The sequence below is a fragment of the Carcharodon carcharias genome, chromosome 12 (assembly GCF_017639515.1).
Source record: "Carcharodon carcharias isolate sCarCar2 chromosome 12, sCarCar2.pri, whole genome shotgun sequence".
Classification (NCBI taxonomy): Eukaryota; Metazoa; Chordata; class Chondrichthyes; order Lamniformes; family Lamnidae; genus Carcharodon; species Carcharodon carcharias.
In genome coordinates, this window is record NC_054478.1 from 21,432,066 (window position 1) to 21,576,244 (window position 144,179).

The following is a 144,179-nucleotide window of genomic DNA, read 5'->3' on the forward strand; positions in this document are numbered from 1 at the left end:
ACACATATGAAAGGCACGAGGGGGTCTATATTCAAAACGGAGTGGTTTTATGTGAAGGAAAATTTCTGGTGCCGGGGGGGGGGGGAAGAAACCAAATTATCCACTGGTACCATGACTTATGGGGACATAAAGGGACAGAGAGCACCCTGGATCAGATAAAAGAGGTATGCTGGTGGCCTGGAATGAAAGGTGACGTGGAACACTGTCAAGAATTGTTTGATCTGTGCACAACACAACCCCGATAGAAATGTTAGGAAAGGGGCCCTCCGACATACTAGACCAGTAGAAGGGCCTTGGACTAATTTACAGATAGACTATGTAGGACCCCTTCCCCCCCCCCCCCCGGCTCCAGGAGGATACAAGTATATTCTAGTAATAGTGGATACCTTCACTAATTGGGCGGAAGCTTTTCCGACCAGAACAAACACAGCCAAAATTACTGTGAAAATTCTATTAGAAAAGGTGTTTACCTGTTGGGGTTTACCCCCAAGTAAAGAATCAGATCAGGGAACACATTTTACAGCCCAAGTAATGCAAGATGTTATGACCCTTTTCGGGTCAGACAGAGATTCCACATACCCTATAGACCACAATCTAGTGGAATTGTGGAAAGAATGAATCGGATATTGAAAAACATGATAGCCAAAATGGTGCAGCAGCACAAGACAACCTGGCAGGTTGTTCTTCCCTATGTGCTGATGATAATCAGCAATACCGTGGCTTCATCAATAGGCTACACTCCTTATAGACTCATGACAGGAAGGGACATGAGGGGAATGGAGGGGTTGGTAGGTTTGGATTTGTCTGAACCTGAGGTAGACCACATTATATCAGAAAAATGGGTACAACAGTTAGTAGAAACAGTAAAAGAAGCAAATTATATGGCTGCTTACCAACAGGGAAAGAAGAAACAGCAAAGCAAGGCTTATTTCAACGCAAAAGCTAACCCGATAGAGTTGAGCCCCGGACAAAGAGTAATGATTAGAATACATCGACCTACCTCGTTCTTGAGTCCAAAGTTTGCTGACCCCTATGAGATAGTAGATAAAGCTAGCCCATCTGTATACAAGATATTAACGTAACCAGATAAGAGTGGCTGGTATCACATTAATCAGCTAAAGTTAATGAGAGGAAAGACAAGATAATCACCATTGGCATGTGCTGCTCGATCCTAATGATGTTCCAAACCCCGAAGGTCAGGGAGATCAAGAACAGGACCAGCTACAGATCAAACAGGAGGTGATTGAAAACAAATTTGATACTGTCCGTTCACATGCAGAGGCGATTCCAGGGAAAAAAATGAAAGAAAAATAAAACAAAGAGGGGGAATAAGTGGGTTAGAAGAAACAGATGGTTAGAATCTGAAACAAATTGGGAACAGGATATGGACGGTCTGACTCAGTATATGGAGAGACTGGACTTAAAATAGTACTTAAAAGAAACTGTAAATAAGAGCAGAAATTACACTTGTTCATTACAGGTCCAGCCTAAAATAAAGGGGATAATGTTTTTTGTTGCTATCGGATTGACCATCATCAGAACTGCGGTTGAACCTGCCTCGGTGCCGTCACAACAAAGGAACGTGCCTGAAGCAGTGTCTACAGAGGAGGGATATCCCGAGACCAGGAACAACTTTGCTCTGCAGAATAAGACAGTCCGAGCCAACAAAGGGAAAAGAGAGGACTTAAATTTGTATTATACCAGAATAGATGGGTTAACGTGCGCGGGAAAAACTTTGGGTATACCGGAGGGAGCGGGAGTACAGTTTTCATGCAACAAAGTTCTAGACGTGACATTGTCGGTAATCCCAGAGGGAAAAATTATTAGTCAAATTGTGGGTCCATTTATTGAGCAACCATCGAGGAGCAACGGTTGAGGTAAAATTATGCTCCACTGGGACCACACCTATGTGAATGAATATTGACTGGGGTAGCAACTCATACCAGAGATGTCCATCCTGCCTGTTAACAGCCAGTCCTTTTTACAATACACCCTTGTGGGACAAACGTATTACATAGCCACAGCGGCTATGAACTATAACAAAGGATGGAAACAGTGCCCTCTGGAAGGACACAATGTGGCCATTAACAATGTGACCTTAGAACTGGTTATCGGTGGACAAGTTCTGCCTAAGCCAATAATGAGGATGGTAATAAATGCAAACCTCACAGTCCAACGTACCTATATAGACCAAGGTCTGCGGAAATATGTTCCTACCAAACTATCACCTATTCCACACCTGACTGCGGATTGGACGCAAATAGCAGAGGAAGCCAATGAGAATTCATCAATGGACTAAACATAATAAAATAATTAGAACTCATGCTGATAACGCAGAGGAACTGCTACGGGACCCCGGGTTCTGGGATAAGTTTTGGAATTGGGGATCTAATGTTCAAATACATCCATGGGTCATGATACAATAGTTGTGATCATATGTGCTTTAATACTTGTCATATTCAACATACATCAGCTTATATATCAGAAGGTGGAAAATTGAAATTTTACACTGATTGTTAGTCCTATAGTGAAACAGAGGAAATGATTATCAATACAAGGACATTGTGTGAAATATATTTTATATACGCTTCTCTTTTATATTTTTATATAACCATATGATATCGCAGATGTAACATACCCATTGGGGGACAATGACAACCTCAGGAGTGGTACACAGAAAGGGAGAATAATGATCCTAAGATAAGTATCTTTGGATTAAAAGGGGGGAGATGTTGGCCAGGGCCTGCAGAGAAACTCCTGAGCAACTTTTGGACTGAAGTAACCAGTCACTGGCTGGAACCAGTTTGAATTAGCAAAGACAAAGGAAGTGTGATGAGACACAAGTCCTTATTTAGAAAAGGGTAACAAGGTTAATGCTACCTAAGTCTTGGAACAGAGCCAATGAGAATATGCCACAAACTAGGCAAGCAGGCCTAAACCAACGGGAGAGAGACAGCACAGCTTGAAGAGATAAGATTCAGTATAAGACTGGAGGATTTCGGGCATGGTAGCAGCAAGAACTCTGGAGACCAACCATCGCAGAAGTGAAAGAACCTACATCAGCAACGTAGAGACGCAAGAGAGAGAGAGAGAATGGAACGCCTGGCCAACATCAGCTCTCCTTTTCGGGTATTAGCTTTTATATTCTGTGACCACTCAAGGAGTGTCAGAGAAACCTAGTGGGTGTGCGTTTAGATCCAGGTTTTGGGTATAAAACTTTAAACCTGCTGTAAACTGCGTGTCTATATTTAACCAGATGTATAATCTATATGTTGATGATCTAATGATGTGAATAAAGCGAATTTAGAGTTGAGAGAATTGACTCCTCTCCTCTTTGTACTAAGCCAACTAAATTACCGGTGACCTCCGGCAACAAAGCAGAGAATGGCTGTCACCTGTTTTTGTTTAGTTGAAACGAGGCGCAATGTATGTACATGGTCTTCCTGTCTGCAAAGATGAGGACCTTGTGTATTAAGTTCTCTTGACATTTGGTATTTTTTTGGAATGGTTTTTTTGTGTCTGCTATTGTGAAGACAGATACAAAGGTTTTGTTTAATGTCTCTGACAATTCCTTATTCGCTGTTATAATTTCTCCTGCCTCTGTCTCTAAGTGCCCCAGGTTTACTTTTGCTAAACTCTTCCTTTTGTATACACTGATGTGTTTTTACATCTCGTGCTAATTTGCTCACATATTCTCTTTTTACTGATCAATTTCTTGATCCCCTTTCTGAACTCTACAACAGGTAAAACAGCCTGAGTGTAGCTCTCATTGTATTGCAATCTGTGTGACACAAGACGCATACGTTATGCTGTCCTGGCCAAGTTGGATAGACGGAGTTAAGAAACAGAGCAGCTATGATCCCACTGAATGGTTGTACAGGCTTAACCAGGCTGAATGGCCTCCTGTTCCTTTAAGACCTAGAGAAAGTATCTGTCTTTGACAGGTGAGTGAGAACAGCTATTTCTGCCCAGAGCAGGCAGAATGGAGTGACCAGCAGCTTTGAAGCTGATGCTCGTACAAATTTGTCAGGTGTTCCAGCCAATTTGGGATGTTATAAGTGGTGGGGATGGGAAATGTGGTAAGTCAGTCAATTCAGTTCAAACTCATAGGCTCACCACAACCATAAAAGTTCTAATTGGTCACGCACAGACTGGCAATCAGAAAGTCATGTCGGCCACATTATGTGGAGTGGGGTGAGGAGGGTGATTATTACCATTTTTTTCCTACGTGACTACTGCAGTTTCAACACAAGCCCCAGGGGAAAGGAGTGGTGCCAAATGTACGATGGGTCAAATGGCCTCCTGTGGTGTGAGACTCTAGGAAGGTTAGGAGGGCAGGAATGAGCAGAGAAATCCTTGTGGGAATTTATCGTGCCCCTCCCCACCCTTGATGTATTTGCCAATTTGCCCAAGGGTGATTCCTTGTCTCTGGAGAAGGACAGTCTGGTGGTATTAATGGGGCAGATCTCGTCAGCTGGTGTTAAAGAGCAGGGCTGGGCAGGCAGACGGTCAGTCATTTGTTCACTTCCTGTCGATGAACTGCAAGTTAATGGGGCTTCCGGGGAAAAGCAGTGTCCTAGTTTTCGGCTTAACCACATTTCCAGAAGGGTCTGGCCTGATTTCGAAGAGTTTGATTAGCTGAAGAGGAGAAAAGAAAAGAGATCAGGAGCAGTGTTACAAGCTCAGCAGAGACCAATAACTTCTAAAAATAAATTCAAACTGCCAATAATTAACTGAAAGTACTACTCCACAAGATTTCACATTTTAAACTCAGACAATTACTGTACAAGAGTTAAACAAAGCAAGCACTCCTAACTACACTATTTGTAAATACATATATTTTAGACTCAAAAATCTCAACAAAACATTAACACTGATATTGACACCCCATTCTTCTTTTACTTCCACCCAAGAGTTCTTCTATATATTCCATGATCTTGAGAGTTCATTCACTTCTCCTGGGACCAAACCAAGGTATGCCACAGCTCTTAGGAATTCACTTTGATTCTTAGTGTTCAGCGACGCTGCAAGGTAAGAGATTTCTTGGGGTCCTTCCACTAGCATTCAGCCCGGGAATCGTCCAGCTCTCCTTCTACCTCACAACTGTGGATTCCTCAGCTCAGGCATGAACCTCAGTGCATTCTTGCTTAGTGGCTCCACATTAGAAAACATCCTTGGCTTCTGATAGCTCTCTGCTTCTGGTCCACAGCTCCCAGTAGACTCTCTCTCTCTGCCTATGAGTCTAGCCAAAGATGCCAATATCCTATGAAAATATTAAATACAATGCAAACTGCCCTGATAATTTAACCCTTTAAACCCATGTATCATTGTTGTGAATCTGCGCCGTATGTTCTGTCCTGCTCACTCGCCATGACTTACTTGCAAGGTCACACTGTACATTTCCAGCTCTGCCACCCTCTTCCCCAGGCAGGTGCGGGTGCCAAACCCAAAAGGAATGGAGGCAAAGGGGTGGTGCTGCTTCTCTCCCTCACTGCGGAGCCAGCGGTGCGGCTTGAAGCTACTGGGCTGAGTGAACTCGTTGTCATCCTGAGACACAGCATAGTGGCACAGGTGGAAGAGGCTCTGGAGTGGATGGATTGAGAATTAGTGCATCTTACACAAAGTAGAGAGAAAGATAGAGATTAAAGACTTAGACTTCACATCCCAATACACTCATTGCAATATTTTCAAACTTTTCTTCAATAAAGTGTTGCATTTATATAGCCTCAGGGTGTCCCAAAGTGCTTTCCAACCAATGAAGTAGTATTGAAATGTAGTCACTGCTGTAATGTAGGAAGCATGGCAGCTAATTTATGCATAGCAAGAAAGTTGTAGTCTGGAGCTGTGGATAGTAATGGTAGAGACTCCAATATTTTTTCCACCACATGGATCACCAGGAATATCTCCCACTCTTTTAACACCTGCCATCAGGCGTATTGAAAGAATTTTCAGGTTCATAATCAACTTGTTTGACAGTGTTATGAAAACACCTTCCTTTGCCATGAAGTCCTGAGATGGGACCTGAACTGACTAAGAGGCAGGGACCCTATCCACTGCACCACGAGACTTCCTCCTATATTAAGGTACAAGTGTGTTTTTTTTCAGCTGTGCCATATCTCAGTGGATGCAGCCAAGCACTTTGTGCATTATAGCAAGGTGCACGTATCTTCCAATGTCCCATATTTACAGATTAAATGGAAAATCAGAACATGAAATGGTGATTAAGGTAACTTGCACTTTTAATTAGGATTATCACATGACTTAAAAGACAATAGTCTAATTACTTTTTATACAGTTTTAAAAGTGAGGTTAATTCTAAAGGATTGCTCTGTAACTTGAGTGTTAGAAAAGCAGATATCATTACTGTTCACAGTCTTATTGCCATAATTTTTATCATGCTTTCTACTTTGGAAGCTTAATCACTTTGTCTGCAGTGGAAGGATTGCTTTCTACTGATGTAATGAGTAGGACCAGTGAGTAAAAAAGGGAGATAATTCATCCATGGTGTTTGCCTCTGCAACAGGTGATGAAAGGACATTGGTCAGTGTTCAGTTTGTTCATCAAGAGGGGGATTGTAAACCGTCACTGGGCACACAGTTCCAATAGCAAGAAGTGAGACACACCAATCAGTGCACAGATATCTACCTGAGCGAGAGGGTCGATGAGATCATCAGTGTTACAGATATCACCCTGAATAAGAGGTATTGAGAGATTACAGTATACAGGTATCTCCCTGAACGAGAGGGATTGAGTGACTCTATCCAGTGATTGCATAAGCACCCATGCCACTCAGTGCCTGAGTGACCCAGCACTCTCAGGGATGGAGTTGAAAATAATTTAGATGGAGTGGGGCATTCTACTGAGGCACCTTCTCAAAGCTTTTAAGACCAATACTAACGTTCTTAGGGAGAATATATTCTCCAACCACCACTTCCTTCTCCTCTGTGACTCGAGCATTGCTGGATACGACAGGATACATCCTACATCACAAGAAATGCAAGGATTAATTCTCATTTGAGTCAACACACATTTCATTTCGATGTGAAACAAAAAGGGGTGAATGATGAGAAAAGACTGGGGAAACTTGTGTACAGAGAGGAGGTATCTGAGAATTAATCTTATAGAGATATATAAAAGACTATTAAGGAAAAAGTTAACCCAGAATATTATTTCAAACAAAACTTGGGAGTGGAATTAAAGGGCACAGGTTCAAAAAGGTAAAGGGAAATTTTGGGAAAATAATCAGGAAATTCTTCTCACAAACGGGGTAATTTTGACTTTTTGAGCAATATTTATCCAGATTCCCTCTTCTACTGGTTTTCATCTCCATTTACTTCAACAGGGTGACCTATAACAGGCATCCAAACTGATTTGCCTGGTTTACACTTACTGAAAGAAGTCAATATTACTCCATAAGGTGTGATTGGTATGTGGAAGAAATCTCTAGATAGAGTTGTGGGGGCTCAGACCCTGGAATCTATTTAAGAAACAACATGATGCTGCAGTAGGGAGGGGAATTTGGAATGTCTCTGGAGGGATGGATGAATTAAGGTGGGCTGAATGGCCTTCTTCAACTTGGGATAGGCAAGAAGAGTTGGCTATAAGGGATACTAAACTGAGCACCCAGAGTGAGAAATGACACTGATCCCTGCCAGTTCACAACTTGTTACCTCCCTCCTACCCAGCCGTGCATTCACCAAACCGCTCCCCCCACTCTTCTATTTTTTTTGCCCTCTTGTGCTTATCTAGCTTCCCCTTAATGCAAATTCATCCCAGCTACTCCCTGTTGTAGCACGTTCCACGTTCTAGCCACTCTCTCGGTAAAGGTTGATGGTTAGTGGGTCATGCGGCATTACCACAGCCCATTTTGCACCTTGCCACTAAAAAGGGTCAGCCAAAACTGACGGCATAAAACACCAGGACTGGTTCAAGAATGCATGCAAAGCCACACAATGGATCTTCACCAAATGCCTTCCCCAACTCCAGCAGCCCACTATACCACCATATGCCCTAATAGCCCTTGTTAAGTCCCTAATTAAAGGACCTGGGTGAATGAGAATTGATCTGGATGGAAAGGTTGACAATTGTGAGTTTCACAGGGCTGGGCAACACCTTTATAAATGATCTTGAGGAGGATACCAGTAGCTTCATCTCCCAAGTCTATGGATACCAAAATGGAAAGATTGGTTAACATACAGTGGCGGATGGGTCAGGGGTTGGGAACAGTGGAGTCACAAGGATCTAAATCACTTTGAGCAATGGGCAGATAATTGGCAGTCGCAACGTAACATTGATAAATGGAGGAGTGAGAAAAATAGGTAAAATAAGGCAGGATCTGGCCAAGGTAGACTGGGAACAGCTACTTGTGGGAAAATCTACAGAGGAGCAGTGGGGGCATTCAAAAAGGAAATGGGGAGGGTACAGGCTCAACATGTTCTCTCTAGGGTGATAAGAAGGAATAACAAGCCCAGAAAACCATGGATGACCAGAGATATGCAGGCGACCATGAGAAAGAAAAGAGAGGCTTTTAGCAGGTACAAGGGAATCAAATCATTGGAGGCATTAGTGGAGTACAGAATGTGCAAGGTGGAGCTTAAGAAAGCAATTAGGAGAACAAAGAGGGGACATGAAAAAGCTCTGGCTGGTAAAAGTAGGGAAAATCCCAAGATATTCTATAAGCATATCAATGGGAAGAGGATAACCAGGGAAAGAGTAGGGCCCATTAGGGACCAAGGGGGCAATGTATGGGCGGAGCCAGAGGACATCGGTAGAGTGTTGAACGAATACTTCACATCCGTCTTCACCCAAGAAAATAAGGATGAAGGTATGGAACTTGGGGAGAGAGACTGAGGTTCTTGAGCAAATTGATATTAGAGGTGCTTGACGGGCTTAAAAGTGGATACATCTCTAGGTCTGGATGATTTGTGTCCCAGACTGCTGAGGGAGGCAAGGGAGGAGATCACAGGGGCTCTGACCCAAATTTTTAATTCCTCTCTGGCCAAGGGGGAGGTGCCAGAGGACAGGAGAACAGCTAATGTGGTTCCGCTATTTAAGAAGGGTTGTAGAGATAAGCCAGGGATCTACAGGCCAGTGAGTCTCACATCAGTAGTAGGGAAACTACTGGAGAAAATTCTGAAGGAGAGAATCGATCTCCACTTGGAGAGGCAAGATTTGATCAGGGATAGTCAGCATGGCTTTGTCAGAGAGAGATCATACCTAACAAATTTGATTGAAATTTTTGAGGAGGTGACCAGGTGTGTAGATGAGGGTAGTGCAGCTGATGTAGTTTATATGGATTTCAGCAAAGCCTTTGACAAGGTCCCACATGGGAGTCTTATAAAGAAGGCAAGGGCACATGGGATACAGGTAATTTGATAAGGTGGATTCAAAATTGGCTTAATTGTAGAAGACAGAGGGTGATGACAGAAGGATGCTTTAGTGACTGGAAGCCAATGTCCAGTGGCGTACCACAGGGATCTGTGCTGGGTACCCTATTATTTGTCATTTATATAAACAACATAGATGACTATGTGGGGGGTAGGATTAGTAAGTTTGCGGATGACACAAAGATTGGCTGGGTGGTTAGCAGTGAGGTTGAGTGTCTTGGGCTACAGGAAGATATAGACGGGATGGTCAAATGGGCAGATAAGTGGCAGATGGAATTTGACCCTGAAAAGTGTGAGGTGATACACTTTGGAAGGAGTAATTGGACAAGGAAGTATTCAATGAACGGCATGACACAAGGGAGTTCTGAAGAACAAAGGAACCTTGGCGTGTGTGTCCATAGATCTCTGAAGGCGGAGGGGCATGTTAGTGGGGTGGTGAAAAAGGCATATGGGACACTTGCCTTTATCAATCGAGGCATAGATTACAAAAGTAGGGAGGTCATGTTGGAGTTGTATAGAATCTTGGTGAGGCCACAGCTGGAGTACTGTGTGCAGTTCTGGTCGCCACATTATAGTAAGATTGTGATTGCACTGGAGGGGGTGCAGAGGAGATTCACCAGGATGTTGCCTGGGATGAAACATTTAAGTTATGAACAGAGGTTGGATAGACTTGAGTTGCTTTCATTGGGGCAGAGAAGACTGAGGGGCGACCTGATCGAGGTGTACAAGATTATGAGGGGCATGAACAGGGTGGAAAGGGAGCAGCTATTCCCCTTAGTTAAGGGTCAGTCACAAAGGGACATAATTTCAAGATGAGGGGCAGGAGGTTTAGGGGAGATGTGAGGAAAAATTTTTTTACCTGGAGGGTGGTGACGGTCTGGAATGTGCTGCCTGGGAGGGTGGTGGAGGCAGGTTGCCTCCCATCCTTTAAAATGTGCCTGGATGAGCACTTGGCACATCATAACATTCAAGGCTATGGACCAAGTGCTGGTAAATGGGATTAGATAGGTAGGTCAGGTGTTTCTCACATGTCGGTGCAGACTTGAAGGGTTGAAGGGCCTCTTCTGCACTGTGTGATTCCGTGATTTGAAAAGGTTGATAGAGAGAGAAGCTATTTCCTCTGGTGGGGACAGTCCAGAACAAAGGCTATCAGAACCAAGCCATTCAGGGGTAACTTCAGGAAGCACTTCACACAAAGAATATTGGAAATCTGGAACTCTCTGCCCCAGAAGGGTTTTAAGAGTCAATTGGAAATGTCAGAACTAAGACTGATAAATTTTTGTTAGGTAAGTGTATTAAGTGATATGGATGCAAGGCAGGTAAATGGAGTTGAGATACAAATCAGGCATGATCTAACTGAATGGTGAAACATGCTTGAGGAATTGGATGGCCTCCTCCCATTCCTATATTCCTTCTTGTGCTATCTCCCAATCCAGATCAGCAACCAACTAAGTGGAAAGTCATGGACAAGATCTTTAGGGCCTGAATTCCTGAGAGTCTCACTCCAGCTGTGCAAGTGCTGCAGAGCCTATGGAGTAGGCATGGACTGCATTCCAAATCCCAGGGACAAGATCATTAAATGCTCTGAGTGGACCAGTCACTCCCATAATGGCATTTCAGAGTCACCCGCCCCACTGCACTGGCATCAATATTGGAGTAGCACCAAACTATTCTGATACTGGAAAAGATTCGGGCGGGGCACAAGCAAGAGGTGGACCTCTCAATCTTAATTTGCCCCAAAGAGCCATCGATTGTCTATGTCTTCAAGACTTACAAGATCTTTTGCTGGAGCTCCATCAAGATTTACTTGAGCTTTCAACTGAGGCTGCCCAAGACCTGCGAAGTGCATTCTGAATGGGATTCCTGGAATAACTGAAGAATGCCCCAGAAAACCCCTTGATGTGGGTGGGGGTGCAGGGGAGGATGGGATAGAAAGCCACATATCCAAATTTGCCAATGACACAAAGATAGGCAGTGTAAATGAAAGCATATATTGCAAACAGATATTGATAAATTCAGTGAATAGGCAAAGCTGTGGTGAATGGATTTCAGGCTGCAGAAAGGCTGTAGTGGAGTTCCCCAGGGGTTAGTGTTGGGACCCTTGTTTTTCCTGATATATATTAATGACCTAGACCTTTGCGTAAAGGCACAATTTAAAAATTTGCAGATGATCCGAAACTTGGAAGCATTGTGAACCATGAGGAGGATAGTGTAGAGCTTCGAAAGGACATAGACAAGTTGGTGGAATGGACAGAAAGGTGGCAGGTGAAGTTCAATGTGGAAAAATATGAAGTGAATCATTTTGGTAGGAAGAACATGGAGAGACAAAATATAATAAAGGATTCAACTCTAAAGGGGGTTCAAGGGCAGAGCAACCTGGGTGTATATGTGCATAAGTTATTGAAGGTGGCAGGACAGGTTGAGAGAGTGGTTAAAAAAGCATACAGTATCCTAGGCTTTATTAATAAGGACGTACAATACAAGAGCAAGGATGTTATGTTAAATTTGTATAAGTCACTAGTTCGGCCTCAGCTGGAGTATTGCATCCAGTCCTGGGTGCCACACTTTAGAAAAGATGAGAAGGCATTAGAGAGGGAGCTGAAAAGACTCACGAGAATGATTCCAGGGATGAGGAACTTCAGTTATGAAGATACATCGGAGAAGTTGGGACTGGTTTCCATGGAGAAAAGGTGGCTGAGAGGAGATTTGGCACAGGTATCAAAAATCATGAAGGGTCTAGACAGAATAGATAGAGAGAAACTGCTCCCATTGGTGAAAGGATCAAGAACCAGAGGGCACGGATTTAAAGTAACTGCTAAAGGGAGCAAAAGCGACATGAGAAAATACTTCATCACACAGTGAGCGGTTAGAATCTGGAATGCACTGCCTGAGAATGTGGTGGAGGCAGGTTCAATCGAGGCATTCAAAAGGGATTTAGACTGTTATCTGAAAAGGAAGAACAGGTTTAGACACAATGGGCCAAAAGACCTCCTTCTGTGCAGTAACAACTCTGTGATTCAGTGTAGGCAAATCTGAGGTCATCCACTTTTTACATGATAAGCATACAAGAGTACTTTATAAATGGTGAAAATTTAGAAACACTGGAGGACCGAAGAGACAGTGTGTGGGAGGGGGGCTGTCGGTACATAGGTCAATAAAGGTTATGCACAAATACAGAAAATAATCAAAAAGTTTAACGGAATGCTGGCCTCTATAGCTAGAGGAATAGAATACATACTACAGCAATACAAAGCCCTGGTTAACCCATATCTGGAGTTACTGTGAGCAGCTCTAGGCACTGCAATTTAGGAAGGATATATTGGCTTTGGAGGGACTGCCGTGTAGATTTACCAGAATGACACCTGGATTAAATTACAAGAAGAGATTACACAAACTAGAATAAAAACAGAAAATGCTGGAAAAACTCAGCAGGTCTGGCAGCACCTTTGGAGAGAAAAACAGAGTTAATGTTTCGAGTCCATATGATTTCTTCCAGAGGGACTCGAAACGTTAACTCTGTTTCTCTCTCCAAAGATGCTGCCAGACCTGCTGAGTTTATCCAGCATTTTCTGTTTTTATTTCAGATTTCCAGCATCAACAGTATTTTGTTTTTATTTTCAATCCCTCTACCACCGACGCACAGTAGCAGCATCATGTACCATATACGAGATGCACTGCAGGAACTCACCAAGGCTCCTGAGGCAGCACCTTCGAAACCCACGACCACTGCCAACTAGAAGGACAAAGGCAGTGAATAGATGGGAACACCACCACCTGCAAGTTCCCCTCCAAGTCACTCACCATTCTGACTTGGAAATATATCGCTGTTCCTTCACTGTCACTGGGTCAAAATCCTGAAACTCCCTTCCCAACAGCACTGTGGGTGTACCTACACCACATGGACTGCAGTGATTCAAGAAGGCAGCTCATCACCACCTTCTCAAGGGCAATTAGGGATGGGCAATAAAATGCTGGCCCAGCCAGCAAAGCCCACATCCCATGAATGAAAAAAAAATTGGAAAGTTAAGAGGTAATTGGATCAAAGTTTGCAAGGTATTAATAGGAACGGATCCAGTAGAATGGAAGAAAACATTTTCAATGATTGGGGGAGTCTAGGACTACAGGACAGAGTCAAAAAATTTGAGCCAGACCTTTCAGAAGTGAAATTAGGAAACAGTTATTCACACAAAAGGGTATAAAAATTTGCAGCTCTTCTACAAATAGCACTCCATTAACCCTTTTGATTATTTTCTGTATTTGTGCATAACCTTTATTTACCTATGTACTGACACCCCCTCCCCCCTCCCACTGTCTCTTTGGTCCTCCACTGTTTCTAGCTCTTCACCATTTATAAGGTACTCTTATATGCTTATCAGGTTAAAAGTGGATGACCTCAGATTTGCCTACATTGAATCACAGAGTTGTTACTGCACAGAAGGAGGTCTTTTGGCCCATCGTGTCTATCATCTTCCTTTACAGATAACAGTCTAATTCCCTTTTGATTCGAGATCAATTGTTGATTTTAAATCTGATTCACAAAAATCCATCAATCTCAAAGGTATTTAGGGATATGGGGCAAAGGTAGGTGTACAGAATTAGGTTACAGATCAGCCATGATCTCAATGAATGGCTGAAAAGGCTTGAGGGAGTAAATGAAATCCTCCCGTTCCTCAGCTTATTTTCCTACATTTGTTAAAAGTAAGGAATCCTGATAAAATTGGGTTTGACTCTGCTCTCCACACCCTCCAATGCTTCAATGGGGAAACTTATTTTCCCTGCACCCTCAGCCCAAGGATTTTGGAGTCAATAACTCCAGAGAAGCGGAAAAAGACAGCAAGAGGGGAAAAACTGGAATCAAAGGGTGTAAACCCATACCCTACCGAAGAGTCTCTTTGACCACTGCTTTTAACAGGGGCATGCTGGCAAAATCTTCCACTCCTGGAATTTGGTCTCCAGGGCAAACACTGGTCACTTCTTCATAGAGGTCCTGCTGAATGGATGGCTCCCTGGCCAGATTGTACAGGATCCAGGAGGTTGTGTTGGAGGTCTGAAAGATAGGAGCAGTTTTTCTTTACTGTATGCCAACAGAGCATGGGAGACTTCCTGTGCTATACACAATGGCCTCAAGGTGTATCATGTACTTATCATCATCAGCCCCTCGAAGCAAGGAGGACATTTGCCACAGAGTAGAGCCCATGATAAGAGCTTGCGCGTAGGCTCTTTCAATATGGGGAGACTGTTGTGCTGCAGCTACCACACAGTTCTGGCTGACCAGGAGACTCTACCACTCTTACTGGCTGCCAAAGCTGTATTGAAAGGATTTACAGATTGACAATCAACATTTACTGGCCTTATCATGAACACACCTTCCGTGGCCATCAAGACCCGGAGTGGAACTTGAGCCCAGAGCTTCTGGTTTACAGGCACACCACAAGACCTCCCAAGTCTTGTACTATACAGAGGAATGTTCTATGATATACCACTACAGGGAGTTGTGTGCTATAAATCAGCAGAGAAGTGGGGATCACTGTGCTGTATCAGTGAAGCAAAATGCAAAGTAATATATTTACCAGTAAAAGAGAATCAGGTACTATCTACCAGGAGAACATAAATCTATAATAGGAATAGGTTAGACCAACAGACCCCAGGAGCCTGCTCCACTATTCAATGCAATCATGGCTGATCTTCAACATCAACTCCACTTTCCCATCCTATTCCTTAATGTCCAAAAATCTATCGATCTCAGTCTTAAATATGCTCAATGATTGAGCATTCAGTCTTTTAGGGCAGAGAATTCCAAAGATTTACAACTCTGAGTGCAGAGATTTCTCCTCATCTAAGTCCTAAATGGCTGACCGCTTATCCTGGTACTCTGATCCCCTCATTCTAGACCCCCCAGCCCAGGGGAAACAGTTTCTCAGTATCTACCCTGTTAAGCCCTCAGAAATTTTATCCTTTCAATTAGATCACTTCACATTCTTCTAAACCCCAGAGAATGTGGGCCCACTCAACTCAAACTCTCTTCACGTCATCCCAGGAATCAATCCTGTGAACCTTTGTTGCACTCCCTCTAAATGAAGTACATCCCTCCTTAGGTAATGAGACCAAAACTTCACATAGTACTCCAGGTATGGTCTCACCAACTCCTATTTCATTCCAACAAGACTTCTTTACTCTTAAAATCCAACCCCTTTGCAGCAAAGGCTAACATACCACTTATCTTCCTAATTGCTTGCTGTACCTGAATGTGATTCTGTGATTTGTGTACAAAGATACCTAAATGCCTCTGAATGTTAACATTTGCTCGTCTCTCTCCTTTTAAAAAAACATTCTGCTGTTCTATACATTACTTGAGTTATCCCATGATAATGCACTTGATTCCGTAAAGACAACACTTCATCCATTAAGCATGTCCCTGAGCAGGATTGAGTTTATTGTGATTAGCCAAATGCACTAATTATTAAATATCTTGTTCTTACGGTGTCCACCGCAGCTAGCAGCAGCTCACATAGACTGCCATATATATCCACAGGAGTCATCTTGGTACTGGTCAACAGGAATGTGAGGTACTGTCCTTCCACTGAACAGCCTTTCTCAATGCTCTCGTGTATCTCTCTGATTTTCTTGTTCACCAGCTTCTCAGCTAAAAGTTAAGGAAACAGAGCTGGCAATTAAAGTAATTGGCAGAAGGATCAGAGGGGAGTTGAAGAGGAATTTTTCACCCAGAGGTTGGTGGGTGTCTGGAATTTACTGCCTGAAAGGGTGGTAGAGGCAGAAACCCTCCTTGCATTTAAAAAAAAAACCCTTGGATATGCACTTGAGGTTCTGTAACCTATAGAGCTGGATGGTGAAATTAGACTAAGTAGCTCCTTTTTGGACAGCGCAAATGTAATGGGCCGAATGGCCTCCACCTGTACTATAAATCATTCTATGGGCTGGACTTTACGTTTTCTGGCAGGGTAAGGGAGCCAGAATGGAAAGTGAGTGGTCCATTCACTCCCATCCCCACAATCAAGCATCAGATGACTAATTAGGAGCCCCATTATGGAAAGGCAGCCAATTAACAATGCAAAGGGGGGCTCTGCACCCAATCGGGAGTCTAGGCTGGGATGTCATATGGCAGAGGGGTTCTGCTGTGAACAGGAAGTCGGTCATGACTGCTAATTTAAATGCCCCTGCTCTCTCAATCTCTCTTCTTTTCCTTGTAGCAGGCTCAAAGTTATGGAAAAGTTTACAAATGAAGTCCAAAAGCATATTGATGCTGCCACCTTCACCAACAGAATCTGCTGCTGGTGGCAGGCCTTTTCTCCCACCCTTGTTCTGCCTCTTCCTATCTGCTGCAGAGCATTCCAAAACCTGTGCCTGTCTGAAGCCCAAGAAATGCGACGGGCAATGAAAAATTGCGTTAAAGTGACTCTTTAAAAGCTCAAAAGCTAAGTTTTATTTCAAAATATGGGCAGGCTTTTGATCTCCACACCCACTCGCTTTCCAAGTGGCCCGATGAGATTGTATTGGTGACCCAACATCATCATAATTTAGGTTCGGGGGACGGCCCCACCCTGTAACATCCAGCCCAACTTCCACTAGTGACTGGACCACCTGTGGGGAAGGGGGAGTGGTCATCTTAGTATTGCCATGAAGCCTTCTGGGCATATTGTTCATTTTAAAGTAAAAAAGAAGGATCTTACTAAGTATTCCACTGCAAATAATTTCATCTTACTGATGTAAAAGAGAGAGTCCCACGCTGCTACAAATTGTTTCCACTGAGACAGAAATGGCATCACTGCCGTTGGGAAGAAGGAGAGAATTGCAGAGAGGCGGAACATCTCAAAGACAGCCTCGATGAACTTCTGCGTTTCCTCGGGAATCTCATTCTTCAGGCATCCCATCCTCGTTTCAAATAATACATTGCAGATCGCTAAGAAAAGGAAAGCACAAAATAAAACACGTTGACAGATGGCTGGCAAAACCAATGGGACTCAAATTAAAGAAAGGACTTGTTATGAAATCCTTGTATAAATTTAAACTTGAATAATGTTTGATGTACAAATGTTAGAAACAAACCATTGTCTACCACCACTAACACCTCCTTTTGGTCTTCTTCCATGTCAAAGCACTTTTTAAGCACATTTACATGACACACCCCTCTCCTTCTTTCTTCTATCTGGAGTATTTATTAAATAATTCACTCCACTCAGCTTCTTTTCAATCCTGTAAGGTCCACTGAACCTTGCCTTTAATGAGTCACCCAGTACTGATACCAGAACTAATACTTTCTCCCCAGCAACAAAACCACCAGCTGTAGCTTTCCTGTCTGCTTTCATTTTCATCACTTGCTGTGATATCTTTAAATGTTCCCTAGCCAACTCACATGCTTTGTCCAATCTCTCTCTGAAATTTGATACGTAATCCAGGAGAGTAGTTTCTCAGTTTTGACCCACCAATTTCTCGTGAATCAATTTCCTTACCTCATGACCATAAACTAGTTCAAAAGGATTATAACCAGTTGATGCATTAGGAGTGTCCCCAATAGCAAATAACAAGAATGGAATTCCCCATCACAACCCTGTGGATAATCCTGACTATATGCTCTCATCATAGTGTTTAGAGTTTGTTGCCATCTTTTCAAAGCTCCTGGTGACTCAGGATGATAAGCTGTTGACTTCAATTGTTTTATCCCCAAACTGTTCATTACTTCCTTAAACAGCTGTGACATGAAGTTTGAATCCTGATCTGACTGTATTTCCTTAGGTAAACCATATCTTGTAAAAAAATTAACTCTTCCACATTTTCTTTGTTGTAATATTTCTCAAAGGTATTGCTTCAGGAAGCCTGGTAGACATATCCATTATTGTCAGTAAGTACTGATTTCCACTTTTAGTTTTAGGGAGGGGTTCTGCACAATCAATCATGACCCTAGTAAAAGGTTCTTCAAATGCTGGAATTGGAATTAAAGGTGCCAGCTTAATCACTGCTTGTGGTTTCCCTATCACCTGACATGTGTGACATGCTCTACAGAGCTTGACTACATCCCTATGCAATCCAGGCCAATAAAAATATTTTTGTATCTTTGCCTCTGTCTTTCTAGTTCCTAAGTGTCCCTCTATTGGAATTTCATGAGCTATCCTCAGAATATCATTTCTATATCCAAATGGTAGTACAATCTGATGCACCTCCCTCCAGCTTTCATTTGATAAAGCATGATAAGGCCTCCCTTTTCTCATTAAAATATTACCTTTAAGGTAATAACATTCTGGAATACGTTTTGCCTCTGTTTCAGAGTAAGCTGTCTGATATAAATGTTTTATTTCCGAAACCTTTTTCTGTAACTCCACTAACCTCCTTGAGTTAAACATTTCAGCTGAATTGTCCTCTAGTTTTTCTTCCTGAACAACCTTATCAAACACTGTTATGACACAGCAGTTGGTAAAGGCTGAGTTATTTAAAATCCCAGAGGGAAACATTAACAACTGTCATAACCTATATTTTCAATTGGTATGTTTGAGTTGCAGCTCTGAATTCAGAAATGACACCCACCAAGCCTCAAGAGGTTTTTTATAAATTAAATTAAACATTTATTTATTTAACAAGAAATTAAACACATATACGTGTCTACAAATTACTACCATAATAATTATTAAACAACTCACCAAATTAATCACTCCCAGGTAAATCTTCCCCAGGGCAACAATAACCCATAGGCTTAAATAGACACCAGACAAAGCACATTTTATCTTATGAATTCAAAATGAGGTTGGTTCCTTTGCACCGTTGTAGGCTTACAAGCGGTTTAAATCTTATCTGCCTCTGATTTACACACACAAAACTCTTTACTGTATATACCTAGCCTTTGAATGCAAATTCTCATTGTATCACCAGGCCCTTTAAACCACACCTCTTTAGCAATAAAACCCCTTTCACAGTACCAATTTTATTAGTAATATAAACATATTGCTTGGTGTGTCCTAGCTGGGTGCAAGATTTCACGCTTTGAATGGTGTATTCAACAAAATGCAAATATACCCTTCTACCTTACTGTTTAACATTTCAAAACTACTATACATCAAAGCACCCAGACTAGCTAGCTTTGATCCAATTAAGACACACACACACCCACAGGCCCTACTACAAGTCCAGTTTAAAATAATTTCCAATAACATTATATATATTAATATATTCATGACAACAGTGTCAGCTAATTGGATTTCCACACTCTCTCTCTGCCTTTGAATTTCTTGTTCTTCTTGTTTCAACCTGTGAGCCTGTGATCTCATTATCACACAATCTGGAAACAATCCAGGATGCTCTCTCTGCAACACTTCTGTTGAAAACACTTCTACAGGTTGCTCAACTACCATAAGCATCACCCACATTTGTGATACAGCTATATCATTACCCAGAATAAAGTGAACCCTGCAATGGGCAACTTTTGTCACTACTCCAACAAACACCTCAGCTGTTATCCACTCACTCTTTGAATTCACCTTTCACAATGAAATAGGTTTAGCATCTCCATGAGCCCCACTTATTATCACCTGTTCCCGAAATACTCCCTCTGAACAAAAAATGTCACTATCCCACATTGAGGATTGACTAACCCCTGAGTCTCTTAAAATTTTAACATCTTTACTTACTCCACTCTGTACACATGAAAAGATTTTCCCTTCACTTAGAAAATCTCAAAGCATTTCTGCAACCTGCTCCTCTGAATTCTCTTGGGTAAATAGTGAACACATTCCCACTTCTTTACTTATCACTGATTCTCCCTGTTTTACCTGCACACAAACCACCGGTTTTTCCAGTGCCTGAGCTTCAGAACCCACAGTACTTTTACTTCCAGTACTTTTCTGCACCTCTATAATTCCAACAGATTTTCCCTGCAATTTCCAGCACACAGATTTCGTATGTACAACTTTATTACAATGAAAACACTTAAATTTTCAAATGTCACTTCTACTCTCAGCATCTTCCATTTTATTCTAAGGAAAAAAAAACACTGCAAATTTCCACCTACTCCTTTCTCATCCCTGATTAAGCACCTTCCTTTCACCTTCCCGCTTTTTATCCTTTTCTGGTTTAAAAGGGTGACAAAAAAAAGGTTTAGCTCTATGAACTAACTCATAATCATCAGCTCTGCTGCTTGTCTTACCGTTCCTCCAGATGAGTTCTCACTACCGGAGGGATCGAATCATTAAACTCTTTCAAAACAATTACCTCTCTAAGAGTTGCATATGCTGTCTCTATCTTTAATGCCCCTATCCACCGGTCAAAATTACTTTGTTTTACTCTTTCAAACTCAATATAAGTTCGCCCTGGCTGTTTTCTCATATTCCACAATTTCTGCCTGTATGCCTCAGGAACCAACTCATATGCATTCAAAATAACCTCTTTTTTTAACCACATCATAGTTCATCAACATTTATTCTGATAGTGAAGCTTATACCTCATGCGCTCTACCCACCGACCTGAATTGTAACAACAATGTCCAGTTTTCCTGTGGTCATTTCATTTGTTTAGCTATCTTCTCAAATGAAATAAAGAATGCTTCCACATCTCTTTCCTCAAACTTTGGAAGAGCTCATACAAATTTAAACATCTCACCACTGGGTTTAGGTTAAAGGTTTTTTTCTCCTCATAATTTTCCTGAGAATCTGAGGTCTCTTTTTTAACTTCCAACCTTTTAACCCAGAATGCCCTTTCTCCTTCCTTCTCTTTTTCCCTTGTCTCTCTTTCTTTATCCTTCTCTCTTGTCTGGAATTCCAGTTCCAGCTTCCTCTCTTTCTCCTGCCTTTCCACTTGCTCCCGTTGAAATGCCATTTCTTTTTCTCCTGCCTCTAGTTCCAGTTTTTTCATTTCCAATTCTTTTTCCTTTTCATTTCCCTCCAATTCAAGTTTTCTCAATTCCTTTGCCTCTTCACTTCTAACTGAAGTCTCACTACCTCTAGCTGTGACTCATTAGAGTCAGGCATCACTACTAACTTTAAATGCTATACCTTCAATTATATCTGCTTTCTTTGCTCCTGCAGGTAACCCCAATTGTAATTTATCCACCAATTCCATTAACTTAACTTTAGTTACCTTTTGTAAACCAGCCAAGGTTATAACTTCAACTCCCAGACAAGTCTGAGCAACTGCCAAAGCCATATTGCAGTCTCACCACTTTAAAAAACCTCACACCAACTTCTGGATTCAAAGTGCTCCTGATACTTGTAACTTTAAGATTCACCAACTCCAACCAAATCAAGGAATCTCAAATATATCCCACAAAGAGCCCCCAACTATGTTATGGCACAGCTGAGGGTAAATGGTGAGTTGTTCAAATCTCAAAGCAAAACTTGAAACAACTGCCACAACTTGTTTAGCAATTTGTATAAATTTCAAGATGTGTGCCTTGAATTCAGTAGTAATAAGACCACCAAGTCTTATAGGTTTTTACAAAACTAGGTTAAACATTTATTAATAAGAGAAATAATTTTAAACACATACATAGATATACAAATTACTACCATGATAACTTCTAATTCCCCTACTTCATCTGGCTCGCAGTTACACTTTTGTTAAGGCAACAGTAAGACACATAGATCTTAACAGACCCAGGCAAGGTGACACACAATACTCTGAACAGTTGAATTCAAAGTGAGTTTCTTAACCTCACTTCTTTGAAAACAGCAGCTTGAGGCATAGATGCTGAAGGCTTTTCAAACTTGTTAGATCTTAAACATGCCTCCTTTACACACAGCCTTCACGCTTTTATACATATTTTCCCCTTTGAATGCAAATTCCGATTGTTTCACTATGTCTTTGGACTTTACCTCCTGCTCACAAAAATTTATTATAGCACTACATTTACCAGTAATCTTTGAGAAAAATAAACACACAGTTTGTAAACCACCTGGCTAGGTGACACATTTCGTTCCTCCTTTGAAAATAATCTAGTCTGGTTTATTTAAAAATGCAAATGTCCTTCTACACTTTACATTCTAAACTTCCCCCATGTTTTCCATGGCCTGAATTTTTCCCGCGTAGGGCGGGCTCGGTGGGAGTGGGCGGGGTGGTTGCAGAGCTGACCGCCACCTGCAGTCGGTTCCACACCACCATTTTATGCGGAAGAAGTTCCAAGATATTAACCCGGCGACAGTGAAGGAATGGTGATATATTTCCAAATCAGGATGGAGTGTGGCTTGGAGGTGAACTTCCAGGTGGTGGTGTTCCCATCTGTCTGCTGTTTTGTCCTCCTAGATGGTAGTGGTCGTGGGTTTGGAAGCTGCTGCCTAAGGAGCCTTGGTGAGGTCCTGCAGTGCATCTTGTAGATGGTAAACACAGCTGCCACTGTGCATCAATGGTGGAGGGAGTGAATGTTTGTGGATGGGGTGTCAATCACGTGGGCTGCTTTGCCTGGATGGTGTCAAGCTTCTTGAGTGTTGTGAGAGCTGCATTCATTCAGTGAATTAAGGAGTATTCCACCACACTCCTGACCTGTGCCTTGTAGATGGTGCACAGGCTTTTGGGAGTCAGGAGGTGAGATACTCGCCGCAGGATTCCAAGCCTGTGACCTACTCTTGTAGCCACAATATCAATATGGCTAGTCCAGTTCAGTTTCTGGTCAATGGTAACCCCCAGGATGTTGATAATGTGGGATTCGGCGATGGCAATGCCATTGAATGTCAAGGGGTGATAATTGGATCCTCTCTTGTTGGAGCTGGTTATTCCCTGGCACTTGTGTGGCATGAATGCTACTTGCCACTTGTCAGCCCAATCCTAGATATTGTCCAGGTCTTGCTGCATTTGGACATGGACTGCTTCAATATCTGAGGAAGTTCGAATTGTGCTGAAGATTATGCAATCATCAGCAAACGTCCCCCCTTTTGACCTTATGATGGAAGGGAGGTCATTGATGAAGCAGCTGAAGATGGTTGGGCCAAGGACTCTATCCTGAGGAGCTCCTGCAGTGATGCCCTAGAACTGAGATGATTGATCTCCAACACCCACAACCATCTTCCTTTGTGCTAGGTATGACTCCAACCAGCAGAGCATTTTCCACCTGATTCCCATTGACTCCAGTTTTGCTAGAGCTCCTTGGTGTCATACTCAGATGCAACCTTGATGTGAAGGGCAGTCACTTTCCTTTCACCTCTGGTGTTCAACTCATTTGTCCATGTTTGAACCAAGACTGTAAAGAGGTCAGGAGCTGAGTGACCCTGGCAGAACCCAAACTGAGCATCAGTGAGCAGGTTATTGCTAAGCAAGTGCGGCTTGATAGCACTGTTGATGACCCCTTCCATTACTTTACTGATGATCGAGGGTAGACAGATGGTACAGTAATTGGCTGGGTTGGATTTGTCCTACTTTTTGTGTACAGGGCATACCTGGACAATTTTCCACATTGCCGGGTAAATACCATTGTTGTACCTGTACTGGAACAGCTTGGCTAGGGGCACAGCAAGTTCTGGAGCACAGTACTATGGCTGGAATATTGTCAGGGCCCAGAGCCTTCGCAGTATCAAATGCCTTCAGCCCTTTCTTGACATCACGTGGAGTGAATCGAATTGGCTGAAGACTGGCGTCTGTAATGCTGAGGAATTCTGGAGGGGGTTGAGATGGATTATCCGTTTGGCACTTCTGGCTGAAGATTATTGCAAATACTTCAGCCTTATCTTTTGCACTGACGTGCTGGGCTCCCCTATCATTGAGGATGGGATTCTTGTGGAGCCTCCTCCTCTAGTGAGTTGTTTAATTATCTACCACCATTCACAACTGGATGTGGCAGGACTGCAGAACTCAGATCTGATCCATTGGTTGTGGAATCACTTAGCTTTGTCTATCGCTTGCTACTTATACTGTTTGGCATGCAAATAGTCTGCGTTGTAGCTTCACCAGGTTGACACCTCATTTTTAAGTATGCCTGGTACTGCTCCTGGCAAGCCCTCATGCAATCTTCATTGAACCAGGGTTGATCCACTGGCGTGATGATGATGGTAAAGTGGGGGATATGCCAGGCCATAAGGTTACAGATTGTGATTGAGTAAGGTCTGTTGCTGCTGATGGCCCACAGTGCCTCATGGGTGCCCAGTCCAGAGTTGCTAGATCTGTTTGAAATCTATCCCATTTCGCACAGAGGCAGTGCCACCCACCATGATGGAGGATATCCTCAACGTGAAGACGGGACTTCATCTCCACAAGCACTGTATGCTGGTCATGCCTACTGACACTGTCATGGACAGATGCAGATGTGGCAGGCAGAATGGTGAGGATGAAGTCAAGTATGTTTCTCCCTCATGTTGTTTCCCTCACCACCTGCCACAGGCCCAGTGTAGCAGCTATGTCCTTTAGGACTTAGCCAACTCGGTCAGTAGTGGTGCTACTGAGCCACTGTTGGTGATGGACATTGATGTTCCTGGCCAGGAGTACATTTTGCACTCTTGCCTCCATGTGGTGTTCAGCATGGAGGAGCACTGATTCATTAGCTGAATGGGGGCAGTAGGTGGTAATCAGCAGGAGGTTTCCTTGCCTATGTTTGACCTGATGCCTTGAGACTTCGTGGGGTCCAGATTCGACGTTGGGGACTCCCAGGGCAACTCCCTCCCAACTGTATACCACTGTGCTGCCACATCTGCTGGGTCTGTCCTGCCGCTTGGACAGGACATAGTCAGGGATGGATGATAGTGGTGTCAGGGACATTATCTGTAAGATATGATTCCATGAGTATCACTATGTCAAGCTGTTGCTTGACTAGCCCATGAGATGGTCTCAGTGCTAGGTCCCCTGTTTTTTGTGTTATATATACTGATTTGGGCTTAAATGTAGGGAGCATGATTAAGAAGTTTGCAGACGACACAAAAATTGGCCATGATAGCGATGGGGATTGTTGCGGGAAGATATCAATGGACTGTCCAGGTGGGCAGAAAAGTGGCAAATGGAATTCAAACCAGAGAAGCGTGAGGCGATGCATTTTGGGAGGTCAAACAAGGCAAAGGATTACACATTACATGGGAGGATGCTGAAAGGTGTGGAGGAAGTGAGGGACCTTGGAGTCAATGTCCACAGATCCCTGTAGGTAGCAGGGCAGTTTGATAAGGTGGTTAAGAAAGCATATGGAACCCTTCCCTTTATTAGTCAAGGCATAGAATGTACAAGCAGGGAGGTTTTGCTGGAACTATATAAAACATTAGTTTGAACACAAACTTGAGTAGTGTGTGCAGTTATGGTCACCTCATTAGAGAAAGGATGTAATTGCACTCAAGAGGGTACAGAGGAGATTTATGAAGATGTTGCCAGGACTGGAAAATTGTAGCTACAAGGAGAGACTGGATAGCCTGGGGTTGTTCTCCTTGGAACAGAGGAGGCTGAGGGGAGATTTGATTAAGATGCGCAAGGTTGTGAGTGGCCTGGATACAGTGGATGGGAAGGGCCTATTCCTCTTAGCAGAGAGGTCAGTGACTAGGGGGCATAGATTTAAAGTGATTAATAGAAGAATTAGAGGGAAGAGGAGGAAATAGTTTTCATCAAAAGGGTGCTAGGTGTCTGGAACTCCTGCCTGAAAGGTTAGTAGAGACAGAAACCCTCAAATCATTCAAAATATGTTGGGATATGCACCTGAAGCCCTGTAACATGCAGGGCTACAGACCAAATGCTGGGAAATGGGATTAGGCTGGGTGGTTCATTTTTTGACTGGTACAGATGTGACGGGCAGAGTGGCCTCCTTCTATGGCATTAATTTCTCCAAATTTCCTAAATATCTGAAAATGAGGAATGTGCAGGGATGTGGGGAAAGTGAATTGCTAGAGCATGGACATGATGGGTCAAATGGCCTTCTTCTGTGCTGTAACAATTCTATAATTCTACGATCCGAAGCGACTACTTAGAATTCCTATACTCCTATGGATCATTAGCTTTCCTAATTCTTCCTGCCATAAAATTTAGACACAAAATCTCCCATTTTTATTTTTTTAAAATTCATTCTTAGGAATTAGGTGGCATTGATTGGGCATCTAATCCCCTTCTCTCAATGTTGTGAGGCAGCTGTAGTGTCTCCGCTAGCATTTTGATACAACTGAGTGGTTTTCTTGGCCAGTTAAGAGTTAACCTCACTGATGTGAGCCTGGAGCCCAGATAGAGCAAAGATGCCAGGTTTCACCCCCCAAAGGGCATGAATGAACCAACCGAAATGTTACAACAATCTGACAATTTTATGGTCACTTGCTTTGTCGGCTTTTTATTTTCAGATGTTTCTCATACTGAGGGGATTTAAATTCTTGGACTCTGACTTATGAATGTGGGCCGGGGATACCGATCAACCAAAAATGAACCATGGTAGAACAACTTACTGGAATTACAAACACAGGAATTTCCCTAAATATTAACATTGCTTGCTAGAGAATAGTTTGGAAAATTCTTGGCTGCACAGTTCACAGATGGAACCCTGAATCACTGTGGCAATGGAACCAGGCATTACAAATCGAAAAATAATGGAATGTTACAGCAAAGCACAGCAGCAAAGCCATTCAGCCCGTTGTGTCCTTGCTGGTGTAGTATAAGGGTCAGGCACATACAGGGTTAATGCGGGATTGAATGCAGTACTGCACACAAAGTGATGTAAGAGAGCACATGACCCACATTAAGTTTAGTGTTGGCAAAGCCATGAGCACCAGCAAGCATGGAGACCACTCCTAACTTGTACCTTTTACTGTATATTTGTAAATAGTTCCAACAGTCAATAAAGACTTACAGTTAACTTGTGGATGACTATGAAGATTTCTACCAAACTGTAATCAACACATTACAACAACTGGCACCCTGCAAGAGCAACTCAGTGAGTCCCACTCCCTTGCCTTTTCCCTATAGCACTGCAATTTCTTTCTCCTCAGGTAATTACCAACTCCCTTTTGGAAGCCATGATTGAATCTGCATCCACCACACTCTCAAGCAAAGCAGCAGCACTATCAAGCAGCACTTGTTTAGCAAGAACCTGCTCATTGATGCCCAGTTTGGGTTCCAGCAGGGCCACTCAGCTCCTGACCTCATTATGGCCGAGGTTCAATGTTGGACAAAAGAGCTGAGCTCCCGAGATGAGGTGAAATTGACTGCCATTGACATCAAGGCCATATTTAACCGAGTGTGGCATCAAGGAACCCTGGCAAAACTGGAGTCAATGGGAATCGGGGGAAAACTCTCCACAGGTTGGAGTCATACCTAATACAAAATAAGATGGTTGTGGTTTTGGAGGTCAGTCATCTCAGCTCCAGGACATCACTGCAGGAGTTCCTCAAGGTAGTGTCCTAGGCCCAACCCATCTTCAGCTGCTTCATCAATTATCTTCCTTCCAATATAAGGTCAGGAGTGGGGATGTTGATGATTGCACAATGTTCAGCACCATTCATGACTCCTCAGGCACTGGACCAGTCCATATCCAAATGCAGCAAGACCTAGACAATATCAAGACTTGGCTGACAAGTGGCAAGTAACCATCACACCATACAGTGCCAGGAAATGACCAACTCCAACAAGAGAGAATCTAACCATCACCCCTTGACGCTCAATGTCACTACCATCACTGAATCCCCCACTATCAACATCTGGGGGTTACCATTGACTAGAAACTGAACTGGACTAACCATATAAATACTGTAGCTACAAGAGCAGGTCAGAGGCTAGGAATCCTGCGACTAGTAACTCACCTCCCGATTCCCAAAAGCCTGTTCACCAGGTACAAGGCGCAAGTCAGAGTGTGATGGAATACTCCCCACTTCCCTGGATGAGTGCAGCTCCCACAACACTCAAGAAACTTGACACCCTCCAGGACAAATCAGCTGTTTTGATTGGCACCACATCCACGACCCACGAACAGTAGCAGGAGTGTGAACCACCTGCAAGTTGTCCTGCAGGAATTCACCAAGATTCTTTAGACAGCACCTTCCAAACCCACAACCGCTGCCATCTAGAAGGACAAGGGTAGTAGATAGATGGGAACACCACCGCCTGATAGTTCCCCTCCAAGTCGCTCACCATCCTGACTTGGAAATATTTTGCCATTCCTTCACTGTCACTGGGTCAAAATCCTGAAACTCCCTTCCTAACAGCAATGTGGGTGTACCTACACTACAGGGACTGCAACAGTTCAAGAAAGCAGCTTACTACCACCTTCTCAAGGGTAACTAGGGATGGACAATAAATGCTGGCCCAGTCAGCGAAGTCCACATCCTGTAAATGAGTAAAAAAGAACTCTGGTCAGACCCTAATAATTTTGAAAACCTCTATCTCAACCTTCTCTTCTCCAAGGAGAACAGCCCCGGGTTCTCCAATCTATAACCATAATTGAAGTCCCTCATCTTCAGAACCATTCTTAAGTCCTTTCCCCACCTTCTCCAATGTCTTCAAATCTTTCTGAAAGCGCAGTGCTCTGAACGGAACACAATGCTCCACTTGAGGCCGAAACAGTGTTTTATGAAGGTTCGTCACAACTTCTTTGCCTTTGTACTCTATGCCTCTATTTATAAAATCTAGGATCCCGAAGGCCCTTTTAACCACCTGCCCTGCTACCTTCAAGGATTTATGTACATATACCCAGTTCCCTCTCGTTCTGCACCTCCTTCAAAATTGTACCCTTTATTTTATATAGTCTCTCCTCATTCTTCCTACAACAAGGAAACTTCATCCTCCTAATACCAAGCTTATGGTTCCTGTATTCAGATCTCCCCTATCTTTCCTGACACAGAAATAAGGGGAAAATACAGCACAGTTAGGAGAAAGAATGCAATTGTACAGAACAGGGAGAGCAAAGGGATGGAAATATCCCTGAGATCACTGGTTAAGCTGCAGCTTCTGAAATATAGACCCAGTACAAACAAAACAGTAAAAACTGGGAAATATGAATACTGGTCCAAACTGGTCTTGTATACCTTAAAATGGAACATTAGTAAAAACTGGGGGTAAGAGTACTGGTCTGAACTGTTCTTTCCTTCTGGGGAGGAACAGCTAATTATTATCAGAGTGCATTGCCCTCACAGACAAATTTCCACCAAGTCAAGGTCCAGTCAACTGTTATAAAAGGGAGCTCAGTCTTTGGCCTGTGATCTCAGACATGTGTTTAACACATGCATCTGACACAGCTTCCTTTAAGGCATTACTGAAGGCTCTTCTGAGATATCAGACTTGTTTCATTGGTAACCCTCCTGTCTCTGAGTCAGAAGGCTGTCAGAAGGTCAAGCCCCCCTCCAAAAGACCTCTGAAGATAATCCTGGCTGGCTCTTCAGTATAGTACTGAAATCGTGCTACGCTGACAGAGGTGCCATCTTTTGCGCGTGATGTTAAATTATCGCCCTCTCAGTCAGACCTAAAAAGATCTCATGACACGACTTTGAAGAGCAGCAGCCAGTATCCTGGCCAATAGTTATCCTCAACCAACATCAATAAAATAGATTATCACGTCATCAACACAAATGCTGTTTGTGCGAGCTTGCTGTGTACAAATTGGCTGCTGCGTTTCCTACATTACAAAAATTGTTGTTGATATGGTACCCTTCACAACTTCAGGACATCCCAAAGCGTTTTGTAGCCAAATGCAGTTACTGTTTTAACGTAGGAAATTTGCACACAGCAAGCTCCCACAAACAGCAATGTGTAATGACCAGATAATCTGTATTAGTGATGCGAGTCGGTGGATAAATGATGGCCAGGGATAGCTCCACTGCTCAGACAATGCCATGGCACTAAGGGCATCATCATCCCAGATTTGCATTAAGTGCGTTTGCGGTCAGGAAAACAACGTTTTATCTGCCGGCCGCAATGGCGGCTTTTAATGCCATATCGTCCTAAACCCGCAGCATTAGTTAAGCATCCCTGGGATGAACATGGTTTTGATGATGGGCGGGCTCTGAATCGCCTGCCACTCCATCACCTCGCCAGGTACCACATTTAAAGTACAGCCATACTCGGGGCTTCTAGCACAGGATTGCAGCAAAGAAGACATGGCCCCGAAAGGCAAGAAGACTGCAGCCCTTGAGTGCCTTCTGGATGCCGTGGAGGTCCACTGTGATGTCCTCCACTGCCGCTCTAGGCGCGGGAGGGGGACCGGCTTGGTAGACGATGGCAGTAGTGATCAGTGCCAATGCTGCAGAGAAGAGGTTGGCCATCCAATACAGATAAGAGGATGAATGAGCTCATCCATTCAGCCAAGGTATGGCAATCGTCTCAGCACGGGCTGAGAGGACAATCGTGTCTGGTTTCAGGTTGTCGTGAAACCGATTGCGCCATATTGTTCACTCACGCCACCAAACACACCCAAGGCCAGTGGATACGGAAAATCCCTGCCGAAACATCTGAGATTGATAGATTTTTGGACTCTAAATAAATCAAGGGGCATGGGGACTGGGTGAGAAAGTGGCGGCCAGGGTAAGGATCAGCCTTGATCTTATTGAATAGCAGAGTAGGCTCAAGGTGCTACATCCACTTGCGAGGGCAGATAGGGCCTCGGTTTAACATCTCATCCAAAAGACAGCAGCATCAACAATGCAATACTCCCTTGGTACTGCACTGAGAGTGTCAGCTTGGAATTTGTGCTCAACATTCTGCAGTGAGGCTTTGAACAAACAGACATGCCTGACATTTTGTCGTAAATGCCTTTTTCCTGCAAGGAATTACAGCTATGCAGGCATACTGCATTTCACAGATGCCGCAGCGGGTCCCACCCATGATGGGGCCAGAAAATCCCAGCCACTATGTTTAATCCCCAATAATAGTCTTTCCCATCCCCTTTACATTTACTATGTTTAATCCTCATTCATCTATATTCCACTGTACCAGAACATACTATGCTTAGTGTTCATTAATATACTTTCCACCATATCATTATTCTATTCTTAATCCTCATAAGCCAATAATCAAAAGTAACCATTTCATAATATATTTCCTCAGTTTCCTGTCATAAAATTTACACACCAATGCTGGCAAGAAACACATATTCCACTATTTAATGGCATGTTCTGTACTGTTTGTGGTACTGTACTTAACTGACCCCTTATAATTGATCAAATTTGCATCAATGCTCGAGATGCGTATAATAAAAATATTGAACTCCCCTTGGTACGAATGTCATATAGTCAACCAACAGGGAAGCAGTGCTGGCGCAGGCGGACACATTGCACATGCGCAAAGTCACCTTCAAATCAGCTTCAGGAGATACAATGAAGACAGACTGGTATGGCCTTGGGGAATCCCAAAGCATTTTACAGACAATGAAACACTTTTAAACTGTAGTCACTGCTAAAACGTAGGAAATTCTGCAGCCAATTTACACACAATAAGCTCCCACAAACAGCAAAACAACCCTGCCCTTCATACATTTCCATGGGGTCTGTTACATCCAGCCGAATGGTTCTCATTGGAAAGACCACACCTCAGTCAGTGCCACACTCCCTCAGTACAGGCGCTAGAATGTCAGCCTGGATTTTTGTGCTCACTTCTCTTGGGAGGGGCTCAAATCCACAACCCTCTGACTCAGAGGCAAGAGTGCTACCAACTGACATCTAAAAGATAAGATAAGGAAATTGCTCCTGAGTCTGTTTATTCTGCATCTTTTATGGTTCGAACAGGTCTACTTTCATTTAAACTTCAGTAACTCTTCTCTGCAACATTTTTCCAGGTGATCTTTGGATCTTTATTTTGCACAGAGGCTTTAGTTTTAAGTTGAGATAGCGAGATGAAAGGTCAAGGACATGAAATCTGAAAAGTTTGATTGAAAATCTGAAGCAATCAGCAATTCGTAAAAAGCCTGAAGGTTGTTGAAGGGAAATATGATAAAGACTTGCATTTATATAGCACTTTTCGTGACCACAGGATGTCTCAAAGCACATTACAGCCACTTCTGAACGGTAGTCACAGTTGTAAAGTAGGAAATGCGGCAGTCAATTTCTGCACAACAAGCTCCCACAAACAGCAAAGTGATAACACCCAGATAATCTGTTTTTGTGACGTTGGTTGAAGGATAAATGTTGGTCAGGACACTGGGGAGAACTCCCCTGCTCTTCTGGAAAATAATGCGTGGGATCTTTTACATCCACCCAAGCAGGCAGATGAGGCCTATGTTTAATGTCCAGAAGAGAAGGGACCTCTGACCGTGCAGCACTCCCTCAGTACTGCACTGGAACGTGAGCCTTATTTTATGTGCTCAAGCCCTGGGATGGGACTTGAACAAACCTGGAACCTTGCAACTCAGACAAATGTGCTGCCAACAGAGGCACGAAGAAGAGCACTAAAGGAGGGAAAGACTTCCACAGTTTTGAAGCTCTGGGGTAGAATGAACTTGATTAGGGGACAGCACCGCAAGATTTTGGTTTCAAAGCAGTGAGGATCAGGGACCAGGAAAAACAATCTTGGAATTTCGAGCTTTTAGGGTTCAGGGGGAACCACAAAAAAAAGCTCAGATCAACAATGGCCACTATAGTGTGGCTCAAATAAGCTGAAAAAAAGGATTGGGGCTGCCTTGACTCGCACATGAAGAATCACCATTGTGAAGTAACCAGAGGAGGCAAGAGGGTTGCCTACTCTGGTTGGACAGATTCCTGGAAGTGTCATCACCCACCCCCAATTTCTCCAATCAAATTCCTTATATTTATCCAAACCACAGGCAATTCTGCAAGACAAGAATGCTTAAACAAAACCAGTTACCACACTCACTTTAGGTAACACCATCCTTATCAAAGAATCATTCAGCACTAAAGGTGGCCATTCAGCCCATCTTGTCTGCGCCAACTCTTTGAAAGAGCTGTCCAATTTAGTCCCACTTTCCCGCTCTTTCATATCCATGCAATTTTTTTCCTTTCATAAGTATTTATCCAATCTCCTTTGGAAAGCTCCTTTTGAATCTGCTTTCACTGGCCTTTCAGGCAGTGCATTCCAGATCACAACAACTCACTGAGTTAATTTGTTTCTCAAAGCAAGTGGCAGCGGAGATAGTGGATGCATTGGCTATAATATTCCAAAATTCCCTGGATTCTGGAAAGGTTCCAGTGGACTGTAAAAATGCTAATATAACATCCTTATTAAAAAAGGGGGGGAAGCAGAAAGTAGGAAACTATAAACCCGTTAGTTTAACATCTGTCATTGGGAAATTGTTGGAATCCATTATTAAGGAAGTCAAAATGCAGTCCATCAGAGTCAGCATGGTTTTATGAAGAGTAAATCGTGTTTGACCAATTTGCTAGAGTTCTTTGAAGATGTGACAAGCAAAGTGGATAATGGGAATCCTGTAAATATTGTATATCTGGACTGCCAGAAGGCCTTTGATAAGGTGCTGCACAAAAGATTAATACACAAGATAAGATCACATGGAGTTAGGGGTAATATATTAGCTTGGATAGAGGATTGACTAACCAACAGAAAGCAGAGAATTGGGATAAATGGTTCTTTTTCTGGATGGCAAGCTGAAACTAGTGGGGTGCCACAGGGTTCGGTCCTTGGACCCCAACTATTTACAATCTATATAAATGACTTGGATTCAGGGATAGAAGGTACGATTGCTAAATTTACAGATGACACCAAAATAGGTGGGAAAGTAAGTTGCAATGAAGAAATAAGAAATTTACAAATGGATATGGACAGGTTAGGTGAATGGGCCAAAATTTGGCAAATGAAGTTTAAGGTGAATAAGTGAGAGGTTATCCATTTTGGTTGGAAGAATAAAAAGGTGACTTATTATTTAAATGGAGAGAAACTTCAGAATGCTTCAGTGCAGAGGAATCTGGGTGTCCTCATGCATGAATCACTGAAAGCTAGCATGCAGGTACAGCAGGTAATAAGGAAGGCAAATGGAATTTTGGCATTTATTGCTAATGGAATAGGGTATAAAAATAGGGAAGTGTTGTTGCAACTGTACAAGGCTTTGGTGAGACTGCACTTAGAGTATTGTGCAGTTTTGGTCCCCTTACTTGAGGAAGGATGTAGTTGCATTGGAGGCGGTTCAGAGGAGGTTCACTAGATTGATTCCAGGGATGCAGGGCTTGTCTTATGAGGAGAGATTGAGCAGTTTAGGCCTATACTTGCTAGAGTTTAGAAGGATGAGAGGAGATCTAATTGAGATATATAAGATGCTAAAGGGGATAGACAAAGTAGACGTGGAGCGGATGTTTCTCCTTGTGGGGCATTCTAGAACAAGAGGCCATAGTTTTAGGCTAAGGAGTGGTAGATTTAAATCAGAGATGAGGAGGAATTACTTTTCTCAAAGGGTCGTAAATCTGTGGAATTCACTACCCCAGAGTGCAGTGGGTGCCAGGGCGCTGAATAAATTTAAGGAGTAGATAGATTTTTAATTAGTAATGGGTTGAAAGATTACGGGGAGAGGGCGGGAAATTGGAGTTGAGGCCGAAGTGAGATCAGCCATGATCATACTGAATCATGACAGGCTCGAGGGGCTGAATTGGCTACTCCTAGATCTTATCTTCATTTCCCCCTCATTTTTTTGCCAATTGTCTTAAATTCATGTCCTCTGGGGTTTTTTTCTCCTGACATATGCTGGAACCAGCCAGGAGAAAAACAACAAATTAATCACAGGGCGTGCCACAAAAGGAAGCTTTGAGAAAAATTCAGCCATTTAAAGGCAGCATTTTAGAAACTTCTTTGCAGGCAACCCTTAAATAAACATACAACAATCTGCTCTTAAAAACCATCAGCTCAACTTGAAACTTTTCTGCCTAAAGTGCTATGCAACAAATAGTGATCTGAATGGTCAGTCAGTCCTGTTCTCCAACAGGTCTGTGTGGTTCTATTTGGATCCAGTTCCACTCTTCAGTTTTCTGATTCGTTTGGAGGCTTTGTATCAGGAGGCGGTCAGACCCAGTAGATTAAGTACCTCAAGTCCGGTCAGTGGTCAGGGTCAACAGGGTGTGACTGCAAGTGAGGCAGGTAGATGGATCCTGTGTTCAGGAACAGAGGAGCCTCAGCTCTTGACCTTGTCCAACAGGTACGAGGTACTTGCTCCCTGTATGGATGAGGAAGAGGACTGTAGGGAGGATGAGCCAGCTGACCACAGCACCGTGGCACAGGAGGCCATTCAAGAGGGGAGAGCAAAAAGACAAGTGGTAGTTTTAGGGGATTCTATAATTAGGGGAATTGACAGCTACCTTTGTAAGCAGGATCGAGAGTCCCGCATGGTATGTTGCCTGCCCGCTGCCAGGGTAAGGGACATCTCTGACTGGCTTGAAAGGATTTTGGAGAGGGAGGGGGAGGATCCAGTTGTTGTGGTCCACGTCGGGACAAATAACATAGATAAAACTAGGAAAGAGGACCTGTTTGGGGATTATCAGGAACTAGGAAATAAATTAAAGAACAGGTCCTCAAGGGTTATAATCTCCGGATTACTACCCGAGCCACATGCAAATTGGCATAGGGACTCGAGAATAAGGGAAGTAAACACGTGGCTAAAGGAATGGTGTGGGAAAGAGGGTTTCCATTTCATGGGGCACTGGCATCAGTATTGGAACAGGAGGGATCTGTACCGTTGGGACGGTCTCCACCTGAACCGATCTGGGACCAATGTTCTAGCGAAAAGGGTAAATAGGGTGGTCAACAGGACTTTAAACTAGAAAGTGGGGGGGGGTGGAGGGAAGGGTAAAACTCCAAGAAGTATGACTAATGGGAAACAAAGCATCAGGTTAGCATGTGGGGGGTTGGATTCAACTTCATGGAAAATTATGAAAAAACTGAAAAGAAAGGAGAGCCCAGGAGAGGCTATTAAAGTCTCCAGAACACAAAATAGGACAGTGTTTGGAAAGGGCTAGGAATCTAACTTCAAGCACATCAGATAAAGGGATGACAATGAGAAACGGGACGGGAAATACAGGACTGAAGGTGTTGTATCTGAATGGTATACGAAACGCAGTATACGAAATAAGGTAAATGAGCTTATGCTGCAGATTGAAATTGGCAGGTATGATGTGGTAGGCATTACGAAGACATGGTTGCAAGGGATTCAGGACTGGGAGCTAAATATCCAAGGATATACATCCTATCAAAAAGATAGACAGGTTGGCAGAGGGGGTGGGGTTGCTTTGTTAGTTAGAAATGAAATTAAATCGATAGGAAGAAATGATGTAGGGTCAGATGATGTAGAATCTGTGTGGGTAGAGTTCAGGAACCGCAAAGGTAAAAATCCATAATGGGAGTTATGTACAGGCCTCCGAACAGTAATCAGGGTGTGGGGCAAAAGATACACCAGGAGATAGAAAAAGTGTGTAAGAAAGGCAAGGTTACAGTGATCATGAGGGATTTCAATATGCAGCTAGACTGGGAAAATCAGGTTGGTAGTGGATCCCAAGAAAAGGAATTTGTGGAATGTCTACGAGATGGCTTTTTGGAGCAGCTTGTGGTGGAGCCCACCAGGGAACAGGCAATTCTAGATTTAGTGATGTGTAATGAGGCAGATTTGATAAGGGAGCTTAAGGTGAAGGAACCCTTAGGAGGAAGTGACCATAATATGATAGAATTTACCCTGCAATTTGAGAGGAAAAAGCTGGAATCAGACATAATGGTATTACAGTTGAATAAAGGTAACTACAGAGGCATGAGGGAGGAGCTAACCAGAATTGACTGGGAGATGAGCCTAGCAGGAAAGACAGTGGAACAGCAATGGCAGGAGTTTCTGGGAGTAATTTGGGAGACACAGCAAAAATTCATCCCTAGGAAGAAGAAGCATACTAAAGGGAGGTCAAGGCAACCATGGCTGACAAGGGAAGTCAGGGACAGCATAAAAGCTAAAGAGAAAGCATACAATGCGGCAAAGAGCAGTGGGAAACCAGGGGATTGGAAAGCCTACAAAGACCAACAGAGGACAACTAAAAAAGAAATAAGGAGGGAGAAGATTAAATATGAGGGTAAACTAGTCAGTAATATAAAAGAAAATTGCAAGAGTTTTTTTAGATATATAAAAGGTAAGAGAGAAGCAAAAGTGGACATTGGGCCACTGGAATATGACGCTGGAGAAGTAGTAGTGGGGAACAAAGAAATGGCGGAGGAACTGAATAGGTACTTTGCGTCAGTCTTCACGGTGGAAGACACGAGTGACATCCCCAAAGTTCAAGAGAGTCGGGGGCACAGGTGAGTATGGTGGCCATTACCAAGGAGAAGGTGCTAGGAAAACTGAAAGATTTGAAGGTGGATAAATCACCTGGACCAGATGGATTACACCCCAGGGTTCTGAAGGAGATAGCTGAAGAGATAGTGGAGGCGTTAGTGGTGATCTTTCAGGAATCACTGGATTCAGGGAGGGTCCCAGAGGACTGGAAAATCACTAATGTAACCCTCCGTTTAAGAAGGGAGTGAGGCAAAACACAGGAAATTACAGGCCGATTAGCCTGACCTCGGTCTTTGGTAAGATTTTAAAGTCCATTATTAAGGATAAGATTTCAGAATACTTGGAAGTGCATGGTAAAATCGGGCAAAGTCAGCATGGTTTCATCAAGGGGAGGTCATGCCTGACAAATCTGTCAGGATTTTTTGATGAGGTAACGAGTAGGTTAGACAAAGGAGAACCAATGGATGTTATCTACTTGGACTTCCAGAAGGCCTTTGACAAGGTGCCGCACAGGAGGCTGCTCAGTAAGATAAGAGCCCATGGTGTTAGAGGCAAGGTACTAGCATGGATAGAAGATTGGCTGTCTGGCAGGAGCCAGAGAGTGGGGATAAGGGGGTCCTTCTCAGGATGGCGGCTGGTGACTAGTGGAGTTCCGCAGGGGTCAGTGTTGGGACCACAACTTTTCACTTTATACATTAATGATCTAGATGAAGGAACTGAGGGCATCCTGGCTAAGTTTGCAGATGATACAAAGATAGGTGGAGGGACAGGTAGTATTGAGGAGGCGGGGAGGCTGCAGAAGGATTTGGACAGGTTAGGAGAATGGGCAAAGAAGTGGCAGATGGAATCCAACATAGGGAAGTGTGAGGTCATGCACTTTGGTCGGAAGAATAGAGGCATGGACTATTTTCTAAATGGGGAGAGAATTCAGAAATCTGGAATGCAAAGGGACTTGGGAATCCTAGTCCAGGATTCTCTTAAGGTTAACTTGCAGGGTGAGTCAGTAGTTAGGAAGGCAAATGCAATGTTGGCATTTATTTTGAGAGGACTAGAATATAAAAGCAGTGATGTGCTGCTGAAGCTTTATAAGGCTCTGGTTAGACCGCATTTAGAACATTGTGAGCAATTTTGGGCCCCGTATTTCAGGAAGGATGTGCTGGCCCTGGAGAGGTCCAGAGGAGGTTCATGAGAATGATCCCAGGAATGAAAAGCTTAACATATGAGGAACGTTTGAGAACTCTGGGTCTATACTCGATGGAGTTTAGAAGGATGAGGGGGGATCTGATTGAAACTTACAGAATACTGAAAGGCCTGGATAGAGTGGATGTGGGGAAGATGTTTCCATTAGTAGGAGAGACTAGGACCCGAGGGCACAGCCTCAGAGTAAAGGGAAGACCTTTTAGAACAGAGATGAGGAGAAACTTCTTTAGCCAGAGAGTGGTGAATCTATGGAATTCATTGCCACAGAAGGCTGTGGAGGCCAGGTCATTGAGTGTATTTAAGACCAAGATAGATAGGTTCTTGATTGGTACGGGGAGAAGGCGGGAGAATGGGGTTGAGAAACTTATCAGCCATGACTGAATGGTGGAGCAGACTCGATGGGCCGATTGGCCTAATTTCTGCTCCTATGTCTTATGGTCTTATGGAAAGCCTTCAGTCTCAGCTAGTAACTGAGCTGATTGGTTGACACTGATGGCCTTCTATTGAAGTGTATAACTTTAATTTTCATAAAAATGATTTAAGATATTGACATTTATCAGAAGGTACAAATTGTTCATTAAATTGTTATCCTTGTTACAAATATGTTCGAACGCCGGTCTTGAGATTTAGAGTGCAAAAAAAAACACTCAAATCTGCAAAGAAACGGAAGGAAGCCAGGAAGTTATGCTAAACCTTTAGAAATCACTGGTTAGTCTCCAGCTGGATTTTTTAAAATTTATTTCCGGGATGTGCGCTTCGCTGGTTGGGCCAGCATTTATTGCTCACTCCTAATTGCCCTTGAGAAGGTGGTGGTGAGCTAATTTTTCAGAGAGTATTCCATCACACTCCTGACTTGTGCCTTGTAGATGGTGGTCAGGCTTTAGGGAGTCAGGAGGTGAGTTACGTGTCGCAGGATTCCTAGCCTCTGACCTGCTCTTGTAGCCACAGTATTTATATGGCTAGTCCAGTTCAGTTTCTGGTCAATGGAAAGCCCCAGGATGTTGATAGTGGGGGATCCAGTGGTGGTAATGCCATTGAACATCAAGGGCAATGGTTAGATTCTTTCTTGTTGGAGATGGTCACTGCCTGACACTTGTGTGGTGCGAATGTTACTTGCCACTTGTCAGCCCAAGCCTGGATATTGCCCTGGTCTTTCTGCATTTGGACATGGACTACTTCAGTATCTGAGGAGTCGCGAATGCTGAACATCCCCACTTCTGACCTTATGATGGAAGGAAGGTCATTAAGGAAGCAGCTGAAGATGGTTGGGCCGAGGACACTACCCTGAGTAACTCTTGCAGTGATGTCCTGGAGCTGAGATGACTGACCTCCAACAACCACAACCATCTTCCCTTGTGCTAGCTATGACTCCAATCAGCAGAGAGTTTTCCCCCTGATTCCCATTGACTCCAGTTTTGCTAGGGCTCCTTGATGTCACACTCTGTCAAGTGCTGCCTTGATGTCAAGGCAGTCACTCTCACCTCATCTCTGGAGTTCAGCTGTTTCGTCCACCATTCACAACTGGATGTGGCAGGACTGCAGAACTTATATTTGATCTGTTGGTTGTGGGATCGCTTGGCCCGGTCTATCATTTACTGCTCATCCTATTTGGCGCACAAGTAGTCCTAAATTATAGCTTCACCAGGTTAACAGCTCATTTTTAGGTATGCCTGGTACTGCTCCTGGCATGCCCTCCTGCAGTCTTCACTGAAGCAGGGTTGATCCCCAGCTTGATGGTACTGGTAGAGCGAGAGATATGCCGGGCCATGAGGTTACAGATTGTGTTCGAGTACAATTCTGCTGATGGCCCACTGCGCCTCATGGATGCCCAGTCTTGAGTTGCTAGATCTGTTTGAAATCTATCCCATTTAGCACGGTGTTAGTTCCACACATCATGATGAAGGGTATCCTTAATGTGAAGGCGGGACGTCATCTCCACAACGACTGTGCGGTGGTCACCCCTGCGTATATTGTCATAGACAGATGCATCTGCAGCGGGCAAGTTGGTGAGGATGAGGTCAAGTGTGTTTTTCCCTCTTTTTGGTTCCCTCACCGCCTACCACAGACCCAGTCTAGCAGCTATGTCCTTTACGACTCAGCAAGCTCGGTTTGTGGTGGTGCTACTGAGTCACTCTTGGTGATGGACATCGAAGTCCCCACCCAGGGCACATTCTGCACCCTTTCCACCCTCAGTGCTTCCTCCAATTGGTATTCTATATGGAGGAGCAATGATTCATCAGTTGAGGGAGGGCAGTACGTGGTAATCAGGAGGTTTTCTTGCCCATGTTTGACCTGATGCCATGAGATGGGGTCTGGAGTCAATGTTGAGGACTCCCAGGGCAACTCCCTCCTAACACATATTCGCTGTGCCACCACCTCTGCTGGGTCTGTCCTGCCAGTGGGACAGTTCATACCCAGGGATGGGTGATGGTGATGCCTGGGACATTATCTGTAAGATATGATTCTGAGAGTATGACTATGTGAGACAGCTCTCCCAATTTTGGCACTAGCCCCCAGAAGTTAGTAAGGAGGACTTTGCAGGGTCGACAGTTGTCGTTTCCGGTGCCTAGGTTGATGCTAGGTGTTCCATCCGATTTCATTCTTTTTTGTGACTTTGTAGCAACTGAGTGTCTTGCTAGGCCATTTCAGAGAGCATTTAAGAGTCAACCACATTGTAGGCCAGACCAGCTCAGGGCGAAAGATAAAGGGGCATTAGTGAACCAGGTGGCTTTTTATTAAATATAATAATCAACAATGGTTTCATGGTTATCATCAGACTTCTAATTCCAGATTTTTATTGAATTCAAATTCCACCATCTGCCGTGGTGGGATTCAAATTCACGTCCCCAGAGCATTACGCTGGGTCTCTGATTTACACTGAATTACTAGTCCAGCGACAATACCACTATGCCATCATCTCCCCGGTCAACTCTGAGCACCACACTTTAGTGGCAATGTCAAGGCCTTGGAGAAGGTGAGGAAGAGATTGAGGAACATAGGAGCAGGAACACAAGAAATAGGTAGAGGAGTTGACCATGCGGCCTGTCGAGCCTGCTCCACTATTCAGTACAATAATGGCTGATCTTGGGTTTCAACTCCATTTTCCCGCCCATTCCTCGTATCCCCTAATTCCTCGAGAGACCAAAAATCTGTCTATCCCAGCCTTAAATATGTTCAACGATGGAGCATCCACAACCCCATGGGTAGAGAATTCCAAAGACTCTCAACCCTTTGAGTGAAGTAATTTCTCCTCATTTCAGTCATAAATGATTAGCCCCTTATCCTGAGACTGTGCCCCGGTGTTTTAGATTCCCCGGCCAATGGAATCAATCTCTCAGCGTCTACCCTATCAAGCCCCTTTAGAACTTTGCAGGTTTCAATGAAATCACCTCTCATTCTTCTGAGCTCCAGAGAATTTAAGCCCAGTTTGCTCAGCGTCTCATTACAGGACAACCCCCTCACCCTAGGGAGCAATCTAGTGAACCTAGAGTAGGCCATTTGGCCGTTTCAGCCTGTTCCACCATTCAATAAGATCATGACTGATCTGATCGTGGTCTCAAATCCACTTTCTTGTATGGCCCAATAATCCTTGACTCCCTTGTCTATCAAAAATCTGTCTAACTCAGCCTTGAATAAATTCAATGACCTTTCCTACATTGTTTCCTGATGAAGAGAATTGCACAGACTAAGAACCCTCAAAGAACAAAATTCTCCTCATTTCTGTCTTAAAAAGGAGGCCTCTTATTTTGAAACAGTGCCCATAATTCTAATCTCCCCCCCACCCCAAACATCTTCCTGGTATTCACTCTGTCAAGTCCCCTCAGGATCTTATATGTTTCAATAAGATCGTTTCTCATTCTTCTAAGCTCCATTGGGTACAGGCCCAAGCTGTTCAACCTTTCTTTGTAAGGTTCTTACGTCTTAACTGCCCTCTGAAATGGCCTAGCTAGCCAGTCAGTTCAAGGGCAATTAGGAAAGGGGAACAAATGCTGGCTTGCCCAGTGAAGGCTGCATCCTATGTAAGAATAGATAAAAAAAAGTCCTCCTTCCCAGAAATGAGTCAAGTGAACCTTCCCGGAACTGCTTCTAATGTAATTATATCTTTTTTTCAAATAGGGAGACCAAAACTGTACATAGTATTCCAAATGTGGTCTCACCAAGGCCCTGCACAGCTGCAGTAAAATTTCCCTACTTTTATATTCCATTTCTCTGGCAATAAACACCGCCATTCCATTTGCCTGCCTACTCATTTGCTCTACCTGCATACTAACTTTTGTGATTCACATACCAGGACATCCAGGTCCCTCTGTACCATGAATCACAAGATTTTTTAGAATGGTACCAGGAATGAGTCATTTCATAGAAACACAGAAACATAGAAATCGGCCCTTTGAGCCTGCTCCACCATTCATTTTGATCATGACTGATCATCCAACTCAATAGCCTGCTCCCGCTTTTTCCCCATATCCTTTGATCCCTTTCGCCCCAAGAGCTATATCTAGCTCCTTCTTGAAAACATACAATGTTTTGGCCTCAACTACTTTCTGTGGTAGCAAATTCCACAGGCTCACCACTCTCTGGGTGAAGAAATTTTTCCTCATCTCAGTCCTAAATGGTCTACCCCATATCAGCACAGGATTTAAGGGGAGATTTAATGGAGGTGTTCAAAATTATCAGTGGTTTTGATAGAGTGCAGAGGGAGAAACTATTTCCACTGACAAGAGGGTCAGTAAGCAACAACGACTTGCTTTTATATAGTGTCTTTAACATAGCAAAACGTCCCCAAATCTTCACAAGAGCAATATCAATAAAAACATTTTTAATACCAAACCATGAAGGAGATTTCAGCACAGATGACAAAATCTTCACTTAAAAAGTAGTTTTGAAGGGGAACAGGGATGATCTTGAGTGACACAGACTTCTCAGTAAAGAGGGGTAATGGGTGACTCAACAGAGGTACTTAAACTTGTGAAAGAGTAATTTAGGGAAAACTTGTTGGTCGGTCACCAGAGGACCCAAATTTAAGACAGTCAGCAAAAGAGTCAGATGTGAGACTGAGGAGACATTTTTAAACACAACGAGGTGTTATAATCTGGAATGCATTGCCTGATGGGAAGATGGGAGCAGATTCAATCATAACTTTTAAAAAACCATTAGATGAATACTCGAGGGAGAAAGTTGCAGGGTTATTGGGAAAGGTCAAGAGACTGGGACTAACTGGATAATTAATTCACAGGCACAATGGACCTAATGGCTTCCTTCTGTTTTTTAAGATTTAAAGGTGATACCTTCAAATGCAAATTTGTACAGTTCACTGGACACATCGTTCACCATTACCCCTCCCCCTTGGTTTTCTCTCATCCACCGAATCTTCTTCACAAAGTCAGTCACCACCTCGTTGATGGCGGGAGAATAACTGGACACTTCTTTTGGCTTCATCATCTTGGGGTTCAAAATGGTCCGCAGGCGTTTCCAGTTTTCACCATATCTGAAACGGGAAGAATAAGAGGAGTAAGCCGCTGGCTACGCCTTGGGATGGATTTTACATGCAGAATTATTCCTCTCAACCACCTCCACCCCCTGACAGAAAAGTCAGTCTTGAGCCCGCTGACTCAGAATCCGGCTGCTCCGCAGCGATATTACAGTTGGAGCAGCGTTAATTGATTCAGAGTTGGACTTCCGCCCACAGGAGTGTCATGGACAGGAGAGACAGAAATTGAACTTCTTCATCCTCTTCCCATCTGTCCACAAGCAGAGGTGTTTTTCAAGTATTGTTAAAGTGGGCTATGGCATGTTTCCCCAATCCCTGTTTGTGTGATCCAATTTACTAATGACTCGCAGCAAACTCATTATGATTATTTCAGAAGGTTACATTATTCACATTCAAATTGCAGGGTTGGGGGGAGCGGTGGGGGGGGGGGGGGGGTTGTGGGGGGGGGGCGGTGGGGGGTAGTGTTCACAACAGCATGTAGACACACACACACACACACAAACACAGAGTAATGGGGGATAGAAAAGAGAAAGATTTACAACTATAGGCAGCAGCAGTAAAAGAACCACAGAAATGAATATCAGTTCATATGATTTTCAGAGTCCAAGAAGTCAAAGCCCAGAGAGTGTTTTCTTCATGATGGGGGGGTTCAGTCCAGATGAATTTCTGATTGGAGACAACACAAAAATCTTGGAAACGAGTGAAACTGCAACACGATGGGCTTTCTGTGCTTTGACCACTTGGCAGGTAATGATCAGAGGTTTTTAAAATCAAACAGGCTTCGAGGAGTTGAGAGGTGGTAAGCGGTTGGCTGCTTGCACAGGCGAGCTGATGGAGTCCTTTCCAGTTGATGTTAAAACAACAGTCTGAGGGTTTCTCAGTTCTCTAAGGAATACAGGAATTTCAAAATGGTCACGAGGCATGTGACCTTCTTTCCCCACAATGATGTCAAAAGGGATGTTTACCTATTGACTGGAACTGACTTTTGCTATCAGGATTGATAATGTCCCAGCCATTAACTTTTGAAAGAGTTGCTATCCATAATGAGGTTCTTGTGTTAGGAAGCCATTGTCTGGGCAGACCCTCTGGCTCTGCTACAGCAGTAAGCTTATCCAGATGCAAATGACCTCCATTATGGCCTCAATGATCCTCTTTTCAAATGGGCCTGGGCAGTCCCAGGTATGAGATGGGTCCAGTAACTACTCTGCAGGCATAACAAGTTTTGCTCTGTGAGTCCCCTGGTTACATGATTACAATGGCCTTAACAATTGGGTGTGAGATTTCACGATGATGAGGAGGATTCCTTTATTCTTGTAACTTCTGTTGCTAGCTTCCAGAATGAAGGGCCAATCCTGTGGGCATGTGACTTGTGGCAGCCATCTTTTAGTTTCAGCAGAAAGTCCATTTTGAAAATAGCTGAAAACAATAAATTTTTGATAGATAGTTTTGGATTTCTTTTCATGTCTTATTGACATTGCAGGAGGAAGTCCCACCGTAAAGAGCTGCCGGTCAATTCATTTGGCCAGAAGCCCTATACTCTCAGCAGTGCCAGAATTGAACAGTGGCCACTGCTGGGATTACAAACAGTCCCAAAGAAGAAGTGTCATGGAGCCTGGGCTTAAAGGTTAATCAGGGATTTTGGACGGCCCTGGCTGGCATATCTCAGTGAGAGGTGGGCGGGGTGGTGGTGAGGGAGTTGGGGGGAGGAGAGTGATAGGCAGGGTGATGGTCAGGGAGGTGGGGCAGTTGGGTTTTAAAGGCTAGGGAGGTAGGGTTAAAGAAGGAGCATGCTTCTGATGGATCCCCCCAAAAGGAGGTGCTACCCCTCCGCCCCCCCCAACCCCCGGCTTTCACCTATCAGCAGCCCGCACAATACAGGTGGCGGGCTACCTGCCTTACCTCCACCTTCCCCTGCCGCATGTAAAATAGCAGCAGAGATGCAATGAGGCCCATTGGTGACCATTAATTTGTCACTTAAGGGCCTTTCCCGCCCACCACAATATGGGGAACAGGTCTGGATTGGCACAAAGGCAAAAGAAAGCTACCTGCTTTATCTTACCAGCCCCCCGACCTTTTAAAATGCCAATGGCAGACTAAAATCCAGCCCCCTGCTCCATACCATGCATTCAAATTGCAGACAGGATGAGGGACTTCAGTTACAGAACCTGAGATTGTCTCGAATGTGCAGCACAGAAACAAGTCATTCAGCCTAACTGGTCAACGTCGGTGCTCAAGCTTCTTGTGAACATCCTCCCATCTCTCTTCATCTCCCCCTATCAGCAGAACTTTCTATTCCTTTCTCCCTCCTCTAGCTTCCCCTTAGATGTATCTATTCAATCCACCTCAAATATTTCCCGTGGTCGTGAGCTCCATATTCTAATCACTCTCGGGATAATGAAGTTTCTGGTGGGTGTGGCCTAATGGCCTGCTCTCTGAGGCCCAGTTGCTGCTACAAATAAAGCCTGTGAAAACATAGGCACGTTTGTTTTGGTGGAGAAACCCTCAGTAACTGAAGCCTTCCACCTGACATTAACAACTCTTGTGTCCCTCATGTTTTAATTCTGGGGTCACACAAAGTCTAAGGCATTAATATAAGGTTACACCAGGAAAAAAATTTGCTAAGCACTGACCAATGGGCTGAAACTAGAATATACAAACTGCTCATGTGAGATCTGCATGCTCAACATTTACCTTTGAAAATACTAAATGTATTTAATACAGAAGGGTTCCAGATGAATTTGTTATGTAATTGTTACTCATGTTGCAGTAAGTTTAACCCACTGATCAACAAATTCTCCAAACGCACAGTAACGAGTTGCTTGGATCAAATATAGATTTCAAGTCTGGACTTGAACCAATGCGGAACTGGGTGGGCAAATAGCCAGAATAGGGTAGCCAACTGTTTGGATGCATTCATAGAATCAAAGGCTAATACAGCACAGAGAAGTAGGTCACTCTTTGAAAGGGGAATCTAATTAGTTCCATTCTTCTGCACTTTCTCTGTATCCCAGCAATTCTTTTCCTTTTTCTACTATTTATCCAATTTCCTCTTGAAAATGGCAATGCATTCCAAATTGTAACGATTCTGCATAAACATATTATTTCCTCATATTACCTCCAAATCTTCTGCCAATTACTTTAAAACTGTGTCCTTTGGTTACTGTGCCATCTATCACCAGAAACAGTTTCTCCTCACTCACTTTATAAAAACCATATTCATGATTTTGAACACATTGATCTACATCTAGGCCTTTTCTGCTCTAAGGAGGACAATCCCAGTTTCTCCAGTCGATCCACTTAACTGTAATCCCTCAAAACCGTGGTACCATTCTAGTAAATCTCCCCTGCACCCTCTCCAAAGCCTTAACATCCTTCCTACAGTGTGATGCCCAAATTGGACACAACACTAAAGTTGAGACCTAACCAGTTTTATAAAGGTTTAGCATAACTTCCTTGCTTTGTATTCTATCGCTCTATTTGCAGAGACAAGGATTCAGTATCTGTTGTCATTATTGTGGGTCTTAGGTGGGGTTGTTAATGGTCTTGATTTACAAATACCACAGTAGGCAAGGCAAGGTTATTGGTAAACTCTACCTTTCATTGAACATTATACTATGTACAATCCAGACTCAGCACGAGGCTCTACATACAACTATCTCTTACCCTGCTCTGTTATAATGTGATCTTATGTCACTGATAATGTAGACTACATATTTAACATTAACCTTTTATACTGTCTCTCCCCCAAGTCTCTGTCTCCCATAAATACTATTTACACTAACCTACATCTGCCCCCGAAGTCTTTGCTCTTATCTGTGGTTCAGACAGATAAGCGTTGTGATGGTTTCACCAAACACCCGGCTTTGTTCTCAGTTCTCTCAGAGTTTGTATAGGATTCCAGTTCTCCATCTTCCCTCTCTAACTCTGTAGACTAGTATGTGAATCATCACATTACAAGAAGGACATAATTGCTCGGGAGAGAGTACAGAGGAGATTTATAAAAATGCTGCCAGGACTTGAAAATTGCAGCTATGAGGAAAGCTTGGATAGGCTGGGGTTGTTTTCCTGAGAACAGAGGAGGCTGAGGGGGTGACCTAATTGAGGTGTACAAAATAATAAGGGGCCTAGATAGGGTAGACAGCAAAGGGGGGGGAGGTGAGAGAAGAGGCCACACACTTGGAAAAGCTTGTCAGAAGCGAGCATTCTTCCGCAGCTGAGATCGTTCAGCTGCAGCTCCATTGACATGCTTGGAATCGGGCCTCTGAAGCTTTTCTGCCCACTCAAGCAACACAAAAGCATGAAAGGGCCACCAAATGCTCCAGAAATTTTCACCCCTTGGGTGCAGACTGAACATGAATGTGCATTTTAGGGGACAGCAAAGCAATTGGCCAGCTGAGCAAGTTGTACAATCCCCTTGCGAAAGGTGGCCATAGCACAGTCAATGTTGGAGATGCTCACAGCCCCTTGCAATGACTTTATTAAGGTTTGGACCAGTATCCATCATGGTTCAAGCTGACAGCGCAGCCTTGCAGGGCAGTTTAGAAGAATGAAAGCACATCATGCAGTCCAGTGGCCGAAGCTGCCGCCAATCAGTCAAGTGGAGACATGTGGAGGAGGGCGGGGTTTCAGACAGCCAATGAGCACACTATACAATGGCCATCCATGTGGTGGGCCATCACTCTCCTGCATATGGGAAGGGGTCTTCAGACATAACGAGGAGAGATTCTTAGGACACCTATGTTAACCCATGGATCTCTCTCTTTGATCCTGCAAGAGGAGAGCATCAGGATCATGGAGCGTGGTGATTTAGCGGTCTGCCTCATGTCCTCCAGGGAGCAGAGACGAAGAGAAGAGTGGCGGAGGCGCTTGGCTCAGCAAAGGGAGTAGCGCGAGATGAGAAGAGGCGCAGGGTCTGCTGCGCACACAGCTGAAGATCCACAGCAAGCTGTCACTCACAGGTGCTTTGCTAGACCCAGGGTGGGTCTATAGATGGTGCCTCTCATTCCTACAGATGACTGAGAACCAATGTTGCCAAAGATTGTGCATATCTAAGGAACTAGTTGGTCACTTGTGCCACCTGCTGCAGGATTTGACGCCATGGGGTCATGGAGGGCATCCACTGGCAGTGTCAGTGAGAGTGACCACAGTGCTCAATTTTTATGCTAGTGGCTCCTTCCAAGGCTTCACAGGTGACCTGTGCAGGATCTCGCAAGCCTCCAGGAGTGTATCCAGGAGGTCACAGGTGCCATCTTGGTGAGGGCACAGAACTTTGTGCATTTTGCCCAGAATCAGGCAAGCCAGGAAGCAAGAGTGCAGGGAATAGCGCAGAACTCTGGTTTTCCACAGGGTCAGGGTGTAATCAACTGCAATCACATGACGCTTAGATCTCCATGGCAACAAGCAGTTAACTACGTCAACCCAAGGGCTTCCACTCGCTGGATGTTCAGCTGGTTTGCAACCAGCACAAACACTTCCTACAGGTCTGCGCACGATTCCCAGGGAGCGTCCACAACTCCTACATCCTTAGCAGGTCTTAGATCCTTGACATCTTCCAGGGTCCACAGAAGCTGCAGTGTTGCCTCCTCGGGGACAAGGGCTACCCACAGAGGATGTGACTGATGACACCCGTCCAGTGGCCTTGGACTCAGCAGAGCGATGATATAATGAGGCTCACTTTGGTGGAGTAAATGATAGGCATTTTGAAAATGAGGTTCCAGGGCCTCAACAGGTCCGGTGGAGCACTGCAATACAACCCGTCCTGGGTGTCGCGTATCATCGTAGCTTGTTGCATGCTACACAACCTGGCGCTGCAACAGTGGGAGGACCTGGCTGGAGGATGGAAGAGCTGCACGTATCCTCCGATGATGAGGATGTTGAAGGGGATGACGGCGACGAGGCCATCACACTGGCCAGACGAGGCAGGCACGCTCAGGAGACCCACATAGCCACAAGATTCCAGGAGGATGATAACGGGATGCAGTGAGGACAGTCCTGACATCCTCACCTTGCATCTGTGAACCTTTCACTCCTGTGCTGCTGATGGCAGTGCACATATCATCAGTGCTCAGGCTCATGTCATAGACACGCAACGGAGGCCCTAATAGTCATTAGATTCCTGGAGGATGATGACGACATGCAGTGAGGACACTTCATAGATCTTCACATTGCCTCTGTGAATGTCTGACTCCTGTCTGGTTGAGGGCAGCTCGCTTGCCATGGAGAAACAGCCGTGAAACTTTAAATGCATCTGATCCTTTATCATCCTTCAGCACCCATCCCCTTCAGGAGCACAGCATCACCAGTTACAGATGCTGAAGAAATGGGGGGCCAGCCCCACCTCAAAGGTGCTGAGAGCACCAAAGAGAACGACAGAACTCTGTGATGCCTGCCCATGACATTCCAGCAGCAATAACAAGCACCGTCAAGGTGCAGACATCATTAATGTGTCCAGTGAGTGGGAAGCCAGACTATCACTTTGATTTGAAGGTTACACACTGCACAGGCAAGAGGCCCTGGACTGAGACACCTGTCTTTATCTTGAGCAGGAACCAAGATTTCACATCTGAATACTACAAACACAGCTCATCATAACAAGAAACCATAGGCAGGGAGACATTCTTGGGAGTTTATTTACAATAGTAAACATTATGTACAACACCCATGCCCAGGCTGTGCAACTACATCTTCCTGATCTTCCTAACCCTGCTGCTACATCTTGGTGCTCCCCCGACATCCACAGCAGAGGTGGAGGCAGCCTGCTGACTGCTACGCCCTGTCTGTGATGACCTCTTTCAGCACTGGGTGGCTGTCCTCTTTTGCAAGGCGTTGGTGCTGATCAGCAGTTTCCATGCTGGATTGGTGACCCTGCTTGCTGATCTTCACCCAGTGTGGGGGTAGGGGATTTCACGGTGGGCCTCCAGTGCACTGAGTAGGTGCTCAAGTGAGGCCTTACTAAATTTAGGGGCAGCATGGCAGCCATGACTTTCCAGCAGCTTTCAATCCCTTAAGACAGTGCTAGCTCTGTGCAGGGGCACCCTTTTAAATATGGCATCCAGATTACGGAAAACCTGAGGTGTTGGCAGGGCAGGTGAATCAGGTGCTTCCCCGCCAGCGATCCATCATGTTTCCCGTGAATGCATTATTAACAAGGCAGAACGCACTGTGAATGGGACAATACAACGCGAAAACTCACGCCTGCTGCTGCACTTTGTGCAAAACATGGAACAATTCCACCCTCAGTCACTACAACATACGATCTTGGATTTTGTCATTTTCCCAGTACTTGGCCTTCTTGGTTCTGGTCTGTAATCCAGACTGATTCACCTGGTTGGAGTTCTAGTAACTCTTACACTCTATCGCAATGATTGAAGTGTTTGCTCTGGTTTGCACAATATTCATCCTCCTCCCTTACTCTCTCTATTTCAGTTGTTTTTAGACATGGCATGAGCATATGTGGAAGAACGGGAAGTTGAGTGTGTAGTCCTCTTCCCATCAGAGGTTCTGACGGAGAAAAACCATTCTGAAGTGGTGTGGAATGGGAATTTCAACAGTGCTAAATTGGTATATTCATTCTGTCTCAACAAAGCTTTTACCATTCTTACTCCTCCTTCAGCCTCTCCATTAGCTTGCAGAGTAAACATGGATTTATGAAACAGAAATCACATTTGACAAACTTGTTGGAGTTTTTTTTTAAGGATGTTACTTGTGGCATAAAGGAGAACCAGATGATGTGGTGTATTTGGAGGTTAAGAAGGCTTTTGTTAAGGTCCCACACAAGAGGTTAGTAAACAAAATTAGAGCACATGGGATTGGGGGCAATATACTATTATGGATTGAGAATTGGTTAACAGACAGAAAGCAGAGAGCATGAATAAATGGGTCATTCACAGGATGGCAGGCAGTTAATAGTGAAGTACGGCAAGGATCAATGCTGGGCCCACAACCGTGCACAATCTACATAAATGATTTGGATGTGGGGGCCAAATGTAATATTTTCAAATTTGCTGATGACATAAAATTAAGTGGAAATGTGAGGTGGATGCAAGGAGACTTCAGGTGAAGTTGGACAGGCAAAGTGAGTGGGCTAGAACATGGCAGATGGAATTTAGTGTGAATAAGTATGCAGTTATCCACTTTTGTAGAAAAAACAGAAAGGCAGAGTATTTCTTAAATGGTGAGATGTGGATGTCCAAACTGGCCTGGATGTCCTTGTTCATGAGTCACTAAAAAGCTAGCATGCAGGTGCAGCAAACAATTAGGTAGGCAAATGGTATATTGTCCTTCATCATAGGGGATTTGAGTGCAGGAGTAAAGATATCTTGCTGCAAATGTATAGTGCCTTGGTGAGACCACACCTGGAATATTGTGTAGAGTTATGGTCTCTTTATCTAAAGAACGATATACTTGCCACAGAGGGAGTGCAATGGAGGTTCATCAGACTAATCCTTGGGATGGCAGGATTGACTTATGAGGAGAGACTGAGGAAACTGTGTCTGTATTCTCTAGAGTTTCAAAGAATGAGAGGTTGTCGTGAAATTATTAATGTATATAATATTTTGGAAAATATTTTTCTTTTAAAATAGAGGTGTGGGTGTGTCTTAATTGGATTAAAGTCAGCTAGTCTGGGTACTTTGCTATGTGCTAGTTTGAGACGTAAACAGAGAGCTAGAGTATTGCATTTTTTGATTAGAACATTCAAGAAGTGGGGTGAAAACTGACGCCTTTCTCGCAGCTACCAAGCAATATGTTTATATTACTAATAAAGATGGTACTATGAAAAGGGTTTCATTGTTAGAGAGGTTTAGTTCGGAGGTTGTTGATACAATGAGAATTAACATTCAATGGGTCTGGTAGGGATAACTTCAGTAGTTTTGGGTGTGCAGAGCAGAGGCAATGTGAGATCAAAAGGCAGCTGCAAGCCTCCAACTGTCTCCACAGCAACCAAAATGAAAGAACCTCATTTTGAATTCATAAGGTGAAAATGCTTTGCCTGGTGTTTGGTTAAGTCTATGGGTTGCTGTTGCCTTAATGGAGATTAGTTTGGGAATTTGTTAAAAGTTATGATAGTAGTAATTTGTAGCCATGTGTATATATATTTTAACCTGTGTAACTTAATAAAATGCTTCCTTTAGTTTAATGTAAAACCTCAAGAATTTAGAGTTGTATCGCAAACGTAACACTTAAAATTATAGGTTATGACAGTTGTTTAAAGTTTCCCTCTGGGATTTTTAAATAACTCCGCTTTACCAACAACGTCGGTCATAACAGAGGCGATCGCATTGAAACTTACGAAATTCTTACAGTTCCTGACAGAGTTGATGTGAATAGAATCCCTTGGCTGGTGGTCACTGTTTAAAAATAAGGGGTCGCCCATTTAAAACAGAAATGAGGCGAAATTTTTCACTCAGAGGGTCGTGAGTCTTTGGAACTCTCTTCCTGAAAAGGTGGTGGAAACAGGGTCTTCGAATATTGTTAAGGCAGCGGTGGATGGATTCTTGGTAAGCAAGGGGGTGATAGGTTATCAGGGATAGGTGGGATACAGATTTCAGGTTACTATCAGATCAGCCATGATCTTATTAAATGATGGAGCAGACTCGAGGGGTTGAATGGCCTACTCCTTCCTACTCCTTGTTCATGTGTTTATAACTAGGGCACACAGTCTCAGAATAAGGGACAGGCCATTTAAGACTGAGATGAGGAGGAATTTCTTCGCTCAGAATGTTGAATCTTTAGAATTCTCTACCCGAGGGCTGAGGAAGCTCAATCACTGAGCATATTCGGGACCGAAATCAATAGATTTTTGGGTCCTAATGACATCAAGGGGACATGGGGATAGTGGGGGAAAATGGTGTTGAAGTAGACGATCAGCCGCACACTGTTTGAATGACAGAGCAGGCTTGAAGTGTCGAATGGCCTACCCCTACTCCTATGTTCCTGTGTTTCTATGTTCCTAAATCCAATAGAGAATTCAGAAGAAACTTCTTTACCCAAAGAATGCTGAGAATGTGGAACACACTATTACAGGGAGTGGTTGAAGTGAACAGCTTGGATGCATTGAAGTGCAAACTAAACATGTACATAGGGGAGAAGGGAACAGAGGGTTACGATGATAGATTTAAATGAGTAAAGATGGGAAGAGGCTTAAGAGGAGCATAAACACTGGCATGGATTGAAAGGCCAAATGACCTGTTTCTGTGCCGTATATCCCATATAATGTAATCCTATGCAAAAAGAGCAGTGTTCCTAATATGGACCTTTTGGGGACACCACCGTACTTCCTGAAACTTTCACCATGTAACTTCCTGCCTCAACCTCCCTCCACTCCCACCAATGGTTACCCAATGCATCCCTACTTGCAGCACACCTCCCACATCTTTTCTATTGGAACGGCCCATTGAAAAGTGAAAAATGTTTTGTCACCTAACCAGATAATTCTTGACTCTCAACCAGACAGCTTTCATCCTCCCCCATCTCCGATATTTTTACAACTGATAAACCTTTATCCATTAAACAAATGGGCCCTTAAATGGTAGTGTTGCATGGTTCCCACAATACTCACTCACAAAGTGGTCCGTAAGCCTGCCCTCGCAGCTCTCTGTATGCCCGCCAGTGTGGCATGTAGGCTCGCAAGGGATATTTACCCTCCTGTCTCAAAACCTGCTCAATCAAATCAGCGCTGGCCACATTGATGACAGTGAGGGGACCGAATTTGGCCTTCCAAATGGGGCCAAACATCTTCTTTTGCAAAATCTACAAATGGGACCAAAAAAATCAGACAGAAAATAGTAATTTGTTCTGAAATTTCTCTCAATATTTTGGCAGTGTGTCACTGTAACATCAACACACAGTAAGAATTTACTGAACATATTTAAAATCTCCAAGCAGCCATGGGTGCTAAACCTATTGACAGCTTAGGGTAAACAGATGGACATTGCACACAAGGGGGTTTTGAGTTTTGTGTGATTTACACAGTTTCAAGAGATGAGCCAACGTCTAGCCACAGGCAGAACCATTCCAGTGGTGCAACGATACGTTGAAGCCTTGAGAGCTGGACTGGAGATAAAACATAACATAAAGTTAGATTAGGTATACTCCTCTCTCAGATAGGGATGGGGCAGATGGTTTAGCTTAAATATGGGAGGACATACAAAGACAAGAGGGGGCTTTGATGAAACACAAACAGTTCTGAGTTATGAGAATCAAGGTCTTTGCGTACATGTTTTAATTTTGACTGGATAATATAATTATGTATACACCCTTTAGAATAATTGGTTAGCAGAATCACATGTTTATGTACTCAATAGGATAGTTTTAACATGGTACCCGTGTGTCAGTTACCGATTGGATATATTCAAATGTTTTCTGATAAGAAAAAGTACAAAAGCAGTGAAATGTAATCAATCTGGGAGCTGGGTCATTTTCAGGAATGATTGCCGCTCCCTTGCATATGCTTGAATAAAACGGTGAAAGGAAGCCTGAGTCTCTGTGGTCACTGTGTGATCGGGGATTATAGTTTCACCTTTTCAACTGGCCTATGTGGTAGTTGCTGGATAGGAGGAAATACCCTCTTCAAACAGAAATGTGACAGTGTCCTCACAAAATCTCATGTGTTTCAATGAGGTCACCTCTGATTTTTCTGAAGTTCAGAGAAGGTGGCAGTTCTGACAATGTCGTGGTAGGAGAGCAGAACCATGGGAGCAAAGGAGGAACAACATTTATGACAAGAGCCATCACAAAACAAACATTGTCACTGAAATCAGGAGGGAGATGAGGAGAATTTTTTAACACTGAGTTGTTAATAATTTAGAATGCACTGCCTAGTGGGAGAAGATTCAATAATAACTTTCAAAAGAAAGTAGATAATTAAAAATTGGAAAAGGAAAAATTTATAGGGCTATGGGTAAAGAGTAAAAGTGTCATACTAATTCGATATCTCAAAGAGCCAACACAGGCACAGTGGGCTGAATGGCCTATTTCTGTGGTGCAAGATTCCATGGTTCTATAATATCATAAATTTGGACACATGCAATGTATGATCTTATGACCAGTTCAGTCATATCAAAAATAAACAGAGAAAACATTCTGCAGGTCTGGCAGTATCTGAGAAAGAAACAGAGTTAACAGGTGGAATCGTCCCAGATTTACACAAAGTGCAGTAGCGGGTGGGAAAATGGATGTTTTACCTGCCAGCCTCAATGGTGGGTTTTCGTGTCATATTATCACATTCCTAGCATTCCCTGCCTCAGTAATAATGCATTCCCGGGAGACACGTCAGATCGCTGGCAGGGTGACCTCTGACTCGCCTGCCCTGCCGTCACCTCAGGCCTTCAGTAATCCAAGCGCCAAATTTAAAGGGCGCCCCTGCACAGAGCTAGCACTCTCTAAGGTTTCAGAAACTACTGCCAAGTCATGGCTGCTAAAGGAAGGAAACATGCTGCCCTCAAATTTAGAGATGCCTCCCTCAGGTACCTACTGGACCCAGTGAAGGCCTGACATGAAGTCCTCTACCCCCGGTCTGGGCGAAGACCAGCAATCAAGGTCACCAATCCAGCGTAGTAGGCAGTGGCAGCAGTAGCCAACACCAATGCCCTGCAAAAGAGGCCAGCCACCCAGTGCCAAAAGAGGATGAATGATCATCTCTGTTCCGCCAAGGTAAATCACTCTTCTCATCATTCTCAACTTTCAAACTCATCACAAATCCCACAAGGACCTCACTCGCTGCCAGTTCAAGGGACATCACCATTCACTCTCTCATACACACCTTCATCTTCCCTGCAGATGGTGTCCTCATCCCATCCACACATGCCAGGCACACTTATCATCCGAAACAAAAACAGAAAATGCTGGAAAAACTGAGCAGGTCTAACAGCATCTGTGGTGAGAAAAACAGAGTTAACGTTTCGAGTCCGTATGACTCTTCTTTTATATTTATCATCTGGCCTGGCAAATGTCCTGCTTATTCTCTCTCCATCTGTCTTCATGCAGGACAAGCTGGCACACAACAAATGGAGCGGTCGCAGACCGGTAGAGGAATGCCTGAAATTCAAGGTTCTCACGGACTTTGAAAATAAAGTCATCCAGCTGGCCGACAGCAATCATTCTTGTGCTGACGGTGAGGTTGGTGGTGCTCAGCCAAGTAAGGATCCAGCAGCACAAAATCCATCAGACAACCATGCTGTGAGTTCCCCTGTTCTGCCTCCCCTGCCATGCACTGATTATCTCTCCTTGTTTGAGGAGGCACATCTGGGAAGCAACCAAGGTGGTGGGGGGGGGGGGGGGGGGGGGGGGGGGGGTCCGTGAGCCAGGTGCTCGACTCAAGCCCGAAGATACCTCAGAAGAATGTCATGTCGCCTTAATTGAAGACCCATCACAGCGCCACCCACACCCTCCACCAGCGCAAAGACACATTCTTTGGTGGAACCTAGTTCTAGAGTAGCCTTGGGGGTCACAAGCTGGTGAGCACATCACACTCTGTCTGATCCACTGCAGGTGGCTGCAGGGAGCTCCCAGGTCCTCAGCACACTTGAGGACTGCTGGAGGCCAAAAATCTGCTGAGTCTGAGACAAATAATAAGCCTCTGGACTCGGTCACGTCACAGTTGCTGAAGCTGCAAAGGCAAGCTCAGGAACATCAGGAAGGATTGTCCGCTACACTTCTCAGGTTGCAAGGCACGATGGAGAAGTCCGACTGCCTTCAGTCTGAGGTGATAGTGCCAGCATGCCAACGCACCGAGGACATCGCTCCTGCATTGCTGCGCAGACTAAAACTCCATCGCTGACGTCATAGTTGGCCGCCAACAGTGTGTATAGGAGAGGGGTGCGGAGCAGCTCGATCTCACTCCAGCTTCCCCTTCTCCTCAAGTGGTCAGCCAGGGTCCCTTGGGAGGAAGATCAACAGGTGCACACCCGGGGGCCAGTCACTCAGGTGACTCCGGGAGTGTCTGGCCCATCCGAATTCCCTCTTCCTGTGCCCCCAGCAGCTCCTGCTCCACAGGCCAAGGAGGGTGCCACTGCCACACAGCGTGACCCCGAAAGCAGGCCAGGGCCCTCCAGAAGACGCCCAACAAGATCATCATAGACAAGGCATAGCAGTCAGCAGGATGCCTCTACCTCCGCTATGGATGTCAGGGGAGCACCAAGATGTAGCAGCAGGTTTAGGAAGGTTAAGATGATGTTGTTGCACAGCCTGGGCACGGGTGTTAATCACTTGTACATAATGTTCACTATTGTAAATAAGCTTCCAAAAATGTCTCTTTGCCTATAGCTCTTTGTTATGATGAGGAGTGCTCGTGTCACTCAGATGTGAAACCTTGGTTCCTACATCATATAAAGGCAGGTGTCTCAGTCCAGGGCCTCTTTCCGGTGCAGTGTGTAACCTTTGGACCAAAGTGATGATCCGGCATCACACTCATTGATGCCTACACCTCGATGGTGCTCATTATTACTGCCAGAATGCAGTGGGCAGGCATCACAGAGTTCTGTCATTCTCTCTGCGGACTCTCAGCATGTTTTAGGTGGGGCTGGTCCCCATTTCTTCAGCATCTGGACTAGTGACACTGTGCTCAAGTGCTGAAGGCTGACAAAGGATCAAGTGCATTTAAAGTTTCATGGCTGCGTCTCCATGATATGACCTTGATCACAGAGCACAAGTGAGCTTCCCTCAGCCAGACAGGAGTCAGACATTCAGAGGCAATGTGAAGATCTATGGAGTGCCCTCACTGCATGTCATCATAATTCTCCTCCTGGAATCTAATGAATATTACAGCCTCCACTACATCTCTATGACATGAACCTGAGCACTGAGGGTTTGTGCGCTGCCATCAGCCACATAGGAGTCAAACATTCACAAATTGAAGGTGATGGTGTCAGGACTGTCCTCACTGCATCTCGTCATCATCCTCCATGAATCTTGCGGCTGTGAGGGCCTCCCGAGCTGCCCGCCTCATCTGGCCAGTGCGATGGTCTCATCGCCAGCATCCTCGCCTTCGAGAACCTCACCACCAACATCTCGTTGACATCCTCCTCATCAGAGGATACGTGCAGATCCTCTATCTCCCCGTCAGCCAGCTCCTCCCGCCCTTGCAGCGCCAGGTTGTGGAGCACGCAGAAAGCGACGATGATGCATAACATCCTCAGGGGTCTGTACTGCAGTGCTCCAACAGACCTGTCGAGGCACTGGAGCCTCGATTTCAAAATGCCTATTGTTTGCTCCACCAAAGTCTGGGTCGCGGCACGAGCTTCATTATACCGTCGCTCTGCTGCAGCCTGAGGTCACTGCACGGGCGTCATCAGCCACGTCCTCTGTGGGTGGCCCTTGTTCCCGAGAAGCCATCCCTGCAGCCTTTTTTGGGCCCTGGAATATGTCAAGGGTTTGACACTTGCTAAGGATGTAGGAGTCGTGGATGCTCCATGGGAACCATGCTCAGACCTGTAGGATGCATTTGTGGTGGATGCACACCAACTGAACATTCAGTGGGTGGAAGCCCTTGCAATTGATGTAGTTGACTGTGTTGCCACGGAGATCTAAGCATCACATGAGTGCAGTCGATGGCACCCTGCACCCGTGGAAAGCCTGAGACCTGCGCAAATCCCAGCACTCTTGCTTCCTGGTTTTCCTGATCCCAGGGGAAATGCACAAAGTTCTGTGGCTTTGTAAAGATGGCGTCCCTGACGTCCAGGAGGCACTTGTGTGTGGGATCTCACAAGTCTCCACACACATCACCTGTGGAGCCTTGGAAGAAGCCATTGGTAAAAATTGAGCACCACAGTCACTTTCACGGCCACTGACAGTGGATGCCCTCCATGTTCCAATGGCACCAAATGCTGCAGCAGGTGGCATATGTGACCAGCCAGTTCTCTAAACGTGCGCCGTCTTCAGTGACACTGGCTCTCAGTCATTTGCAGGAATGACAGGCACTGTCTATAGACCTGGGTCCAGTGAGTCACCTATGGGTCTTCAGCTGCGTGCACAGCAGGCCCTGCTGCCCCTTCATCTCGAGGGAAGTGCTCCTTCCTTTGCCGAGAAGGTGCCTGCACCGCATGCTTCTTCTTCTATGGTCTCTGTAAGCCAAATCACCAGGCTCCATGTTCCTGATGTTCTCCTCCTGCAGGAGCAAAGAGAGAGATGCGTGGGTTAGCATAGGTCTACTAAGAAGCTCTCTTGGTTAGGTCTGAAGGCCCCTTCATTTATGCAGGATTGTGCTGGTCACAACTTGTGTGGTCAGTGTGTACTGCATTCATTGGCTGTCCAAAACTCCAACCACCTCCACCCCACCTGATTGGTGGCAGCTTCGGCTACTGGACAGCATTCTGTGCTCTTTGCTCAGGCACTCTCCTAACCTGCACTGCAAGGTTGCACTGTCAGCTTGAATCATAATGGATACTGGATCAAACCTTAATAAAGACATTGCAAGGGGCTGTGAGCACCTCCAGAAGTGACGACGCCATGGCCACCTTTCGCAAGGGGATTCTACAACTTGCCGAGTTGGCCAATTGCTTTGCTGTCCCCTAAAATGCACATTCATGTTCAGTCCGCACCCAAGGGGGGAAAAGTTCTGGAGCATTTGGTGGGACTTTCATGCTTTTGTGTTGCTTGAGTGGGTAGAAAGGCTTCAGAGGCCCGATTCCAAGCACGTCAATGAAGCTGCAACTGAACGATTTCAGCTGCGGAAGAATGCTCGCTTCTGACAAGCTTTTCCAAGTGTGTGGCTGCTTCCCTCAACACCAACCCTTCCCCCACCCCCCAGCACATGCTTCAATATGTGCTGCCTTGTCCCTGGCCCCCAACCCTCCGCCCCCAGGCTCACCCGCACTGGAAACCTTGCCCCAGCACCATATTGAAAGCCAGCCTGGAAAAAGCGACTTGACTGTGTCCCCGCCCTTCCCCGCAAATGCAGGACACTCTTCCTGATGTCCTAAGGGCGATGCTTGTGAGGGATGTGCAAATTTGTGTGCACCCACCTCAGAGTTCCCCTCAAAGTTCAGGTCGCCAGGTGCATGTCTTTAAAAGGCGGTCATGAAGTATGCTGTTCTGAAGTCACTCTGATGTGGATGGTAAATTTGACATGGTTGGGGGGGGGGATGATTCCAGCGAGCAGGGCTTATATTTTGGTGCAAATATACTAAAATGAGGTTCTCGACGTGCAGCGGTGGAAAACGCAGCCTGCGTTTGACCAGTGGAGTGGACTAACGCAAACTGGTTTCACGACAGCATAAAACTGATTCTTGCCATATTGTCCACCCCCACCCTAAGCCAACAGGGCTGGAAACTCCCGGCCAATGTTTCAGTTCATGAATAACCTTCCTGATGAAAGTTCAATGACTGACTCCATCATTTTGGCCCTGAGCTATGGCTGCCTGAATAAACATAGCCTCAATACTTGTCTGCTCCTCCACTGCACTACCCAATAAACACATCTAATACTGTCACTCCCCTGAGAAACACACTACAACTGGTCATACACAAACAAACATCAAAGACAATGTTATGCAACAGTAGGAACAGCCTGGAAGCCATTCAAAAAAAGTGGATCAACCACTCTGCTTTGATTCTTCCAAAAGAGAGCAGACGGACTACTAAATTAAGACATGTTAATTAAAGAAAAGGAAGGTCGTTCAAACATTATTCACCCATAAAGAACATAAAGAAACTGAAAAGGGATATACAAAGATTAAGTTAATGGAGAAAAAAAGATGGTTGAGAGAGTGGGCAAAAATATGACAGATGGAGTATGATGTGGAAAAATGTGAAGTTGTTCACTTTGGCAGGAAAAATTTTTAAAAATTCAGAGCTGCGGAGTGACCTAGGTGTTCTAGTACATGAGTCACAAAAAGTTAGTACACAGGTAATTAAGAAGGCTAATGGAATGCTATCCTTTATTAAGAGAGAAATTGAACATAAAAGTAAGGACGTTATGCTTCAGACATACAGGGCATTGGTGAGACTGTGCCGTGAATACTGTGTGCAGTTTTAGTCTCCTTTATTTAAGAAAGGACGTAAATTTTTGGAGGCAGTTCAAAGGAGGTTTACTAGATTTATACCTGGAATGAATGAGTTGTCTGACGAGGAAAGGTTAAACAGACCTGGCTTGTTCCATCTGGAGTTTAGAAGAGCAAGGGGTGGCTTGACTGAAGCATATAAGATCCTGAACGGTATTGACAAGGTGGACGTGGAAAGGCTGCATCCTCCTGTAGGTGAGTCCAGAACTTAGGGTGACACTGTTTTAAAATTAGGGATTGCCCTTTTAGGACAGAGATGAGGAGAAATTTTTTTCTTAGAGAGTTGGGCAACTTTGGAACTCTCTGCCTCCGAAAGCAGTGGAGTCGGGGTCATTGAATACTTTTTAAGGTGGAAGTAGACAGATTCTTGTTAGGCAAGAGAATCATAGGTTACCTGGGTAGACAGGAATGTAGAATTCAAACACCAACAGATCAGCAATGGACTTAACGAATGGTGGAGCATGCTCGAGAGGCCGAATGGCTACTTCTGCTCCTATTTTGTATGTTAGTAAATGGAACATAATATGGGGAAAATGTGAACTTATCCTCTTTGTAGGAAGAATAAAACAGAAGATCATTTATGAAAAAGTGAGGTTCATAAATGTTGGTATGCAGAGGAATCAGAGTGGCCTTATACAGTAATTACAGAAAGTTAATATAGCCAGTCAGAAGACAAACAAATTGAATGATAGAATAGACTCGAAGGGCTCAAGCTCTGACTCCTGTTCCTATACTGCTGTGGCAAGCAGTAATGTGCTGTATTTTAATATAATTTGTGTGGATTCTGTATCTTACAGGATTTACTATGGAACAACTTGCTGCAATGGTAACAGGGATAAGTGAGGTCAGCAATATGGCCTGGCCAGAGAAGGTGGGATCGTTCTCCTTAGAGCAGGGAATTAATCGAGGTGTTTAAAATTACAACGGGTTGAAATAGAATTAATCAGGAGAAACTGATGGATGGGTGGGTAACCAGAGGAAAACAGATTGAAGAAGATAATTAGCAAAAGAAGCAGAGGACAGAAGAGGAGAAAATAATTCCGCAGGGAGCTACAATGTTCTAGAATGCTCTGCCTGAAAGGATGGAACTGAATTCATGGTGCCATAGAGTCATAGCAGCACAGAAGGAGGCCATTCAGTCCATCAAGTCCATGCGGTTCTCTGGACAGTAAGCAATAGTACCATTCTCCCTCTCTATCCCTGTAACCCTGCGAGCTTACTTCCCTCAAGTGCCCATCCAATTTCCTTTTGAAATCATTGATTATCTCTGCTTCCACAGGCAGCGAGTTCCAGGTCAGTACACATGCTGTGCATAAATGTTCTTCCTCACATACCCACTGCATCTCTTGCCAAAACCTTAAATCTGTGTGCCCTTGTCCCATAAGCTAATGGGGACAGCTTTTCTTTGGCTAACTTATCTAAACCTGTCATAATCTAATATACTTCTATCAAATGTCCCCTCAATCTCCTCTGCTCCAAGGAGAACAACCCTAGCTTCCCCACCCTAACCTTGTAGCTAAAATCTCCCTTTCCTGGAACCATTTTGGTAAATCTCCCCTACACCCTCTCAAGGACCCTCACATCCTTCCTAAAGTGCAGTGACCAGAACTGGACACAATTACTCGAGTTGTGGCCTAACCAGAGCTTTATGCAAGCTCAGCATAACCTCCCCGTTTTTTTTACTCAACACCTCTATTTAGGCCCAAGACCCCATAAGTTTTGCTAATTAATCTCTCAATTTTTCCTGCCACCTTTAAGGATCTATGTACATGAATCCCCAGATGATAGTGTCTAGTTCTTTAGGACTGTGCCACTTAATCTATATTCCTTCTCCCTCTCCCATCTGCTAAAATGCATGCCTTACATTTCTCCGTATGAAATTAAAGAGGAAAAGAATAAGCAAGGTGAGCATTGGTCCTCTAGAGTGTGAATCGGGGGAATTAATAATGGAAGATAAGGAAATGGCGATGAATTGAACAGATATTTTGCGTCTGGAATGACATCCCAGAAAAACAATTGTGAATCAAGAGATGAGAGAGATGGTGCAGCTTAAAACAATTACATTCACCAATGAAAGGGTACTGAGAAAATTATTAGAACTAAAAACTGACAAGTCCCCAGGTCCAGATGGACTTCATCCTAGGGTCTTAAAGGAAGGGCTGCCGATATTGTAGATGCATTGAAAATTTTGGAAATTAAAACCAATCACAATCAGATCAGCCATGATCTTATTCAATGGCAGAATAAGCTCAAAGGGCTTAATGGCCTACTCCTGCTTCAAATTCCTATGTTCGTAAATTCCATCTGCTGCCTCTCTACCTATTCTGCTAAGCCTATCTTTGTCCTGTTGCAGTTGGTTAGTATCAGCCTCACTGTTTACCATTCCTCCAAGTTAGGTATCATGGGGAAAATTTCAAATTTTACTCAAGTTATATCCAAGTCATTTAAGTATATTAAAAAACTGCTCCCAGCACTGAAATTCTGGAAACACCACTGACTAGTCTGAACATAGGAACAGGAGTAGGCCATTTGGCCCTTTGAGCCTACTCCACCATTCAATAAGATCATGGCTGATCTGACTGTCATCTCAACTCTGTGTTCCTGTCTGCCCCCCTTTCACCCTGTACTCTTGTGCCTACCAAAAGTGTGTCTAACTCAGCCTTGAATAAATGTAAAGACTCAGCCTCCACTACTTTCTGGGGAAGAGAATTCCACACACCAATGACACTTTGGGAGAAAGAACAATCATTTACCACAGCTCACTGTTTTCTATCCTTAAACCCAATTTTTTATCCAAGCTGATACTGTCCCTCCTGTTCTGTGAGCCTCAATTTTGTTAATCAGCCTTTTATGTGGCACTTTGTCAAATACTTTCTGAAAATCCAGATGAACAACATTCACCACATTCCCTTCAACCCTCAAATATTGAATATAGCTTAGTTAAGCAGAATCTGCCTTTTACAAGCTTGTGCTGGCTATCTTTAATTGACTCAAACCTCTCCAAATGTCTGTTGATTTTTTTCTGATCATTGTTTCTAAAATCTTACCCACCACAGATGTTAAACTGACCGGTCTGCAAGTATTAGTACTGTCCTTATTCCATTTCCGGTTCACATTTGCCACTCTCCAAATCTCTGGCACCTTCCCTGTATGTAGAGACGATTGGAAGATTATGCCAAGCCCCTCTGCTATCTCTACCCCCACTTCCTTTGGCTTATCCACTCTCAGCAACCTCCAGTACATCCTTCCTTTCAATTTTCACCCCATCCCTTACCTTTACCATCTCCATTTTTACCAATATTTTGTCAGTATCATCTTCTTTGGTAAACACCAATACAAAGTACTCATTAAGTATCCTAACCTTGCCTGGTACTGTTAAGCACATTTCATCCTCTTCAATCCTAATTGTCCCCATCCCACTTCTTACTACCTGCTTAATATTCACAAGCCGATAAAAGATTAGTGGGCTCCCTTTAATGTTAACTGCCATTCAATTCTCATATTTTCTCTTTGCCAGTCTGACTTTCCTCTTCATTTTCCCTCTCAACCTATTGTATTTAACCTGGCTCTTGCTCTCACCTGACCTGTATCATTCACGCTTTTTTTTTGTTTCATTACATTCTCTGTCTCCCTTTTCATCAAAGGAGCCCTGGCTTTGGTTCCCCTACCTTTCCCCCTTGTTGGAATGTACCTAGCCTGTACCTGAACCATCTCCTCCTTAAAAGTCATAGAACATAAGGACTAGGAGTAGGCAATTCAGCCCCTCGAGCCTGCCCCACCATTCATTATGATCATAGCTGATCTAATTTCGGCCTCAACTCCAATTTACCGCCCTCTCCCCATAACCTTTCAACCTATTACTAATATAAAATCTATCTCCTCCTTAAATTTATTCAGCTGCTAGATTTTCCATTTTATCCTGGCTAGATCCCCTCTCACCCATTGAAGTTAGCCCTCTTCCATTTGAAGTTTGACATCAGATTATTTCTTGCTCTTCTCTATAGCTAGGTTAAACCTTATGATATGATTAGTTTTACTACAGTGTTCCTGCACAGGCACTTGGCTCACCTCATTCCCCAGCACTAGATCAAGTAATACCTCCTTCCTACTGGACTGAGAATATACTGCAAAAGGAAGTACTCCTGAGCACACTTGAGAAATTCTACCCCTTCATTACCCTTTACTCTAATATTATTGCAATTAATATTTGGGTAATTAAATTCCTCCAATTTGCACATCTCTGTGAATTCACAGCAGGTTTGCTCCTCTATCTCTCACTATCTGGAAGTCAATAGAATACCCCAAGAAGCATGAGCATATCCTTTTTACTTCTGTCTAACCAAATGCATTTTCTCATTGCCCCCTCGAGGACATCCTCTCTTTCCAACACTACAATATCTTCGCTGAGCAGTACTGCACCCCACATATTTTTTTTTCATTTCCTATATTTTCTGAACATTTTGTATCTGTGGTCAAGAAAACAAGAAATTGTAATATATTTCTTCTGGTAATAACGCTGGGACATTTTCTTATGTACTGGAAGTCAGGCTGCAATTGGATGAAGAGCCAGAGTGACAGCAAAAGTCTGAAGCCAACAATGTGAAGTTGTTTTGATATGTTAACGAACCAAGAGGAACTTCAATCAGAGGTTTACATAAAGCGATAACAGTAATGTTTTTGAATTCAGCTGTTGTAACTCAAACGGGGATGAACATATGCAAATTGTAAAATATGCAAGTAAAGTAAAGATATGGTAAGTTTGTTTCTACAAGTATAAGATCTAAACTACAGAAAAGCTGAAGCAAATCTGGGAAGGAAGTATTTCTGAAGAGACTAGTTGAGACGATGGCAAGATCAAAGGGAAGAAATGCATTTAAGGAAATAGTGATGGACAGGTAGGGTTGGCTGGGCAGGTCTCCCAGAAGACAGCTGGGTAGCTGGGCAGGTCTCCCAGAAGACAGCTGGGTAACTGGGCAGGTGTCCCAGAAGACAGCTGGGTAGCTGGGCGGGTCTCCCAGAAGACAGCTGGGTAGCTGGGCTGGTCTCCCAGAAGACAGCTGGGTAGCTGGGCAAGTCTCCCAGAAGACAGCTGGGTAGCTGGGACGGTCTCCCAGAAGACAGCTGGGTAGCTGGGCCGGTCTCCCAGAAGACAGCTGGGTAGATGGGCCAGTCTCCCAGAAACCAGCTGGGTGGCTGGGCCGGTCTCCCAGAAGACAGCTGGGCCGGTCTCCCAGAAGACAGCTAGGTAGCTGGGCCGGTCACCCAGAAGACAGCTGGGTAGCTGGGCAGGTCTCCCAAAAGACATCTGGGTAGCTGGGCAGGTCTCCCAGAAGACAGCTGGGGAGCTGGGCAGATCTCCCAAAAGACAGCTGGGGAGCTGGGCAGGTCTCCCAGAAGACAGCTGGGGAGCTGGCAGGTCTCCCAGAAGACAGCTGGGGAGCTGGGCAGGTGTCCCAGAAGACAGCTGGGGAACTGGGCAGGTCTCCCAGAAAACAGCTGGGGAGCTGGGCAAGTCTCCCAGAAGACAGCTGGGGAGCTGGGCAGATCTCCCAGAAGATAGCTGGGGAGCTGGGCAGGTCTCCCAGAAGACAGCTGGGTAGCTGGGCCGGTCTCCCAGAAGACAGCTGGGGAGCTGGGCAGGTCTCCCGGAAGAAGGCTGGGGAGCTGGGGAGGTCTCCCAGAAGACAGCTGGGGAGGTGGGCAGGTCTCCCAGAAGACAGCTGGGTAGCTGGGCAGGTCTGGCAGAAGACTGCTGGGGAGCTGGGCACAACTCCCAGAAGACAGCTGGGTAGCTGGGAGAACTCCCAGAAGACAGCTGGGCCGGTCTCCCAGAAGACAGCTGGGTAGCTGGGCAGGTCTCCCAGAAGACAGCTGGGTAGCTGGGCAGGTCTCCCAGAAGACAGCTGGGTAGCTGGGCCGGTCTCCCAGAAGACAGCTGGGTAGCTGGGCCGGTCTCCCAGAAGACAGCTGGGTAGCTGGGCAGGTCTCCCAGAAGACAGCTGGGTAGCTGGGCAGGTCTCCCAGAAGACAGCTGGGGAGCTGGGCCGGACTCCCAGAAGATAACTGGGTAGCTGGGCCGGTCTCCCAGAAGAAAGCTGGGTAGCTGGGCCGGTCTCCCAGAAGACAGCTAGGTAGCTGGGCCGGTCTCCCAGAAGACAGCTGGGTAGCTGGGCCGGTCTCCCAGAAGACAGCTGGGTAGCTGGGCCGGTCTCCCAGAAGACAGCTGGGCCGGTCTCCCAGAAGACAGCTGGGTAGCTGGGCCGGTCTCCCAGAAGACAGCTGGGTAGCTGGGCCGGTCTCCCAGAAGACAGCTGGGTAGCTGGGCAGGTCTCCCGGAAGACAGCTGGGGAGCTGGGCAGGTCTCCCAGAAGACAGCTGGGGAGCTGGGCAGGTCTCCCAACAGAGAGCTGGGTAGCTGGGCAGCTCTCCCAGAAGACAGCTGGGAAGCTAGGAGAACACCCAGAAGACAGCTGGGCCGGTCTCCCAGAAGACAGCTGGGCCGGTCTCCTAGAAGATAGCTGGGCGGGTCTCCTAGAAGACAGCTGGGTAGCTGGGCCGGTCTCCCAGAAGACAGCTGGGTAGCTGGGCCGGTCTCGCAGAAGACAGCTGGATAGCTGGGCAGGTCTCCCAGAAAACACCTGGGGAGCTGGGCAGGTCTCCCAGAAGACAGCTGGGTAGCTGGGCAGGTCTCCCAGAAGACAGCTAGGTAGCTGGGCAGGTCTCACAGAAGACAGCTGGGGAGCTGGGCAGTTATCCCAGAAGACAGCTGGGGAGCTGGGCAGGTATACCAGGAGACAGATGGGGAGCTGGGCAGGTCTCCCAGAAGAGAGCTGGGGAGCTGGGCAGATCTCCCAGAAGACAGCTGGGTAGCTGGGAGAACTCCCAGAAGACAGCTGGGCATTACTCCCAGAAGACAGCTGGGTAGCTGGGTAGGTGTCCCAGAACACAGCTTGGTAGCTGGGCAGGTCTCCCAAAAGACAGCTGTGTAGCTGGGCAGGTCTCCCAGAAGACAGCTGGGTAGCTGGGCACAACATGCAGAAGGCAGCTGGGTAGCTGGGCACAACTCGCAGAAGACAGCTGGGTAGCTGGGCCGGTCTCCCAGAAGACAGCTGGGTAGCTGGACCGGTCTCCCAGAAGACAGCTGGGTAGCTGGGCCGGTCTCCCAGAAGACAGCTGGGTAGCTGGCCGGTCTCCCAGAAGACAGCTGGGTAGCTGGGTAGGTCTCCCAGAAGACAGCTGGGTAGCTGGGCCGGTCACCCAGAAGACAGCTGGGTAGCTGGGCCGGTCTCCCAGAAGACAGCTGGGCCGGTCTCCCAGAAGACAGCTCGGTAGCTGGGCCGGTCTCCCAGAAGACAGCTGGGTAGCTGGCCCGGTCTCCCAGAAGACAGCTGGGTAGCTGGGCCAGTCTCCCAGAAGACAGCTGGGCCGGTCTCCCAGAAGACAGCTGGGCCGGACTCCCAGAAGACTGCTGAGCCGGTCTCCCAGAAGACAGCTGGGGAGCTGGGCCGGTCTCCCAGAAGACAGCTGGGTATCTCGGCCGTTCTCCCAGAAGACAGCTGGGTATCTGGGCCGGTCTCCCAGAAGACCGCTGGGTAGCTGGGCAGGTCTCCCAGAAGACAGCTGGGCTGGTCTCCCAGAAGACAGCTGGTCCGGTCTCCCAGAAGACAGCGGTGCCTGTCTCCCAGAAGACAGCTGGGTAGCTGGGCCGGTCTCCCAGAAGACAGCTGGGTAGCTGGGCCGGTCTCCCAGAAGACAGCTGGGTAGCTGGGCCGGTCTCCCAGAAGACAGCTGGGTAGCTGGGACGGTCTCCCAGAAGACAGCTGGGTAGCTGGGCCGGTCTCCCAGAAGACAGCTGGGTAGCTGGGCCGCTCTCCCAGAAGACAGCTGAGCCGGTCTCCCAGAAGACAGCTGGGTAGCTGGGCCGGTCTCCCAGTAGACAGCTGGGTCGCTGGGCCGGTCTCCCAGATGACAGCTGGGTAGCTGGGCAGCTCTCCCAGAAGACAGCTGGGCAGGTCTCCCAGAAGACAGCTGGGCCGATCTCCCAGAAGACTGCTTGGCAGGTCTCCCAGAAGACAGCTTTGTAGCTGGGCCGGTCTCCCAGAAGACAGCTGGGTAGCTGGGCCGGTCTCCCAGAAGACAGCTGGGTAGCTGGGCCGGTCTCCCAGAAGACAGCTGGGTAGCTGGGCCGGTCTCCCAAAAAACAGCTGGGTAGCTGGGCCGGTCTCCCAGAAGACAGCTGGGTAGCTGGGCCGGTCTCCCAGTAGACAGATGGGTCGCTGGGCCGGTCTCCCAGAAGACAGCTGGGTAGCTGGGCAGCTCTCCCAGAAGACAGCTGGACCGGTCTCCCAGAAGACAGCTGGGCCGATCTCCCAGAAGACTGCTGGGCAGGTCTCCCAGAAGACAGCTGGGCAGCTGTCCCAGAAGACAGCTGGGCAGGTCTCCCACAAGACAGCTGGGCAGGTCTCCCAGAAGACAGCTGGGTAGCTGGGCAGGTCTCCCAGAAGACAGCTGGGTAGCTGGGCAGGTCTCCCAGAAAACAGCTGGGTAGCTGGGCAGGTCTCCCAGAAGACAGCTGGGTAGCTGGGCAGGTCTCCCAGAAGACAGCTGGGTAGCTGGGCAGGTCTCCCAGAAGACAGCTGGGGAGCTGGGCCGGTCTCCCAGAAGACAGCTGGGGAGCTGGGCCGGTCTCCCAGAAGACAGCTGGGTAGCTGGGCACAACTCGCAGAAGACAGCTGGGTAGCTGGGCACAACTCGCAGAAGACAGCTGGGTAGCTGGGCCGGTCTCCCAGAAGACAGCTGGGTAGCTGGGCACGTCTCCCAGAAGACAGCTGGGTAGCTGGGCACGTCTCCCAGAAGACAGCTGGGTAGCTGGGCCGGTCTCCCAGGAGACAGCTGGGTAGCTGGGCAGGTCTCCCAGAAGACAGCTGGGTAGCTTGGACGGTCTCCCAGAAGACAGCTGGGTAGCTGGGCAGGTCTCCCAGAAGACAGCTGGGTAGCTGGGCCGGTCTCCTAGAAGACAGCTGGGCCGGTCTCCCAGAAGACAGCTGGGCCGGTCTCCCAGAAGAAAGCTGGGTAGCTGGGACGGTCTCCCAGAAGACAGCTGGGCCGGTCTCCCAGAAGACAGCTGGGCCGGTCTCCCAGAAGAGAGCTGGGCCGGTCTCCCAGAAGAGAGCTGGGCCGGTCTCCCAGAAGTCAGCTGGGTAGCTGGGCAGGTCTCCCAGAAAACAGCTAGGTAGCTGGGCAGGTCTCCCAGAAGACAGCTGGGTATATGGGAGAACTCCCAGAAGACAGCTGGGCATTACTCCCAGAAGACAGCTGTGTAGCTGGGCAGGTCTCCCAGTAGACAGCTGGGTAGCTGGGCACAACTCGCAGAAGACAGCTGGGTAGCTGGGCACAACTCGCAAAAGACAGCTGGGCAGCTGGGCCGGTCTCCCAGAAGACAGCTGGGTAGCTGGGCAAGTCTCCCAGAAGACAGCTGGGTAGCTGGCCGGTCTCCCAGAAGACAGCTGGGTAGCTGGGTAGGTCTCCCAGAAGACAGCTGGGTAGCTGGGCCGGTCTCCCAGAAGACAGCAGGACAGCTGGGCCGGTCTCCCAGAAGACAGCTGGGCCGGTCTCCCAGAAGACAGCTGGGTAGCTGGGCCGGTCTCCCAGAAGACAGCTGGGCCGGTCTCCCAGAAGACAGCTGGGTAGCTGGGCCGGTCTCCCAGAAGACAGCTGGGTAGCTGGGCCGGTCTCCCAGAAGACAGCTGGGTAGCTGGGCCGGTCTCCCAGAAGACAGCTGGGTAGCTGGGCCGGTCTCCCAGAAGACAGCTGGGTAGCTGGGCCGGTCTCCCAGAAGACAGCTGGGTAGCTGGGCCGGTCTCCCAGAAGACAGCTGGGTAGCTGGGCCGGTCTCCCAGAAGACAGCTGGGTAGCTGGGCCGGTCTCCCAGAAGACAGCTGGGTAGATGGGCCGGTCTCCCAGAAGACAGCTGGGTAGCTGGGCAGGTCTCCCAGAAGACAGCTGGGTAGATGGGCCGGTCTCCCAGAAGACAGCTGGGTAGCTGGGCCAGTCTCCCAGAAGACAGCTGGGCCGGTCTCCCAGAAGACTGCTGAGCCGGTCTCCCAGAAGACAGCTGGGTAGCGGGGCCGGTCTCCCAGAAGACAGCTGGGTAGCTGGGCCGGTCTCCCAGAAGACAGCTGGGTAGCTGGGCCGGTCTCCCAGAAGACAGCTGGGTAGCTGGGCCGGTCTCCCAGAAGACAGCTGGGTAGCTGGGACGGTCTCCCAGAAGACAGCTGGGTAGCTGGGCCGGTCTCCCAGAAGACAGCTGAGCCGGTCTCCCAGAAGACAGCTGGGTAGCTGGGCCGGTCTCCCATTAGACAGCTGGGTCGCTGGGCCGGTCTCCCAGAAGACAGCTGGGTAGCTGGGCCGGTCTCCCAGAAGACAGCTGGGCCGGTCTCCCAGAAGACAGCTGGGCCGGTCTCCCAGAAGACAGCTGGGCCGGTCTCCCAGAAGACAGCTGGGCCGATCTCCCAGAAGACTGCTGGGCAGGTCTCCCAGAAGACAGCTGGGCAGCTCTCCCAGAAGACAGCTGGGCAGGTCTCCCAGAAGACAGCTGGGCAGGTCTCCCAGAAGATAGCTGGGTAGCTGGGCAGGTCTCCCAGAAGACAGCTGGGTAGCTGGGCAGGTCTCCCAGAAGACAGCTGGGGAGCTGGGCCGGTCTCCCAGAAGACAGCTGGGGAGCTGGGCCGGTCTCCCAGAAGACAGCTGGTTAGCTGGGCACAACTCGCAGAAGACAGCTGGGTAGCTGGGCACAACTCGCAGAAGACAGCTGGGTAGCTGGGCACAACTCGCAGAAGACAGCTGGGTAGCTGGGCCGGTCTCCCAGAAGACAGCTGGGTAGCTGGGCCGGTCTCCCAGAAGACAGCTGGGTAGCTAGGCCGGTCTCCCAGAAGACAGCTGGGTAGCTGGGCCGGTCTCCCAGGAGACAGCTGGGTAGCTGGGCCGGTCTCCCAGAAGACAGCTGGGTAGCTGGGCCGGTCTCCCAGAAGACAGCTGGGTAGCTGGGCCGGTCTCCCAGAAGACAGCTGGGTAGCTGGGCCGGTCTCCCAGAAGACAGCTGGGTAGCTGGGCCGGTCTCCCAGAAGATAGCTGGGTAGCTGGGCCGGTCTCCCAGGAGAAAGCTGGGTAGCTGGGCAGGTCTCCCAGAAGACAGCTGGGTAGCTGGGCCGGTCTCCCAGAAAACAGCTGGGTAGCTGGGCAGGTCTCCCAGAAGACAGCTGGGTAGCTGGGCCGGTCTCCTAGAAGACAGCTGGGCCGGTCTCCCAGAAGACAGCTGGGCCGGTCTCCCAGAAGAAAGCTGGGTAGCTGGGACGGTCTCCCAGAAGACAGCTGGGCCGGTCTCCCAGAAGACAGCTGGGCCGGTCTCCCAGAAGAGAGCTGGGCCGGTCTCCCAGAAGTCAGCTGGGTAGCTGGGCAGGTCTCCCAGAAAACAGCTAGGTAGCTGGGCAGGTCTCCCAGAAGACAGCTGGGTATCTGGGAGAACTCCCAGAAGACAGCTGGGCATTACTCCCAGAAGACAGCTGTGTAGCTGGGCAGGTCTCCCAGTAGACAGCTGGGTAGCTGGGCACAACTCGCAGAAGACAGCTGGGTAGCTGGGCACAACTCGCAGAAGACAGCTGGGCAGCTGGGCCGGTCTCCCAGAAGACAGCTGGGTAGCTGGACCGGTCTCCCAGAAGACAGCTGGGTAGCTGGGCAGGTCTCCCAGAAGACAGCTGGGTAGCTGGCCGGTCTCCCAGAAGACAGCTGGGTAGCTGGGTAGGTCTCCCAGAAGACAGCTGGGTAGCTGGGCCGGTCTCCCAGAAGACAGCTGGACAGCTGGGCCGGTCTCCCAGAAGACAGCTGGGCCGGTCTCCCAGAAGACAGCTGGGTAGCTGGGCCGGTCTCCCAGAAGACAGCTGGGCCGGTCTCCCAGAAGACAGCTGGGCCGGTCTCCCAGAAGACAGCTGGGTAGCTGGGCCGGTCTCCCAGAAGACACCTGGGTAGCTGGGCCGGTCTCCCAGAAAACAGCTGGGTAGCTGGGCCGGTCTCCTAGAAGACAGCTGGGTAGCTGGGCCGGTCTCCCAGAAGACAGCTGGGTAGCTGGGCCGCTCTCCCAGAAGACAGCTGGGTAACTGGGCCGGTCTCCCAGAAGACAGCTGGGTAGATGGGCCGGTCTCCCAGAAGACAGCTGGGTAGCTGGGCAGGTCTCCCAGAAGACAGCTGGGTAGCTGGGCAGGTCTCCCAGAAGACAGCTGGGTAGCTGGGCCAGTCTCCCAGAAGACAGCTGGGCCGGTTTCCCAGAAGACTGCTGAGCCGGTCTCCCAGAAGACAGCTGGGTAGCTGGGCCGGTCTCCCAGAAGACAGCTGGGTAGCTGGGCCGGTCTCCCAGAAGACAGCTGGGTAGCTGGGCCGGTCTCCCAGAAGACAGCTGGGTAGCTGGGCCGGTCTCCCAGAAGACAGCTGGGTAGTTGGGCCGGTCTCCCAGAAGACAGCTGGGTAGCTGGGCCGGTCTCCCAGAAGACAGCTGAGCCGGTCTCCCAGAAGACAGCTGGGTAGCTGGGCCGGTCTCCCATTAGACAGCTGGGTCGCTGGGCCGGTCTCCCAGAAGACAGCTGGGTAGCTGGGCCGGTCTCCCAGAAGACAGCTGGGCCGGTCTCCCAGAAGACAGCTGGGCCGGTCTCCCAGAAGACAGCTGGGCCGATCTCCCAGAAGACTGCTGGGCAGGTCTCCCAGAAGACAGCTGGGCAGCTCTCCCAGAAGACAGCTGGGCAGGTCTCCCAGAAGACAGCTGGGCAGGTCTCCCAGAAGATAGCTGGGTAGCTGGGCAGGTCTCCCAGAAGACAGCTGGGTAGCTGGGCAGGTCTCCCAGAAGACAGCTGGGTAGCTGGGCAGGTCTCCCAGACGACAGCTGGGGAGCTGGGCCGGTCTCCCAGAAGACAGCTGGGGAGCTGGGCCGGTCTCCCAGAAGACAGCTGGGTAGCTGGGCACAACTCGCAGAAGACAGCTGGGTAGCTGGGCACAACTCGCAGAAGACAGCTGGGTAGCTGGGCACAACTCGCAGAAGACAGCTGGGTAGCTGGGCACAACTCGCAGAAGACAGCTGGGTAGCTGGGCCGGTCTCCCAGAAGACAGCTGGGTAGATGGGCCGGTCTCCCAGAAGACAGCTGGGTAGCTAGGCCGGTCTCCCAGAAGACAGCTGGGTAGCTGGGCCGGTCTCCCAGGAGACAGCTGGGTAGCTCGGCCGGTCTCCCAGAAGACAGCTGGGTAGCTGGGACGGTCTCCCAGAAGACAGCTGGGTAGCTGGGCCGGTCTCCCAGAAGACAGCTGGGTAGCTGGGCCGGTCTCCCAGAAGACAGCTGGGTAGCTGGGCCGGTCTCCCAGAAGACAGCTGGGTAGCTGGGCAGGTCTCCCAGAAGACAGCTGGGTAGCTGTGCCGGTCTCCCAGAAGACAGCTGGGTAGCTGGGCAGGTCTCCCAGAAGACAGCTGGGTAGCTGGGCCAGTCCCCTAGAAGACAGCTGGGCCGGTCTCCCAGAAGACAGCTGGGCCGGTCTCCCAGAGGAAAGCTGGGTAGGTGGGACGGTCCCCTAGAAGACAGCTGGGCCGGTCTCCCAGAAGACAGCTGGGCCGGTCTCCCAGAAGAGAGCTGGGCCGGTCTCCCAGAAGAGAGCTGGGCCGGTCTCCCAGAAGAGAGCTGGGCCGGTCTCCCAGAAGACAGCTGGGTAGCTGGGCCGGTCTCCCAGAAGACAGCTGGGTAGCTGGGCCGATCTCCCAGAAGACAGCTGGGTAGCTGGGCCGATCTCCCAGAAGACAGCTGGGTAGCTGGGGCGGTCTCCCAGAAGACAGCTGGGGAGCTGGGCCGATCTCCCAGATGACAGCTGGGTAGCTGGGCAGGTCTCCCAGAAGACAGCTGGGTAGCTGGCCGGTCTCCCAGAAGACCGCTGGGTAGCTGGGTAGGTCTCCCAGAAGACAGCTGGGTAGCTGGGCCGGTCTCCCAGAAGACAGCTGGGTAGCTGGTCCGGTGTCCCAGAAGACAGCTGGGCAGGTCTCCCAGAAGACAGCTGTGTAGCTGGGCCGGTCTCACAGAAGACAGCTGGGAAGCTGGGCCGGTCTCCCAGAAGACAGCTGGGTAGCTGGGCCGGTCTCCCAGAAGACAGCTGGGTAGCTGGGCCGGTCTCCCAGAAGACAGCTGGGTAGCTGGGCACGTCTCCCAGAAGACAGCTGGGTAGCTGGGACGGTCTCCCAGAAGACAGCTGGGTAGCTGAGCCGGTCTCCCAGAAGACAGCTGGGTAGCTGGGCCGGTCTCCCAGAAGACAGCTGGGTAGCTGGGCCGGTGTCCCAGAAGACAGCTGGGGAGCTGGGCCGGTCTCCCAGAAGACAGCTGGGTATCTCGGCCGTTCTCCCAGAAGACAGCTGGGTATCTGGGCCGGTCTCCCAGGAGACCGCTGGGTAGCTGGGCAGGTCTCCCAGAAGACAGCTGGGCCGGTCTCCCAGAAGACAGCTGGTCCGGTCTCCCATAAGACTGCTTGGCAGGTCTCCCATAAGACAGCTTTGTAGCTGGGCCGGTCTCCCAGAAGACAGCTGGGTAGCTGGGCCAGTCTCCCAGAAGACAGCTGGGTAGCTGGGCCGGTCTCCCAGAAGACAGCTGGGTAGCTGGGCCGGTCTCCCAGAAGACAGCTGGGTAGCTGGGCCGGTCTCCCAGAAGACAGCTGAGCCGGTTTCCCAGAAGACAGCTGGGTAGCTGGGCCGGTCTCCCAGTAGACAGCTGGGTCGCTGGGCCGGTCTCCCAGAAGACAGCTGGGTAGCTGGGCCGGTCTCCCAGAAGACAGCTGGGCCGGTCTCCCAGAAGTCAGCTGGGCCGATCTCCCAGAAGACTGCTGGGCAGGTCTCCCAGAAGACAGCTGGGCAGCTCTCCCAGAAGACAGCTGGGCAGGTCTCCCAGAAGACAGCTGGGCAGGTCTCCCAGAAGACAGCTGGGCAGGTCTCCCAGAAGACAGCTGGGCAGGTCTCCCAGAAGACAGCTGGGTAGCTGGGCCGGTCTCCCAGAAGACAGCTGGGTAGCTGGGCAGGTCTCCCAGAAGACAGCTGGGTAGCTGGGTAGCTGGGCAGGTCTCCCAGAAGACAGCTGGGTAGCTGGGCAGGTCTCCCAGAAGACAGCTGGGGAGCTGGGCCGGTCTCCCAGAAGACAGCTGGGGAGCTGGGCCGGTCTCCCAGAAGACAGCTGGGTAGCTGGGCACAACTCGCAGAAGACAGCTGGGTAGCTGGGCCGGTCTCCCAGAAGACAGCTGGGTAGCTGGGCACGTCTCCCAGAAGACAGCTGGGTAGCTGGGCACGTCTCCCAGAAGACAGCTGGGTAGCTGGGCCGGTCACCCAGAAGACAGCTGGGTAGCTGGGCCGGTCTCCCAGAAGACAGCTGGGTAGCTGGGCAGGTCTCCCAGAAGACAGCTGGGTAGCTGGGCCGTTCTCCCAGAAGACAGCTGGGTAGCTGGGCCGGTCTCCCAGGAGACAGCTGGGTAGCTGGGCAGGTCTCCCAGAAGACAGCTGGGTAGCTGGGCCAGTCTCCCAGAAGACAGCTGGGTAGCTGGGCAGGTCTCCCAGAAGACAGCTGGGCCGGTCTCCCAGAAGACAGCTCGGCCGGTCTCCCAGAAGAAAGCTAGGTAGCTGGGACGGTCTCCCAGAAGACAGCTGGGCCGGTCTCCCAGAAGAAAGCTGGGCCGGTCTCCCAGAAGAGAGCTGGGCCGGTCTCCCAGAAGACAGCTGGGTAGCTGGGCAGGTCTCCCAGAAAACAGCTAGGTAGCTGGGCAGGTCTCCCAGTAGACAGCTGGGTAGCTGGGCACAACTCGCAGAAGACAGCTGGGTAGCTGGGCCTGTCTCCCAGAAGACAGCTAGGTAGCTGGAACGGTCTCCCAGAAGACAGCTGGGTAGCTGGCCGGTCTCCCAGAAGACAGCTGGGTAGCTGGGTAGGTCTCCCAGAAGACAGCTGGGTAGCTGGGCCGGTCTCCCAGAAGACAGCTGGACAGCTGGGCCGTTCTCCCAGAAGACAGCTGGGCCGGTCTCCCAGAAGACAGCTGGGTAGCTGGGCCAGTCTCCCAGAAGACAGCTGGGCAGGTCTCCCAGAAGACAGCTGGGTAGCTGGGCCGGTCTCCCAGAAGACAGCTGGGTAGCTGGGCCGGTCTCCCAGAAGACAGCTGGGTAGCTGGGCCTGTCTCCCAGAAGACAGCTGGGTAGCTGGGCAGGTCTCCCAGAAGACAGCTGGGTAGCTGGGCCGGTCTCCCAGAAGACAGCTGGGTAGCTGGGCCGGTCTCACAGAAGAAAGCTGGGTAGCTGGGCCGGTCTCCCAGAAGACAGCTGGGTAGCTGGGCCGGTCTCCCAGAAGACAGCTGGGTAGATGGGCCGGTCTCCCAGAAGACAGCTGGGTAGCTGGGCAGGTCTCCCAGAAGACAGCTGGGTAGCTGGGCCGGTCTCCCAGAAGACAGCTGGGCAGCTGGGCCAGTCTCCCAGAAGACAGCTGGGCCGGTCTCCCAGAAGACTGCTGAGCCGGTCTCCCAGAAGACAGCTGGGTAGCTGGGCCGGTCTCCCAGAAGACAGCTGGGTAGCTGGGCCGGTCTCCCAGAAGACAGCTGGGTAGCTGGGCCGGTCTCCCAGAAGACAGCTGGGTAGCTGGGCCGGTCTCCCAGAAGACAGCTGGGTAGCTGGGCCGGTCTCCCAGAAGACAGCTGGGTAGCTGGGCCGGTCTCCCAGAAGACAGCTGGGTAGTTGGGCCGGTCTCCCAGAAGACAGCTGGGTAGCTGGGCCGGTCTCCCAGAAGACAGCTGAGCCGGTCTCCCAGAAGACAGCTGGGTAGCTGGGCCGGTCTCCCATTAGACAGCTGGGTCGCTGGGCCGGTCTCCCAGAAGACAGCTGGGCCGGTCTCCCAGAAGACAGCTGGGCCGATCTCCCAGAAGACTGCTGGGCAGGTCTCCCAGAAGACAGCTGGGCAGCTCTCCCAGAAGACAGCTGGGCAGGTCTCCCAGAAGACAGCTGGGCAGGTCTCCCAGAAGAGAGCTGGGTAGCTGGGCAGGTCTCCCAGAAGACAGCTGGGTAGCTGGGCAGGTCTCCCAGAAGACAGCTGGGTAGCTGGGCAGGTCTCCCAGAAGACAGCTGGGGAGCTGGGCCGGTCTCCCAGAAGACAGCTGGGTAGCTGGGCACAACTCGCAGAAGACAGCTGGGTAGCTGGGCACAACTCGCAGAAGACAGCTGGGTAGCTGGGCACAACTCGCAGAAGACAGCTGGGTAGCTGGGCACAACTCGCAGAAGACAGCTGGGTAGCTGGGCCGGTCTCCCAGAAGACAGCTGGGTAGCTGGGCCGGTCTCCCAGAAGACAGCTGGGTAGCTAGGCCGGTCTCCCAGAAGACAGCTGGGTAGCTGGGCCGGTCTCCCAGGAGACAGCTGGGTAGCTGGGCCGGTCTCCCAGAAGACAGCTGGGTAGCTGGGACGGTCTCCCAGAAGACAGCTGGGTAGCTGGGCCGGTCTCCCAGAAGACAGCTGGGTAGCTGGGCCGGTCTCCGAGAAGACAGCTGGGTAGCTGGGCCGGTCTCCCAGAAGATAGCTGGGTAGCTGAGCAGGTCTCCCAGAAGACAGCTGGGTAGCTGGGCCGGTCTCCCAGAAGACAGCTGGGTAGCTGGGCAGGTCTCCCAGAAGACAGCTGGGTAGCTGGGCCAGTCCCCTAGAAGACAGCTGGGCCGGTCTCCCAGAAGACAGCTGGGCCGGTCTCCCAGAGGAAAGCTGGGTAGGTGGGACGGTCCCCTAGAAGACAGCTGGGCCGGTCTCCCAGAAGACAGCTGGGCCGGTCTCCCAGAAGAGAGCTGGGCCGGTCTCCCAGAAGACAGCTGGGCAGGTCTCCCAGAAGACAGCTGTGTAGCTGGGCCGGTCTCCCAGAAGACAGCTGGGAAGCTGGGCCGGTCTCCCAGAAGACAGCTGGGTAGCTGGGCCGGTCTCCCAGAAGACAGCTGGGTAGCTGGGCCGGTCTCCCAGAAGACAGCTGGGTAGCTGGGCACGTCTCCCAGAAGACAGCTGGGTAGCTGGGACGGTCTCCCAGAAGACAGCTGGGTAGCTGAGCCGGTCTCCCAGAAGACAGCTGGGTAGCTGGGCCGGTCTCCCAGAAGACAGCTGGGTAGCTGGGCCGGTCTCCCAGAAGACAGCTGGGGAGCTGGGCCGGTCTCCCAGAAGACAGCTGGGTATCTCGGCCGTTCTCCCAGAAGACAGCTGGGTATCTGGGCCGGTCTCCCAGGAGACCGCTGGGTAGCTGGGCAGGTCTCCCAGAAGACAGCTGGGCCGGTCTCCCAGAAGACAGCTGGTCCGGTCTCCCAGAAGACTGCTTGGCAGGTCTCCCAGAAGACAGCTGGGGAGCTGGGCCGGTCTCCCAGAAGACAGCTGGGTATCTCGGCCGTTCTCCCAGAAGACAGCTGGGTATCTGGGCCGGTCTCCCAGGAGACCGCTGGGTAGCTGGGCAGGTCTCCCAGAAGACAGCTGGGCCGGTCTCCCAGAAGACAGCTGGTCCGGTCTCCCAGAAGACTGCTTGGCAGGTCTCCCAGTAGACAGCTTTGTAGCTGGGCCGGTCTCCCAGAAGACAGCTGGGTAGCTGGGCCGGTCTCCCAGGAGACAGCTGGGTAGCTGGGCCGGTCTCCCAGAAGACAGCTGGGTAGCTGGGCCGGTCTCCCAGAAGACAGCTGAGCCGGTTTCCCAGAAGACAGCTGGGTAGCTGGGCCGGTCTCCCAGTAGACAGCTGGGTCGCTGGGCCGGTCTCCCAGAAGACAGCTGGGTAGCTGGGCAGGTCTCCCAGAAGACAGCTGGGCCGGTCTCCCAGAAGTCAGCTGGGCCGATCTCCCAGAAGACTGCTGGGCAGGTCTCCCAGAAGACAGCTGGGCAGCTCTCCCAGAAGACAGCTGGGCAGGTCTCCCAGAAGACAGCTGGGCAGGTCTCCCAGAAGCCAGCTGGGCAGGTCTCCCAGAAGACAGCTGGGTAGCTGGGTAGCTGGGCAGGTCTCCCAGAAGACAGCTGGGTAGCTGGGTAGCTGGGCAGGTCTCCCAGAGGACAGCTGGGTAGCTGGGCAGGTCTCCCAGAAGACAGCTGGGGAGCTGGGCCGGTCTCCCAGAAGACAGCTGGGGAGCTGGGCCGGTCTCCCAGAAGACAGCTGGGTAGCTGGGCACAACTCGCAGAAGACAGCTGGGTAGCTGGGCCGGTCTCCCAGAAGACAGCTGGGTAGCTGGTCACGTCTCCCAGAAGACAGCTGGGTAGCTGGGCACGTCTCCCAGAAGACAGCTGGGTAGCTGGGCCGGTCTCCCAGAAGACAGCTGGGTAGCTGGGCCGGTCTCCCAGAAGACAGCTGGGTAGCTGGGCAGGTCTCCCAGAAGACAGCTGGGTAGCTGGGCCGGTCTCCCAGAAGACAGCTGGGTAGCTGGGCAGGTCTCCCAGAAGACAGCTGGGTAGCTGGGCCAGTCTCCCAGAAGACAGCTGGGTAGCTGGGCAGGTCTCCCAGAAGACAGCTGGGCCGGTCTCCCAGAAGACAGCTCGGCCGGTCTCCCAGAAGAAAGCTGGGTAGCTGGGACGGTCTCCCAGAAGACAGCTGGGCCGGTCTCCCAGAAGAAAGCTGGGCCGGTCTCCCAGAAGAGAGCTGGGCCGGTCTCCCAGAAGACAGCTGGGTAGCTGGGCAGGTCTCCCAGAAAACAGCCAGGTAGCTGGGCAGGTCTCCCAGTAGACAGCTGGGTAGCTGGGCACAACTCGCAGAAGACAGCTGGGTAGCTGGGCACAACTCGCAGAAGACAGCTGGGTAGCTGGGCCTGTCTCCCAGAAGACAGCTGGGTAGCTGGAACGGTCTCCCAGAAGACAGCTGGGTAGCTGGCCGGTCTCCCAGAAGACAGCTGGGTAGCTGGGTAGGTCTCCCAGAAGACAGCTGGGTAGCTGGGCCGGTCTCCCAGAAGACAGCTGGACAGCTGGGCCGTTCTCCCAGAAGACAGCTGGGCCGGTCTCCCAGAAGACAGCTGGGTAGCTGGGCCAGTCTCCCAGAAGACAGCTGGGCAGGTCTCCCAGAAGACAGCTGGGTAGCTGGGCCGGTCTCCCAGAAGACAGTTGGGTAGCTGGGCCGGTCTCCCAGAAGACAGCTGGGTAGCTGGGCCTGTCTCCCAGAAGACAGCTGGGTAGCTGGGCAGGTCTCCCAGAAGACAGCTGGGTAGCTGGGCCGGTCTCCCAGAAGACAGCTGGGTAGCTGGGCCGGTCTCACAGAAGACAGCTGGGTAGCTGGGCCGGTCTCCCAGAAGACAGCTGGGTAGCTGAGCCGGTCTCCCAGAAGACAGCTGGGTACCTGGGCAGGTCTCCCAGAAGACAGCTGGGTAGCTGGGCCGGTCTCCCAGAAGACAGCTGGGTAGCTGGGCCGGTCTCCCAGAAGACAGCTGGGCCGGTCTCCCAGAAGACTGCTGATCCGATCTCCCAGAAGACAGCTGGGTAGCTGGGCCGGTCTCCCAGAAGACAGCTGGGTAGCTGGGCACGTCTCCCAGAAGACAGCTGGGCCGGTCTCCCAGAAGACAGCTGGGTAGCTGGGCCGGTGTCCCAGAAGACAGCTGGGTAGCTGGGCCGGTCTCCCAGAAGACAGCTGGGTAGCTGGGCCGGTCTCCCAGAAGACAGCTGGGTAGCTGGGCCGGTCTCCCAGAAGACAGCTGAGCCGGTTTCCCAGAAGACAGCTGGGTAGCTGGGCCGGTCTCCCAGTAGACAGCTGGGTCGCTGGGCCGGTCTCCCAGAAGACAGCTGGGTAGCTGGGCCGGTCTCCCAGAAGACAGCTGGGCCGGTCTCCCAGAAGTCAGCTGGGCCGATCTCCCAGAAGACTGCTGGGCAGGTCTCCCAGAAGACAGCTGGGCAGCTCTCCCAGAAGACAGCTGGGCAGGTCTCCCAGAAGACAGCTGGGCAGGTCTCCCAGAAGACAGCTGGGCAGGTCTCCCAGAAGACAGCTGGGCAGGTCTCCCAGAAGACAGCTGGGTAGCTGGGCCGGTCTCCCAGAAGACAGCTGGGTAGCTGGGCAGGTCTCCCAGAAGACAGCTGGGTAGCTGGGTAGCTGGGCAGGTCTCCCAGAAGACAGCTGGGTAGCTGGGCAGGTCTCCCAGAAGACAGCTGGGGAGCTGGGCCGGTCTCCCAGAAGACAGCTGGGGAGCTGGGCCGGTCTCCCAGAAGACAGCTGGGTAGCTGGGCACAACTCGCAGAAGACAGCTGGGTAGCTGGGCCGGTCTCCCAGAAGACAGCTGGGTAGCTGGGCACGTCTCCCAGAAGACAGCTGGGTAGCTGGGCACGTCTCCCAGAAGACAGCTGGGTAGCTGGGCCGGTCACCCAGAAGACAGCTGGGTAGCTGGGCCGGTCTCCCAGAAGACAGCTGGGTAGCTGGGCAGGTCTCCCAGAAGACAGCTGGGTAGCTGGGCCGTTCTCCCAGAAGACAGCTGGGTAGCTGGGCCGGTCTCCCAGGAGACAGCTGGGTAGCTGGGCAGGTCTCCCAGAAGACAGCTGGGTAGCTGGGCCAGTCTCCCAGAAGACAGCTGGGTAGCTGGGCAGGTCTCCCAGAAGACAGCTGGGCCGGTCTCCCAGAAGACAGCTCGGCCGGTCTCCCAGAAGAAAGCTAGGTAGCTGGGACGGTCTCCCAGAAGACAGCTGGGCCGGTCTCCCAGAAGAAAGCTGGGCCGGTCTCCCAGAAGAGAGCTGGGCCGGTCTCCCAGAAGACAGCTGGGTAGCTGGGCAGGTCTCCCAGAAAACAGCTAGGTAGCTGGGCAGGTCTCCCAGTAGACAGCTGGGTAGCTGGGCACAACTCGCAGAAGACAGCTGGGTAGCTGGGCCTGTCTCCCAGAAGACAGCTAGGTAGCTGGAACGGTCTCCCAGAAGACAGCTGGGTAGCTGGCCGGTCTCCCAGAAGACAGCTGGGTAGCTGGGTAGGTCTCCCAGAAGACAGCTGGGTAGCTGGGCCGGTCTCCCAGAAGACAGCTGGACAGCTGGGCCGTTCTCCCAGAAGACAGCTGGGCCGGTCTCCCAGAAGACAGCTGGGTAGCTGGGCCAGTCTCCCAGAAGACAGCTGGGCAGGTCTCCCAGAAGACAGCTGGGTAGGTGGGCCGGTCTCCCAGAAGACAGCTGGGTAGCTGGGCCGGTCTCCCAGAAGACAGCTGGGTAGCTGGGCCTGTCTCCCAGAAGACAGCTGGGTAGCTGGGCAGGTCTCCCAGAAGACAGCTGGGTAGCTGGGCCGGTCTCCCAGAAGACAGCTGGGTAGCTGGGCCGGTCTCACAGAAGAAAGCTGGGTAGCTGGGCCGGTCTCCCAGAAGACAGCTGGGTAGCTGGGCCGGTCTCCCAGAAGACAGCTGGGTAGATGGGCCGGTCTCCCAGAAGACAGCTGGGTAGCTGGGCAGGTCTCCCAGAAGACAGCTGGGTAGCTGGGCCGGTCTCCCAGAAGACAGCTGGGCAGCTGGGCCAGTCTCCCAGAAGACAGCTGGGCCGGTCTCCCAGAAGACTGCTGAGCCGGTCTCCCAGAAGACAGCTGGGTAGCTGGGCCGGTCTCCCAGAAGACAGCTGGGTAGCTGGGCCGGTCTCCCAGAAGACAGCTGGGTAGCTGGGCCGGTCTCCCAGAAGACAGCTGGGTAGCTGGGCCGGTCTCCCAGAAGACAGCTGGGTAGCTGGGCCGGTCTCCCAGAAGACAGCTGGGTAGCTGGGCCGGTCTCCCAGAAGACAGCTGGGTAGTTGGGCCGGTCTCCCAGAAGACAGCTGGGTAGCTGGGCCGGTCTCCCAGAAGACAGCTGAGCCGGTCTCCCAGAAGACAGCTGGGTAGCTGGGCCGGTCTCCCATTAGACAGCTGGGTCGCTGGGCCGGTCTCCCAGAAGACAGCTGGGCCGGTCTCCCAGAAGACAGCTGGGCCGATCTCCCAGAAGACTGCTGGGCAGGTCTCCCAGAAGACAGCTGGGCAGCTCTCCCAGAAGACAGCTGGGCAGGTCTCCCAGAAGACAGCTGGGCAGGTCTCCCAGAAGAGAGCTGGGTAGCTGGGCAGGTCTCCCAGAAGACAGCTGGGTAGCTGGGCAGGTCTCCCAGAAGACAGCTGGGTAGCTGGGCAGGTCTCCCAGAAGACAGCTGGGGAGCTGGGCCGGTCTCCCAGAAGACAGCTGGGTAGCTGGGCACAACTCGCAGAAGACAGCTGGGTAGCTGGGCACAACTCGCAGAAGACAGCTGGGTAGCTGGGCACAACTCGCAGAAGACAGCTGGGTAGCTGGGCACAACTCGCAGAAGACAGCTGGGTAGCTGGGCCGGTCTCCCAGAAGACAGCTGGGTAGCTGGGCCGGTCTCCCAGAAGACAGCTGGGTAGCTAGGCCGGTCTCCCAGAAGACAGCTGGGTAGCTGGGCCGGTCTCCCAGGAGACAGCTGGGTAGCTGGGCCGGTCTCCCAGAAGACAGCTGGGTAGCTGGGACGGTCTCCCAGAAGACAGCTGGGTAGCTGGGCCGGTCTCCCAGAAGACAGCTGGGTAGCTGGGCCGGTCTCCGAGAAGACAGCTGGGTAGCTGGGCCGGTCTCCCAGAAGATAGCTGGGTAGCTGAGCAGGTCTCCCAGAAGACAGCTGGGTAGCTGGGCCGGTCTCCCAGAAGACAGCTGGGTAGCTGGGCAGGTCTCCCAGAAGACAGCTGGGTAGCTGGGCCAGTCCCCTAGAAGACAGCTGGGCCGGTCTCCCAGAAGACAGCTGGGCCGGTCTCCCAGAGGAAAGCTGGGTAGGTGGGACGGTCCCCTAGAAGACAGCTGGGCCGGTCTCCCAGAAGACAGCTGGGCCGGTCTCCCAGAAGAGAGCTGGGCCGGTCTCCCAGAAGACAGCTGGGCAGGTCTCCCAGAAGACAGCTGTGTAGCTGGGCCGGTCTCCCAGAAGACAGCTGGGAAGCTGGGCCGGTCTCCCAGAAGACAGCTGGGTAGCTGGGCCGGTCTCCCAGAAGACAGCTGGGTAGCTGGGCCGGTCTCCCAGAAGACAGCTGGGTAGCTGGGCACGTCTCCCAGAAGACAGCTGGGTAGCTGGGACGGTCTCCCAGAAGACAGCTGGGTAGCTGAGCCGGTCTCCCAGAAGACAGCTGGGTAGCTGGGCCGGTCTCCCAGAAGACAGCTGGGTAGCTGGGCCGGTCTCCCAGAAGACAGCTGGGGAGCTGGGCCGGTCTCCCAGAAGACAGCTGGGTATCTCGGCCGTTCTCCCAGAAGACAGCTGGGTATCTGGGCCGGTCTCCCAGGAGACCGCTGGGTAGCTGGGCAGGTCTCCCAGAAGACAGCTGGGCCGGTCTCCCAGAAGACAGCTGGTCCGGTCTCCCAGAAGACTGCTTGGCAGGTCTCCCAGAAGACAGCTGGGGAGCTGGGCCGGTCTCCCAGAAGACAGCTGGGTATCTCGGCCGTTCTCCCAGAAGACAGCTGGGTATCTGGGCCGGTCTCCCAGGAGACCGCTGGGTAGCTGGGCAGGTCTCCCAGAAGACAGCTGGGCCGGTCTCCCAGAAGACAGCTGGTCCGGTCTCCCAGAAGACTGCTTGGCAGGTCTCCCAGAAGACAGCTTTGTAGCTGGGCCGGTCTCCCAGAAGACAGCTGGGTAGCTGGGCCGGTCTCCCAGGAGACAGCTGGGTAGCTGGGCCGGTCTCCCAGAAGACAGCTGGGTAGCTGGGCCGGTCTCCCAGAAGACAGCTGAGCCGGTTTCCCAGAAGACAGCTGGGTAGCTGGGCCGGTCTCCCAGTAGACAGCTGGGTCGCTGGGCCGGTCTCCCAGAAGACAGCTGGGTAGCTGGGCAGGTCTCCCAGAAGACAGCTGGGCCGGTCTCCCAGAAGTCAGCTGGGCCGATCTCCCAGAAGACTGCTGGGCAGGTCTCCCAGAAGACAGCTGGGCAGCTCTCCCAGAAGACAGCTGGGCAGGTCTCCCAGAAGACAGCTGGGCAGGTCTCCCAGAAGCCAGCTGGGCAGGTCTCCCAGAAGACAGCTGGGTAGCTGGGTAGCTGGGCAGGTCTCCCAGAAGACAGCTGGGTAGCTGGGTAGCTGGGCAGGTCTCCCAGAGGACAGCTGGGTAGCTGGGCAGGTCTCCCAGAAGACAGCTGGGGAGCTGGGCCGGTCTCCCAGAAGACAGCTGGGGAGCTGGGCCGGTCTCCCAGAAGACAGCTGGGTAGCTGGGCACAACTCGCAGAAGACAGCTGGGTAGCTGGGCCGGTCTCCCAGAAGACAGCTGGGTAGCTGGTCACGTCTCCCAGAAGACAGCTGGGTAGCTGGGCACGTCTCCCAGAAGACAGCTGGGTAGCTGGGCCGGTCTCCCAGAAGACAGCTGGGTAGCTGGGCCGGTCTCCCAGAAGACAGCTGGGTAGCTGGGCAGGTCTCCCAGAAGACAGCTGGGTAGCTGGGCCGGTCTCCCAGAAGACAGCTGGGTAGCTGGGCAGGTCTCCCAGAAGACAGCTGGGTAGCTGGGCCAGTCTCCCAGAAGACAGCTGGGTAGCTGGGCAGGTCTCCCAGAAGACAGCTGGGCCGGTCTCCCAGAAGACAGCTCGGCCGGTCTCCCAGAAGAAAGCTGGGTAGCTGGGACGGTCTCCCAGAAGACAGCTGGGCCGGTCTCCCAGAAGAAAGCTGGGCCGGTCTCCCAGAAGAGAGCTGGGCCGGTCTCCCAGAAGACAGCTGGGTAGCTGGGCAGGTCTCCCAGAAAACAGCCAGGTAGCTGGGCAGGTCTCCCAGTAGACAGCTGGGTAGCTGGGCACAACTCGCAGAAGACAGCTGGGTAGCTGGGCACAACTCGCAGAAGACAGCTGGGTAGCTGGGCCTGTCTCCCAGAAGACAGCTGGGTAGCTGGAACGGTCTCCCAGAAGACAGCTGGGTAGCTGGCCGGTCTCCCAGAAGACAGCTGGGTAGCTGGGTAGGTCTCCCAGAAGACAGCTGGGTAGCTGGGCCGGTCTCCCAGAAGACAGCTGGACAGCTGGGCCGTTCTCCCAGAAGACAGCTGGGCCGGTCTCCCAGAAGACAGCTGGGTAGCTGGGCCAGTCTCCCAGAAGACAGCTGGGCAGGTCTCCCAGAAGACAGCTGGGTAGCTGGGCCGGTCTCCCAGAAGACAGTTGGGTAGCTGGGCCGGTCTCCCAGAAGACAGCTGGGTAGCTGGGCCTGTCTCCCAGAAGACAGCTGGGTAGCTGGGCAGGTCTCCCAGAAGACAGCTGGGTAGCTGGGCCGGTCTCCCAGAAGACAGCTGGGTAGCTGGGCCGGTCTCACAGAAGACAGCTGGGTAGCTGGGCCGGTCTCCCAGAAGACAGCTGGGTAGCTGAGCCGGTCTCCCAGAAGACAGCTGGGTACCTGGGCAGGTCTCCCAGAAGACAGCTGGGTAGCTGGGCCGGTCTCCCAGAAGACAGCTGGGTAGCTGGGCCGGTCTCCCAGAAGACAGCTGGGCCGGTCTCCCAGAAGACTGCTGATCCGATCTCCCAGAAGACAGCTGGGTAGCTGGGCCGGTCTCCCAGAAGACAGCTGGGTAGCTGGGCACGTCTCCCAGAAGACAGCTGGGCCGGTCTCCCAGAAGACAGCTGGGTAGCTGGGCCGGTGTCCCAGAAGACAGCTGTGGAGCTGGGCCGGTCTCCCAGAAGACAGCTGGGTATCTCGGCCGTTCTCCCAGAAGACAGCTGGGTAGTTGGGCCGATCTCCCAGAAGACGGCTGGGTAGCTGGGCAGGTCTCCCAGAAGACAGCTGGGCCGGTCTCCCAGAACGCAGCTGGTCCGGTCTCCCAGAAGACAGCTGTGCCAGTCTCCCAGAAGACTGCTTGGCAGGTCTCCCAGAAGACAGCTTTGTAGCTGGGCCGGTCTCCCAGAAGACAGCTGGGTAGCTGGGCCGGTCTCCCAGAAGACAGCTGTGTAGCTGGGCAGGTCTCCCAGAAGACAGCTGGGTAGCTGGGCCGGTCTCCCAGAAGACAGCTGGGTAGCTGGGCCGGTCTCCCAGAAGACAGCTGAGCCGGTCTCCCAGAAGACAGCTGCGTAGCTTGCCCGGTTTCCCAGAAGACAGATGGGTCGCTGGGCTGGTCTCCCAGAAGACAGCTGGGTCGCTGGGCCGGTCTCCCAGAAGACAGCTGGGCCGGTCTCCCAGAAGACAGCTGGGCCGATCTCCCAGAAGACTGCTGGGCAGGTCTCCCAGAAGACAGCTGGGCAGCTCTCCCAGAAGACAGCTGGGCAGGTCTCCCACAAGACAGCTGGGTAGCTGGGCAGGTCTCCCAGAAGACAGCTGCGTAGCTGGGCAGGTCTCCCAGAAGACAGCTGGGTAGCTGGGCAGGGCTCCCAGAAGACAGCTGGGGAGCTGGGCCGGTCTCCCAGAAGACAGCTGGGGAGCTGGGCCGGTCTCCCAGAAGACAGCTGGGGAGCTGGGCCGGTCTCCCAGAAGACAGCTGGGTAGCTGGGCACAACTCGCAGAAGACAGCTGGGTAGCTGGGCACAACTCGCAGAAGACAGCTGGGTAGCTGGGCCTGTCTCCTAGAAGACAGCTGGGTAGCTGGGCCGGTCTCCCAGAAGACAGCTGGGTAGCTGGGCCGGTCTCCCAGAAGACAGCTGGGCCGGTCTCCCAGCATACAGCTGGGTAGCTGGGCCGGTCTCCCAGAGGACAGCTGGGTAGCTGGGCCGATCTCCCAGAAGACAGCTGGGTAGCTGGGCCTGTCTCCCAGAAGACAGCTGGGTAGCTGAGTCGGTCTCCCAGAAGACAGCTGGGGATACCTGGGCCGGTCTCCCAGAAGACAGCTGGGTAGCTGGGCCGATCTCCCAGAAGACAGCTGGGTAGCTGGGCCGGTGACCCAGAAGACTGCTGGGTAGCTGGGCAGGTCTCCCAGAAGACTGCTGGGTAGCTGAGTCGGTCTCCCAGAAGACAGCTGGTTACCTGGGCCGGTCTCCCAGAAGACAGCTAGGTAGCTGGGCCGATCTCCCAGAAGACAGCTGGGTAGCTGGGCCGGTGACCCAGAAGACTGCTGGGTAGCTGGGCAGGTCTCCCAGAAGACTGCTGGGTAGCTGGGCACGTCTCCCAGAAGACAGCTGGGTAGCTGGGCAGGTCTCCCAGAAGACAGCTGGGTAGCTGGGCAGGTCTCCCAGAAGACAGCTGGGGAGCTGGGCCGGTATCCCAGAAGACAGCTGGGGAGCTGGGCCGGTCTCCCAGAAGACAGCTGGGTAGCTGGGAGAACTCCCAGAAGACAGCTGGGCATTAGTCCCAGAAGACAGCTGGGTAGCTGGGCCGGTGACCCAGAAGACTGCTGGGTAGCTGGGCAGGTCTCCCAGAAGACTGCTGGGTAGCTGGGCACATCTCCCAGAAGACAGCTGGGTAGCTGGGCAGGTCTCCCAGAAGACAGCTGGGTAGCTGGGCAGGTCTCCCAGAAGACAGCTGGGGAGCTGGGCCGGTATCCCAGAAGACAGCTGGGGAGCTGGGCCGGTCTCCCAGAAGACAGCTGGGTAGCTGGGAGAACTCCCAGAAGACAGCTGGGCATTAGTCCCAGAAGACAGCTGGCTTGCTGGGGAGGTGTCCCAGAACACAGCTTGGTAGCTGGGCAGGTCTCCCAGAAGACAGCTGTGTAGCTGGGCAGGTCTCCCAGAAGACAGCTGGGTAGCTGGGCACAACTCGCAGAAGACAGCTGGGTAGCTGGGCAGGTCTCCCAGAAGACAGCTGGGGAGCTGTGCACAACTCCCAGAAGACAGCTGGGTAGCTGGGAGACCTCCCAGAAGGCAGTGTGAACAAGAACGGACTTGAAGACCAGTTGCTGTCAACCTCAGATGACACTCTAAGGGAAAAGGGAATGTTTTGGTCAAAAAAAATATAGAAATTCTATGGATTTTAAAATCTATAAAAGGATAGTTGCTGAACAGAAAATTTAAAGGTTAGCTCTGAGGGTAGTTAAGTTAAGATTTGTGGAACTGTTTTAAAGTATTGGTTACTGTGTGAAGCCATTCTTGTGTTTAAATGTATATTGGTTTGTTTCCTTTATTCTTTTAATAAATATTTACTTTACTATAAAATCGTCACGAGTAGCCAGGGAAATCTTTTTCTGATTTTAGAACCGCTCCTCATATTATACAAATTGCAAAAGTTGTTTTGGCAGCTGTTTTAAGTTTCCCTCTGGGATTTGAGCAGCTCAGCATTTATCATCTGCCATGCCATAAAACCAGGATAATATGTATCCAGTCTTCACCATTTTTAAGCTACGTGAGGTATTTTATGGACCCTGCAAGTAAAGCCAGCTAGTCTGGGTGCTTTGGTGTTCTAGTTTTGAGATGTAAACACAGAGGTAGAGTGCATTTGCATTTTTTGAATTGAGCATTCAAGAAGTGAGGTAAAATCTGGCACCTGGCTAGCAGAGACCAAGAAATGTTTATATTACTAATAAAACTGGGACTATGAAAAGGGTTTTATTGTTAGAAGAGTTGGAGTTCAAAGAGGCTGGTGATACAATGAGAATTGACATTCAATGAGATGTGCTGGATATAACCAATGGCAGTTTTCGTGTGTGCAGGGCAGAGGCAATGTAAGATCAAAGCAGCTGTAAGCCTACAATGGTCTCCACAGACACAAGAGTGAGAGGAATCTCATTTTGAATTTGTAAGGTGAAAATGCTTTGCCTGGTATCTGGTTAAGTCTGGGGGTTGCTGTTGCCTTAATAAAGATTAGTTTGGGAATTTGTTAAAAGTTATGATAGTCGTAATTTGTAGCCATGTTTTTGTGTTTAATGTGTTGTAACTTAATAAAATGTTTCATTTAGTTTAATATAAAACCTCTCAAACTGGTGGTCTGATTCTTGAATGTAGATTTGCACCTCAAACATACCACTTAAAATATAGGTTATGACAGTTGTTTGAAGTTTCCCTCTGGTATTTTTCAATAACTCAGCTTTACAAACTGCATCGGTCATAACACTGTCCTGTGGCAGGTTCCCACTTAAAAGACAAGGTACATTTGTATTCCACAAATACTCATTAGTGTAAAACTTAAAAATTATGTCTTACATTTAAGATAAGGCAGCAGCGCACCAGAACCTCGTGGCACTGAGTTCATGTTGGTTTAAAGTGGCATAGAACAGTCGGCTTTATGCAGTTCTGTTCAAGGTCAGCGGTTTTCCATGTTGAACCCTGCAGTGCAAGGGAATGGCAGCTTGGCCTGGCATCCGGGTGTGGAGGGGCAATCAGTCAAGGTAGTGACATGAGGGGCCTAAAGGGTGGTGTCGATACTGTCCACATCTGGGCCCATCTGGCTGGCAGAGTCCTTACAGGCTTACAGCTCACTCAACATTTCAATTATCCCTGCTGAGAGTGATCTCGGACAATGTCCTTTACAATGCATCGAAGGGAGGGCCAACTGAGCCTACAAGTTTAGCTATGTCCCACAGGGCGGCAACTACAACAATGCGCATGACCATCAACATTCAATAAAGAATGAACGCAAAAAACACATCATCTTTTGCATGATAAAGAAATGTCTCTAACTCCCCTGTAACCATCGATGCATGCCAATCATGTGACATTCCAGTATATTTAGGCATTGATTCTGTGGAATTCTTTACCGCAGAGGGCTGGAGAAGTTGGGTCGTTAAGTATATTCAAGGCTGAGGTAGACAGATTTTTAATCAGTAAGGGAAACAAGGGTTATGGAGAAAAGGCAGGAAAGTGGAGTTGAGGATTATCAGATCAGCCATGATCTCACTGAATGGCGGAGCAGACTCAATGGGCCAATTGGCCTACATCAGAGATAAAAGCAAAAAACTGCGGATGCTGGAAATCCAAAACAGAAACAGAAATATCTGGAAAAACTCAGCAGGTCTGGCAGCATCGGGGGAGGAGAGCACAGTTGACGTTTCAAGTCCTCATGACCCTTCAACAGAACTAAGTAAAAATAGGAAAAGGGTGAAATATAAGCTGGTTTGGGGGGAGCAGGGTACGGGGGTTGTTGGAACAAGCAGCCAGTTATAGGTGGAGATAACCAAAAGATGTCACAGACAAAAGAATAAAGAGATGTTGAAGGTGGTGATATTATCTAAAGGAATGTACTAATTAAGAGTAGAAAGCAGGAAAGACAAGGTACAGATAGCTCTAGTGGGGGTGGGGGAATACTAAAAGGTAGAAATAAACAATGGGTGGAAATACATTTACAAATAATAGAAATAGTTGGGAAAAGAAAAATCTATATAAATTATTGGAAAAAACAAAAAGGAGGGGGAAGAAATGGAAAGGGGGTGGGGATGGAGGAGGGAGTTCAAGATCTAAAATTGTTGAACTCAATATTCAGTCTGAAAGGCTGTAAAGTGCCTAGTCGGAAGATGAGGTGCTGTTCATCCAGTTTGCGTTGAGCTTCACTGGAACAATGCAGCAAGCCAAGGACGGACATGTGGGCATGAGAGCAGGGTGGAGTGTTGAAATGGCAAGCGACAGGGAGGTCTGGGTAATGCTTGCGGACAGACCGAAGGTGTTCTGCAAAGTGGTCACCCAGTCTGCGTTTGGTCTCTCCAATGTAGAGGAAACCGCATTGGGAGCAACGAATGCAGTAGACTAAGTTGAGGGAGTGCAAATGAAATGCTGCTTCACTTGAAAGGAGTGTTTGGGCCCTTGGACGGTGAGGAGAGAGGAAGTGAAGGGGCAGGTGTTGCATCTTCTGCGGTTGCATGGGAAGGTGCCATGGGAGGGGGTTGAGGAGTAGGGGGTGTTGGAGGAGAGGACCAGGGTGTCACAGAGGGAACGATCCCTTCGGAATGCCACCAGGGGGGTTGAAGGGAAGATGTGTTTGGTGATGTCATCATGCTGGAGTTGGCGGAAATGGCGGAGGATGATCCTTTGAATGCGAAGGCTGGTGGAGTGATAAGTGAGGACAAGGGGGACCCTATCATGTTTCTGGGAGGTAGGAGAAGGCGTGAGGGCAGATGCACGGGAGATGGGCCGGACACGATTGAGGGCCCTGTCAACCACCATGGGTGGAAAACCTCGGTTAAGGAAGAAGGAGGACATGTCAGGAACTGTTTTTGAAAGTGGCATCATCAGAACAGATGTGACAGAGGCGAAGGAACTGAAAGAATGGGATGGAGTCCTTACAGGAAGCGGGGTGTGAGGAGCTGTAGTCGAGGTAGCTGTGGGAGTCGGTAGGCTTGTAATGGATATTGGTGGACAGTCTATCACCAGAAATTGAAACAGGGAGGTCAAGGACGGGAAGGGAAGTGTCAGAGATGGACCATGTGAAAATGATGGAGGGGTGGAGATTGGAAGCAAAGTTAATAAATTTTTCTAGGTCCCGACGAAAGCATGAAGCAGCACCCAAGTAATCATCGATGTACCGGAGAAAGTGTTGTGGGAGGGGGCCGGAGTAGGACTGGAACAAGGAATGTTCCACATACCCGATAAAAGAGACAGGCATAGCTAGGACCCATGTGGGTACCCGTAGCCACACCTTTTATTTGGAGGAAGTGGGAGGAGTTAAAAGAGAAATTGTTCAGTGTGAGAACAAGTTCAGCCAGACGGAGCAGAGTAGTGGTGGATGCCCGAACAATCCCCATCCACCACTACTCTCCTCAACAGGGCCCTCAACCGTGTCCGGCCCATCGCCCGTGCATCCACCCTCATGCCTTCTCCTCCCTCCCAGAAACATGATAGGGTCCCCCTTGTCCTCACTTATCACCTCGCCAGCCTCTGCATTCAAAGGGTCATCCTGCGCCATTTCCGCCAACTCCAGCATGATGCCACCACCAAACACATCTTCCCTTCATCCCCCTGGTGGCATTCCGTAGGGATCGTTCCCTCTGTGACACCCTGGTCCACTCCTCCATCACCCCCTACTCCTCAACCCCCTCCCATGGCACCTTCCCATGCAACACCTGCCCCTTCATTTCCTCTCTCCTCACCGTCCAAGGGCCCAAACACTCCTTTCAAGTGAAGCAGCATTTCACTTGCATTTGCCCCAACTTAGTCTACTGCATTCGTTGCTCCCAATGCGGTTTCCTCTACATTGGAGAGACCAAACGCAGACTGGGAGACCGCTTTGCAGAACACCTTCAGTCTGTCCGCAAGCATTACCCAGACCTCCCTGTCGCTTGCCATTTCAACACTGCACCCTGCTCTCATGCCCACATGTCCGTCCTTGGCTTGCTGCATTGTTCCAGTGAAGCTCAATGCAAGCTGGAGGAACAGCACCTCATCTTCCGACTAGGCACTTTACAGCCTTCCAGACTGAATATTGAGTTCAACAATTTTAGATCTTGAACTCCCTCCTCCATCCCCACCCCCTTTCCATTTCTTCCCCTTCCCTTTTGTTTTTTCCAATAATTTATATAGATTTTTCTTTTCCCACCTATTTCCATTATTTGTAAATGTATTTCCACCCATTGTTTATTTCTACCTTTTAGTATTCCCCCACCCCCACTAGAGCTATCGGTACCTTGTCTTTCCTGCTTTCTACTCTTAATTAGCATATTCCTTTAGATAATATCACCATCTTCAACACCTCTTTGTTCTTTTGTCTGTGACATCTTTTGGTTATGTCCACCTATTACTGGCTGCTTGTCCCAACAACTACCACTACCACCAGCACCACCCCCCCTCCACCCAACCAGCTTATATTTCACCCTTTTCCTATTTTTATTTAGTTCTGTTGAAGAGTCATTGGAATTGGAAAGGTCAACTGTTTGCTCTCCTCCGCCGATGCTGCCAGACCTGCTGAGTTTTTCCAGGTATTTCTGTTTCTGTTTTTGTGTTGACGTGGCCTACTTCTGCTCCTACTTCTTATGGTTTCATGGAGTGTGACACCATTTAAACAGTGAGAGAGGAGTGGGACACCTGACCCAACACTCTGCAAGTTGCCAGTTGACAAACATTACAAACTCAATGCAATATTTTTGGTTTATGCATAGTTGGTTTCTGACATGATTTAAAAGTGTGTTTTAATCACTGATCTTAAATGTAACTCGGTTCATTATCAGAAAAGCAAAACAGAAGAAAAATACTGTGGATGCCTTCTGAAGAAATCATTCAATTTGAAACGCTGGCCTGGATTTTGATCATCGACACAGGCAACGGAAGTCAGGAAAATTCCCACCTGCCTTGGGTTAAAATAAAAGCAGAAAGGCCCTAACAACCCTGTGGGTGTACCTACACTACATGGACTGCAGCGGTTCAAGAAAGCAGCTCACCGCCACCTTCTCAAGAGAAATTAGGGATGGGCAATAAATGCTGGCCCAGCCAGTGAAGCCACACATCCCTTGAATGAATAATAACATACACGCATGGTAAACATGTCCTTGTATCCCTTAATTGTAACCCCCCTTCCTCTGCTCATCTCAAATATGCTGTTAGCTCCTTCATTCTGTCCAACACTCTCACTCCTTGCACCTTATTCCCCTTTAAACTAAATTGGCACACCCCTGCCAAACCCAACCCCGCGCACCACCACCACTACCACCTCCCCCAAAAAATTCTCAAACTGCCAGGTTGGAATTTGAGGTCAGGTCCTCTGGGTTAGCCCAGGCCTCTGCATTACATAACCACAGTCCCTCATATTTGATATATAACTTTCAAGAGAGAATTAGATTCGTATTTAAAAGGAGACGGGCATTACAGGGCTATGGAGAAAGAATGGAGTCCAATTAAAAAGCTCTTTCGAAAGAATCGGTGCCAAGGCTTTCTTTGTTTTATGATTTCATGAAATAGCAGTTATTGGTGGGCATGGAGCGAAGTCCGACTTTCAGTGACGAACTAGCCAGCGGACTTCAAATAAACAACTCTTTACCTGAAGCTCATGGGTTTTCCAATTGTATCCTTTCATGAAGTACCAGCAGAAGTTAGAAAACAGACCCAGCCCGGGAAGATCCCGAATGGTTTTCAAATCCGCGGTGGGTCGCCCAGTCTGGGGGTTGAGAGCCGCGACCCCCGCCGCTGGTCTGACGCCCGACTTGCACCGAGATAGCGGGGGAAGCATTCGAATTCCGGGGAGCAAACGCTTCCAGGTGGGAGGGAGACACAGCTGGAGAGACATCCTCTTTTTTTGCACCGTTCCAACCAGACCAAAACGAGACTGAAGGCTGCAGCGGCTCAATAGGTTTAGATGACGTTCCACTCAGTTTATCAACAAGTGAACCAGCAAGAGAGCTGGGACAAACCCAACACGGAAACAAGTTGCCCATTGATAAACACCACAAACTCAATTCAATGTTTTTCGCTCACGAGAGAGCAATAAGATACCATTTAAAACATTGCGAGAGGAGAGTGGGGACAACATTTAAAACAATGCGAGAGGAGAGTGGGGACAACATTTAAAACATTGCGAGAGGAGAGTGGGGACAACATTTAAAAAGTGTAAGGTGAGAGTAGGAACACCATTGAAAACAGTGCGAGAGGAGAGTGGGGACACCTTTTAAAACAGTGTGAGAGGAGAGTGGGGACACCATTTAAAACACTGCAATAGGAGATTGGAATCAACATTTAAAACAGTGCGAGAGGAGAGGGGGGACAACATTTAAATCAGTGCGAGAGGAGACTGGAGACAACATTTAAAACAATGCGAGAGGAGAGTGGGGACACCATTTAAAACAGTGCGACAGGAGAGTGAGGACAACATTTAAAACAGCACGAGAGGAGAGTGAGGGCAACATTTAAAACAGTGCAAGAGGAGACTGGGAATACCATTTAAAACAGGGCGAGAGGACAGTGGGGACAACATTTAAAACAGTGCGAGAGGAGAGTTGGGACAAGATTTAAAATATTGCGAGAGGAGAGTGGGGACAACATTTAAAACAATGTGAGAGGCGAATGGAGACAACATTTAAAACAGTGCGAGTGGAGAGTGGAGACAACAATTAAAACAGTTCGAGAGGAGAGTGGAGACACGATTTAAAACAGTGCGAGAGGCGAGTGGAGACACCATTTAAAACAGTGCGTAGGATGGTGGGGACAACATTTAAAACTGTGCAAGAGGAGAGTGGGGACACCATTTAAATCAGTGCGAGTGGAGAGTGGGGACAACATTTAAAACAGTGCGAGAGGAGAATGGGGACACCTTTTAAAACAGTGCGAGAGGAAAGTGGGGACAGCATTTAAAACAGTGTAAGGGGAGAGTGCGGACAACATTTAAAACAGTACGAGGGAGAGTGGGGACAACATTTAAAACAATGCGAGGTGAGAGTGGGGACAACATTTAAAACAGTGTAAGGGGAGAGTGAGGACAACATTTAAAACAGTGCGAGAGGAGAATGGGGACAACATTTAAAACAATGCGAGGTGAGAGTGGGGACAACATTTAAAACAGTGTAAGGGGAGAGTGAGGACAACATTTAAAACAGTGCGAGAGGAGAATGGGGACAACATTTAAAACAGTGTAAAGGGAGAGTGAGGACAACATTTAAAACAGTGCGAGAGAAGAATGGGGACAACACTTAAAACAGTGCGAGGTGAGAGTGGGGACAGCATTTAAAACAGTGCGCGAGGAGAGTGAGGACAACATTTAAAACAGTGCGAGAGGAGAGTGAGGACAACATTTAAAACAGTGCGAGAGGAGAGTGGGGACACCATTTAAAAAAGTGCGAGTGGAGAGTGGGGACAAAATTTAAAACAGTGCGAGAGGAGAGTGGGGAAACCATTTAAAACTGTTCGAGAGGAGAGTGCAGACACGATTTAAAACAGTGCGAGAGGGGAGTGGAGACACTATTAAAAACAGTGCAAGAGGACAGTGGGGACATCATTTAAAACTGTGCGAGAGGGGAGTGGCGACACCATTTAAAAAAGTGCGAGTGGAGAGTGGGGACAAAATTTAAAACAGTGCGAGAGGAGAGTGGGGATACCTTTTAAAACAGTGCGAGAGGAGAGTGGGGATACCTTTTAAAACAGTGCGAGAGGAGAGTGGGGATACCTTTTAAAACAGTGCGAGAGGAGAGTGGGGACACCTTTTAAAACAGTTCGAGAGGAGAGTGGGGACACCATTTAAAACAGTGCGAGAGGAGACTGGGGACACCATTTAAAAGAGCGCATGAGGAGACTGGGGAGACCATTTAAAACACTGCAATAGGAGATTGGGATCAACATTTAAATCAGTGCGAGAGGACAGTGCGAGCAACATTTAAAACAGTGCGAGAGGAGATTGGGGACACCATTTAAAACAGTGCGAGAGGAGAGTGTGGACAACATTTAAAGCAGTGCGAGAGGAGAGTGGGGACAACATTTAAAACAGTGCGAGTGGAGAGTGGGGACAACATTTAAAACAGTGAGAGAGCAGAGTGGGGACACCTTTTAAAGCAGTGCGAGAGGAGAGTGGGGACACCTTTTAAAACAGTTCGAGAGGAGAGTGGGGACACCATTTAAAACAGGGCGAGAGGAGAATGGGGACAACATTTAAAACAGTTCGAGAGGAGAGTGGAGACACCATTTAAAAAAGTGCGAGTGGATAGTGGGGACAACATTAAAAACAGTGCGAGTGGAGGGTGGGGACAACATTTAAAACAGTGCAAGAGGAGAGTGGGGACACCTTTAAAAACAGTGCGAGTGGAGAGTGGGGCCAACATTTAAAACAGTGCGAGAGGAGTGTGGGGACACCTTTTAAAACACTGCGAGAGGAGAGCGGGAACACCATTTAAAACAGTTCGAGAGGAGAGTGGGGACACCATTTAAAACAGTGCGAGAGGAGAGTGGGGACACCATTTCAAACAGTTCGAGAGGAGAGTGGGGACACCATTTAAAACAGTGCGAGAGGAGAGTGGGGACACCATTTAAAACAGTGCGAGAGGAGAGTGGGGACACCTGTTAAAACAGTTCGAGAGGAGAGTGGGGACACCATTTAAAACAGTGCAAGAGGAGACTGGGGACACCATTTAAAAAGGCGTAAGAGGAAACTGGGGACACCATTTAAAACACTGCAATAGGAGATTGGGATCAACATTTAAAACAGTGCGAGTGGAGGGTGGGAACAATATTTAAATCAGTGCGAGAGGAGAGTAGAGACAACATTTAAAACAATGAGAGAGGAGAGTGGGGACACTATTTAAGACAGTGCGAGAGGAGAGTGAGGACAACATGTAAAATAGTGCGAGAGGAGAGTGGGGACACATTTTAAAACAGTGCAATAAGAGAGTGGGGACACCATTTAAAACAGTTCAGGACGAGAGTGGAGACACCATTTAAAACAGTTCGAGAGGAGAATGGAGACACAATTTAAAACAGTGCGAGAGGCGAGTGGAGACACCAATTAAAACAGTGCGAGAGGAGAGTGGGGACAACATTTAAAACAGTGCAAGAGGAGAGTGGGGACACCATTTAAATCATTGCGAGTGGAGACAACATTTAAAACAGTGCGAGAGGAGAATGGGGACACCTTTTAAAACAGTGCGAGAGGAGAGTGGGGAGACCTTATAAAACAGTTCGGGAGGAGATTGGGGACACCATTTAAAACGGTGCGAGAGGAGAATGGGGACAACATTTAAAACAGTGCGAGGTGAGAGTGGGGACAGCATTTAAAACAGTGCAAGAGGAGAGTGAGGACAACATTTAAAACAGTGCGAGAGGAGAGTGGGGACACCATTTAAAACAGTGTGAGTGGAGAGTGGGGACAACATTTAAAACAGTGTAAGGGGAGAGTAGGGACACCAATTAAAACAATGCGAGAGGAGAGTGGGGACAACATTTAAAACAATGCGAGGTGAGAGTGGGTACAACACTTAAAACAGTGCGAGGTGAGAGTGGGGACAGCATTTAAAACAGTGCGAGAGGAGAGTGAGGACAACATTTAAAATAGTGCGAGAGGAGAGTGGGGACACCATTTAAAAAAGTGCGAGTGGAGAGCGGGGACAAAATTTAAAACAGTGCGAGAGGAGAGTGGGGAAACCATTTAAAACTGTTCGAGAGGAGAGTGCAGACACGATTTAAAACAGTGCGAGAGGCGAGTGGAGACACTATTAAAAACAGTGCAAAAGGATAGTGGGGACAACATTTAAAACAGTGCGAGAGGAGAGTGGGGACACCATTTAAAAAAGTGCAAGTGGAGAGTGGGGACAAAACTTAAAACAGTGCGAGAGGAGAGTGGGGACACCTTTTAAAACAGTTCGAGAGGAGAGTGGGGACACCATTTAAAACAGTGCGGGAGGAGACTGGGGACACCATTTAAAAGAGCGCATGAGGAGACTGGGGAGACCATTTAAAACACTGCAATAGGAGATTGGGATCAACATTTAAAACAGTGCGAGAGGAGAGTGTGGACAACATTTAAATCAGTGCGAGAGGAGAGTGGAGACAACATTTAAAACAGTGCGAGAGGAGACTGGGGACACCATTTAAAACAGTGCGAGAGGACAGTGCGGGTAACATTTAAAACAGGGCGAGAGGAGAGTTGGGACAACATTTAAAACAGTGCGAGTGGAGAGTGGGGACAACATTTAAAACAGTTCGAGAGGAGAGTGGGGACACCATTTAAAACAGTGCGAGAGGAGAATGGGGACAACATTTAAAACAGTGCGAGAGGAGAGTGAGGACAACATTTAAAACAGTTCGAGAGGAGAGTGGAGACACCATTTGAAACAGTGCGAGTGGATAGTAGGGACAACATTTAAAACAATGCGAGTGGAGGGTGGGGTCACCATTTGAAACAGTGCGAGAGGAGAGTGAGGAGAACATTTAAAACAGTGCGAGAGGAGAGTGGGGACACCATTTAAAACAGTGCAAGAGGAGACTGGGGACACCATTTAAAAAGGCGTAAGAGGAAACTGGGGTCACCATTTAAAACACTGCAATAGGAGATTGGGATCAACATTTAAAACAGTGCGAGAGGAGGGTGGGAACAATATTTAAATCAGTGCGAGAGGAGAGTGGAGACAACATTTAAAACAATGAGAGAGGAGAGTGGGGACACCATTTAAAACAGTGCGAGAGGAGAGTGAGGACAACATTTAAAATAGTGCGAGAGGAGAGTGAGGACACCATTTAAAACAGTACGAGAGGAGAGTGAGGACAACATTTAAAACAGTGCAAGAGGAGAGTGGGGATACCATTTAAAACAGTGCGAGAGGACAGTGGGGACAACATTTAAAACAGTGCGAGAAGAGAGTTGGGACAAGATTTAAAATATTGTGAAAGGAGAGTGGGGACAACACTAAAAACAATGTGAGAGGAGAATGGAGACAACATTTAAAACAGTGCGAGTGGAGAGTGGGGACAACATTTAAAACAGTGCGAGAGGAGAGTGGGGACACTTTTTAAAACAGTGCGATAAGAGAGTGGGGACACCGTTTAAAACAGTTCAAGACGAGAGTGGAGACATTATTTAAAACAGTTCGAGAGGAGAGTGGAGACACGATTTAAAACAGTGCGAGAGGCGAGTGGAGACACCATTTAAAACAGTGCGAGAGGAGAGTGGGGACAACATTTAAAACAGTGCAAGAGGAGAGTGGGGACACCATTTAAATCAGTGCGAGTGAGAGTGGGGACAACATTTAAAACAGTGCGAGAGGAAAATGGGGACACCTTTTAAAACAGTGCGAGAGGAGAATGGGGATACCTTATAAAACAGTTCGAGAGGAGATTGGGGACACCATTTAAAAGTGCGAGAGGAGAATGGGGACAACATTTAAAACAGTGCGAGGTGAGAGTGGGGACAGCATTTAAAACAGTGCAAGAGGAGAGTGAGGACAACATTTAAAACAGTGCGAGAGGAGAGTGGGGACATCATTTAAAACAGTGCGAGTGGAGAGTGAGGACAACATTTAAAACAGTTCGAGAGGAGAGCGGAAGCACGATTTAAAAAAGTGCGAGAGGCGATTGGAGACACCATTTAAAACAGTGCGAGAGGAGAGTGGGGACAACACTTAAAACAGTGCGAGAGGAGAGTGGGGACATCTTTTAAAACAGTTCGAGAGGAGAGTGGAGACACCATTTAAAACAGTTTGAGAGGAGAGTTGAGGCACGATTTGAAACAGTGCGAGAGGAGAGTGGAGACACGATGTAAAACAGTGCGAGAGGCGAGTGGAGACACCATTTAAAACAGTGCGAGAGGATAGTGGGGACAACATTTAAAACAGTGCGAGAGGAGAGTGGGGACACCATTTAAAAGAGCGCATGAGGAGACTGGGGAGACCATTTAAAACACTGCAATAGGAGATTGGGATCAACATTTAAAACAGTGCGAGAGGAGAGTGTGGACAACATTTAAATCAGTGCGAGAGGAGAGTGGAGAAAACATTTAAAACAGTGCGAGAGGAGACTGGGGACACCATTTAAAACAGTGCGAGAGGACAGTGCGGGTAACATTTAAAACAGGGCGAGAGGAGAGTTGGGACGACATTTAAAACAGTGCGAGTGGAGAGTGGGGACAACATTTAAAACAGTTCAAGAGGAGAGTGGGGACACCATTTAAAACATTGCGAGAGGAGAATGGGGACAACATTTAAAACAGTGCGAGAGGAGAGTGAGGACAACATTTAAAACAGTTCGAGAGGAGAGTGGAGACACCATTTGAAACAGTGCGAGTGGATAGTGGGGACAACATTTAAAACAGTGCGAGTGGAGGGTGGGGACAACATTTAAAACAGTGCGAGAGGAGAGTGGGGACACCTTTTAAAACAGTGCGAGTGGAGAGTGGGGACAACATTTAAAACAGTGCGAGAGGAGTGTGGGGACACCTTTTAAAACACTGCGAGAGGAGAGCGGGGACACCATTTAAAACAGTTCGAGAGGAGAGTGGAGACAACATTTAAAACAGTGCGAGAGGAGAGTGAGGACAACATTTAAAACAGTGCGAGAGGAGAGTGGGGTCACCATTTGAAACAGTGCGAGAGGAGAGTGAGGAGAACATTTAAAACAGTGCGAGAGGAGAGTGAGGAGAACATTTAAAACAATGCGAGAGGAGAGTGGGGACACCATTTAAAACAGTGGGAGAGGAAAGTGGGGACAACATTTAAAACAGTGCGAGAGGAGAGTTGGGACAACATTTAAAACATTGCGAGAGGAGAGTGGGGACAACATTTAAAACATTGCGAGAGGAGAGTGGGGACAACATTTAGAAAGTGTAAGGGGAGAGTAGGAACACCATTGAAAACAGTGCGAGAGGAGAGTGGGGACACCTTTTAAAACAGTTCGAGAGGAGAGTGGGGATACCATTTAAAACAGTGCAAGAGGAGACTGGGGACACCATTTAAAAAGGCGTAAGAGGAAACTGGGGTCACCATTTAAAACACTGCAATAGGAGATTGGGATCAACATTTTAAACAGTGCGAGAGGAGGGTGGGAACACCATTTAAAACAGTGAGAGAGGAGAGTGAGGATAACATTTAAAATATTGCGAGAGGAGAGTGAGGACACCATTTAAAACAGTACGAGAGGAGAGTGGGAATACCATTTAAAACAGTGCGAGAGGACAGTGGGGACAACATTTAAAACAGTGCGAGAAGAGAGTTGGGACAAGATTTAAAATATTGCGAAAGGAGAGTGGGGACAACACTAAAAACAATGTGAGAGGAGAATGGAGACAACATTTAAAACAGTGCGAGTGGAGAGTGGGGACAACATTTAAAACAGTGCGAGAGGAGAGTGGGGATACCTTTTAAAACAGTGCGAGAGGAGAGTGGGGATACCTTTTAAAACAGTGCGAGAGGAGAGTGGGGACACCATTTAAAACAGTTCGAGAGGAGAGTGGGGACACCATTTAAAACAGTGCGAGAGGAGACTGGGGACACCATTTAAATCAGTGCGAGTGGAGAGTGGGGACAACTTTTAAAACAGTGCGAGAGGAGAATGGGGACACCTTTTAAAACAGTGCGAGAGGAGAATGGGGATACCTTATAAAACAGTTCGAGAGGAGATTGGGGACACCATTTAAATCAGTGCGAGTGGATAGTGGGGACAACTTTTAAAACAGTGCGAGAGGAGAGTGGAGACAACATTTAAAACAGTGCGAGAGGAGAGTGAGGACAACATTTAAAACAGTGCGAGAGGAGATTGGGGACACCATTTAAAACAGTGCGAGAGGAGAATGGGGACAACATTTAAAACAGTGCGAGGTGAGAGTGGGGACAGCATTTAAAACAGTGCAAGAGGAGAGTGAGGACAACATTTAAAACAGTGCGAGAGGAGAATGGGGACACCATTTAAAACAGTGCGAGTGGAGAGTGGGGAAAACATTTAAAACAGTGTAAGGGGAGAGTACGGACACCAATTAAAACAATGTGAGAGGAGAGTGGGGACAACATTTAAAACAATGCGAGGTGAGAGTGGGGACAACATTTAAAACAGTGTAAGGGGAGAGTGAGGACAACATTTAAAACAGTGCGAGAGGAGAAAGGGGACAACATTTAAAACAGTGCACGAGGAGAGTGAGGACAACATTTAAAACAGTGCGAGAGGAGAGTGGGGACACCATTTAAAACAGTGCGAGAGGAGACTGGGGACACCATTTAAAAAAGTGCGAGTGGAGAGTGGGGACAAAATTTAAAACAGTGCGAGAGGAGAGTGGGGAAACCATTTAAAACTGTTCGAGAGGAGAGTGCAGACACGAGTTAAAACAGTGCGAGAGGCGAGTGGAGACACAATTAAAAACAGTGCAAGAGGATAGTGGGGACAACATTAAAAACAGTGCGAGAGGATAGTGGGGACACCATTTAAAAAAGTGCAAGTGGAGAGTGGGGACAAAACTTAAAACAGTGCGAGAGGAGAGTGGGGATACCTTTTAAAACAGTGCGAGAAGAGAGTGGAGACACCTTTTAAAACAGTTCGAGAGGAGCGTGGGGACACCATTTAAAACAGTGCGAGAGGAGACAGGAGACACCATTTAAAAGAGCGCATGAGGAGACTGGGGAGACCATTTAAAACACTGCAATAGGAGATTGGGATCAACATTTAAATCAGTGAGAGAGGACAGTGCGAGCAACATTTAAAACAGTGCGAGAGGAGAGTTGGGACAACATTTAAAACAGTGCGAGAGGAGATTGGGGACACCATTTAAAACAGTGCGAGAGGAGAATGCGGACAACATTTAAAACAGTGCGAGGTGAGAGTGGAGACAGAATTTAAAACAGTGCGAGAGGAGAGTGAGGACAACATTTAAAACAGTTCGAGAGGAGAGCGGAAGCACGATTTAAAAAAGTGCGAGAGGCGATTGGAGACACCATTTAAAACAGTGCGAGAGGAGAGTGGGGACAACACTTAAAACAGTGCGAGAGGAGAGTGGGGACATCTTTTAAAAGAGTTCGAGAGGAGAGTGGAGACACCATTTAAAACAGTTCGAGAGGAGAGTTGAGGCACGATTTGAAACAGTGCGAGAGGAGAGTGGAGACACGATGTAAAACAGTGCGAGAGGCGAGTGGAGACACCATTTAAAACAGTGCAAGAGGATAGTGGGGACAACATTTAAAACAGTGCGAGAGGAGAGTGGGGACACCATTTAAAAGAGCGCATGAGGAGACTGGGGAGACCATTTAAAACACTGCAATAGGAGATTGGGATCAACATTTAAAACAGTGCGAGAGGAGAGTGTGGACAACATTTAAATCAGTGCGAGAAGAGAGTGGAGACAACATTTAAAACAGTGCGAGAGGAGACTGGGGACACCATTTAAAACAGTGCGAGAGGACAGTGCGGGTAACATTTAAAACAGGGCGAGAAGAGAGTTGGGACAACATTTAAAACAGTGCGAGTGGAGAGTGGGGACAACATTTAAAACAGTTCAAGAGGAGAGTGGGGACACCATTTAAAACAGTGCGAGAGGAGAATGGGGACAACATTTAAAACAGTGCGAGAGGAGAGTGAGGACAACATTTAAAACAGTTCGAGAGGAGAGTGGAGACACCATTTGAAACAGTGCGAGTGGATAGTGGGGACAACATTTAAAACAGTGCGAGTGGAGGGTGGGGACAACATTTAAAACAGTGCGAGAGGAGAGTGGGGACACCTTTTAAAACAGTGCGAGTGGAGAGTGGGGACAACATTTAAAACAGTGCGAGAGGAGTGTGGGGACACCTTTTAAAACACTGCGAGAGGAGAGCGGGGACACCATTTAAAACAGTTCGAGAGGAGAGTGGAGACAACATTTAAAACAGTGCGAGAGGAGAGTGAGGACAACATTTAAAACAGTGCGAGAGGAGAGTGGGGTCACCATTTGAAACAGTGCGAGAGGAGAGTGAGGAGAACATTTAAAACAGTGCGAGAGGAGAGTGAGGAGAACATTTAAAACAGTGCGAGAGGAGAGTGGGGACACCATTTAAAACAGTGGGAGAGGAAAGTGGGGACAACATTTAAAACAGTGCGAGAGGAGAGTTGGGACAACATTTAAAACATTGCGAGAGGAGAGTGGGGACAACATTTAAAACATTGCGAGAGGAGAGTGGGGACAACATTTAGAAAGTGTAAGGGGAGAGTAGGAACACCATTGAAAACAGTGCGAGAGGAGAGTGGGGACACCTTTTAAAACAGTGCCAGAGGACAGTGGGGACACCTTTTAAAACAGTTCGAGAGGAGAGTGGGGATACCATTTAAAACAGTGCAAGAGGAGACTGGGGACACCATTTAAAAAGGCGTAAGAGGAAACTGGGGTCACCATTTAAAACACTGCAATAGGAGATTGGGATCAACATTTAAAACAGTGCGAGAGGAGGGTGGGAACAATATTTAAATCAGTGCGAGAGGAGAGTGGAGACAACATTTAAAACAATGAGAGAGGAGAGTGGGGACACCATTTAAAACAGTGCGAGAGGAGAGTGAGGAAACATTTAAAATAGTGCGAGAGGAGAGTGAGGACACCATTTAAAACAGTACGAGAGGAGAGTGGGAATACCATTTAAAACAGTGCGAGAGGACAGTGGGGACAACATTTAAAACAGTGCGAGAAGAGAGTTGGGACAAGATTTAAAATATTGCGAAAGGAGAGTGGGGACAACACTAAAAACAATGTGAGAGGAGAATGGAGACAACATTTAAAACAGTGCGAGTGGAGAGTGGGGACAACATTTAAAACAGTGCGAGAGGAGAGTGGGGACACATTTTAAAACAGTGCGATAAGAGAGTGGGGACACCGTTTAAAACAGTTCAAGACGAGAGTGGAGACAACATTTAAAACAGTTCGAGAGGAGAGTGGAGACACGATTTAAAACAGTGCGAGAGGCGAGTGGAGACACCATTTAAAACAGTGCGAGAGGAGAGTGGGGACAACATTTAAAACAGTGCAAGAGGAGAGTGGGGACACCATTTAAATCAGTGCGAGTGGAGAGTGGGGACAACTTTTAAAACAGTGCGAGAGGAGAATGGGGACACCTTTTAAAACAGTGCGAGAGGAGAATGGGGATACCTTATAAAACAGTTCGAGAGGAGATTGGGGACACCTTTTAAAACAGTGCGAGAGGAGAATGGGGACAACATTTAAAACAGTGCGAGGTGAGAGTGGGGACAGCATTTAAAACAGTGCAAGAGGAGAGTGAGGACAACATTTAAAACAGTGCGAGAGGAGAATGGGGACACCATTTAAAACAGTGCGAGTGAAGAGTGGGGAAAACATTTAAAACAGTGTAAGGGGAGAGTACGGACACCAATTAAAACAATGCGAGAGGAGAGTGGGGACAACATTTAAAACAATGCGAGGTGAGAGTGGGGACAACATTTAAAACAGTGTAAAGGGAGAGTGAGGACAACATTTAAAACAGTGCGAGAGGAGAAAGGGGACAACATTTAAAACAGTGCGAGGTGAGAGTGGGGACAGCATTTAAAACAGTGCGCGAGGAGAGTGAGGACAACATTTAAAACAGTGCGAGAGGAGAGTGGGGACACCATTTAAAAAAGTGCGAGTGGAGAGTGGGGACAAAATTTAAAACAGTGCGAGAGGAGAGTGGGGAAACCATTTAAAACTGTTCGAGAGGAGTGTGCAGACACGATTTAAAACAGTGCGAGAGGCGAGTGGAGACACAATTAAAAACAGTGCAAGAGGATAGTGGGGACAACATTAAAAACAGTGCGAGAGGATAGTGGGGACACCATTTAAAAAAGTGCAAGTGGAGAGTGGGGACAAAACTTAAAACAGTGCGAGAGGAGATTGGGGATACCTTTTAAAACAGTGCGAGAAGAGAGTGGAGACACCTTTTAAAACAGTTCGAGAGGAGAGTGGGGACACCATTTAAAACAGTGCGAGAGGAGACAGGGGACACCATTTAAAAGAGCGCATGAGGAGACTGGGGAGACCATTTAAAACACTGCAATAGGAGATTGGGATCAACATTTAAATCAGTGAGAGAGGACAGTGCGAGCAACATTTAAAACAGTGCGAGAGGACAGTGCGAGCAACATTTAAAACAGTGCGAGAGGAGATTGGGGACACCATTTAAAACAGTGCGAGAGGAGAATGCGGACAACATTTAAAACAGTGCGAGGTGAGAGTGGAGACAGAATTTAAAACAGTGCGAGAGGAGAGTGAGGACAACATTTAAAACAGTTCGAGAGGAGAGCGGAAGCACGATTTAAAAAAGTGCGAGAGGCGATTGGAGACACCATTTAAAACAGTGCGAGAGGAGAGTGGGGACAACACTTAAAACAGTGCGAGAGGAGAGTGGGGACATCTTTTAAAACAGTTCGAGAGGAGAGTTGAGGCACGATTTGAAACAGTGCGAGAGGAGAGTGGAGACACGATGTAAAACAGTGCGAGAGGCGAGTGGAGACACCATTTAAAACAGTGCGAGAGGATAGTGGGGACAACATTTAAAACAGTGCGAGAGGAGAGTGGGGACAACATTTAAAACAGTGCGAGAGGAGACTGGGGACACCATTTAAAACAGCGCAAGAGGAGACTGGGGAAACCATTTAAAACACTGCAATAGGAGATTGGGGACAACATTTAAAAAAGTGCGAGAGGAGAGTGGGGACAACTTTTAAATCAGTGCGAGAGGAGATTGGCGACATTTCAAACAAAGCGAGAGGAAAGTGGCGACACCATTTAAAACATTGCGAGAGGTGAGTGAGGACAACATTTAAAACAGTGCGAGAGGCGAGTGGGGACACCGTTTAAAGCAGGGGGAGAGGAGAGTGAGGACAACGTTTAAAACAGTTCGAAGGAGAGTGGGGACACCATTTAAAACAGTGGGAGAGGACAGTGGGGACAACATTTTAAACAGGGCGAGAGGAGAGTTGGGACAACACTTAAAACAGTGCGAGAGGAGAGTGGGGACACCGTTTAAAACAGTTCGAGAGGAGAGTTGAGGCACGATTTGAAACAGTGTGAGGAGAGTGGAGACACGATGTAAAACAGTGCGAGAGGCGAGTGGAGACACCATTTAAAACAGTGCGAGAGGACAGTGGGGACAACATTTAAAACAGTGCGAGAGGAGAGTGGGGACACCTTTTAAAACAGTGCGAGAGGAGAGTGGGGACAACATTTAAAAAAGTGCAAGAGGAGAGTGGGGACACTTTTTAAAACAGTGCCAGAGAAGACTGGTGACACCATTTAAAACAGCGCAAGAGGAGACTGGGGAAACCATTTCAAACACTGCAATAGGAGATTGGGGACAACATTTAAAACAGTGCGAGAGGAGAGCGGGGACAACTTTTAAATCAGTGCGAGAGGAGATTGGCGACATTTCAAACAAAGCGAGAGGAGAGTGGCGACACCATTTAAAACATTGCGAGAGGTGAGTGAGGACAACATTTAAAACAGTGCGAGAGGCGAGTGGGGACACCGTTTAAAACAGGGGGAGAGGAGAGTGAGGACAACGTTTAAAACAGTTCGAAGGAGAGTGGGGACACCATTTAAAACAGTGGGAGAGGACAGTGGGGACACCATTTAAAACAGTGCGAAAGGTGAGTTGGGACACCATTTAAAATAGGGCGAGAGGAGAGTGGGGAGACCTTATAAAACAGTTCGGGAGGAGATTGGGGACACCATTTAAAACGGTGCGAGAGGAGAATGGGGACAACATTTAAAACAGTGCGAGGTGAGAGTGGGGACAGCATTTAAAACAGTGCAAGAGGAGAGTGAGGACAACATTTAAAACAGTGCGAGAGGAGAGTGGGGACACCATTTAAAACAGTGTGAGTGGAGAGTGGGGACAACATTTAAAACAGTGTAAGGGGAGAGTAGGGACACCAATTAAAACAATGCGAGAGGAGAGTGGGGACAACATTTAAAACAATGCGAGGTGAGAGTGGGTACAACACTTAAAACAGTGCGAGGTGAGAGTGGGGACAGCATTTAAAACAGTGCGAGAGGAGAGTGAGGACAACATTCAAAAAAGTGCGAGTGGAGAGTGGGGACACCATTTAAAAAAGTGCGAGTGGAGAGTGGGGACAAAATTTAAAACAGTGCGAGAGGAGAGTGGGGAAACCATTTAAAACTGTTCGAGAGGAGAGTGCAGACACGATTTAAAACAGTGCGAGAGGCGAGTGGAGACACTATTAAAAACAGTGCAAAAGGATAGTGGGGACAACATTTAAAACAGTGCGAGAGGAGAGTGGGGACACCATTTAAAAAAGTGCAAGTGGAGAGTGGGGACAAAACTTAAAACAGTGCGAGAGAAGAGTGGGGACACCTTTTAAAACAGTTCGAGAGGAGAGTGGGGACACCATTTAAAACAGTGCGGGAGGAGACTGGGGACACCATTTAAAAGAGCGCATGAGGAGACTGGGGAGACCATTTAAAACACTGCAATAGGAGATTGGGATCAACATTTAAAACAGTGCGAGAGGAGAGTGTGGACAACATTTAAATCAGTGCGAGAGGAGAGTGGAGACAACATTTAAAACAGTGCGAGAGGAGACTGGGGACACCATTTAAAACAGTGCGAGAGGACAGTGCGGGTAACATTTAAAACAGGGCGAGAGGAGATTTGGGACAACATTTAAAACAGTGCGAGTGGAGAGTGGGGACAACATTTAAAACAGTTCGAGAGGAGAGTGGGGACACCATTTAAAACAGTGCGAGAGGAGAATGGGGACAACATTTAAAACAGTGCGAGAGGAGAGTGAGGACAACATTTAAAACAGTTCGAGAGGAGAGTGGAGACACCATTTGAAACAGTGCGAGTGGATAGTAGGGACAACATTTAAAACAATGCGAGTGGAGGGTGGGGTCACCATTTGAAACAGTGCGAGAGGAGAGTGAGGAGAACATTTAAAACAGTGCGAGAGGAGAGTGGGGACACCATTTAAAACAGTGCAAGAGGAGACTGGGGACACCATTTAAAAAGGCGTAAAAGGAAACTGGGGTCACCATTTAAAACACTGCAATAGGAGATTGGGATCAACATTTAAAACAGTGCGAGAGGAGGGTGGGAACAATATTTAAATCAGTGCGAGAGGAGAGTGGAGACAACATTTAAAACAATGAGAGAGGAGAGTGGGGACACCATTTAAAACAGTGCGAGAGGAGAGTGAGGACAACATTTAAAATAGTGCGAGAGGAGAGTGAGGACACCATTTAAAACAGTACGAGAGGAGAGTGAGGACAACATTTAAAACAGTGCAAGAGGAGAGTGGGGATACCATTTAAAACAGTGCGAGAGGACAGTGGGGACAACATTTAAAACAGTGCGAGAAGAGAGTTGGGACAAGATTTAAAATATTGTGAAAGGAGAGTGGGGACAACACTAAAAACAATGTGAGAGGAGAATGGAGACAACATTTAAAACAGTGCGAGTGGAGAGTGGGGACAACATTTAAAACAGTGCGAGAGGAGAGTGGGGACACTTTTTAAAACAGTGCGATAAGAGAGTGGGGACACCGTTTAAAACAGTTCAAGACGAGAGTGGAGACATTATTTAAAACAGTTCGAGAGGAGAGTGGAGACACGATTTAAAACAGTGCGAGAGGCGAGTGGAGACACCATTTAAAACAGTGCGAGAGGAGAGTGGGGACAACATTTAAAACAGTGCAAGAGGAGAGTGGGGACACCATTTAAATCAGTGCGAGTGAGAGTGGGGACAACATTTAAAACAGTGCGAGAGGAAAATGGGGACACCTTTTAAAACAGTGCGAGAGGAGAATGGGGATACCTTATAAAACAGTTCAAGAGGAGATTGGGGACACCATTTAAAAGTGCGAGAGGAGAATGGGGACAACATTTAAAACAGTGCGAGGTGAGAGTGGGGACAGCATTTAAAACAGTGCAAGAGGAGAGTGAGGACAACATTTAAAACAGTGCGAGAGGAGATTGGGGACACCATTTAAAACAGTGCGAGAGGAGAATGGGGACAACATTTAAAACAGTGCGAGGTGAGAGTGGGGACAGCATTTAAAACAGTGCAAGAGGAGAGTGAGGACAACATTTAAAACAGTGCGAGAGGAGAATGGGGACACCATTTAAAACAGTGCGAGTGGAGAGTGGGGAAAACATTTAAAACAGTGTAAGGGGAGAGTACGGACACCAATTAAAACAATGTGAGAGGAGAGTGGGGACAACATTTAAAACAATGCGAGGTGAGAGTGGGGACAACATTTAAAACAGTGTAAAGGGAGAGTGAGGACAACATTTAAAACAGTGCGAGAGGAGAAAGGGGACAACATTTAAAACAGTGCGCGAGGAGAGTGAGGACAACATTTAAAACAGTGCGAGAGGAGAGTGGGGACACCATTTAAAACAGTGCGAGAGGAGACTGGGGACACCATTTAAAAAAGTGCGAGTGGAGAGTGGGGACAAAATTTAAAACAGTGCGAGAGGAGAGTGGGGAAACCATTTAAAACTGTTCGAGAGGAGTGTGCAGACACGAGTTAAAACAGTGCGAGAGGCGAGTGGAGACACAATTAAAAACAGTGCAAGAGGATAGTGGGGCCAACATTAAAAACAGTGCGAGAGGATAGTGGGGACACCATTTAAAAAAGTGCAAGTGGAGAGTGGGGACAAAACTTAAAACAGTGCGAGAGGAGAGTGGGGATACCTTTTAAAACAGTGCGAGAAGAGAGTGGAGACACCTTTTAAAACAGTTCGAGAGGAGAGTGGGGACACCATTTAAAACAGTGCGAGAGGAGACAGGAGACACCATTTAAAAGAGCGCATGAGGAGACTGGGGAGACCATTTAAAACACTGCAATAGGAGATTGGGATCAACATTTAAATCAGTGAGAGAGGACAGTGCGAGCAACATTTAAAACAGTGCGAGAGGAGAGTTGGGACAACATTTAAAACAGTGCGAGAGGAGATTGGGGACACCATTTAAAACAGTGCGAGAGGAGAATGCGGACAACATTTAAAACAGTGCGAGGTGAGAGTGGAGACAGAATTTAAAACAGTGCGAGAGGAGAGTGAGGACAACATTTAAAACAGTTCGAGAGGAGAGCGGAAGCACGATTTAAAAAAGTGCGAGAGGCGATTGGAGACACCATTTAAAACAGTGCGAGAGGAGAGTGGGGACAACACTTAAAACAGTGCGAGAGGAGAGTGGGGACATCTTTTAAAAGAGTTCGAGAGGAGAGTGGAGACACCATTTAAAACAGTTCGAGAGGAGAGTTGAGGCACGATTTGAAACAGTGCGAGAGGAGAGTGGAGACACGATGTAAAACAGTGCGAGAGGCGAGTGGAGACACCATTTAAAACAGTGCGAGAGCATAGTGGGGACAACATTTAAAACAGTGCGAGAGGAGAGTGGGGACACCATTTAAAAGAGCGCATGAGGAGACTGGGGAGACCATTTAAAACACTGCAATAGGAGATTGGGATCAACATTTAAAACAGTGCGAGAGGAGAGTGTGGACAACATTTAAATCAGTGCGAGAGGAGAGTGGAGACAACATTTAAAACAGTGCGAGAGGAGACTGGGGACACCATTTAAAACAGTGCGAGAGGACAGTGCGGGTAACATTTAAAACAGGGCGAGAAGAGAGTTGGGACAACATTTAAAACAGTGCGAGTGGAGAGTGGGGACAACATTTAAAACAGTTCAAGAGGAGAGTGGGGACACCATTTAAAACAGTGCAAGAGGAGAATGGGGACAACATTTAAAACAGTGCGAGAGGAGAGTGAGGACAACATTTAAAACAGTTCGAGAGGAGAGTGGAGACACCATTTGAAACAGTGCGAGTGGATAGTGGGGACAACATTTAAAACAGTGCGAGAGGAGAGTGGGGACACCTTTTAAAACAGTGCGAGTGGAGAGTGGGGACAACATTTAAAACAGTGCGAGAGGAGTGTGGGGACACCTTTTAAAACACTGCGAGAGGAGAGCGGGGACACCATTTAAAACAGTTCGAGAGGAGAGTGGAGACAACATTTAAAACAGTGCGAGAGGAGAGTGAGGACAACATTTAAAACAGTGCGAGAGGAGAGTGGGGTCACCATTTGAAACAGTGCGAGAGGAGAGTGAGGAGAACATTTAAAACAGTGCGAGAGGAGAGTGAGGAGAACATTTAAAACAGTGCGAGAGGAGAGCGGGGACACCATTTAAAACAGTTCGAGAGGAGAGTTGGGACAACATTTAAAACATTGCGAGAGGAGAGTGGGGACAACATTTAAAACATTGCGAGAGGAGAGTGGGGACAACATTTAGAAAGTGTAAGGGGAGAGTAGGAACACCATTGAAAACAGTGCGAGAGGAGAGTGGGGACACCTTTTAAAACAGTGCCAGAGGACAGTGGGGACACCTTTTAAAACAGTTCGAGAGGAGAGTGGGGATACCATTTAAAACAGTGCAAGAGGAGACTGGGGACACCATTTAAAAAGGCGTAAGAGGAAACTGGGGTCACCATTTAAAACACTGCAATAGGAGATTGGGATCAACATTTAAAACAGTGCGAGAGGAGGGTGGGAACAATATTTAAATCAGTGCGAGAGGAGAGTGGAGACAACATTTAAAACAATGAGAGAGGAGAGTGGGGACACCATTTAAAACAGTGCGAGAGGAGAGTGAGGATAACATTTAAAATAGTGCGAGAGGAGAGTGAGGACACCATTTAAAACAGTACGAGAGGAGAGTGGGAATACCATTTAAAACAGTGCGAGAGGACAGTGGGGACAACATTTAAAACAGTGCGAGAAGAGAGTTGGGACAAGATTTAAAATATTGCGAAAGGAGAGTGGGGACAACACTAAAAACAATGTGAGAGGAGAATGGAGACAACATTTAAAACAGTGCGAGTGGAGAGTGGGGACAACATTTAAAACAGTGCGAGAGGAGAGTGGGGACACATTTTAAAACAGTGCGATAAGAGAGTGGGGACACCGTTTAAAACAGTTCAAGACGAGAGTGGAGACAACATTTAAAACAGTTCGAGAGGAGAGTGGAGACACGATTTAAAACAGTGCGAGAGGCGAGTGGAGACACCATTTAAAACAGTGCGAGAGGAGAGTGGGGACAACATTTAAAACAGTGCAAGAGGAGAGTGGGGACACCATTTAAATCAGTGCGAGTGGAGAGTGGGGACAACTTTTAAAACAGTGCGAGAGGAGAATGGGGACACCTTTTAAAACAGTGCGAGAGGAGAATGGGGATACCTTATAAAACAGTTCGAGAGGAGATTGGGGACACCATTTAAAACAGTGCGAGAGGAGAGTGAGGACAACATTTAAAATAGTGCGAGAGGAGAGTGAGGACACCATTTAAAACAGTACGAGAGGAGAGTGAGGACAACATTTAAAACAGTGCAAGAGGAGAGTGGGGATACCATTTAAAACAGTGCGAGAGGACAGTGGGGACAACATTTAAAACAGTGCGAGAAGAGAGTTGGGACAAGATTTAAAATATTGTGAAAGGAGAGTGGGGACAACACTAAAAACAATGTGAGAGGAGAATGGAGACAACATTTAAAACAGTGCGAGTGGAGAGTGGGGACAACATTTAAAACAGTGCGAGAGGAGAGTGGGGACACTTTTTAAAACAGTGCGATAAGAGAGTGGGGACACCGTTTAAAACAGTTCAAGACGAGAGTGGAGACATTATTTAAAACAGTTCGAGAGGAGAGTGGAGACACGATTTAAAACAGTGCGAGAGGCGAGTGGAGACACCATTTAAAACAGTGCGAGAGGAGAGTGGGGACAACATTTAAAACAGTGCAAGAGGAGAGTGGGGACACCATTTAAATCAGTGCGAGTGAGAGTGGGGACAACATTTAAAACAGTGCGAGAGGAAAATGGGGACACCTTTTAAAACAGTGCGAGAGGAGAATGGGGATACCTTATAAAACAGTTCAAGAGGAGATTGGGGACACCATTTAAAAGTGCGAGAGGAGAATGGGGACAACATTTAAAACAGTGCGAGGTGAGAGTGGGGACAGCATTTAAAACAGTGCAAGAGGAGAGTGAGGACAACATTTAAAACAGTGCGAGAGGAGATTGGGGACACCATTTAAAACAGTGCGAGAGGAGAATGGGGACAACATTTAAAACAGTGCGAGGTGAGAGTGGGGACAGCATTTAAAACAGTGCAAGAGGAGAGTGAGGACAACATTTAAAACAGTGCGAGAGGAGAATGGGGACACCATTTAAAACAGTGCGAGTGGAGAGTGGGGAAAACATTTAAAACAGTGTAAGGGGAGAGTACGGACACCAATTAAAACAATGTGAGAGGAGAGTGGGGACAACATTTAAAACAATGCGAGGTGAGAGTGGGGACAACATTTAAAACAGTGTAAAGGGAGAGTGAGGACAACATTTAAAACAGTGCGAGAGGAGAAAGGGGACAACATTTAAAACAGTGCGCGAGGAGAGTGAGGACAACATTTAAAACAGTGCGAGAGGAGAGTGGGGACACCATTTAAAACAGTGCGAGAGGAGACTGGGGACACCATTTAAAAAAGTGCGAGTGGAGAGTGGGGACAAAATTTAAAACAGTGCGAGAGGAGAGTGGGGAAACCATTTAAAACTGTTCGAGAGGAGAGTGCAGACACGAGTTAAAACAGTGCGAGAGGCGAGTGGAGACACAATTAAAAACAGTGCAAGAGGATAGTGGGGCCAACATTAAAAACAGTGCGAGAGGATAGTGGGGACACCATTTAAAAAAGTGCAAGTGGAGAGTGGGGACAAAACTTAAAACAGTGCGAGAGGAGAGTGGGGATACCTTTTAAAACAGTGCGAGAAGAGAGTGGAGACACCTTTTAAAACAGTTCGAGAGGAGAGTGGGGACACCATTTAAAACAGTGCGAGAGGAGACAGGAGACACCATTTAAAAGAGCGCATGAGGAGACTGGGGAGACCATTTAAAACACTGCAATAGGAGATTGGGATCAACATTTAAATCAGTGAGAGAGGACAGTGCGAGCAACATTTAAAACAGTGCGAGAGGAGAGTTGGGACAACATTTAAAACAGTGCGAGAGGAGATTGGGGACACCATTTAAAACAGTGCGAGAGGAGAATGCGGACAACATTTAAAACAGTGCGAGGTGAGAGTGGAGACAGAATTTAAAACAGTGCGAGAGGAGAGTGAGGACAACATTTAAAACAGTTCGAGAGGAGAGCGGAAGCACGATTTAAAAAAGTGCGAGAGGCGATTGGAGACACCATTTAAAACAGTGCGAGAGGAGAGTGGGGACAACACTTAAAACAGTGCGAGAGGAGAGTGGGGACATCTTTTAAAAGAGTTCGAGAGGAGAGTGGAGACACCATTTAAAACAGTTCGAGAGGAGAGTTGAGGCACGATTTGAAACAGTGCGAGAGGAGAGTGGAGACACGATGTAAAACAGTGCGAGAGGCGAGTGGAGACACCATTTAAAACAGTGCGAGAGCATAGTGGGGACAACATTTAAAACAGTGCGAGAGGAGAGTGGGGACACCATTTAAAAGAGCGCATGAGGAGACTGGGGAGACCATTTAAAACACTGCAATAGGAGATTGGGATCAACATTTAAAACAGTGCGAGAGGAGAGTGTGGACAACATTTAAATCAGTGCGAGAGGAGAGTGGAGACAACATTTAAAACAGTGCGAGAGGAGACTGGGGACACCATTTAAAACAGTGCGAGAGGACAGTGCGGGTAACATTTAAAACAGGGCGAGAAGAGAGTTGGGACAACATTTAAAACAGTGCGAGTGGAGAGTGGGGACAACATTTAAAACAGTTCAAGAGGAGAGTGGGGACACCATTTAAAACAGTGCAAGAGGAGAATGGGGACAACATTTAAAACAGTGCGAGAGGAGAGTGAGGACAACATTTAAAACAGTTCGAGAGGAGAGTGGAGACACCATTTGAAACAGTGCGAGTGGATAGTGGGGACAACATTTAAAACAGTGCGAGAGGAGAGTGGGGACACCTTTTAAAACAGTGCGAGTGGAGAGTGGGGACAACATTTAAAACAGTGCGAGAGGAGTGTGGGGACACCTTTTAAAACACTGCGAGAGGAGAGCGGGGACACCATTTAAAACAGTTCGAGAGGAGAGTGGAGACAACATTTAAAACAGTGCGAGAGGAGAGTGAGGACAACATTTAAAACAGTGCGAGAGGAGAGTGGGGTCACCATTTGAAACAGTGCGAGAGGAGAGTGAGGAGAACATTTAAAACAGTGCGAGAGGAGAGTGAGGAGAACATTTAAAACAGTGCGAGAGGAGAGCGGGGACACCATTTAAAACAGTTCGAGAGGAGAGTTGGGACAACATTTAAAACATTGCGAGAGGAGAGTGGGGACAACATTTAAAACATTGCGAGAGGAGAGTGGGGACAACATTTAGAAAGTGTAAGGGGAGAGTAGGAACACCATTGAAAACAGTGCGAGAGGAGAGTGGGGACACCTTTTAAAACAGTGCCAGAGGACAGTGGGGACACCTTTTAAAACAGTTCGAGAGGAGAGTGGGGATACCATTTAAAACAGTGCAAGAGGAGACTGGGGACACCATTTAAAAAGGCGTAAGAGGAAACTGGGGTCACCATTTAAAACACTGCAATAGGAGATTGGGATCAACATTTAAAACAGTGCGAGAGGAGGGTGGGAACAATATTTAAATCAGTGCGAGAGGAGAGTGGAGACAACATTTAAAACAATGAGAGAGGAGAGTGGGGACACCATTTAAAACAGTGCGAGAGGAGAGTGAGGATAACATTTAAAATAGTGCGAGAGGAGAGTGAGGACACCATTTAAAACAGTACGAGAGGAGAGTGGGAATACCATTTAAAACAGTGCGAGAGGACAGTGGGGACAACATTTAAAACAGTGCGAGAAGAGAGTTGGGACAAGATTTAAAATATTGCGAAAGGAGAGTGGGGACAACACTAAAAACAATGTGAGAGGAGAATGGAGACAACATTTAAAACAGTGCGAGTGGAGAGTGGGGACAACATTTAAAACAGTGCGAGAGGAGAGTGGGGACACATTTTAAAACAGTGCGATAAGAGAGTGGGGACACCGTTTAAAACAGTTCAAGACGAGAGTGGAGACAACATTTAAAACAGTTCGAGAGGAGAGTGGAGACACGATTTAAAACAGTGCGAGAGGCGAGTGGAGACACCATTTAAAACAGTGCGAGAGGAGAGTGGGGACAACATTTAAAACAGTGCAAGAGGAGAGTGGGGACACCATTTAAATCAGTGCGAGTGGAGAGTGGGGACAACTTTTAAAACAGTGCGAGAGGAGAATGGGGACACCTTTTAAAACAGTGCGAGAGGAGAATGGGGATACCTTATAAAACAGTTCGAGAGGAGATTGGGGACACCATTTAAAACAGTGCGAGAGGAGAATGGGGACAACATTTAAAACAGTGCGAGGTGAGAGTGGGGACAGCATTTAAAACAGTGCAAGAGGAGAGTGAGGACAACATTTAAAACAGTGCGAGAGGAGAATGGGGACACCATTTAAAACAGTGCGAGTGGAGAGTGGGGAAAACATTTAAAACAGTGTAAGGGGAGAGTACGGACACCAATTAAAACAATGTGAGAGGAGAGTGGGGACAACATTTAAAACAATGCGAGGTGAGAGTGGGGACAACATTTAAAACAGTGCGAGAGGAAAATGGGGACACCTTTTAAAACAGTGCGAGAGGAGAATGGGGATACCTTATAAAACAGTTCGAGAGGAGATTGGGGACACCATTTAAAAGTGCGAGAGGAGAATGGGGACAACATTTAAAACAGTGCGAGGTGAGAGTGGGGACAGCATTTAAAACAGTGCAAGAGGAGAGTGAGGACAACATTTAAAACAGTGCGAGAGGAGAGTGGGGACATCATTTAAAACAGTGCGAGTGGAGAGTGAGGACAACATTTAAAACAGTTTGAGAGGAGAGCGGAAGCACGATTTAAAAAAGTGCGAGAGGCGATTGGAGACACCATTTAAAACAGTGCGAGAGGAGAGTGGGGACAACACTTAAAACAGTGCGAGAGGAGAGTGGGGACATCTTTTAAAACAGTTCGAGAGGAGAGTGGAGACACCATTTAAAACAGTTTGAGAGGAGAGTTGAGGCACGATTTGAAACAGTGCGAGAGGAGAGTGGAGACACGATGTAAAACAGTGCGAGAGGCGAGTGGAGACACCATTTAAAACAGTGCGAGAGGATAGTGGGGACAACATTTAAAACAGTGCGAGAGGAGAGTGGGGACACCATTTAAAAGAGCGCATGAGGAGACTGGGGAGACCATTTAAAACACTGCAATAGGAGATTGGGATCAACATTTAAAACAGTGCGAGAGGAGAGTGTGGACAACATTTAAATCAGTGCGAGAGGAGAGTGGAGAAAACATTTAAAACAGTGCGAGAGGAGACTGGGGACACCATTTAAAACAGTGCGAGAGGACAGTGCGGGTAACATTTAAAACAGGGCGAGAGGAGAGTTGGGACGACATTTAAAACAGTGCGAGTGGAGAGTGGGGACAACATTTAAAACAGTTCAAGAGGAGAGTGGGGACACCATTTAAAACATTGCGAGAGGCGAATGGGGACAACATTTAAAACAGTGCGAGAGGAGAGTGAGGACAACATTTAAAACAGTTCGAGAGGAGAGTGGAGACACCATTTGAAACAGTGCGAGTGGATAGTGGGGACAACATTTAAAACAGTGCGAGTGGAGGGTGGGGACAACATTTAAAACAGTGCGAGAGGAGAGTGGGGACACCTTTTAAAACAGTGCGAGTGGAGAGTGGGGACAACATTTAAAACAGTGCGAGAGGAGTGTGGGGACACCTTTTAAAACACTGCGAGAGGAGAGCGGGGACACCATTTAAAACAGTTCGAGAGGAGAGTGGAGACAACATTTAAAACAGTGCGAGAGGAGAGTGAGGACAACATTTAAAACAGTGCGAGAGGAGAGTGGGGTCACCATTTGAAACAGTGCGAGAGGAGAGTGAGGAGAACATTTAAAACAGTGCGAGAGGAGAGTGAGGAGAACATTTAAAACAATGCGAGAGGAGAGTGGGGACACCATTTAAAACAGTGGGAGAGGAAAGTGGGGACAACATTTAAAACAGTGCGAGAGGAGAGTTGGGACAACATTTAAAACATTGCGAGAGGAGAGTGGGGACAACATTTAAAACATTGCGAGAGGAGAGTGGGGACAACATTTAGAAAGTGTAAGGGGAGAGTAGGAACACCATTGAAAACAGTGCGAGAGGAGAGTGGGGACACCTTTTAAAACAGTTCGAGAGGAGAGTGGGGATACCATTTAAAACAGTGCAAGAGGAGACTGGGGACACCATTTAAAAAGGCGTAAGAGGAAACTGGGGTCACCATTTAAAACACTGCAATAGGAGATTGGGATCAACATTTTAAACAGTGCGAGAGGAGGGTGGGAACACCATTTAAAACAGTGAGAGAGGAGAGTGAGGATAACATTTAAAATATTGCGAGAGGAGAGTGAGGACACCATTTAAAACAGTACGAGAGGAGAGTGGGAATACCATTTAAAACAGTGCGAGAGGACAGTGGGGACAACATTTAAAACAGTGCGAGAAGAGAGTTGGGACAAGATTTAAAATATTGCGAAAGGAGAGTGGGGACAACACTAAAAACAATGTGAGAGGAGAATGGAGACAACATTTAAAACAGTGCGAGTGGAGAGTGGGGACAACATTTAAAACAGTGCGAGAGGAGAGTGGGGATACCTTTTAAAACAGTGCGAGAGGAGAGTGGGGATACCTTTTAAAACAGTGCGAGAGGAGAGTGGGGACACCATTTAAAACAGTTCGAGAGGAGAGTGGGGACACCATTTAAAACAGTGCGAGAGGAGACTGGGGACACCATTTAAATCAGTGCGAGTGGAGAGTGGGGACAACTTTTAAAACAGTGCGAGAGGAGAATGGGGACACCTTTTAAAACAGTGCGAGAGGAGAATGGGGATACCTTATAAAACAGTTCGAGAGGAGATTGGGGACACCATTTAAATCAGTGCGAGTGGATAGTGGGGACAACTTTTAAAACAGTGCGAGAGGAGAGTGGAGACAACATTTAAAACAGTGCGAGAGGAGAGTGAGGACAACATTTAAAACAGTGCGAGAGGAGATTGGGGACACCATTTAAAACAGTGCGAGAGGAGAATGGGGACAACATTTAAAACAGTGCGAGGTGAGAGTGGGGACAGCATTTAAAACAGTGCAAGAGGAGAGTGAGGACAACATTTAAAACAGTGCGAGAGGAGAATGGGGACACCATTTAAAACAGTGCGAGTGGAGAGTGGGGAAAACATTTAAAACAGTGTAAGGGGAGAGTACGGACACCAATTAAAACAATGTGAGAGGAGAGTGGGGACAACATTTAAAACAATGCGAGGTGAGAGTGGGGACAACATTTAAAACAGTGTAAAGGGAGAGTGAGGACAACATTTAAAACAGTGCGAGAGGAGAAAGGGGACAACATTTAAAACAGTGCGCGAGGAGAGTGAGGACAACATTTAAAACAGTGCGAGAGGAGAGTGGGGACACCATTTAAAACAGTGCGAGAGGAGACTGGGGACACCATTTAAAAAAGTGCGAGTGGAGAGTGGGGACAAAATTTAAAACAGTGCGAGAGGAGAGTGGGGAAACCATTTAAAACTGTTCGAGAGGAGAGTGCAGACACGAGTTAAAACAGTGCGAGAGGCGAGTGGAGACACAATTAAAAACAGTGCAAGAGGATAGTGGGGACAACATTAAAAACAGTGCGAGAGGATAGTGGGGACACCATTTAAAAAAGTGCAAGTGGAGAGTGGGGACAAAACTTAAAACAGTGCGAGAGGAGAGTGGGGATACCTTTTAAAACAGTGCGAGAAGAGAGTGGAGACACCTTTTAAAACAGTTCGAGAGGAGCGTGGGGACACCATTTAAAACAGTGCGAGAGGAGACAGGAGACACCATTTAAAAGAGCGCATGAGGAGACTGGGGAGACCATTTAAAACACTGCAATAGGAGATTGGGATCAACATTTAAATCAGTGAGAGAGGACAGTGCGAGCAACATTTAAAACAGTGCGAGAGGAGAGTTGGGACAACATTTAAAACAGTGCGAGAGGAGATTGGGGACACCATTTAAAACAGTGCGAGAGGAGAATGCGGACAACATTTAAAACAGTGCGAGGTGAGAGTGGAGACAGAATTTAAAACAGTGCGAGAGGAGAGTGAGGACAACATTTAAAACAGTTCGAGAGGAGAGCGGAAGCACGATTTAAAAAAGTGCGAGAGGCGATTGGAGACACCATTTAAAACAGTGCGAGAGGAGAGTGGGGACAACACTTAAAACAGTGCGAGAGGAGAGTGGGGACATCTTTTAAAAGAGTTCGAGAGGAGAGTGGAGACACCATTTAAAACAGTTCGAGAGGAGAGTTGAGGCACGATTTGAAACAGTGCGAGAGGAGAGTGGAGACACGATGTAAAACAGTGCGAGAGGCGAGTGGAGACACCATTTAAAACAGTGCAAGAGGATAGTGGGGACAACATTTAAAACAGTGCGAGAGGAGAGTGGGGACACCATTTAAAAGAGCGCATGAGGAGACTGGGGAGACCATTTAAAACACTGCAATAGGAGATTGGGATCAACATTTAAAACAGTGCGAGAGGAGAGTGTGGACAACATTTAAATCAGTGCGAGAAGAGAGTGGAGACAACATTTAAAACAGTGCGAGAGGAGACTGGGGACACCATTTAAAACAGTGCGAGAGGACAGTGCGGGTAACATTTAAAACAGGGCGAGAAGAGAGTTGGGACAACATTTAAAACAGTGCGAGTGGAGAGTGGGGACAACATTTAAAACAGTTCAAGAGGAGAGTGGGGACACCATTTAAAACAGTGCGAGAGGAGAATGGGGACAACATTTAAAACAGTGCGAGAGGAGAGTGAGGACAACATTTAAAACAGTTCGAGAGGAGAGTGGAGACACCATTTGAAACAGTGCGAGTGGATAGTGGGGACAACATTTAAAACAGTGCGAGTGGAGGGTGGGGACAACATTTAAAACAGTGCGAGAGGAGAGTGGGGACACCTTTTAAAACAGTGCGAGTGGAGAGTGGGGACAACATTTAAAACAGTGCGAGAGGAGTGTGGGGACACCTTTTAAAACACTGCGAGAGGAGAGCGGGGACACCATTTAAAACAGTTCGAGAGGAGAGTGGAGACAACATTTAAAACAGTGCGAGAGGAGAGTGAGGACAACATTTAAAACAGTGCGAGAGGAGAGTGGGGTCACCATTTGAAACAGTGCGAGAGGAGAGTGAGGAGAACATTTAAAACAGTGCGAGAGGAGAGTGAGGAGAACATTTAAAACAGTGCGAGAGGAGAGTGGGGACACCATTTAAAACAGTGGGAGAGGAAAGTGGGGACAACATTTAAAACAGTGCGAGAGGAGAGTTGGGACAACATTTAAAACATTGCGAGAGGAGAGTGGGGACAACATTTAAAACATTGCGAGAGGAGAGTGGGGACAACATTTAGAAAGTGTAAGGGGAGAGTAGGAACACCATTGAAAACAGTGCGAGAGGAGAGTGGGGACACCTTTTAAAACAGTGCCAGAGGACAGTGGGGACACCTTTTAAAACAGTTCGAGAGGAGAGTGGGGATACCATTTAAAACAGTGCAAGAGGAGACTGGGGACACCATTTAAAAAGGCGTAAGAGGAAACTGGGGTCACCATTTAAAACACTGCAATAGGAGATTGGGATCAACATTTAAAACAGTGCGAGAGGAGGGTGGGAACAATATTTAAATCAGTGCGAGAGGAGAGTGGAGACAACATTTAAAACAATGAGAGAGGAGAGTGGGGACACCATTTAAAACAGTGCGAGAGGAGAGTGAGGAAACATTTAAAATAGTGCGAGAGGAGAGTGAGGACACCATTTAAAACAGTACGAGAGGAGAGTGGGAATACCATTTAAAACAGTGCGAGAGGACAGTGGGGACAACATTTAAAACAGTGCGAGAAGAGAGTTGGGACAAGATTTAAAATATTGCGAAAGGAGAGTGGGGACAACACTAAAAACAATGTGAGAGGAGAATGGAGACAACATTTAAAACAGTGCGAGTGGAGAGTGGGGACAACATTTAAAACAGTGCGAGAGGAGAGTGGGGACACATTTTAAAACAGTGCGATAAGAGAGTGGGGACACCGTTTAAAACAGTTCAAGACGAGAGTGGAGACAACATTTAAAACAGTTCGAGAGGAGAGTGGAGACACGATTTAAAACAGTGCGAGAGGCGAGTGGAGACACCATTTAAAACAGTGCGAGAGGAGAGTGGGGACAACATTTAAAACAGTGCAAGAGGAGAGTGGGGACACCATTTAAATCAGTGCGAGTGGAGAGTGGGGACAACTTTTAAAACAGTGCGAGAGGAGAATGGGGACACCTTTTAAAACAGTGCGAGAGGAGAATGGGGATACCTTATAAAACAGTTCGAGAGGAGATTGGGGACACCTTTTAAAACAGTGCGAGAGGAGAATGGGGACAACATTTAAAACAGTGCGAGGTGAGAGTGGGGACAGCATTTAAAACAGTGCAAGAGGAGAGTGAGGACAACATTTAAAACAGTGCGAGAGGAGAATGGGGACACCATTTAAAACAGTGCGAGTGAAGAGTGGGGAAAACATTTAAAACAGTGTAAGGGGAGAGTACGGACACCAATTAAAACAATGCGAGAGGAGAGTGGGGACAACATTTAAAACAATGCGAGGTGAGAGTGGGGACAACATTTAAAACAGTGTAAAGGGAGAGTGAGGACAACATTTAAAACAGTGCGAGAGGAGAAAGGGGACAACATTTAAAACAGTGCGAGGTGAGAGTGGGGACAGCATTTAAAACAGTGCGCGAGGAGAGTGAGGACAACATTTAAAACAGTGCGAGAGGAGAGTGGGGACACCATTTAAAAAAGTGCGAGTGGAGAGTGGGGACAAAATTTAAAACAGTGCGAGAGGAGAGTGGGGAAACCATTTAAAACTGTTCGAGAGGAGAGTGCAGACACGATTTAAAACAGTGCGAGAGGCGAGTGGAGACACAATTAAAAACAGTGCAAGAGGATAGTGGGGACAACATTAAAAACAGTGCGAGAGGATAGTGGGGACACCATTTAAAAAAGTGCAAGTGGAGAGTGGGGACAAAACTTAAAACAGTGCGAGAGGAGATTGGGGATACCTTTTAAAACAGTGCGAGAAGAGAGTGGAGACACCTTTTAAAACAGTTCGAGAGGAGAGTGGGGACACCATTTAAAACAGTGCGAGAGGAGACAGGGGACACCATTTAAAAGAGCGCATGAGGAGACTGGGGAGACCATTTAAAACACTGCAATAGGAGATTGGGATCAACATTTAAATCAGTGCGAGAGGACAGTGCGAGCAACATTTAAAACAGTGCGAGAGGAGATTGGGGACACCATTTAAAACAGTGCGAGAGGAGAATGCGGACAACATTTAAAACAGTGCGAGGTGAGAGTGGAGACAGAATTTAAAACAGTGCGAGAGGAGAGTGAGGACAACATTTAAAACAGTTCGAGAGGAGAGCGGAAGCACGATTTAAAAAAGTGCGAGAGGCGATTGGAGACACCATTTAAAACAGTGCGAGAGGAGAGTGGGGACAACACTTAAAACAGTGCGAGAGGAGAGTGGGGACATCTTTTAAAACAGTTCGAGAGGAGAGTTGAGGCACGATTTGAAACAGTGCGAGAGGAGAGTGGAGACACGATGTAAAACAGTGCGAGAGGCGAGTGGAGACACCATTTAAAACAGTGCGAGAGGATAGTGGGGACAACATTTAAAACAGTGCGAGAGGAGAGTGGGGACAACATTTAAAACAGTGCGAGAGGAGACTGGGGACACCATTTAAAACAGCGCAAGAGGAGACTGGGGAAACCATTTAAAACACTGCAATAGGAGATTGGGGACAACATTTAAAAAAGTGCGAGAGGAGAGTGGGGACAACTTTTAAATCAGTGCGAGAGGAGATTGGCGACATTTCAAACAAAGCGAGAGGAAAGTGGCGACACCATTTAAAACATTGCGAGAGGTGAGTGAGGACAACATTTAAAACAGTGCGAGAGGCGAGTGGGGACACCGTTTAAAGCAGGGGGAGAGGAGAGTGAGGACAACGTTTAAAACAGTTCGAAGGAGAGTGGGGACACCATTTAAAACAGTGGGAGAGGACAGTGGGGACAACATTTTAAACAGGGCGAGAGGAGAGTTGGGACAACACTTAAAACAGTGCGAGAGGAGAGTGGGGACACCGTTTAAAACAGTTCGAGAGGAGAGTTGAGGCACGATTTGAAACAGTGTGAGGAGAGTGGAGACACGATGTAAAACAGTGCGAGAGGCGAGTGGAGACACCATTTAAAACAGTGCGAGAGGACAGTGGGGACAACATTTAAAACAGTGCGAGAGGAGAGTGGGGACACCTTTTAAAACAGTGCGAGAGGAGAGTGGGGACAACATTTAAAAAAGTGCAAGAGGAGAGTGGGGACACTTTTTAAAACAGTGCCAGAGAAGACTGGTGACACCATTTAAAACAGCGCAAGAGGAGACTGGGGAAACCATTTCAAACACTGCAATAGGAGATTGGGGACAACATTTAAAACAGTGCGAGAGGAGAGCGGGGACAACTTTTAAATCAGTGCGAGAGGAGATTGGCGACATTTCAAACAAAGCGAGAGGAGAGTGGCGACACCATTTAAAACATTGCGAGAGGTGAGTGAGGACAACATTTAAAACAGTGCGAGAGGCGAGTGGGGACACCGTTTAAAACAGGGGGAGAGGAGAGTGAGGACAACGTTTAAAACAGTTCGAAGGAGAGTGGGGACACCATTTAAAACAGTGGGAGAGGACAGTGGGGACACCATTTAAAACAGTGCGAAAGGTGAGTTGGGACACCATTTAAAATAGGGCGAGAGGAGAGTGGGGAGACCTTATAAAACAGTTCGGGAGGAGATTGGGGACACCATTTAAAACGGTGCGAGAGGAGAATGGGGACAACATTTAAAACAGTGCGAGGTGAGAGTGGGGACAGCATTTAAAACAGTGCAAGAGGAGAGTGAGGACAACATTTAAAACAGTGCGAGAGGAGAGTGGGGACACCATTTAAAACAGTGTGAGTGGAGAGTGGGGACAACATTTAAAACAGTGTAAGGGGAGAGTAGGGACACCAATTAAAACAATGCGAGAGGAGAGTGGGGACAACATTTAAAACAATGCGAGGTGAGAGTGGGTACAACACTTAAAACAGTGCGAGGTGAGAGTGGGGACAGCATTTAAAACAGTGCGAGAGGAGAGTGAGGACAACATTCAAAAAAGTGCGAGTGGAGAGTGGGGACACCATTTAAAAAAGTGCGAGTGGAGAGTGGGGACAAAATTTAAAACAGTGCGAGAGGAGAGTGGGGAAACCATTTAAAACTGTTCGAGAGGAGAGTGCAGACACGATTTAAAACAGTGCGAGAGGCGAGTGGAGACACTATTAAAAACAGTGCAAAAGGATAGTGGGGACAACATTTAAAACAGTGCGAGAGGAGAGTGGGGACACCATTTAAAAAAGTGCAAGTGGAGAGTGGGGACAAAACTTAAAACAGTGCGAGAGGAGAGTGGGGACACCTTTTAAAACAGTTCGAGAGGAGAGTGGGGACACCATTTAAAACAGTGCGGGAGGAGACTGGGGACACCATTTAAAAGAGCGCATGAGGAGACTGGGGAGACCATTTAAAACACTGCAATAGGAGATTGGGATCAACATTTAAAACAGTGCGAGAGGAGAGTGTGGACAACATTTAAATCAGTGCGAGAGGAGAGTGGAGACAACATTTAAAACAGTGCGAGAGGAGACTGGGGACACCATTTAAAACAGTGCGAGAGGACAGTGCGGGTAACATTTAAAACAGGGCGAGAGGAGATTTGGGACAACATTTAAAACAGTGCGAGTGGAGAGTGGGGACAACATTTAAAACAGTTCGAGAGGAGAGTGGGGACACCATTTAAAACAGTGCGAGAGGAGAATGGGGACAACATTTAAAACAGTGCGAGAGGAGAGTGAGGACAACATTTAAAACAGTTCGAGAGGAGAGTGGAGACACCATTTGAAACAGTGCGAGTGGATAGTAGGGACAACATTTAAAACAATGCGAGTGGAGGGTGGGGTCACCATTTGAAACAGTGCGAGAGGAGAGTGAGGAGAACATTTAAAACAGTGCGAGAGGAGAGTGGGGACACCATTTAAAACAGTGCAAGAGGAGACTGGGGACACCATTTAAAAAGGCGTAAAAGGAAACTGGGGTCACCATTTAAAACACTGCAATAGGAGATTGGGATCAACATTTAAAACAGTGCGAGAGGAGGGTGGGAACAATATTTAAATCAGTGCGAGAGGAGAGTGGAGACAACATTTAAAACAATGAGAGAGGAGAGTGGGGACACCATTTAAAACAGTGCGAGAGGAGAGTGAGGACAACATTTAAAATAGTGCGAGAGGAGAGTGAGGACACCATTTAAAACAGTACGAGAGGAGAGTGAGGACAACATTTAAAACAGTGCAAGAGGAGAGTGGGGATACCATTTAAAACAGTGCGAGAGGACAGTGGGGACAACATTTAAAACAGTGCGAGAAGAGAGTTGGGACAAGATTTAAAATATTGTGAAAGGAGAGTGGGGACAACACTAAAAACAATGTGAGAGGAGAATGGAGACAACATTTAAAACAGTGCGAGTGGAGAGTGGGGACAACATTTAAAACAGTGCGAGAGGAGAGTGGGGACACTTTTTAAAACAGTGCGATAAGAGAGTGGGGACACCGTTTAAAACAGTTCAAGACGAGAGTGGAGACATTATTTAAAACAGTTCGAGAGGAGAGTGGAGACACGATTTAAAACAGTGCGAGAGGCGAGTGGAGACACCATTTAAAACAGTGCGAGAGGAGAGTGGGGACAACATTTAAAACAGTGCAAGAGGAGAGTGGGGACACCATTTAAATCAGTGCGAGTGAGAGTGGGGACAACATTTAAAACAGTGCGAGAGGAAAATGGGGACACCTTTTAAAACAGTGCGAGAGGAGAATGGGGATACCTTATAAAACAGTTCAAGAGGAGATTGGGGACACCATTTAAAAGTGCGAGAGGAGAATGGGGACAACATTTAAAACAGTGCGAGGTGAGAGTGGGGACAGCATTTAAAACAGTGCAAGAGGAGAGTGAGGACAACATTTAAAACAGTGCGAGAGGAGATTGGGGACACCATTTAAAACAGTGCGAGAGGAGAATGGGGACAACATTTAAAACAGTGCGAGGTGAGAGTGGGGACAGCATTTAAAACAGTGCAAGAGGAGAGTGAGGACAACATTTAAAACAGTGCGAGAGGAGAATGGGGACACCATTTAAAACAGTGCGAGTGGAGAGTGGGGAAAACATTTAAAACAGTGTAAGGGGAGAGTACGGACACCAATTAAAACAATGTGAGAGGAGAGTGGGGACAACATTTAAAACAATGCGAGGTGAGAGTGGGGACAACATTTAAAACAGTGTAAAGGGAGAGTGAGGACAACATTTAAAACAGTGCGAGAGGAGAAAGGGGACAACATTTAAAACAGTGCGCGAGGAGAGTGAGGACAACATTTAAAACAGTGCGAGAGGAGAGTGGGGACACCATTTAAAACAGTGCGAGAGGAGACTGGGGACACCATTTAAAAAAGTGCGAGTGGAGAGTGGGGACAAAATTTAAAACAGTGCGAGAGGAGAGTGGGGAAACCATTTAAAACTGTTCGAGAGGAGAGTGCAGACACGAGTTAAAACAGTGCGAGAGGCGAGTGGAGACACAATTAAAAACAGTGCAAGAGGATAGTGGGGACAACATTAAAAACAGTGCGAGAGGATAGTGGGGACACCATTTAAAAAAGTGCAAGTGGAGAGTGGGGACAAAACTTAAAACAGTGCGAGAGGAGAGTGGGGATACCTTTTAAAACAGTGCGAGAAGAGAGTGGAGACACCTTTTAAAACAGTTCGAGAGGAGAGTGGGGACACCATTTAAAACAGTGCGAGAGGAGACAGGAGACACCATTTAAAAGAGCGCATGAGGAGACTGGGGAGACCATTTAAAACACTGCAATAGGAGATTGGGATCAACATTTAAATCAGTGAGAGAGGACAGTGCGAGCAACATTTAAAACAGTGCGAGAGGAGAGTTGGGACAACATTTAAAACAGTGCGAGAGGAGATTGGGGACACCATTTAAAACAGTGCGAGAGGAGAATGCGGACAACATTTAAAACAGTGCGAGGTGAGAGTGGAGACAGAATTTAAAACAGTGCGAGAGGAGAGTGAGGACAACATTTAAAACAGTTCGAGAGGAGAGCGGAAGCACGATTTAAAAAAGTGCGAGAGGCGATTGGAGACACCATTTAAAACAGTGCGAGAGGAGAGTGGGGACAACACTTAAAACAGTGCGAGAGGAGAGTGGGGACATCTTTTAAAAGAGTTCGAGAGGAGAGTGGAGACACCATTTAAAACAGTTCGAGAGGAGAGTTGAGGCACGATTTGAAACAGTGCGAGAGGAGAGTGGAGACACGATGTAAAACAGTGCGAGAGGCGAGTGGAGACACCATTTAAAACAGTGCGAGAGCATAGTGGGGACAACATTTAAAACAGTGCGAGAGGAGAGTGGGGACACCATTTAAAAGAGCGCATGAGGAGACTGGGGAGACCATTTAAAACACTGCAATAGGAGATTGGGATCAACATTTAAAACAGTGCGAGAGGAGAGTGTGGACAACATTTAAATCAGTGCGAGAGGAGAGTGGAGACAACATTTAAAACAGTGCGAGAGGAGACTGGGGACACCATTTAAAACAGTGCGAGAGGACAGTGCGGGTAACATTTAAAACAGGGCGAGAAGAGAGTTGGGACAACATTTAAAACAGTGCGAGTGGAGAGTGGGGACAACATTTAAAACAGTTCAAGAGGAGAGTGGGGACACCATTTAAAACAGTGCAAGAGGAGAATGGGGACAACATTTAAAACAGTGCGAGAGGAGAGTGAGGACAACATTTAAAACAGTTCGAGAGGAGAGTGGAGACACCATTTGAAACAGTGCGAGTGGATAGTGGGGACAACATTTAAAACAGTGCGAGAGGAGAGTGGGGACACCTTTTAAAACAGTGCGAGTGGAGAGTGGGGACAACATTTAAAACAGTGCGAGAGGAGTGTGGGGACACCTTTTAAAACACTGCGAGAGGAGAGCGGGGACACCATTTAAAACAGTTCGAGAGGAGAGTGGAGACAACATTTAAAACAGTGCGAGAGGAGAGTGAGGACAACATTTAAAACAGTGCGAGAGGAGAGTGGGGTCACCATTTGAAAACAGTGCGAGAGGAGAGTGAGGGAAACATTTAAAACAGTGCGAGAGGAGAGTGAGGAGAACATTTAAAACAGTGCGAGAGGAGAGCGGGGACACCATTTAAAACAGTTCGAGAGGAGAGTTGGGACAACATTTAAAACATTGCGAGAGGAGAGTGGGGACAACATTTAAAACATTGCGAGAGGAGAGTGGGGACAACATTTAGAAAGTGTAAGGGGAGAGTAGGAACACCATTGAAAACAGTGCGAGAGGAGAGTGGGGACACCTTTTAAAACAGTGCCAGAGGACAGTGGGGACACCTTTTAAAACAGTTCGAGAGGAGAGTGGGGATACCATTTAAAACAGTGCAAGAGGAGACTGGGGACACCATTTAAAAAGGCGTAAGAGGAAACTGGGGTCACCATTTAAAACACTGCAATAGGAGATTGGGATCAACATTTAAAACAGTGCGAGAGGAGGGTGGGAACAATATTTAAATCAGTGCGAGAGGAGAGTGAGGATAACATTTAAAATAGTGCGAGAGGAGAGTGAGGACACCATTTAAAACAGTACGAGAGGAGAGTGGGAATACCATTTAAAACAGTGCGAGAGGACAGTGGGGACAACATTTAAAACAGTGCGAGAAGAGAGTTGGGACAAGATTTAAAATATTGCGAAAGGAGAGTGGGGACAACACTAAAAACAATGTGAGAGGAGAATGGAGACAACATTTAAAACAGTGCGAGTGGAGAGTGGGGACAACATTTAAAACAGTGCGAGAGGAGAGTGGGGACACATTTTAAAACAGTGCGATAAGAGAGTGGGGACACCGTTTAAAACAGTTCAAGACGAGAGTGGAGACAACATTTAAAACAGTTCGAGAGGAGAGTGGAGACACGATTTAAAACAGTGCGAGAGGCGAGTGGAGACACCATTTAAAACAGTGCGAGAGGAGAGTGGGGACAACATTTAAAACAGTGCAAGAGGAGAGTGGGGACACCATTTAAATCAGTGCGAGTGGAGAGTGGGGACAACTTTTAAAACAGTGCGAGAGGAGAATGGGGACACCTTTTAAAACAGTGCGAGAGGAGAATGGGGATACCTTATAAAACAGTTCGAGAGGAGATTGGGGACACCATTTAAAACAGTGCGAGAGGAGAATGGGGACAACATTTAAAACAGTGCGAGGTGAGAGTGGGGACAGCATTTAAAACAGTGCAAGAGGAGAGTGAGGACAACATTTAAAACAGTGCGAGAGGAGAATGGGGACACCATTTAAAACAGTGCGAGTGGAGAGTGGGGAAAACATTTAAAACAGTGTAAGGGGAGAGTACGGACACCAATTAAAACAATGTGAGAGGAGAGTGGGGACAACATTTAAAACAATGCGAGGTGAGAGTGGGGACAACATTTAAAACAGTGCGAGAGGAAAATGGGGACACCTTTTAAAACAGTGCGAGAGGAGAATGGGGATACCTTATAAAACAGTTCGAGAGGAGATTGGGGACACCATTTAAAAGTGCGAGAGGAGAATGGGGACAACATTTAAAACAGTGCGAGGTGAGAGTGGGGACAGCATTTAAAACAGTGCAAGAGGAGAGTGAGGACAACATTTAAAACAGTGCGAGAGGAGAGTGGGGACATCATTTAAAACAGTGCGAGTGGAGAGTGAGGACAACATTTAAAACAGTTTGAGAGGAGAGCGGAAGCACGATTTAAAAAAGTGCGAGAGGCGATTGGAGACACCATTTAAAACAGTGCGAGAGGAGAGTGGGGACAACACTTAAAACAGTGCGAGAGGAGAGTGGGGACATCTTTTAAAACAGTTCGAGAGGAGAGTGGAGACACCATTTAAAACAGTTTGAGAGGAGAGTTGAGGCACGATTTGAAACAGTGCGAGAGGAGAGTGGAGACACGATGTAAAACAGTGCGAGAGGCGAGTGGAGACACCATTTAAAACAGTGCGAGAGGATAGTGGGGACAACATTTAAAACAGTGCGAGAGGAGAGTGGGGACACCATTTAAAAGAGCGCATGAGGAGACTGGGGAGACCATTTAAAACACTGCAATAGGAGATTGGGATCAACATTTAAAACAGTGCGAGAGGAGAGTGTGGACAACATTTAAATCAGTGCGAGAGGAGAGTGGAGAAAACATTTAAAACAGTGCGAGAGGAGACTGGGGACACCATTTAAAACAGTGCGAGAGGACAGTGCGGGTAACATTTAAAACAGGGCGAGAGGAGAGTTGGGACGACATTTAAAACAGTGCGAGTGGAGAGTGGGGACAACATTTAAAACAGTTCAAGAGGAGAGTGGGGACACCATTTAAAACATTGCGAGAGGCGAATGGGGACAACATTTAAAACAGTGCGAGAGGAGAGTGAGGACAACATTTAAAACAGTTCGAGAGGAGAGTGGAGACACCATTTGAAACAGTGCGAGTGGATAGTGGGGACAACATTTAAAACAGTGCGAGTGGAGGGTGGGGACAACATTTAAAACAGTGCGAGAGGAGAGTGGGGACACCTTTTAAAACAGTGCGAGTGGAGAGTGGGGACAACATTTAAAACAGTGCGAGAGGAGTGTGGGGACACCTTTTAAAACACTGCGAGAGGAGAGCGGGGACACCATTTAAAACAGTTCGAGAGGAGAGTGGAGACAACATTTAAAACAGTGCGAGAGGAGAGTGAGGACAACATTTAAAACAGTGCGAGAGGAGAGTGGGGTCACCATTTGAAACAGTGCGAGAGGAGAGTGAGGAGAACATTTAAAACAGTGCGAGAGGAGAGTGAGGAGAACATTTAAAACAATGCGAGAGGAGAGTGGGGACACCATTTAAAACAGTGGGAGAGGAAAGTGGGGACAACATTTAAAACAGTGCGAGAGGAGAGTTGGGACAACATTTAAAACATTGCGAGAGGAGAGTGGGGACAACATTTAAAACATTGCGAGAGGAGAGTGGGGACAACATTTAGAAAGTGTAAGGGGAGAGTAGGAACACCATTGAAAACAGTGCGAGAGGAGAGTGGGGACACCTTTTAAAACAGTTCGAGAGGAGAGTGGGGATACCATTTAAAACAGTGCAAGAGGAGACTGGGGACACCATTTAAAAAGGCGTAAGAGGAAACTGGGGTCACCATTTAAAACACTGCAATAGGAGATTGGGATCAACATTTTAAACAGTGCGAGAGGAGGGTGGGAACACCATTTAAAACAGTGAGAGAGGAGAGTGAGGATAACATTTAAAATATTGCGAGAGGAGAGTGAGGACACCATTTAAAACAGTACGAGAGGAGAGTGGGAATACCATTTAAAACAGTGCGAGAGGACAGTGGGGACAACATTTAAAACAGTGCGAGAAGAGAGTTGGGACAAGATTTAAAATATTGCGAAAGGAGAGTGGGGACAACACTAAAAACAATGTGAGAGGAGAATGGAGACAACATTTAAAACAGTGCGAGTGGAGAGTGGGGACAACATTTAAAACAGTGCGAGAGGAGAGTGGGGATACCTTTTAAAACAGTGCGAGAGGAGAGTGGGGATACCTTTTAAAACAGTGCGAGAGGAGAGTGGGGACACCATTTAAAACAGTTCGAGAGGAGAGTGGGGACACCATTTAAAACAGTGCGAGAGGAGACTGGGGACACCATTTAAATCAGTGCGAGTGGAGAGTGGGGACAACTTTTAAAACAGTGCGAGAGGAGAATGGGGACACCTTTTAAAACAGTGCGAGAGGAGAATGGGGATACCTTATAAAACAGTTCGAGAGGAGATTGGGGACACCATTTAAATCAGTGCGAGTGGATAGTGGGGACAACTTTTAAAACAGTGCGAGAGGAGAGTGGAGACAACATTTAAAACAGTGCGAGAGGAGAGTGAGGACAACATTTAAAACAGTGCGAGAGGAGATTGGGGACACCATTTAAAACAGTGCGAGAGGAGAATGGGGACAACATTTAAAACAGTGCGAGGTGAGAGTGGGGACAGCATTTAAAACAGTGCAAGAGGAGAGTGAGGACAACATTTAAAACAGTGCGAGAGGAGAATGGGGACACCATTTAAAACAGTGCGAGTGGAGAGTGGGGAAAACATTTAAAACAGTGTAAGGGGAGAGTACGGACACCAATTAAAACAATGTGAGAGGAGAGTGGGGACAACATTTAAAACAATGCGAGGTGAGAGTGGGGACAACATTTAAAACAGTGTAAAGGGAGAGTGAGGACAACATTTAAAACAGTGCGAGAGGAGAAAGGGGACAACATTTAAAACAGTGCGCGAGGAGAGTGAGGACAACATTTAAAACAGTGCGAGAGGAGAGTGGGGACACCATTTAAAACAGTGCGAGAGGAGACTGGGGACACCATTTAAAAAAGTGCGAGTGGAGAGTGGGGACAAAATTTAAAACAGTGCGAGAGGAGAGTGGGGAAACCATTTAAAACTGTTCGAGAGGAGAGTGCAGACACGAGTTAAAACAGTGCGAGAGGCGAGTGGAGACACAATTAAAAACAGTGCAAGAGGATAGTGGGGACAACATTAAAAACAGTGCGAGAGGATAGTGGGGACACCATTTAAAAAAGTGCAAGTGGAGAGTGGGGACAAAACTTAAAACAGTGCGAGAGGAGAGTGGGGATACCTTTTAAAACAGTGCGAGAAGAGAGTGGAGACACCATTTAAAACAGTTCGAGAGGAGCGTGGGGACACCATTTAAAACAGTGCGAGAGGAGACAGGAGACACCATTTAAAAGAGCGCATGAGGAGACTGGGGAGACCATTTAAAACACTGCAATAGGAGATTGGGATCAACATTTAAATCAGTGAGAGAGGACAGTGCGAGCAACATTTAAAACAGTGCGAGAGGAGAGTTGGGACAACATTTAAAACAGTGCGAGAGGAGATTGGGGACACCATTTAAAACAGTGCGAGAGGAGAATGCGGACAACATTTAAAACAGTGCGAGGTGAGAGTGGAGACAGAATTTAAAACAGTGCGAGAGGAGAGTGAGGACAACATTTAAAACAGTTCGAGAGGAGAGCGGAAGCACGATTTAAAAAAGTGCGAGAGGCGATTGGAGACACCATTTAAAACAGTGCGAGAGGAGAGTGGGGACAACACTTAAAACAGTGCGAGAGGAGAGTGGGGACATCTTTTAAAAGAGTTCGAGAGGAGAGTGGAGACACCATTTAAAACAGTTCGAGAGGAGAGTTGAGGCACGATTTGAAACAGTGCGAGAGGAGAGTGGAGACACGATGTAAAACAGTGCGAGAAGCGAGTGGAGACACCATTTAAAACAGTGCAAGAGGATAGTGGGGACAACATTTAAAACAGTGCGAGAGGAGAGTGGGGACACCATTTAAAAGAGCGCATGAGGAGACTGGGGAGACCATTTAAAACACTGCAATAGGAGATTGGGATCAACATTTAAAACAGTGCGAGAGGAGAGTGTGGACAACATTTAAATCAGTGCGAGAAGAGAGTGGAGACAACATTTAAAACAGTGCGAGAGGAGACTGGGGACACCATTTAAAACAGTGCGAGAGGACAGTGCGGGTAACATTTAAAACAGGGCGAGAAGAGAGTTGGGACAACATTTAAAACAGTGCGAGTGGAGAGTGGGGACAACATTTAAAACAGTTCAAGAGGAGAGTGGGGACACCATTTAAAACAGTGCGAGAGGAGAATGGGGACAACATTTAAAACAGTGCGAGAGGAGAGTGAGGACAACATTTAAAACAGTTCGAGAGGAGAGTGGAGACACCATTTGAAACAGTGCGAGTGGATAGTGGGGACAACATTTAAAACAGTGCGAGTGGAGGGTGGGGACAACATTTAAAACAGTGCGAGAGGAGAGTGGGGACACCTTTTAAAACAGTGCGAGTGGAGAGTGGGGACAACATTTAAAACAGTGCGAGAGGAGTGTGGGGACACCTTTTAAAACACTGCGAGAGGAGAGCGGGGACACCATTTAAAACAGTTCGAGAGGAGAGTGGAGACAACATTTAAAACAGTGCGAGAGGAGAGTGAGGACAACATTTAAAACAGTGCGAGAGGAGAGTGGGGTCACCATTTGAAACAGTGCGAGAGGAGAGTGAGGAGAACATTTAAAACAGTGCGAGAGGAGAGTGAGGAGAACATTTAAAACAGTGCGAGAGGAGAGTGGGGACACCATTTAAAACAGTGGAGAGGAAAGTGGGGACAACATTTAAAACAGTGCGAGAGGAGAGTTGGGACAACATTTAAAACATTGCGAGAGGAGAGTGGGGACAACATTTAAAACATTGCGAGAGGAGAGTGGGGACAACATTTAGAAAGTGTAAGGGGAGAGTAGGAACACCATTGAAAACAGTGCGAGAGGAGAGTGGGGACACCTTTTAAAACAGTGCCAGAGGACAGTGGGGACACCTTTTAAAACAGTTCGAGAGGAGAGTGGGGATACCATTTAAAACAGTGCAAGAGGAGACTGGGGACACCATTTAAAAAGGCGTAAGAGGAAACTGGGTCACCATTTAAAAACACTGCAATAGGAGATTGGGATCAACATTTAAAACAGTGCGAGAGGAGGGTGGGAACAATATTTAAATCAGTGCGAGAGGAGAGTGGAGACAACATTTAAAACAATGAGAGAGGAGAGTGGGGACACCATTTAAAACAGTGCGAGAGGAGAGTGAGGAAACATTTAAAATAGTGCGAGAGGAGAGTGAGGACACCATTTAAAACAGTACGAGAGGAGAGTGGGAATACCATTTAAAACAGTGCGAGAGGACAGTGGGGACAACATTTAAAACAGTGCGAGAGAGAGTTGGGACAAGATTTAAAATATTGCGAAGGAGAGTGGGGACAACACTAAAAACAATGTGAGAGGAGAATGGAGACAACATTTAAAACAGTGCGAGTGGAGAGTGGGGACAACATTTAAAACAGTGCGAGAGGAGAGTGGGGACACATTTTAAAACAGTGCGATAAGAGAGTGGGGACACCGTTTAAAACAGTTCAAGACGAGAGTGGAGACAACATTTAAAACAGTTCGAGAGGAGAGTGGAGACACGATTTAAAACAGTGCGAGAGGCGAGTGGAGACACCATTTAAAACAGTGCGAGAGGAGAGTGGGGACAACATTTAAAACAGTGCAAGAGGAGAGTGGGGACACCATTTAAATCAGTGCGAGTGGAGAGTGGGGACAACTTTTAAAACAGTGCGAGAGGAGAATGGGGACACCTTTTAAAACAGTGCGAGAGGAGAATGGGGATACCTTATAAAACAGTTCGAGAGGAGATTGGGGACACCTTTTAAAACAGTGCGAGAGGAGAATGGGGACAACATTTAAAACAGTGCGAGGTGAGAGTGGGGACAGCATTTAAAACAGTGCAAGAGGAGAGTGAGGACAACATTTAAAACAGTGCGAGAGGAGAATGGGGACACCATTTAAAACAGTGCGAGTGAAGAGTGGGGAAAACATTTAAAACAGTGTAAGGGGAGAGTACGGACACCAATTAAAACAATGCGAGAGGAGAGTGGGGACAACATTTAAAACAATGCGAGGTGAGAGTGGGGACAACATTTAAAACAGTGTAAAGGGAGAGTGAGGACAACATTTAAAACAGTGCGAGAGGAGAAAGGGGACAACATTTAAAACAGTGCGAGGTGAGAGTGGGGACAGCATTTAAAACAGTGCGCGAGGAGAGTGAGGACAACATTTAAAACAGTGCGAGAGGAGAGTGGGGACACCATTTAAAAAAGTGCGAGTGGAGAGTGGGGACAAAATTTAAAACAGTGCGAGAGGAGAGTGGGGAAACCATTTAAAACTGTTCGAGAGGAGTGTGCAGACACGATTTAAAAAAGTGCAAGTGGAGAGTGGGGACAAAACTTAAAACAGTGCGAGAGGAGATTGGGGATACCTTTTAAAACAGTGCGAGAAGAGAGTGGAGACACCTTTTAAAACAGTTCGAGAGGAGAGTGGGGACACCATTTAAAACAGTGCGATAAGAGAGTGGGGACACCGTTTAAAACAGTTCAAGACGAGAGTGGAGACAACATTTAAAACAGTTCGAGAGGAGAGTGGAGACACGATTTAAAAAAGTGCGAGAGGCGATTGGAGACACCATTTAAAACAGTGCGAGAGGAGAGTGGGGACAACACTTAAAACAGTGCGAGAGGAGAGTGGGGACATCTTTTAAAACAGTTCGAGAGGAGAGTTGAGGACACGATTTGAAACAGTGCGAGAGGAGAGTGGAGGACACGATGTAAAACAGTGCGAGAGGCGAGTGGGAACACCATTTAAAACAGTGCGAGAGGATAGTGGGGACACCATTTGAAACAGTGCGAGAGGAGAGTGGGGACAACATTTAAAACAGTGCGAGAGGAGACTGGGGACACCATTTAAAACAGCGCAAGAGGAGACTGGGGAAACCATTTAAAACACTGCAATAGGGAGATTGGGGACAACATTTAAAACAGTTCGAGAGGAGAGTGGGGACAACTTTTAAATCAGTGCGAGAGGAGAGTGGCGACATTTCAAACAAAGCGAGAGGAGAGTGGCGACACCATTTAAAACATTGCGAGAGGTGAGTGGGGACAACATTTAAAACAGTGCGAGAGGCGAGTGGGGACACCGTTTAAAGCAGGGGGAGAGGAGAGTGAGGACAACGTTTAAAACAGTTCGAGAGGAGAGTGGGGACACCATTTAAAACAGTGCGGAGAGGGAAAGTGGGGACAACATTTAAAACAGGGCGAGAGGGAGAGTTGGGACACCATTTAAACAGTGCGAGAGGAGAGTGGGGACACCTTTAAAACAGTGCGAGAGGAGAGTTGGGACAACGATTTGAAAACAGTGCTGAGGAGAGTTGAGGCACGATTTAAAACAGTGCGAGAGGAGAGTGGAGACACCATTTAAAACAGTGCGAGAGGACAGTGGGGACACCATTTAAAACAGTGCGAGAGGAGAGTGAGGAAACCTTTTAAAACAGTGCGAGAGGAGAGTGGGGACAACATTTAAAACAGTGCAAGAGGAGAGTGGGGACAAAGTTTAAAACAGTGCGAGAGGAGACTGGGGACACCATTTAAAACAGCGCAAGAGGAGACTGGGGAAACCATTTAAAACAGTGCGAGGTGAGAGTGGGGACAGCTTTTAAAACAGTGCGAATGGGGACAACATTTAAAACAGTGCGAGAGGAGAGTGGGGACACCTTTTAAAACAGTGCGAGAGGAGAGTGGGGACAACATTTAAAACAGTTCGAGAGGAGAGTGGGGACAACATTTAAAACAGTGCAGAGGAGAAGTGGGGAGCAACATTTAAAACAGTGCGAGAGGAGAGTGGGGACAACATTTAAAAACAGTGCGAGAGGAGAGTGGAGGACAACATTTAAAACAGTGCGAGAGGAGAGTGGGGACACATTTAAAACAGTGCGAGAGGAGAGTGCGGGACACCATTTAAAACAGTGCGAGAGGAGAGTGGCGACACCATTTAAAACATTGCGAGAGGTGAGTGAGGACAACATTTAAAACAGTGCGAGAGGAGAGTGGGGACACCATTTAAAACAGTGCGAGAGGAGACTGGGGACAACATTTAAAACAGTGCGAGAGGAGAGTGGGGACACCATTTAAAACAGTGCGAGAGGAGAGTGGGACACCATTTAAAACAGTGCGAGAGGAGAGTGGGACACATTTAAAACAGTGCGAGAGGAGAGTGGGGACAACATTTAAAACAGTGCGAGAGGAGAGTGGGGACACATTTAAAACAGTGCGAGAGGAGAGTGGGGACAACATTTAAAACAGTGCGAGTGGAGAGTGGGACAACATTTAAAACAGTGCGAAAGGAGAGTAGGGACACCATTTAAAACAGTGCGAGAGGAGAGTGGGGACAACATTTAAAACAGTGCGAGAGGAGAGTGGGGACAAAATTTAAAACAGTGCGAGAGGAGAGTGGAGACAACATTTAAAACAGTGCGAGAGGAGAGTGGGGACAACATTTAAAACAGTGCGAGAGGAGAGTGGGGACACCATTTAAAACAGTGCGAGAGGAGAGTGGGGACAGCATTTAAAACAGTGCAAGAGGAGAGTGGGGACACCTTTTAAAACAGTGCGAGAGGAGAGTGGGGACACCATTTAAAACAGTGCGAGAGGAGAGTGGGACACATTTAAAACAGTGCGAGAGGAGGGTGGGATCAACATTTAAAACAGTGCGAGAGGAGGGTGGGAACAATATTTAAATCAGTGCGAGAGGAGAGTGGAGACAACATTTAAAACAATGAGAGAGGAGAGTGGGGACACCATTTAAAACAGTGCGAGAGGAGAGTGAGGACAACATTTAAAATAGTGCGAGAGAGAGTGAGGACACCATTTAAAACAGTACGAGAGGAGAGTGAGGACAACATTTAAAACAGTGCAAGAGGAGAGTGGGGATACCATTTAAAACAGTGCGAGAGGACAGTGGGGACAACATTTAAAACAGTGCGAGAAGAGAGTTGGGACAAGATTTAAAATATTGTGAAAGG

At 47.8% G+C, this 144,179-nt stretch overlaps 1 protein-coding gene across 1 annotated transcript; it reads right to left on the reverse strand.

Annotated features, from left to right (window-relative positions):
* Positions 1-2,444: 2,444 nt before the first annotated feature.
* si:dkey-91i10.3 (cytochrome P450) lies at positions 2,445-97,176 on the reverse strand. Its single transcript, XM_041200135.1, has 9 exons — positions 96,891-97,176; positions 54,696-54,886; positions 43,935-44,134; positions 17,107-17,304; positions 15,866-16,029; positions 14,267-14,433; positions 6,899-6,980; positions 5,380-5,583; positions 2,445-4,638 (listed from the first exon to the last, which is right to left on the reverse strand). Exons 1-9 carry the CDS (start codon positions 97,134-97,136, stop codon positions 4,522-4,524), a joined length of 1,569 nt encoding a protein of 522 aa, XP_041056069.1. The 5' UTR covers positions 97,137-97,176; the 3' UTR covers positions 2,445-4,521.
* Between the last annotated feature and the right edge of the window lie 47,003 nt (positions 97,177-144,179).

What these genes read in the sequence shown, in the direction of transcription:
- si:dkey-91i10.3 (XM_041200135.1), bottom strand. Translation starts at nt 97,136, where the DNA reads ATGTCTCTCCAGCTGTGTCTCCCTCCCACCTGGAAGCGTTTGCTCCCC. An exon ending in GCTTACGGACCACTTTGTGA is followed by an intron (nt 44,135 to 54,695) that starts GTGAGTATTGTG and finishes TTCCCGTTTCAG; the next exon opens with ATATGGTGAAAACTGGAAAC. An exon ending in GGACTCTCTCTTTTACATCA is followed by an intron (nt 16,030 to 17,106) that starts GTAAGATGAAAT and finishes CTTAACTTTTAG; the next exon opens with CTGAGAAGCTGGTGAACAAG.